Source organism: Aphelocoma coerulescens, chromosome 1 (assembly GCF_041296385.1).
Source record: "Aphelocoma coerulescens isolate FSJ_1873_10779 chromosome 1, UR_Acoe_1.0, whole genome shotgun sequence".
In the NCBI taxonomy this organism is placed as follows: domain Eukaryota; kingdom Metazoa; phylum Chordata; class Aves; order Passeriformes; family Corvidae; genus Aphelocoma; species Aphelocoma coerulescens.
In genome coordinates, this window is record NC_091013.1 from 5533938 (window position 1) to 5677288 (window position 143351).

The window sequence follows — 143351 nt, forward strand, 5'->3', positions numbered from 1 at the left end:
ACAGAATTCCAACTTTTCAACAGGATCCAGAAAAAGCAACACTCCAAGCCAGTGTTTTTTACAGCACAGGCTGAACTCTTGATTTTAAACCAATAAAGCTTCCTAATGGTCCAGAGTTTCAGAATGAAGCAAATTGAAGCAAAAAAAAAGAGCTGAGATTTACAATGCATCTGTTGACCAGTCTTTAACTGCAGCAGCTCCTTGTGTCATACTGTGTCTCGTGTGCCAACCATTGTTCAACTTCATACATAAAGCTTTGGCACACTGAGTTTTCAGAGTTTCTGTTATTCAAGACCTTCTTTTACTCATAACCTGTCAAAAAAAGATGTCTTTCAGGGGACAGGGGGACTCAAAGGAGATCCACAGTTACTTAATGGCCTAATTTCCAGCACTAACCACATGAAGACAAATTAGGCCTTCAGACACTCCAACAGGGATCTCTCAAGCTTATCAACACACAAAATTATAAAATGCTGTCTGCAAACAGTAGGACAATCTGAAAACTTGCTCATGTCTGTTATTGCAAAATAGACACCAAAGGGTAGGATTCACCTCATCTAACTTCAGCCATCTAAACAGTTGGCATCTTGTCTCAACAAGTCACTGCAGCTTCCTCTACAGCCAATGGCATGAGATTCCCACCTATGTTAGGATGGAAAAAGGAACAGTAAAGAAGGCATTGATGCTGCTGATGGGGAAGAACAGATCAGTACTTTATGACAGATGCCGAAGTCTGGGAGAGTCCCACCATGGCATGTCCAAGAGTATGCATGGGGTGTAGCAGACTCCTGTGTGGAAAGCTGCAGGCTTCACTCCACAGCACAAAGGTTCAGCTAATTGTACACAGCCCTAGACCTGGAGAGGAGCAGGAGGGGCTGGTCCCTGGCTCCATCAAATGGGGGATTAGGGAAGGAAGGAACCTGAAAAACAGCAGAATGACCTAACAGCCCATCATGCAACCTGCAACTCCTAATGTCCATTTCATTTCACTACAACATTTAAGTATGAGACACCTTGAACATTTCTAACACTCTAGAATGTTAAAGGGCCAGGCTTATCCCTGGCTTCTGTCCACTCACCTTGCTTCAGCACCGTGTGACTCCACTGACACTTTTTTCCCCAAATCAAGAAGTATTTTGAATTTGCTTCCCTGTGATAACAAGTTTCTCTCAAATGCTGTCTTCTTCTTTTCCATACACTCAATTAATTGTGAACACCTAGAAAAAGTACACTAAGGGAAAATACACAGACTTTCTTAGAGAACTGTTTGACACAGGTTCTTCTCTGATGCTTCTGATACTTTTCTTCTCTAGTATTTTTAAATATACACTGTATTTCACAGATTAGATGATTTTTTCTTATTTTTCAGTCTTGCATAATCAAACACTTTGTACAGAAAAAAGACTTTCTCAAGGTCAGTGGGTCATTGATGATTTGGCTCTGAAGAAACAGTCCTGGCAAGCTACACCTGAAAATAAAGTCATCTGGGAGACACTGAAAGAACCTACCATCAGATTTGAGCAGCTTGCTGGGGAAAACTGTATCTCAAATCACCTATTTGATCATAGTTGACTATGCCAGTGGACACAAAATTAAGATGAACAGTCCTGATTGTTTTGTTTCCTGATTTCACATGGAAATGAGGTGCAGTTGCACTGCCAGTCCCTCTCGTAAGGCTGAATTTGTCTGTGGCCCCTCACCACAGTTTACTGACCTGGCCATGAGCACCTGTGTCACCCCCAGCTCCTGCACACCACACTGACCCTTGGCTGGGAAGGGCAGGGAAATTTTCAAGAAACATCTCAAATCCACAGGACATGAAGCTCCATCAGCTTTTCTGCTTGCAAAACTACTTTTTTTTTTTTTTTTCTGCTATTTACTGGCTTCCAAAGTTTGATGAAAGGCCTTCGTGAGCAGGTAACAATTCAATGCAAAGTGGATGATGCCCTTCAGGGTTTCTCAAAATCAAACACTTTCATGAGTTGATATTCCAGGAAAATACCAATTATCATTTTGATCCCTTCAGGATTAAACTCTAGGAGGATTAACTAGGATATCAAGATAAGAAAACAAATCCAAAGAAAGTACACTTTACTGAAGATTTAAAGCCTTCCACAAGTCTGCACTTGGTAAGTTCAAGACAGTGTTGAATGAGACACAGCAGAACCCCATGCAACCCACCCATGTATGTGAGCTCTCAATCTTCATTCTACAGCCCCAAACCAGACTGTTACCATCTGCAGCATCTGAGCCAAGTAATTTCAAGGTGATTTATTACATTTCTAACTCTGAACATCCATCATTCTGCAAACAGCCCAAAGGGAGATGCCCTATATCTTAAATTTCACGTTTTACAACCGTCTCCCTCTAAAGCTCTCTGCCAATCATAATATTTAAATCCCATGAAGCTTACTTCATGTTTTCTGTAATTTGAAGTTCACGTTGTATTTTGTTAATACACTGAGTTCCCAGATGAGGTGCAATAACTTTAGTATGGAAAAAGGTGCTACCACAGCACTGCACTTCTCATTTGCTGCTCCCCTGAACAGCCTCACTTAACTGGCTCTGTTTCTGACATCACAGAAATGAATGCTATTTTTTTCTAAGAACATTATAGATTCTACCAATACCCAGCACCAAGTGTTTGTATTTACCCCTGAGGTGAGCAAACTGTACTCAGAAGCTCTAACAAACCCCATGGTTGTGAGGGGATGTGATGCTGCTCATGACAGAGCAGCAGCTCATTTCAGCCTCTTCAGCACACAACTGGGTACCACGGACAACAGCAATTTATATCCCCTCTCAGGGCTTTTCTAAAAACAATAGCCCAGTTTCTAGCATGCCTGGCAGCCACAGACCAGCTTGACTTGCAAATACAAATTGACTCTGAATACAAATTTTGAAAGCAGAATCCATTACATGCTACAGAATTTCAGTTTTATTACAAGAGAGAGAGGTGAGAAATAACAACAATAAAACTGGAACTTGGGGTGCATTCTGACACAGAAGAGTTATAAAAGGCAACAAAGTTTTCCTCACAGTACAGTAATTCTTAAGGATGGACCAAAAGGATTATCTACCACTGCAGTGAACTGTTACCAATGAATGAGAATATTTTACTCCATCTAGAGAGCAAATACACAACATAACCGTGGACCATTTTGGAAACCCATTATCAATAAAATTCTGCTCAAAGAAATTAAGCCTGTCCCATCTCTACCAGATCACCCAAGGTTTTATGTGGGCAGCTAAAACCCAACACGTTTTCCCAAGTACGATTTTAGGTGGGTTACCTAATTCCCGCAAAGGATTTTGTCCGAGGAACTTAGGCAGAGGTTTTTTTTTCAGTCAAGCCCATCTCCAACAACTCTTGCAGCATAAAAAGATAGGAAAGACGTATGCATTTGGTGTCGTGGAGCTCTTCTACGCTTCGTACTCAAATATTTTAAGATCCTCAAGTAGTTCTTTAGCGAGTGCCTGCAGCTCTGCATTGCGGCTCTGGGACAGGGCGACGATGCGCTGGAACGGCAGCGTCTCGCGCACCTCGGCGCCCGACCTGGCCAACACCTCTGGCTCCAGGAGCACCGACTGCAGGAGCCTCAGGACGTGGAGGCAAACCTCTGTGTCCGGGTCTAAAAGCAGGGAAGAAAAGCATCCAGTGCTTGTTAGAAGAGAGTCTGAACAGATCCACCCGGCAGACAGGGAATAATGGAAGTGTCACGATTCCCAGATGCCCATTGCTGCTGGCTGGCTCTAGGAGGTACCTGAAAACCACATTTCTGTCCTCCCTCAGCAGCTTCTGCCCAGCAGTGTTTATGAGGGAGAGATAGCCAGGAACCTTTCTCTTGTTTTTCAGATGTTGAAACTGCTGTAAACCAGGGAATTTATCAACCTGACTTTATCCAGTCAGTGCCCAGGATGTACTGTTGGATGCAATCCAATTTAAGAGCAGAACGAACTGTATCTCATGATTATTCAGACTTAAAAAACAAACAGGCTAACAAATCAACTCTGCAGTAGATCATCAGGCTTTTCTTTAATTTCTTTTTATAGGAGGCTTCAGATTTCTTCAAAGCTCAATAAAATATTAATCTTTATAAAACTTTCTAGCAACCATGTATCAACCTTCCAAGTGTTTAATTCAGTCTGCAGACATTGAAAGCACTGCTGCTCAGGAACGTGCCAGGGAAATGCAGCAAAGACCTTTGACTGACTTAAGCCAGAAAGACACATAATAACTCCACTGCTAAGAACACAGGATGCATTTTTAATTACTGAAACATTTAGGAGCATTACATTTTAATCATTTGCAACGGCCCATTTGCATTTAGTGGTTTACTGCTTTATCAAAAGCATGTGGTAGAAAGACTTCCCTATTCTGCATATTCCAAATGAAAACATCTAATATATTTTTATAGCTGAAGCAGTTATTTGTCCCACGTGCCATGCATTTTTAATGTGTTTTTCATTAGCATACCTAGTCTTCAGCAAGCTTTTGATAAAGGGTTGTGCAGAAAGGTTGAGAAAATTAATTCAGATCACTTGGAGCACAAAAGCACCAGAGAGACCAAAATCTCACTGAAGGAGCATAAAACCACTGCAGTGATGAACCAGAGCGCTCTGAGTTTGGAGGAAGCATTTGGTGGGGCTGAGGCAAGTTCCTACCATTCCTGGCTTATTTCACACATAACACTGGTGACCTGAAAAAGGACTGAGGAGAATTATTCATTAAAGCATAAGGGTTGAAAGCACCCAGGGGGACAGAGAACAGGATGTGATGGACAGTGAAGAAGACTCTGGTTTCAGCATGAAACTCACTGCTGAGACGGATTTTGAAGTAATTCCCAACAGCACAGGGCTGATGTGCAATTTTAAAGATTGTGACATCTGCTCTACACCCAAAAGCCAGGCACTCTCTCTCTTCCTCCATTTTCCATCATAAATGGAAATAATCAAGTGTGAACCTGTTAAGAAAGGAGTTCTACTTTCTCCTGGAAAACCAGCAGAGTGAGGTATAATCTGAGGACGCAGGTATTGTCCAAACCCAAAAAGTAATGTACATTTTCTCCTTTTCTGTGCCCTGAGAATCCTAGCTGTTGGGCATGCTGGACAATTTTACACTACCAGATCAATAAAAACCCAGTGATTAGTGCTGCATACCCATGGCACAGTCACTCCTACTGCTGACACCCAGGCTGAAGGCTCTAAGGTGTCTCTTTCCATCATCATCTCCAGCAGTACCTGCAGGTGCAACTTTCTGAGTGATGAGCATTTGTAACTCATGGGGAAATGCTGCAGCTCAGTCTCACAGATAGCAAGACTTTATGTCCAATTTCCTGGCCAGCAACGTTTCAGTGAATCCTTTTGAGAAAACCTGGGTGCAAATTTTGGTTTTCAGATTTATTCTGACCTAATCAAAATATGAATAAAAGCCTTGAATTTGTCCTCCTTTGCCTTAATTTTTTGCCTCTATGTCTTCCACATTGTGTGTTTTTTAATGCATATTTTTTTGCCATATATAATTTCCAAACTCTGCCCACATCACCTCCCCCTTTTTCTGTACTTTGTATTATTCTACATTTATTCATTAGAAATAAAAGCCACAAACTACAGCTCAAAGAGGTAAGAAGAAAGAAGCTTTGGGGAGCAAAATCTATGTAGTTCATTTACAATCTTCCTCTGTGTGACATTATTCCTCCATGAAATAAAGCCACTAATACTTTTAATGGCTTGCAGTACTGCTGGGAAGCTTCATATATGTAAGATGAAAAGAGCTTTGTTATTAATACTGTTACAGGAATCAATACTCATATTATCTGCATGTGTTTAAAGGCTGTAGAAATTAAAGAATCGATCAGGGAAGAAGCCTTAGCAGGGGAGCCAAGAAAATGAGGATCTGTAGGAGATCAGGAAATGATTTCCAGCTTGACAAACAAGAACGTTTTCCAGTAAGAGCAGAGAGGTTCTAGGAAGAATCTCCAGCAGCAGCCAGGGAAGCTCAACAGCTTGAGTCACTCAAATGAAGAACAGATTAGGCACGTGGGCATCCAGCAAAGGAAGGAAATGATCCTGCACCAGAAGATGACTTAATACACATTTAACCTCAGATTGCCATTGTTTTGAATGTATTCTGAGATGTTCTGAGTTAAATAAATACATATGCCTTAAAATACACTCCCTTAGGATTACATGTGGTTTTGAGAATATTACTTATTGAAGATAATCATGTTCCCTAAGAGGATTTTAAAAAAAATACCAGAGAAATCTTTCTCTTGTCTCCAACATCATTAGGGACGTTTTCTAAAAACCCTGTCTACAAAGCACTCAGAGAAATGTAAGGAATCTTCATTATTCAGCATTATATTTATGTCAACAGCTTCCAGATTTAGTCATTTCTACACTAGCTGAGTAACATTTTGTTTGTACAAGATTGAAAAAATCCTTTTTAGCTGTAATCAAATCACTGCATCACATCCTCCCAACCAGCAGCACGCACATCTCCAACTACAATTTCAAAATTATCACCATTATTTCTGGAGAAGAGGGGGAGAAATCAAGCTGCTTGCCTCAGCCAGGATCACAGGCGTAGCCCAAACCTACCACCATCATAAGGTGCTGATGTAATTTTACCAAGGTGTTGAAACTGCTGGAGTTTGCTGACGTCCTGCAAGCTGCCAGCTCAGTTTGATGTCAATGGCTTTCAGTCACTGACAAAAGGCAGCTGATAACGTGGATGGATTTTAGTCGAATCTGTCATTAGCACCAGGCTCTCAGATGAACTGTCCCCTACAGCAGTGTTTAAGTAATTGCATTACATCAGCGCTCAACAGCTTATCCACAATTGGCTCTGAGTTGTGTGAACTCAATTTACACGTGGCCACGCCATCCCCTGCCCACCTGAATGCAACGTTTGTTTATTGCCAGCACACTGTTTACAGCTGTGCCTGTGTACAAGAACACAGAAGTTCACAAGGCCAAGTGCAAGGTCCTGCACATGGGTTGGGACAATTCCAAGCACAAGTACAGGCTGGGGGATGAAGAGATTGAGAGCTGCCCTGAGGAGAAGGACTCAGGGGTGTTGGTGGGTGAGAGGCTGGATATGAGCTGGCCACATGCACTGGCAGCCCAGAAAACCAAACATGTCCTGGGCTGCATCCAAAGCACCGTGGGCAGCAGGTGAGGGAGGATTCTGCCCCTCTGCCCTGCTCAGGTGAGACCCCACCTGCAGAGCTGCATGCAGCCCTGGAGCTCACAATATAAGGAGGACATGGATCTGTTGGAGTGAGTCCAGAGGAGGGACATAAAGGTGAACAGAGGGCTGGGGCACCTCTGCTATGGAGACAGGCTGAGAGAGCTGGAGGACAGAAGGCTTTGGAGAGACTTTAGAGCCTCTTACAGTGCCTAAAGGAGCTACAAGAGAGCTGGACAGGGACTTGGTACAAGGGAATGTGGTGACAGGACAAGGGGCAGTGGCTTTGAACTGAAAGAGGGGAGGAGGTTAGATTAAATATTAGGAAGAAATTCCTCATTATGTGTGTGATAAGTTGCCCAGAGAAGCTGTGAATGCCCCGTCCCTGGAATTGTTCAAGTTCAGGACGGATGGAGTTCTGAGAAACCTGGCATACCCTGCCCACAACAGGGGTGTTGGAACAAGATGTTCTTTAAGATCCCTTCCAATTCAAACCATTCTATGACTTTACAATTTCAAAAGCTTCCTACCACTGCTGTAGGTACCATTCAATTAAATTCCTGTCTGATTCCAGCAGGAAGGAGCAATCTGCCACTCAGCCTTTCCTTTTAATGAGCCTGTCAGACTATCTGTGTTCACAGCATATTTAACAGAGACAGCTATGGCCATGGCTTCCCCTGTGTAAGATCCCTTTGCATTGCCAGTGCTGGCAGGGCTGAAGCAGCATCTGCAGCAGGAGAGTTTTCCAGACATTTCTATATTGTTGATAGGTTTGAAGAGAAGAAATGTTGCAGTAAGGATGCACTGAGGGGAAGGAGCAGAGAGAACACCAGGGCAGAAAAAAAGACTGAGCTTTGCTGCTGCAATTCTTACAGACACAAATGCATTTTCTCTCTGCAAAATTTTTGCCCCAGCTCTTGTGTTACAGCTGGGTTACCTTCACTCTCCTCCCTGGCTGGGTGGCTGCTCTCACATGGAATTCAGCTAAGGAGAATTCCCCACTCTCCTACAGACACGTTTGTCATGCTTTTGCCAGGGAAATCCTTGAGAGAGACTCCCAGGATCCACACTGAAGCAGCAATTCAGTGCCAATTTCCCTGCCAGCGGCTGCAAGTGAACAGGAGTTTGCAGAGAGGTCGCTCTGCAGCTGCTGGGTAACACTGTGCTCCTCCCAGAACATCAGTCTGCATGAGCTGTTAGGCAGGGCAATGACCTTGTCAAGAAGCTCCTGCTCAGATGGCAAGGACAGCCTAGAGCTCCACCCAGGCAAGCAGCTGAGTATGGAAAAGTAGGAGTATGGAAAAGTAGGAGTATGGAAAAGGGCAAACATTCCACAAGACTTGCCCTGGCCACTCTTCCAGCCTCCCAGATAACTGAGGCTCAGGGGACTCTGCGTCAGAGCTGACATCCCTGCATTTACCAAAATGGATGTGGTCTCAAAGGGCAATCCTCTTCTTAAGATTAATGTCATCATCTGAAGAACAGCATGAAGATGAGTCAGGGGAGGTTTAGGCTGGATATCAGAACGTTTTCCATACAGAGGGTGGCTGGGCACTAGAGTAAGCTCCACAGGGAAGCTGTCACAGCCCCAAGCCTGCCAGAGTTCAAGGAGCCTTTGGACAATATTCTCAGGCACATGGTGGGACTCTTGAGATGTTCTGTGGGGTCAGGAGTTGGACTCGATGATCCTGACGGGTCCCTTCCAACACAGAATATTCTATGGTTCTATGACAAGAGGATGAAATTGTTGAGAACTTGAAAGACTGGTAACTGAGGTTTTGATTTATGAGCCAAAATTTGTTTTAATACAGACATCAGTTTATAAATATGACAGTTCTGTTTGTCCAGATGTTTTTTTAAGTAACATGCTGCCATGCAAATAACCTGAAATTTCAAAAGCTCTCACAGCCATAGAAAATTCAGACGGAAGAGCAAGGCATTAGAAACCTTCAGAGTTAGTCATGAAAAGCAAATATTGAGGGTGCAAGCAGCAAAGTGAGAATGGGCTTCATGCAAGCATTTCTAATAAAGACCATAATTTGCAAAGAATTTGGATAAACAAGGTTGGATTTCCAACTGGAAACTGTGGGTTCCAATGGAACTGTGGTGGAGGAAACTGAAGGGCAAGATCTAAAATTACTCCTCCTCCTCTTTTTGTGTTTTGTTTAATGAAGTACCTGGAGCAATTTCCCAGCTATGGACAAGAAATGTCACTGACTTCGTGTCTCTGCATTCCATGCTTTCTCAAGTATCCAAAGAAAGCAATTTTTTAAACTGCATTCAAAGAAAAGGAAAGAGGGGAAAACCAAAATAAAGATACACAATAATAAAAAAACCCCAACCAACCAAAAAACCCCACCCAAACAGAGAAAGTAAAGAAGACCCTAGACTCCTTTTCTCCAGCACTCATTTGTTAGCAGATGTTCTGCATGATCAAAAATGAAAAACATTTAATTTAGCTTTTATTATTAATACCTGAGCTAACTGTTACTTCTTATTCTTCAAGAGATCCTTGTCAGAGAAATGTTCCAATCCACTCCTTTGGCAGTTACAGAATGGAGGTCTTACTGCATCTTTAGATGGAAAACACCAGGAAAAAAAATATTGACAAATCTCAGGTGGATTTCTACACAGTATGATATAGGCTTCTTTTTCTGTGGCTGAGGACAGGGGTTCTTTAAATCTGGAAGTTATGTGAAACCCTCAGCCAGCACACCAACACAGGGACAGCAGCTGATGGAGGAAACTAAAGCTGCCTATTTTGTCCAAGATAGGAACAGCTGCTCTGCAAACAAATGGTGCTCCACAAGAGGAGAACTCTATTGATCCCACAGGCTGCTCCACGGGCAGAAATCTGAGTCATCATTCATGCTGGCACCAGGCTGGGAAGGTGCAGGCAGGCACAGCTGATACCTACACAGAGGATTCAGTGATCAGTGTTGGTTATTGAAGGGTGTCCATCTTTTAGGCAGTTTTAAAAAGGCAGGGGAAAAAAAAGGAAGAAAAAGACAGCCCACTTGATAAAGTGCTAAAACTAGAGATCTGCATTATCTTCAAAAATTCTGCCAAACATTTGGTTTTCTCCTATGATCAGTACAGCCTCCAGCAGAAAGAGATATTAAGAATTCTTGTTAGGGAACGTGAAGCCACACCAGCTCATCCAAGTTTCCCAAAGACCAACAGAACAGTTTGCTGTTAACATTCTTACTCCACTAGGAACCTTCATTAGATTTTTTCCCTTCTCTCTCTTCCAATCCATGTATTCAACATCAAGGCACATTTCTATCTCTTCAAAAATGCTGTGAGACAACTTGAATGAAATCCCTCTTTGCTTTAGATACAACAAAGGAAAATAAAGACAATGGAGTCAATTATTTGCTCTCTTCACTTAACAGGAAGGACATTCTTCTTCAAGGGACAAGGATGGGCAGAAACTGAGAACTCAGAGAAGGAATTTGAGGGATTTATCAGTTGCATACAAGGCAGTGGGAGAAAATGGGCCTGATGCATATAGGCTGAGGTCACGGACACTTGTAGATTGGCAATGGAAAAGCAAACAGGGTGATTCTCTGAAAATGAAAAAAAAAAAAATCAGAGGCTGATTTCTGGGGCCTCTCTTAGTGGGAATGGTGATAAAAGCATACAAAACTGGAAAGCTGAGTCATGTCATAAGCCTTAATCAAAAGAGGCTTTGAAGAAGCTTCCAGCAGGCAGGAAGCACGTACAGGATACTCTGCCAGCACAGGGTAGTACTCTACTCTCCTGCATGGAAATAACAGGACCTCATGCTGTAGCAGCTCCACGTGTTTATGAGCTCAATCTTGGCTAGCAGAACCTGAAGGTGCTGGTCAGGGAAACAGGAGAGGAGCAAGAGTGGGTGGAAGCTGCTGAATTTGACAACTACAGACATTTAGAAATAGATTAAATGTTGAGAAAACTATGGAGATCTCACACAAAATGATGGGAACAAGATCAGGTCTTGGATCTAACCTCTCATCTGGTATCCAAACCAGTCAGCGCTCTCTCTTGACAGTAAGCAGATTTCCTCCAAAGTCAGGGATCTGAACCTGCAGAAGTGCTTTATCTGAGAATCTTCCACCCTTGATGTAACTGGGGAAGTTTATTATCCAAAAAGTCAAGGAATTAGCCATGATCATCCTTCTTTCTACAACCCAGCCATAAACAATTAGCACTTCCAAATTGCAGAGTAGCCTTTCCATTAGTAGCTTAATTAATCATAAGTGTTTCCCATTTCATCCTCTTACTTGATCTTTTTCAGACAACAGACTGCATCAAATGATTCTCTTTTTTGTTTTATCACAACAATTGCAAGGGCACATTTGGGAATCCACAGTTAGACAGGATACTGAGAGGGTGTTTTGGGTTCATATTTTTTGCTAGAACAGATTATTAGCCAACATAAAGTAAAAGGAAAACCTGGACTAAGACATGTTAAATTTCAAAGCACAGCTGAACAAAGGACCAAGTATTTAATGGTCTCTGAGGATCACATTTTTCTCAAAATATATTAAAAACCTTTATAGAAATGGTGTTTTCCCTTACAAGGATTACTTAATTTCCTGAGACCTCGGAAGAGCGAGCCTGTGACATTCCACAGCAGGAAATTATTTGATGAAAAGCATGAGCAGCTACATTTTCTGTAAAATAGTTAAAGGAACCATGAGCTATACAAATAACTTTCAGTTTACCAACCCTAACCAAAGCTTTTTTCAAAAATTCAGTATCAAAATAATTTCTGGAAAAAGCAGATGCAATCTCTCTCATTTCAGCTGCTGTTAGTATTTTCCAGTCGTACTTTAGCAGTAGCAGCACAGAGGGATAATTAACCTCCCCAGTCCTATCTGCACACCAAAATCTCCTCATAAATCTTGAGAAAGCCCAGGCAGAGCAGTGTCACAGCTCTGTCCCCCTGCTGTCCCTCACGAGCTGTGCACACAGCTGCCAGCCCAGTCCAACGCACACTGGAACGTCAATCCCCGCTGGCTCCTGCACAGGGATTTGAAGCCTCCCAAAGAGCAGAGCCTTGATGTCACTCATGTACCTGACAGTGACAACACAAGTCCTTGACGTCCCTGGAGTCCTGCACTGGCCAAAAGCACAGCTGGGAATAGTCCTCCAGCCCTGGCATCCCAAATCCTATTAGAGCACAAGGCCTCTCTTCAGAAAGGGCCACTTTTGCAATGGGTCAGTGTAGTTAGAGACTTGGCTTCTCTCCCACAAACTCCTCTGTTAAATGGTAGTGAAATGGTATGTAGTTTCCCCTTAAAAGTTTATTTTAAAGTTGGTATGGGAAGACACAGGTGGCTTTTTTTTAAACCACTCCATCAAATTTCTCCACTCCCTATTCTTAAATCTACCACCCTTAAATTTTACATTAATGAAATATTACATACAGGGCCAAAAGTTTTGTGGGAAATGCACATCTTTTCCCTCCAGCTATGTGCCCTTTTTGTTTACTTCTATTCTGTCAAAAGCTAATCAGGTTACAGATATAAACTTCTGGTTTGCTACTTGCAACACCTATTGCAAATCTACAAAGCCCTGAAAGTCATGATTTACAAGGTTCTTAGAGGAACTTACCATTCAACAGCCACCAAAGCAGGGGAATAAAACCTGGACTTTCACTGATGTACTTCAAGCCTTTCAGGTTGATACTCACATTGTAAAGTGACATTAGCATTAGCCTAGAATTGAAAGAAAGAAGATGTGATGGTCTTTGATTTCTTTGCATGCTTCAGCATCTTTTGCCATGTGTCAAGCAGGTACCGGTGCAGAACCCTGTGCTAATAATTTATATTTTAGTAAAAGAGATGAACCTCAAATGATATATAAGCAATGTTGTGCAAACCTTTGTTTCTACTGTTGAATTACATATTCTAAACACATGAAAAAATACCCCATGCAAGAGTAGGAAGGTCTCAGGGAGGGGAATGTTCTCTGTCCTGGAGCCAGCTTGGCTACCGCTCTCTCATGCCTGAGATAAACCTGCATGTCACTGCACTGCCACCATGTCCACACAAAAGGGAAATGACTTTATTCCAAATGGACTTCACACCTCACATCCAGTTCTCAAACAAGGTCTCATGGTTTAAGCTCCTATGCCACCAGCAGACTTCTGGGCACTCTGTGGACACCTTCAGAAAGCAGAAAAGGCAGTGACCCATGGCACAATAAACTGAGCTGTAAGAGGTGTCATTTATGTGCCCTGAGTTTGATCACCTTGGTTAAGCAATAGAAAGATAGAAGAGCAGATTTATTAAATCTACTGCACCAGTGGCCACTGCCAAGCAGGGAGGGGTGCTCTGGATCTGAAATTTCAGCTGGTAGAGCCCACACACTGCTTTTCATCCAGCCCCTGCTGCTCTGGGCTTCCAGAACAAGCCCTGACAAAAGAGCACAGCACTACCTATAATCAGCCAGAATGGAAATAATCAATAAACCATCATCTTATAATGGCAATGTTAACATTTCTTGAGAATGTCTTTCACCCTTAATCTGTTTGACATTTGCAGTTAGAAATAAAGTGACGTAAAAAGGCACTGCTGTGTTTGTATTTTTATTTCACTTGTTTGCTTTGTGCAGACAAAAGGGACTGGTGGTGGTGATCCAAGAAAGTGCTGAGGTTTTTGGAGTGCTGGAACACCCCACAAGCCAATGCAGTGGCATATGAATATGTAACAGCATATTTAATTAAACACTCACCTAGGTACAACAGAGAAACATTTCCAGGCCCTTTATAACCACCTTCACCTCCAGGACCTGTAAATTTTAGTAAACATTTTTGCAATAATAATTGCAAAAGTGCTTATTGAAGCAAACCTGACACAAATGATTAGTGGATAAGCAATACTTTCTGGTGTTTTGTTTTTTTTTTTTAATGTGGAGTGAGTCTTAATTATGCATTTCATAATCTTCCTACTTAGACAAGCCAAATTTAATTAACATCTTGTATTACTGTATCTGTCAATGCTTTCTTTTAAACCTGGAACTAAATGCACAGCTAAAGCCCCTTCCCATCTTGTTAATACAGGGGATTAGTATATAAAATGTACTATTATGTACTAATCTGTCTCTTTACTGGCTACTTTCAACTGTCACAAAAGCAAAGTTGAATATTCTTAACCATTTAATTATGGCTACAAACAATTACATAAATGTTTATTGACTGTGTTACAATTACAAATGTTGAACAAACCCTACACCAATGAGAAAAATAACTAGCCTTTCACATCTGCAACTTCAGAAAGGCAAGGACACCCCTGAGATTTCAGTCCCAGCACTCACATTGATGCCTGGGATATATTTACTCCATACTCACAGACTACAGTGGATATCACAGCAGTTTTGGAGTAAGTGACAGCTTCTCCCTGTAATTTTTTATTTATATATTCATCCAAATAAAACACAGGATTGCTAGAACTAGGAAATAGAACTCCCCTCTTCATCAGCTTACTTTGATACTACTGTGTGTAAAATTAGACTCACAGTTTCCCCTGATTTTTCACACAGAAATAAAAAATATTTTTGAAAATAAAAGTTAGAAAATAATTGTAAAATCTCAAAGCTAAGCAAAAGACAACCATAGTATTTAAAATTATAAGCCAAATTTTTTTCCTCAACTGATTGGATTATAAATTGATATCCTCCCGTGTAACACCATGGTCATGCTTTAAGAAAAATACACTGCATTTCCAGAATAATGAACAGACATTTTCATCTGAGAGGTATAGTTTTAAAAACGTATCTGTCTGTATGAATATGTATATAAATGTATGTGTAGACACTATTTATGATGACTCCAGAGTCCATCCTCATGTAACTTTGAAATTGCCCTAGAATTTACAGCAACCTTCATATCCTTGTCTCACAGTTGTCTTTCATTTTGTCCTGGCTTATGTCCCCTATGGGAGGAGAAAAGGGAGTTCTTTTGACACATCTGCTTATGAAAATGCTGATTAAGGTTAACCAGCAGCTAAAAAACCTTACATGCAAAGAACAACTTAAAAACAAATCAACCAACCCCTCAGACTCTTCTTTGCTGGGCTGGGAGACTGTAAAACTCCCCAAAAGGACAAGAATAAAATCTAGTGTTAGTTAGTAACAGGTTTTTAGAACTGAGCAGTGACAAGACAAATACAGAGCTCATTAAAAAAAAAAGATTTTTTTTTTTTTTTTTATTATGGACATGAAAGACAAACACAGGGAATCATTTTCCACTAAAACATTTGAGCAAATTAGGTTTTCCCATTCTATGACAAGGCCATGAAGAAATGTCCTTTCTGGCATTTGCTCTAATGTCAGAATACAGCAATTTTTGTTATCCAATGGCAAGTGCAGAGTAAGGAAAAAAAAAAGTTGATTCTGTGGGATATCAGAAAATATCATCACTGCACTGCATTCAAGCTATTGTAACATATGCTTAGTATTTCTCACTTATCAACTACGCTGAGCAACCTCTCTTCCAAGCTTCCCTCCATTTGTTAGCCCAGAAGCTCACACCTGTTGAATTCCTTGCCACCTCATGGGATTGTTCTATGTGTATTTTACCAGCAGTGCTGTATGGCAGCCAAGTTTACATCACCATGGGTAATTCCTCTGCAAAGCAGGCAGATTTTGAAGCACAATTACAAGCAACCCAAAATACAAATTCAAAAGAAAGACCCTCAAATCCAATTACATTAATACAATATGAAATTTTCAAAAACAGTTTATCTGGACCCATAGACACATATCCACTTGAAATTCAGTGTGTGTGTGCAGGAGTATCTTCCTTCCTCCTCTCAAAATCCTCTTTTTTTTTCCCATTTACCGATTCTGAAACAGTATGGATCCTCTTTTAAGGGTTGTTTTTTGGCTTTGGTTGGTTGGTTGGTTTGGTTTTTTTATACACATGAAGTCACAAATTTCCTTTCTTAAACTGAGATTCTCATAGAATTCTTTCAGTTGGGATGTTATCAAAAAAATCCCTTCTGTTGACCTTCAAGCCCAACACTCAGGAGTAAATGATCTCAAATCATCAAGCCACTATCTACAGCACAGGTTGTTCAGCTTTCCCCTCATCATCCAACAGGGAAAGGCAAACACCTCCAGAGGGCAACTTGCTCCCCCTCACATGAGCAACCACCTGACAGCACCATCTCCTCCCAGTGACTGTGGGAAGGAGCCCAGTCAGTCAGCAAATGCTTGACATCCCCCTCTTTGACAGCTGGGGTTAGGCAAGATAAAACCTCTCCCAAGTGAAGACTGAGCCTGATTTCAAGACTATCACATCCAACCTGCCTAAATGTGTGCCTGGACGTGATCAAGTTACTGTGGCTGACAGGGCTGCTGTTTGTCAGCTGAGCTGTGACAGCTGCCTGGGCTATGAATTGCTTGTGTATTTAGGAAAAAACCACGACAGTGGCTCAAACCATCCTCATGAACAAATGAACCAGGTGTACAGGACCAGTGCCCACAGTTCAGCAGATGAGCCATTCGTTAAGCCACAGTAATTTGTTGAGTCAAGGCCATATATCCTAAGCTTACAAGGTCTTGGAGGAAAAGGCAAAGACAGTTGTTTATTTAATATCTCCATCAGCTGAAAAGCACTTCTGCAGTATCTGAACTGTGCAACAGGGCCTTGCCTTTAAAGCTGTTTTGCAAGGTCATTTTACAGGCATTGCCTCTTACAGACTGAAGTGTGTGATGAGTCTTTTTGAGTTGAAATCAAAAATTATTTCATTTTTGCTCTTAGCAGATCCATAACTCACTTTCTTCACTAAGGACATGTGACATTTTACACTTCATATAAGAAGGGAATAAATATGAGTCCACATTTCCCACATCCTCTCTGCTGCAAAACTTGACCTCACACCTTCCTTATTTCTCACTCAACTCACAACCCCCTCCCAAGGTAGATGAGAGCACCCCTGCTCACCTTTACAATATTACAATGCTTAAGAGACTTCCAAAGAGACACAAAACCTGGATAAAGCTGCAAGGAATGCTACTGAGAAAACAGCTTCCTCTCCAGGAAGGGAATAATGGGAGAGTGGGAAAACTACTGTCATCACTTGAGCTGCACTGCAAGATAATGCATTTCGTTTGAAAGGGAAAAAAAAGTCAACATACACTTTAAATTTGTTACAGAGTCCTGGCTTCATGTCTCCCAGGAGATGCATCATTGTGTCCAGTAATTCCCGACTGGAACTGACCAGGAATTCACGGCCACACGCCAGCGCAGCCACGTCTGTGGGAGAGCACAAAACATCACCAAAAATCATGTTTCAAACAAAAGTTTTTGCTAATTATCAGGACCACTAAAAAGATATGTCAGCTGTAAAGAATGAACTATGGCATTTATGTAAACTTCAGACTACATTCACCTACATAGCAAATACTGAACAGCAAACACTGGTCGAGCTCCTTCATACTTCTACTTTGGTAACCAAAGAATTTTTTCAGAATGCCCAGTGTCCCAATAGCAACACAGTAAATTATGAAACAAAAGGCTGCATTCATCCACAGGTAATGTGTGACTGAAACAGGCTGATCATTATAGGTTCCACTTTAAAGAAACAGGATTCCAGAGTTTTACAACCACTCAATTCAATACACCTGGCACACTACACAACCAAAATTCTTGTCAACATCTACTCAGATTCTCTTTTCCTACCTGTCTGCAAGTGTGGCATTATTCAAGCACAAACCAAAAGATGAAATTATTTCCAAAGGCTACTACTCCAGAGCAGATTTTCCTTTATTATTTTCTCTTACACCTGCCCCGTAGTAACAGTGGCATAATGCATCACATATTGATTTTATTACAATCTTTGATGACACACCAACAGCTAAAAACCCCATTTTCAGAAAAGCTGTTCATTCAAGATTCACTTATTTGTATAAATATCCATTGTTTCATCTCTCTTGCGTTATGTCTTTAGTGTAATTTTGACAGTTACAGTTTCACAGAAATGCAGATGATGTATCAACCCTGTGCCTCACAGCCTCCCAAGCCAAGGGCAGCCATTCTACAGCAGATATGTGACTTTTTTACTTATTTTCTGGCCCTAAAAAAAAATACTTAGTATGGAAGTCAGGTTTATTACCTTCTACTTCTCTTATACAGTGAAAGTGTGGTGTATTTGACAGTAACCATATCTTTAAGCAGTTTTAAAATCCTCAGTCCATGCCTTAAGCTGGGGCTGATCTACTTGCAGCATGTGCAGTTCGTAATCTTGCACATGTTGGCATCACTGGTGATTCACAAAGTCAATTGATGTGTACAGACTAATGTGAGCATACAGGACTGGTTCAATGGTCCTTGTTTCATTCCAGACTGAAGGATGCAATAAGGAATTTCAGAACTCAATGGCTCTTACCTGTCTAATCCTTAATGTCACAGGCAGCACAGAAGTGCCTGTAGCAGAAGTGTTAGTAACAAAATTTGCCAGAACTTTAGAAAACCAGAAAGTCACCCAAGATATCAACACTGACTACTTAACTTTGAAAAGCTGTATTTACTGCAGCTTCTGTGAGGCAATATACATTCCCAGTACGTGTGCAATGGTATTCTGAGACACAACATTAACTTACTTGTTACAATCCCTGCCAAAGCTAATACAAACTGATTTTCCTCAGAATCCAAATCCTGCTGTTTCATGTCTTCACTTAATGACTTCACAAAGCTCTCCATGGTCTGGGCAGTGATTGTGAAAAACTTTACTGCTTTACTCTGCAAGAGGAGAAGAAAGATTACACACACTACAGCAACTATAATTATTAGATGCTACAGTAAAATTGGACAATCTTCCAAATTATTAAAACATTCAGTTACTTCAAATAAACAACAGAAAATACCAGTTATTCACTGAGTGACGTTTGATCCCCCATTATCTCAGAAGAAAACAGGAAACTACTCAATGCTACATTTATTCATAAAACTAAACTATTGCATATCTACCTCCTAAGCACACAATAATATCTATCAACCAGCAGAATTAAAGCTTATTTTCAAAAGTGAGAATATTGTCTCCTTGTTTTGCAGTAGCTGCACCAGGTGTTTCACATTTATCTGGCCTACTACAGTAGCTTTTGTCAAAATCAGCTGAAGACTGGAGACTTAACATGAAATTCCTAAGAAAACAATAAAGTATCCAGAAAAAAAAGCAGAATTCAAATGGATCCTAATAGGACTCATTATTGCTCAATACAGGATGGAGAGTAACAGGCTATGCAGAAATTCTTTAGAAAAGGAAATGGAGGTCTCTCGTGGGTCACAGGTTGAATTTAAGTCAGCCATGTCACATGAGAAAGAATAATCATCACAGCAGAACACACGAACAGGAGCACAGGCTGTAATTATGGGACAGTCTTTTCCCCTCAGCTGCAATCCTGCTCTGTTTGGAGGTATCTCAGCTGAGGGAGCTCCACCTGGTACAAAGCTCAGGGCAGGTCAAAGAGCCTGGCCAGAGGTGCAGAGTCCACAAAGAAGGATGGAGAGACCTGTTTCTGCTCATTGGTAATTCTGACTAGTAAAACATTGCTGGAACTCTCTTTCACACAGAGGATGAAGCTTTCATAACCAAAACAGTGTGGCAGAGAGCCCATAATGCTGGGTTTCCCAGTGTCTTTAATAATTTTTCCTTAATAACGTTAATATTTTCCTTAACAACTTTAGTAAGTTGTTCCACGAAGCAGCTGAAACTTGTAGTTATTCCCAGTAGTGACCCAATGGGAGAGTTCAAGAAATGCCTGAACTTTTATTCATTTTGTGAAGTGACTGAAAATGTTAATATTTTTGCAAAATTACTGCTTTCACAGTATGTGCAAAGCTAGTGGTAACATTTATTTATTCCTCCACTGCTGCACATTCACCACATTAAAGATGTATAGTTCCTGCAGGGTGACTTCAGCAAGAGGGGACAAAAAGCAGGCTCAGTCAACACAGTATCTTCACAAATGATGCTGTGGTCCCAAAATCAGAGAAATGAAGGGATCATGGAGAAAGAGAAGGAAAACAAGTGCAATTCTGCACGTGCTGGATGTAGTTTTTATATGGACACCAATCCTCAAAGATGTCAATTTTAACACAAGCAGCAACTATAGCTCAAGAAGCAAGAGGGTGTGAGTGAAAATGAAGAGCCCTACAAGTTATTATGAAAATACATATTCTCATGGGAACATAAGGGTACTAAGCACCCTGAGTAGTCAGTATGTTGCACAGAAAACAAGAAACCTTCTATCTGCCAGCCTCTTGAGGTTTCACTGGTCCTCTCTGCTGATCCTTCTTTCCAGACAGCCACCACTTAACTAGTGCTGATGTCTGAAGAGCTGCAGCAGAGACCTAGCAGGTTTATAAATAGCAAACATTACGCACTCTGCACAGTCCCTTATTAATTGACGGCATTTTCGTGGGACTGAAGAATGTCTCACCCACATATGTTGAGATAAGGACAGTTCTGAAAGCAGCCATTAAGGTGCTTGAGCTCAGATGGTGCAATGAACCCTCTGCCGTCTGTGGAACTCCTGTGTGAAAACTCCAGGTAACATGAAAATTTGCTGCCACAAAATATAAAGTCGTTTGTCACCATTATCAGACAACTGAAGTAGCAAAACACCTTGTAGGATCCAAAATTTCTCAAGTTGAAGCAAGCCTTGATGCTGTTCTGAAATCAAACCTTCAGGTTGTATTTCCATGGGAGAAGCCTGTCATATCTGGCTGAAGCTTTTTGAAAGACATCCAAAACAATCTCACGGGAATTAATTTACTTCTTTTTTTGGTACATGCAGGTAGGAAATCTTGAAAACTCTATCATGATGCTCCTCTGGGTGTTTCTTCAAATTCTCTCTAGGAACACGTGGGCAAAACCAGCAGGCATCTCTCCCCCACTGCCTTGAGAACTACTTGTGTCACATTTCAAATCTGCTGCTTAAATTCTGATCTTCCCAACCCGTACGGACACAAAACATATATTGGTCACTAACGTCATTTCAGTCCACTTGTATTACAGGACTGTAAGACAGACCCACTTCTGTGTTGCTTCAAAGACTGAAAAAAGCTTGGGCATTGTTCCCTGAGGCATGACGTGATTATGAATTGATGCCACCTTCCCCACGTGCGTAAATATCAGCAACAGTTTCAAAGCACCCTTGATGCTCTCATACATTTGCGTAGCTCACAGCACCTTCTCAGGGGAGGAGGGAAGAAGCTACAAGCTGTACAACTTGTCCCAAAATAACCCAAACTAAATATGTTGTATGACAAATCTCCATCATCTTTTAATGACCTGACTCACTGCCAGTTGCAATCTGTGGTTGACACAATGCCACACTATCCATTTATGTTTTTCCTAGGAGTTTTGTTGCAAGCCCAGGCACGTTTCTTACAGTGTTATGTGCACCATCACAAGAAAATGATGCCCCTAAATGTTGCTATGATCTTCACCAGAAGTACAGCAGTTCAACAAGCTTTAATGATTGCTGGAAATGACTGTAGGAGAAGTATTTTGCATTTCAAACAAACCTAACCCCCAAAGTACTGCATCTTTACAGTTGGGTTTTTTACCTTTATACAAATTTCAAGCAGCAGTTTTGTTTTTAACTAATTCAACTGAATTTTATACTTAAGACTGCTTTTAACAACCAGCCTTGTTCTTTAAATTTCAACTGCTTTATACAGTGTTTTACAGATTTTTTTTTTCCTAGTGACTGCTGCTGCTTGGATTTGGAATCATCAGAAGTTATCATTAAAAAGGCATCATTGTACAGCTTTCTGATATCCAATATAAAGTTGTAATTGTATTTTGGAGCACCCAACTAGAACAACTCTTACAAACATACTGGTTTACCACTTACTATAATAAACTAATCCTATTCACTCAGCTGTTCATCATGCTGCTGAAAAATCAAGCCAAAAGAAACTGTGGCGTCAGTTCTCTCAGATTAAATACAGCAATTCCTTCTCATGTTGGCTGTGTCAAGAATGAAAATCATATTTTTATCAGGCCTGGTCCCCTAATCCCTCCTAATTCCATCAGCTGCACTTGGCAGTGAAACTGGGATAGTTGCAATATTACTATTGTCATTAACTGTTGTTGTTTTGGTTTTGTGGTTTGTTTTTGTTGTTTTTTTTTTCAAATAGTCTACTTGCCCATGTTTAACACTGATGATTTAATAAAATCCATGAGCAGTAAAGGTCCCTAAAATTCCAAGAGTCATTCACGTATTAAGGCAGCAGAAGGATTTAGAGAAGTTGAGAACCAATGGATCTGTCTTTTCTCAATGGAAATAGGTCCTCCAAGCTCCCTACAGCCATGGAAACTCCTGCATGTGCCCAGGAACTATTGTCTCCTGTTAGCTTGTGAAGATACTTACATTGTGCTAACTGTAGCCTTGCTTCCCGTTTAGCTGTGTGTGGTGGAAAACAGCTAACCCTCATTTGGTAACAAAATAATGAATTACTGCATTTATTCATAACACTTCACAGCTCCAACCCTTCTTAAATGAGAATGGATGGAGCCCAAGGAACATGCAAACCAGAAAACATTCTTGCTGCCCAGACAGTTTCTGAAATACATCCTTAAAGTGTGTTCCACAGCAAGGTCCTTGTTTTAAAGGTCCTTGTTTTAAAGGCCTAAGAGCATTACCAGGGGTCAGTATTCACCTGCCATACTTACTGCTCCTAGAATGGATTTCACAGCCTCCTCGTTGCTGGACACCCCCCAGAGCAAGGTGCACACTGCTGCTCCCATCTCTGTGCAATACTCTGCCTGCTGCAGGAGCTGCTGCTTGGCCTCGTTCAGCTGCTGCCGCAGGTCCAGTTTCTCCTGGAACAGCATAAGGAAATTTTGGTTGCACTTCATGTCTGCCACAAGGGACAGAACAAGAAACACAATCATGGCCACCTCTGAAATGGAGGGTAACCCACAGCAGCTGCAGACATGTTCCTTCTCTCCTGAGCTGTCTCTGAGCAGTGCAGCCTGACAGGAACCAGAAACCGTCCGCAAGGTCAAACCAAGTGACCCACCGAGACGGAGTGGCACCTAGAGAAGCGTGATAGGAGACATCTCCCCCTGAGCAAACAGATCCATGTCTCTTCAAGAGAGAGGAGATTTCAGCATCAGGGGCCAGCTTTTCCTGACACCTCACAGGAGATAGGAAACATCTTACAGGACGGGAGGGTTGTTTTGTTTTTCAAAACAGGCTTCTGCTCTAGCCAACATGGAACAGTTGTGGATATCTAGGATAAATACTGGTGTCTCTTCAAACTCTTTACTGTTGGCATAGTCCTGAGCAGCAGTGTCAAAGCAAGACAGAGTTCCCAAAAAACACACCTAAGGTTTCAAGTTTGGAGGACCTTCCATTGCAAGGAAGTTGAAGCACCATTGTGCACCCATGAGGTTGGATGGGGTTCTGAACAACCTGGTCTAGTGGAAGTTGTCCCTGCCCACAGCAGTGGGGTTGGAATGAGGTAAGAGAACCCCAAAATCCTTTCCAGTCCAAACTATTCTGTGACACAATGATTCTGTGATCACTTAAGTGAACTGCTACGTGGTTCTTGCCACAAAGCATAAAGAGAGAACAGATCAACCCTAACCAAACTAAAGCACAATATCCATTTGGCAGTACTTTCTTCCAATCACATGGGAAGCTGGCTGGAAGTGTATCATGGAATTGGGCAGGATTCTAGGTCTCACTGTCTTCCTACCAGCTGCCACTGGAGTAGCGAAGCTGTTGCACTTCTTGGTTTAGAGCCAGCACAGACAGAGATCAAGGCAGGGATTCAGCAGTCTGTGTCTCAGGGTGGGTGGGGGCTCCCAAGCACCTTCCAGGTAGGGTGGTACTAGACAGTGCTGCAGGGAAAGACCAAGGCCAGTCCAGAAAAATGATGCTAATTCATGTATTAAAAGAGAGAGAATCACAGATTGCACAATGTCAAAAACCAGAAGGATCTGGGTTTTTTTGCCCTTTTTACCAACATGATATTTTCAAATTCACTGCAGAACACACCTTCCTCAGCTCAGCCTTCCCAGTGTGTTTGGCTGCCAGGATGAAGTATGGGGAAATGAGAAGGAATCTTTAGAAGTCAATTTTGAAAGTAACTAAACAGAACAAGACTTTCAACCATGTATTGTCATCAAGACTTTAAGTATCTTGACATTTTGGGGTTCAGCTCAATGCTTCATGTCGAGGGTTTGGAAAGAATAGAAACGTAAACTCATCTGAACATTTACACAATATGGTAGCAACCAGTACAGAGCTGCCTGTGCTGTCACCAACTACCTGCTGAGCCTCCTGATCACACCTACCAGCCTGATTTGCACTGCTGCTGATGGAACATGCAGGTAGGGATTTGTAAAGTTCAAATCTCATTTCTCAAGTAGACTTCTGTGTGCATTTACTCTCTGCAGTGAGTCTCTCTCACCTATATATGCAAAAGACTGACACTTGCTGCTGATTCCATAGGCAGAGTCTCCCAGGAAAAGTGTCTTACTTCTTAATACTTTGATCCTTTTTAAGCAAATTAGCCAAATTCCATCTTTTACATGACTCACTGCCAGGCCTATCAGCTTTTCTGCCACCATGTGCATCCACAAAATGTCCTCAGGCATCTTCCTGCCTAATCCCTATATTCTCCCTGTCTTTTCCACACTGTCCTAGTCTTAGGGAAATGTATCTTTAATACATTTTATTTGCATTTGGATGCTAATACTGAGTAAGACATAAAACCCAGTAATACCAAATCTAGATCCCCCAACAAGCATGCAAAGCCAGCAGAAGAAATGCCAGAATTTTTAATAGATCAAAAGCAACACCAGAACAAAGATATGAAGCAAGGAAAACAAAATGGTACATTCAAGAGCCAGGAAAATAAACGGAGCCTGCAAAAGTAAATAACCTGGCTGGAAACAACACTCCTAAGAGTTCACATCACCAAGCAATCCCTGTGCTATGCAACACCACCATCTTCAGGAAAAGGTCAAGGCACAAGAACACAGCAGTGCCCAAGTATGGAACTGCAAAAAGACAGACAAAGGAGACATTAGCCAAGAATAACACGTGCACTTCAAGTTTTGCTCGGGTTCAGAAAGCACAGCAATTCCCTAACCAGTGATACAGCTCTGTGCAGAGTTTGGAATGCAAAATGTTGACTTATGATGGCCTCAGAAAAGGACACTGCTCAACCAGAAATGCATTTATGTTTGTTTCAGTGAATCATTTTCTTCTCCTTTAGAAGATAAACATATAGAAGATAATTCAGAAACTGTACACAAGGATGCCTAGAGCAGAACCAAATGAAGAACACCAGAAAAGTCATTAACAGGAACAAAAACCACTCATATACACACACCATCTTGTTGTACCCTGAAGAGCTAAAGGACTTCACACCATCATGAGCACAATCCACCCATATACACCTTCCTGGCATTTAAGAGAACGCATTCAGAGAACTGCCACACACTGCACAACAGCAAAGACATGAAGAGAAGAGCTTTGAGCAGAAACACCAAAACAACTGCTCCTAGTAAACTATCCATGCTTCAAATAAAACTCATCCCCAAGAAATCATAAATGCAAACCACCTGCACTTTACTTCATAGTATTAACAAGAATAATAGGAGGGACTCACTTCATTAGCATCTAAAGCAGCAACATTCAGTCTTACAGGGATTTTATCCTGGGTGCTTACACAACTGAAGACCTCAGTGCACAGCAAAATGAACCCTGGACCTACTGCTGAACTGCAACAGCTATCCCAGAAGGTATTTCTTTTGAAATAAGGAACATCCAGATTGACAACTATTCCATCATACCAAACTTCATCCCAGAGTGACTTTTCTATGCAGATGTGCACTAAAAGTGCATTTCTGAACTCTTCATTATTCCTCTTCAAAAACAAAGTAAGTTTTGTAGGTTCATCTGTCTTTGTGCAATCCCAAGGCTGGCAAATGCCAGCTGTACAACTCCAACAATGTGAGCGTCTGCCGACTACTGAAGATTGCTCCAAGGAAATGAACTTTTGCAGCAGATAATCACCACTGATTCTCACAGAGACTCATTTGAACCCAAATGGTTTCACAGTCTGAGAAGTCACAGTCTTGCTATTCCTTCATTGTTAAGAATCTCCCCTCTCATAATCACTAAATACAATATTGACAGAGCAAAAGAAGCCCTGAAATTGCTCTTTGATTCTCAGCTGTACATGGCAATTGGATCAATAGGTGCTTTGAGAAAGACTATTAACACTAGACAAAGGTACACAGCTCACAGCAAACCAAGCGACGCTGGTTTCATTCTGTACATTGCACTGCTTAAATTATCTTCTATTGCCCTCTTTGCAAATATGTTATAGCAATGTTAAAGTCAAAAGAGCTGATTCTGTGAAGGACCTTTTGATTCCAGCTATACCACAATGTTCAAAAATACCCCAGTGTTTTACTTCAACATGTTAATATAAACAAAATGTTTGATTTTTTTGTTCATATATACCAAGACAAGCCCTGCCAAGAACCCATAACACAACTCCATACAACTCTACTCTCCCAGAGTATGGAAGCTGAGAGAGATCCCTGCAGCTGGGGTACACTGCAGGATCCTGTACTGCAGTGGGAGACAGTTGGTACCTCTGTTTGTACACATTGACTTCTTTCTGGTACTGCATCTTACCATATTTTGCCTAGTTACAATATTGATCCTTTTGCTCTAGAAATACCAAGGGGGTGGGGGGGAAAGCAGTTATGACCTTACAGGTTTTTTCCTCACCACCTGACTATATGGATAGAAATCCCAGATTGTTTTTGAGAGAGGATTCATTTTGTGACATGAACATGAAAATTTTATCAGTACTGCTTTTGTTATTAAAACTCAAACACACAGATATCAATATCCTGGCAGCAAATCTACCTTCTTCTCTCTCATGCAATCTGCCTGGGCCATTTCCAGACGGGCTCTGAAGTGTTCACAATCCATTCTCAGCTGCTCTATTTCCTCCTCCTTTTTCTCCAGGTCTGTGACAGGATAAATCAGACAAAAGAAAGAAGGACCACATTGTGACCATCGGGCCTGCGTTAAAGCAAATACAATCCACCAAGTGCGGCTTTACTGAGGCGCTTCAGCCGTTTGCTTGTGTGAGATCACCTCCCCGTGGCTAAATGGGAATCTCACAATTTGCTGTGTGGCAATAGCTCTGAGAAAGCAAACCAACACGTTTCTGATTTAAAAGAATCACATCTAGCTGTTAAATACAGAGGGTTGAGAAGACACTTAAAAATTTACTCAGTTTTCTGCTTTGTTTTCACGCTGGTTTTCATGAAAACTCCATGAGTGAAATTTCACCCAAGTCAGTGAGTATATTAAAAATGTAAGAAAAATACCAATATTAGTCAAAAGTGAGTGTTTCAATCTACAATTTACAGCTTATATGGATTGCAAGAATGAAAAGCAACTATTCCAAATACTTTAAAATAGTATTTATAAAGTTGCATAAGCAACCTGGACTAGTGAAAGCTGCCCCTGCCCATGGCAATGGGGTTACAACTGGATGATCTTTAAGATCCCTTCCACCCAAACCAGCCTGATTATAAACAATTTACACATTGTCAGTTACAAGCAAATTTTATGATTCCCTTATAAAACTAATTTCTGATGTTATTGCACTTCTGATGTTATCAGAAATTTCTGTTTTCAGAAATTAATTCTAATTTTGACACTTTATTCTTGTGAACAGAAATCAAGTTTAAAGTATTCAATTTCACCAGCATGATGCCTGTTTAAAAAAAAATCCCTTTGAAGGACATTTTTAACAATAGTTGTGTGCTGTATTTTTCTTCAAAAACCACAGTCCTGGATGCTTAGTATTTATACTGAAAAACGGAAACACATTTAAGTAGTTCCAAAAAGTAAAATCTAAATAGCATCTATTCTAACCCTGGTTGGTTCAAAAAAAACCCAGATTACACCCCACTTTAAATACCAAACCCTTGGACATGACAGTTTGGTCTATGGCTTAATACACTTCAAATACTTCCCTTAACATGTGACAGTATTTTTTAATGTAGTTACAAAAAATCATATCAAATTCTATCATAAAAAGAGAACATCATTAAAATTATCCAAGTATGCTCTTATCAACCAAAGGACTTGGCTTCTGGCATTCTACTTAGTAATTCTACACAATTTGAAAAGAAATACCTTCCTGTTTTGGTCCTAATTGACAAGTTTATAATCTTAAATATACACACATTGCTTTGAGTAGCCTGTATAAAAGGAGAAAGGCTGTTTGTGTCTGATTTATCTGAAGAGGTAGAACATATTTCCACTCGGCCCTTGTGTGATTCTAAGCCAGCAACACTTTTTAGCAGAAAGCAGAGGTAAGCCAAGGGTTCACTGCTGAGAAACATCTCTGTGCCAGGACATGCTCTCTGAGCAACTCACTTCTTTTCAACCTGCAATCCAAAGGAAAAGAATGAAGGGAGGAATGGATTCATTGAGTTTTTGAGGATAACTCTGGACAGTGGCAAGAAACTTCCCTTCTGTCAAGTAAAGAAAAATCAGTCCCACGCACTTCTGACTGTGGGTGTCAGTCTGAAGCAGCTGACAGCAAGATGTCTTGAGCAGGACTAGAACATGATCTGCTTATCTACAGCAGGCCAAGAACCTGTTTATCCTTGCCAGGTAAGTTCATCCAGTGAAAATATCTGTCCCTGCAAGGAAACAAGCTCTCCAGAGAGAGAAGAATCACTTCCAGCCTTTGAGAGGATGGATCCAACCTGAATCCAGCCAGAAGACACACAAAGATGCCACATCCTTCACCACCAGACTGCAAAGGTCCTGGAACCAAACCTGAGCCAGAAGGGGAATAATACTCACAACTGAGTGTTAACACAAGGCAACCTGTACTTTATTTAAAGGGCTTCAGATGAAACAAGGATGTGTCCATGTCCTGTAAGGTATCACAATGTTTTATGTAGAGGGGAAAAAGAAGGACAATAGTGGAAGGTGCTGAAAAGAGACCTACTTCTAGCTATTCCTCATTTGTGGAAACTCCCCTGCTATGCCCAGTCAACCTCCTAGCTGTGCCTTTGCTCTGAAGAGAAAGAAGCAGCTTTCACTACCAGCTTCGGTGAGCAAAGAAAAATATGAAATGGTATCTTCATACAAAGAGGAAATAGGTAACTTCACCAATGCAGTGGTAATCAGACTCTGGGAAGAAGTGGCACTTGCTCCCAAGATAAAGACTCAAAAGCAGAACAAGGCACTCAGCACAAGAAAGAAGAGGAGGCCCCCATTTCAGATGTGAGGTAGACTCGTTCTCATCCACAGAAAGTTATAGGTCATACCAGGAGATTTTCTGCACCAGAGGTCTAACCTCAAAGCTCTGAGAGATGGAGAACTGAGTACAATAATGCCAACAAGTGATGAAATTCCAATTCTACTGATGCAAATACTAGATCAATGTTAAATGCTATTTTTAACACTTCCCCAGTGAAGCGAGTTCCACTAAACATACCCATAACAATACAGAAAAACTGCTGGAACTGTATTTCTAAGACTCCTGGAGCCAAGCACTCTTCCTGAGAAGGGTAATAAGAACAAAACAGAACTCTCTTTTCAAAATGAACAATTACCCTGGCAAAAATCTAAATGAAGACCCTGACAGCAGCCTGAAAAGTAAGTGTTAGCTGCACTGAGAATTGCAAGCTCAGATCTCAGACATCACCCCTGGGAAGCCTGAGGAAATGGCTGTCCTATTGACCTACACACACACGTGAAATGTGCAAAGATCTCAAGGTTTCTCAAAGCTATTCAAGACTCCATCAGTCTCACAACCAAACAGGCCAGAGGTGTTGAAAGTCTCTGACTAGTCTATACTTCTTGAGGAGCAGGAGACTCTACTCCTCAAGCACACCTCACAGTATGCAGAAAACTGCAATAGCTGATGCAGTCTGGAGATGTACAAATCACACATTAGGCTTCTGTAAGAACAACAGGAAAAAACATCTCTAGGAGCTGCCAGGACTCCTGTAAGCTTCGCATGCCACACCAAGAGGCTGTATGTAGCAAACAGCACCATTCTGAGAGTGAGGGATGCTTGTGTCCCTGTGATGTCCAACCTTTAGTGATCTGCATGCTCCAAAGCCTCCTTTCACTCTGCCTTATTTCTTGCTGCAGAGGCAGGAGAAGACTGGAACAGCAAAAATCACCACCTGACTGTCCAGCTGTAGGGGCACACGATAGCCAGAGCCTAAATAAATATTCAAATGACCTCATCACCTGCAAGAGAAATCTCCACTGTGGAGACAGACTCAAGAGAAGTCAAAGGCTGACTCAGCTCCAGGTCCTGCCCTAGAGGACCCAGAGAATGCTGGGCAGCCAGCAGAACATTTCAAGGAGTCTTCAAATCCCCATGCTAATGCCACGAGCCTGCTCTGGATGGCCCTGACAGTGTCTCCTTGATGCCTGGCACAAGGAATGTAAGAAGGATCAGTGAGAGGAATCTCGAGACTGGACGTGGATTAAGTAGGTAAAAACTAATTGAGGATCTGGATTTGAATTGAGGATCTTAATGCAACTGGAAACAAACCCTGATGCCTTGCAAGAGCATAAAGAGAATGCATCCAGATCCCATCCCCTGCTTGTGACGTGGAAGAATCTTCCCAAAGAGCGGATCCCTGAGGCAGCTGGAAGCTCTGCCCCAATATGTTATTACATGGTCAGAGACAGGCCTTGAGGCCCTATCTGGGTCCTTCTTAGCTGCCTGTTGCAAATTCATTTCCCATTTATTACTTGATATTCTAGAAGAGACACAGTCAGTCTGTGTCAGTGCTTGTTCCATGTCTTCCCAGGCAAACCCAAATCCAGGTAAATTGTACAGCTGCAGGTAAGCTGCAGGCTAGGGATGGAGCTGACTCCTATTTGGCCCTGGTGGTATGTTGGGAGTGGGGTAATTTTTGAAAAAAATAAGGCACAGAGAAACCCAACATTGAAAAACTGGACTTTGGGAACAGCAGTAAAAAGACTTTTATTACAGAATCTTTTTTTTTTTTTTTAATTAGTATAGCATACAAACTGAAAAACAAAACAGGCCAAATACAGGATTAATTCAGTCTTCCTTCAAATTTTTATCCACTACTATTTACCATTATTTTGTTGGGGTTTATTTTCTGTGCAAAGTGACTTTTTGAAAAACAAAATGCTTTTGCCTTTTCTCAAAGGGAAAACATTTTTTTTTGCCTCATAGAGCTTTCCCTTACTGCCTGAATGATGTATGTTTTTATCCACAGAAAAATATTTTTACAGATTAATTTGACATGTCTGATTATTCCTAAGGCAGCCTGTAATCTTCACTACAAACACACTAATTTACTGAAGCAGTCACTGAACAACACAGTTGAATCTGGAATAGCTCCACAAACTCTACAACTATTTCTGGGGAACAACAGTTTGTTCTAAGCAGTTCTGGCAGAAACTGTAAGAGCTTGTAAGATGGTGCAACTCACTTGATTCAATAGCATCCAGCTTCTGGAATGTCCCCAGGATATCTCCATTTACTATTTTGGGTAAGAAATCCCGCAGTTGCATAACTTCAGTTGTCAGCCTTTCCAAATCCCTCCTTGTAACTTTTACAAATTCCTCTTTGGTCTCAGCCTTCTGAAATAAAACAACAAAGCAAAACAAAAACAAACAAACCAACAACCAACCAAAGACACTGTTACAGCCCTGGAGTGCTTTTCTGCTGAATTTCTTTTCTTGGATAAAAATATTCCTCTCTATGACATCATTTCAGAAATGTGTAACTTTTTAACAGAGAACTATCCAGCAATCAAACCCAAAAGTCTCTGAGGTTGACCCTTTGACTGTAATTTTTGCCACTCTGGCCTAAAGTAAATAATATTACTTCTCTACATGTGCTTCTTCACCCAAAATGTGTGCAATGCATCTGAGAATGCTGCAAAAATTAACACTCACATTTTACAATGTGAGCAGCATACACCAAGCTGTTGTTTCATGACTGTCGTAAAGGATACAATTACTCAGCTTTTTAATTAATTCAAAAATTTGCAAGGTCCTCAGTCCTAAATTACAACAACTCTTTTGGAGGAAACTGTTACTTTTTTCAAACCAGTTTATCTTTTGTGAAGAGCAAAAATTATTTGCAGCCATCTGCAACCCAATCTCACGTAAATGATTTAATCCTGAGGTAAGACAGAAATGTTTACTAGCTTCCTCTCCTGCCACACTATAGCTATAAAATAATTTTCATTCCATATTCCAGTAGAACATGTATTAATTTTAAAATTACAGAGCAAGTTTTGTTCAAAAACCCCCATAAATTCCAATTTCTGATGTACGTAAATGTGCACTCTGCTGGATCTTAAAAAGGCTGATACACACACACCCACAAAAAGGTTTTAACATGTTTTGACTAAAACATCAATCATTTAATATGCTTTCAGAAAGCAAACTTACAACGTATCTTAGTACTGCTTTGCACTGCATCAAGAACAGTGACAAAATGAGATCTTTTATGTACCACATCTTATTCCAGAGGCAAGAGGGTAACAAACCAAAATCTCATCTCCTACAGGTATAAAATGTGCCATCCCCACCGTCCTCTCAAGACCAGACACAAGACAAACGGAGGTCACGCTCTCCAACCATTCCCTACAATTCTTTCTGCTTCCCTACTTCCTCAGATTGAACATTTCCTTTCAGTTTTGCTTCCTACTCTATTTCTTTCCCAGATGTCTTTCAAATCCAGAGAGTTTTGGGACATGTCAGTCCTACCTCTGCAGGTTCAGAGCTGCAATGAAGGTATGGAAGAAAGATTTTGCTTTAATTTGAACTGTAAGTTCTAAGTTGCATTTAGGAAGTGCTTATGGCAAGGTTCCTGAGGCCAAGTAGCACCACGTGGCATGACTCTGGACAAATTCAACTCATTTAGGTCTCAAAAAAGCATGGAATAAACACATGGGAAGAGGAGGCTTTAGAGGAATGCCATCTGCATGTCAGCAACCATGAATGACAGGGAGAATTCAGTACTGCTCAGACTTATGGAGCAAAATTTGGTACATAAAAATAGCTCTGTTCACTAGCAGAAGCTGAATTCAAATAAATCACACTGTGAATCACTGGTGTTGAGATATGAAATATACAGTAAGGAGAAAGTTCTCATTTGTAGTTCTCACTGTAAGCACAGGTCTTTGCAGTGCTGCAGTTACAGCAAACAAGTTTTATTTTCTCTCTTCAAGCAGCTCCTCCACATCTCTCTGCACTACAAGAGTATGTTAAAGGCAAACACAGAAAGGGGAGAACAGGAGTTTTCTGTCCTGTCCTTACAGTAACAGCAGGTTAGCCTGGATGTAGGAAATCTGACTTCAGTCTTCACCAAGCTCTTTCACAGGGGTCAAGTAACCCAGTTATGCACCTGAGCTCATGGCCTGCCTGGTGTGACCGCAGTGACAGCAATTCCCCTTTCCTGCCCGGCATGGGGGCACAAACAGGGCAGAGCTCCCAGTGGGCAACGAACCCCGACCATGGAATCACTGCCAGCCCTTTCCCCACTCACTCCCCACCAGCCCAGGGTGCCTCTGGCACCGCTCTACAGCCCCCACCACGCTCCCCTCTACCTGCGGCCCCGCCACCGCCCCCTCAGGACCCCACAAAGCCCAGGACCGCCGCACAACTCCCCGCTCCTGCTGCTCCTCGGGGCACCCACGCCCGCAGAGACCCCCGGGCTGGGCTGGGCTCGGCCCCAGGCCCAGCCCTGAGCCCCTCGGCCGCTCTCGATACCTGCGCGTCGCCAGCGAGGCCGGCGCTGCGCCACATCGCCACAGCGGCGTCGTGCGGGGCCAGGAGGCCGGCGGGGGAAGGGCGTGAGGGCGGGAAGGGCCGCGCTATGGCCGCGCCCCCTCCGTGACCGCACCCCCGCCGCTGTCACGCCCGCTCCGATTGGGTCTGGGCGTCAGGCTCCGCCCCCAGCCCGGCCCGGAGCAGTCCCGGGACAACACCGCGACAGCCCCGGGAGAGCACCGGGAGAACACCGGGATAGCACCGGAACAGTTCCGGGCTGCCGGGGACGGCCAGAGCAGGGCAGGGCTGCAGGGAGCCGGAGCGCGGCCCTGCTGTGGTGCCGCTGGGGCTGACGGCTCCAGGGAGTGACACCAAGTTGGGAGGGAGCGTTGATCTGCTAGAGGGCAGGAAGGATCTGCAGGAAGGGATCTGCACAGGCTGGATCGAAGGACAGACGCCCGTGGTGTGAGGTTCACCAAGGCCAACTGCTGCGTCGTGCACTTGGGTCACAACAATCCCTGCAGTGCTACAGGCTGGGGCAGAGAGGCTGGAAAGCTGCCCGGAGAAAAAGGACCTGGGGTGCTGGTCAACAGGGCTGAACATGAGCCAGGTGTGCCAAGGTGGCCAATGGCACCTGGCTTGTGTCAGCAACAGTGTGGCCAGCAGGACCAGGACAATGACTATGCCTCTGTACTGGGCATAGGTGAGGCCACACCTGAGGTGCTGTGTCCAGCTCTGGGCCCCTCGATTGGGGAAGGACGTGGCACTCAGTGCCGTGGGCTGGCTGGCAGGGTGGTTATCGGTCACAGACTGGGCTCGATGATCTCGGAGGTCTTTTCCAGCCTTAATGATTTGTGATCTCTGGGGTGCAAAGCCCCGGAAAACCTCGGCCGGCGCCTCCCGTGGGTGCGCCCGCCCCGCTGGTGCCGATGAGCCCCGACCTGCGCACCGCGTTCCCCGCGGCCATCCCTGGGCCCATCCCTGTGCCCCGCCTTCCCTGCGGTGACGGAGGAGCCCCGCGTCGGTGACGGCATCAGGCGGAGCCCGGCGCGGTGCGGGCCGGGCCGGGAGCGGGACAGGAACGGAGCAGGGCCAGGCCGGGCCATGGCTCCCGCGGCCGTGCAGCCGCCCGAGGTGCAGTTCGCGCAGCGCTTGGCCGCCAACGAGAAGCGCATCCGAGACCGCGCCCTCAAAAAGCTGCGGGGCTACATCGGCGTGCGGACCCAGCGCTCCGCCGGTACGGACCGGGGCGGCCCGGGGCTCGGGAGGGACCGGGACAAGGACAGGGACGGGGACAGGGTCCCGGTGCCGTGGCGAGGGGCGCGGAGGGAGCGGCGGCCCCGGCGGACGGACGGCATGGGGAGGGAAGCACCACGTGTGCGCCCAGAGCCCAGCGCGCCTCCTCGGGGCTTCTTTCCGGGTTGGTTTGGGGTTTGTTTTTTTTGTTGGTTTGTTTTTTTGTTTTTTTTTTTTTTTTTGGAGGCTTGTTGTTGTTGTTGTTTTAATTTTTGATTTATTTATTTTTATTTCGTGTATTTTCCGTTTCCCTTTTTAATTTTTGTTTAACTTTTACGCATGTATTTCACCGTGTATACGCACGTGCAGCCCCAGCACCCGGGAGCAGAGGGACTCGTGGATCCTCAGCCGGGAAGTGTCTCCGGACTCTGGAGGGGCTTGGGAAGGATCAGCTTGGACCGGGGGAGGGTCTTGCTGGCAGCATTAACAAATCTGGGATGGGAGCAGGATGGCTCATGTGCTCTCGTTCCCAAGGAGCAGGGTGTAAATGCACTGAACTGATCCAGGCTGGAAACGGCCCTGTATATGCAGCATGAAGTTTCATTTTCTGGTATTTCTGTGAGGCGATGTCTTTTTCCATGACTGATATTCAGGAGCATTGGAGGAAATTGGGGAAGGTTCAGGAGTGTTTCAGCACTTGTGTAATTGAAGCTGATTCTGTTACCCATCTGGGCTATTTCCACATTCATAGTATCAGAAGTTTTTCTGCCAAATTTTTCTATAAATTCAACGTGGAGCTATATTTTGGCACTTTAGAACAAGAGTTCACCCGTGTTTCTGGGGACAGTTTGAGTCTGGCAATGCCAGTCTGAAGCTTCATGCACCTGAAAGTGTCTTGTGCAGTTTCCACATGGATGTGGGTTTTTCCTATACATTATCTTATATATAATATATGTAATGTAATATATAATCTATAATTTATATATAATTTTTATAAAATATATTTTATAAGCTGGTTTGTACATGATTTTATTATCATACATTTAAATTATATATTACTGCATACTGCACCTATATTTTATATCTATGGCTTTGGGGAACCAGCCTAGACCTGACCCCAAGGGCTAAACTGGAGCTGGAGTAATGGTGGGACCTGAGTCAATTCCTTGAAAAGACTGTAGAATAGATATTGTTTATTGCCTTTTCAGGTAGTATTTGACCCATTAGCCACATCTGACAGAGGGAAGGACACCTAGGATAGCCCTACAGGGTCAGGCCAGAGAGCCAAACAGTCATTATCCCATTCCTGACAGTTAACATAAATCTAGGGATTGCGTGGGGACTAGGTCAGTGTACATCATGTACCTCTCAAGTACTGTTTGAGCCTTCAGCTATTTTTAGCTCTGGAGACTTTCTAAGGGGGAGTCTGTGTTCAGCAGTGCTCTGTGCATCTCACTGCAAAGTGCAGATTCCTTGGAGTTTGTGGAAGCAGCTACAAGAAGGACAGGAGTACTCCTAACTGAGGGAAAAGGCTGCAGGTTCAGGTACTGACATCATGAAACCATCACAGGGAAGTTGCTCAGTTGGGCTGTGAACCTTTTGCATGTTAAAATCAGCACACCATGGAATGCAAATGAGTAGGAAATAAGGGTGACTAATTTCCAGAGCTCTTAGATTTACGTGCTGGTAGGTACTATTCAAATTTCTTTGGGCTTGATGAAAAAGCATGTTCAGGAGAGAAGGTGATTTATTAAGTTATTTATTAATTAGCAGCCTTATATCCATCCAGTGTTCTGAGAGGGATGAGGCTCACACACCACACAACCCAGGTAAGATGCCCTAACCTGAGGAGCTGAGAATGTGCTGGCTTTTGGAAGAAGTGCTGGAGTTCACCTGATGTTCACACTGACTGCTCAGTGTGGTCTGTGCTAAGGCTGGGGGAGATTCTTCACAGAGCCAGACCTCTTAATTTTCAGCAAGAAGTTAAACTCTGTGGGAGGCATAGAACTACCGAATGAACTGATGAAAGGATAGTAAACAGAAATAACTTCTGGTAAAAGAGGAAGCACTGCTGGGGTGTTTCCTGTCTGACAGAGCTGCACTTACTCAGGCCCAGATCTGTAAAGGATTTATGTAATTTCCACTGAAATGTGCCTGTGTGGATCTGGTCCATTGCAATTATCTAGAATAGGAAAAATTGTAACAAATTCAATGACAGCAGTGTCAAAGCTGCCCAGCTCCCAGACAGAAATGCTGACAAGGATTGCATTAAAGTAGCTGTGAGTGGTTGTAACATGTTAATCCCAGCCCCAACAATACATAGGAACAGAGTTACAGTGCACAGGGACAGTTACAATTCAAGCCCTAAAGCCAAATCTTTCTCAGGATAGGTTTAAGGTATAGAAGGCCTTCAGTTCTGTGGTTGCTAATACAATGCATTTAGGTTTAAAATAACCTTACTTGAATAATTATTAATTACCAGCTGTTTCTGGGGGTGGCACGAAAAGTTTAAAAACAGAAAACACAATCTTGAAACTATCCTTTTGAGCCACTAGGATTGAGCACTATCCTTTTGAGCCATAGGATTACAGCAAGAAACTTGCTGTAAAACCTTTTGGTCAGAGTCCTATGTCAAATGGACACAGGACTGCCTCGGGCACTTTAAAAAGCCCTGTATGTATGAAAAGCAACCCCATGGAAGTCTGTGTGTTCTTCCCTGAAGGTTCTCAAGCGTTGGAACAGTCTGTCCAGGGCAGTGGTGGAGTCACTGTCCCTGGAGGGATTTAAAAGATGTGTAGATGTGGCACTTGGGGACATGGCTTAGTGGTGGCCTTGGCAGTGGTTATCTGAGAGGTCTTTTCCAACCTGAATAATTCTGTGATTCAATTCTGTGAACTCCTGAGCCGCATTTATAGGTAGCAGGTGATACTTCTGTCTGATGCCTCTGTAGGGTTAATGCTACCTGTGAGGTTAAACCTGCTTCTTACCACTCAGTATGTCACATATAATTCCCTTAAGAAATGTTATTAATTTTAATATTTCAATGAATAATTAAACAGTGAATTAAATTGTTTCATATTTTATCTTAACATTACTGTCAAATCAAAGTTAAATTTATAATTAATGCTTGATATTACTGGACATATGGCTTCCTACATAGCATTTTGCATATTTCCTCACTTCCTTTCTTTTTAACCAAGCAGGACTGCAGATGATTCCACTAGCATGTTTGCAGGTGTTTTTGTCTGAGTGATAATTGCTTTCAAATGACTTGGTCCAAGGAAAAGGTGCACAGTTCAGGTCTAAGGCTAGGTCTCAGGCTTTTTGACTGACACACCCCTGAGACAGTGATCTTTGTGGAGCAAATTTCAGCTTACTGAAGATGATGACCTTTTCAAAGTGATTTTTCATGAAATTGCTTGGGAGTATTTAGTAGGCCATAGTTTGAAAATAGCTGTAGTAGGTCATTGTAGCTGCCTTGTAACGATGTACTGTTACAATTTTACATCACAGAAATGTAGTTGATGTAATGAAAAATCCAGTTCTTGAGCAGCTATTATGACTTCCATGTAGTACTTTACTTGTGGAATATGAAAATACTGTTTTGCTGTTAAAATTCAGGTGTTACTACACCTCAAGACTAACTATTGGAAGTATTTTCATTACAGTTTAATACAGAAATAATTGTGTTGATTGCTAGAAGTTTATTTTATCAAAACAAACCCCTAGTAAGGAGTAAAACTATTGGTAAAGTGAGACATTAGTTAAAAACAACAAAACAAAAACCATCATGTCTCTTGTAAAACTAGTTCTGATGCCCTCATTAAAAATTTCTTTCAGACTTGGTGTTAAAAATATGCCTGAGAGATTTATCAGAATTATCTTGGTATTCATCTTACCTGTGCTTGCTTTGAAATCTTTGTTGTTTCAGTACAAGGTAGAATCTTACAGTCATGGAATCACTCTTCTATGCCTAACTGCCTTCCAGTTAATGTGCTTACAGTAGGAACCAAGGGAAAATAACAAAAACAAAGAAGAAAGCAGGGAGCAGAGTGAACTGCATGAAAATATTTTGGTGGAAATGTATGTTTTTTTCCTTCCATTCAGACTTTTTCTGGTCTGTAGGTGGCTTCAGCCAGGAGGAGCTGCTGAAAATATGGAAGGGCCTTTTCTATTGTATGTGGATGCAGGATAAACCTCTGCTTCAGGTATAGTAAGTGGGTTTGTGTTTGCTTGAGGGGGTCCCTCCAAAATACACTCTAGGGACATACTAATTTAGAACAGGGGAAATTATCTTTTTTTTTTTCCTTCCCCTGCAGCCTATCTGTGGCACCTGCAGGAGAAGAGGTGACTGTAACTCAGTGATCTGAACGTGAGCAGATCATGTTTGGACTCACCTTCTGAGGGGCAGGTGTAGCTGTTTACCTTTCAGAAGGAGAGCTGAAATAGATGCCTCATGAAATGTTGATTTGGTGTAACTAAAGCAGTAACAGCAGGTTGCCCTTAACTGCTATAACATTTGTGCAGATTTCAGTGTGAAAGTTTCACATTTCCTTTTCCTTTGTTAGTTCAGTAGCACTTCATCTACTAACAGCTTTGTCTCTACTATGTATTTTGGTCAACTTCTAATAGTTTGTCTCCCTACCTTCAATAGATACTGGTTTTGGAGTACCAGCTCTCAGTAACCTCAATTTTCAAATCACTTGTCTGCATGAACACACGTGGCCCAGACAGCTCCACAGAGACGTATATGAGAGCAGTGCCCCATAAGTTTTACATCATTTGTTAATGGGATTCTTCTCCTCTTAATTTAATTTTGTCTTCTGTCAAAAAGATGATTTGTGCCGAGATCTGGTGAAAGGAACAGGTTTTGATACCCTTGAAACTTCTCTTCCAGCTGACCTAGTCCTAGTGGAAGGATAACTGCAGTACTAAAGCAGCTGTTGAGAGAATATTTCTCATTCTGAGAGATGTTTCATGAAATTCATACTTCTTGCTGCTTGCTGGTTGTGTGTTTAGTGAGGAGACCAAACTCCAAAACATGCTACACTATATTTATTTACTTTTAGGAGGAACTTGCAGCCAATATCTCACAGCTTATCCACGTGTTTCAGAATACAGAGACTCGTAAGTACTATTTAATTACCTAGTGCTTAGTAAGGTACTTCCCTCTTTGGTGATTCCACTATCACAGTGCCAGAATACAGACAGACAGATGGGGTGCTGCTTTGGGGTATTTTTCTTTCCTTTTTGTCCAACTGGTGTGTGTGATTGCATTAAGGGAGGCATGAGGTGCAGTTTTTTTCTGGCTGCTGCAGAGGAAGAGTTGTGTCTTCAGTGTGATATAGGTGAGATTTTGCAGGACAGGTAGCAAAGCAAACTTGTCCCCTTACTTTTCCATTCTGTGTAGACTGCTCTGTGTATTTCCTGCTCAAAACCAACCTTGTTTCATGAGCTGTTAAGCCCCTGGTATTCAAAATGCTCATGAAATGGAGTCAATGCCAAAACTTGCATGGGTAGAAATGAGGGCAGAATGGATATTTTCCTCAAACTTGTGTGTATATAGCACAAAATAAATGCAAATCTGTGCCTGTAACTGTTTTTAAAAGTAGCTGTGTGCCTTTTCTTGTATTGTTCTCAAGTTTAATTGATTCTTGTACCAGTCTCAAGCCTGTCTTCCCGTAGCTCTGTCCCTGTCACTAGGAGAATCCTAGGGAACTGCATCCCAGATTCTTTCAGGTTAGCAAAATAACCCATTGTGCCAGACATGCAGGTGTTTTTCCTTGCTCCCTTGCAGGACACCTGTTCATCCAGACATTTTGGCAGACGATGAACCGGGAATGGAACGGGATTGACAATCTGCGTCTGGACAAGTACTACATGGTAGTTACACATCTCTGGGTGGGGTTTTCTCCTCGAAAACATGTGGTGCTGGTGTGCTGGAAGGCAGCTTTGTCTGCACATGCGTTGGTGTATATTTTAAGAGAAGAGAAGGGATCATCTTCTTGACTCATTGCAAGAGATGTTTGTTTCAAAGGCTTTCACTCACCACTGCGTGAATCTAAAAGCCAGTGCAGTTTATATCATGCTCAAGTGCTTCCCCTCCTAACACAGTGATTTTTTTCATTGATTTATATATTGGAATATAAATACTGCCTCAAAGGACACTGTATCAACATCAGTTATATAGATCAGGCTGTTTAAAGACTCTTCTATAAAAGGCTGTGCACCAGGGCTGTGCACGAGAACCCCACCTTTTCACCAGTAAAGTATCCACTGCAGTACATTCAGTAGTAAGAATTCTTTCTATAGGAAACAGAATATTAAAACAAGTACTAAAATCTTAAAAAGCGTACCTTTGTGAAGAACAAAATCCCATTGTCTTCTTCTTTGAAAGAAGGTCATTACAGACACATTCACTCGTGGTTTTTCTTTCCCAATATTAGCAGATACAAGTTATTTCAGTAAGAGAGGTGTTTTGAGCTAGTTGAATGTAGTTACATACCACTGTCTCTTAGTGCAAGTTTAGAGTAAATTAAATTATTATTGTTATCATCTGTCCCGTATTGTTGAGCCAGTTTAAGATGTGGCTTTTCTTAGATTAAGGCAGCACTTAATGAAGAAATCAGGGGTGTGAATCAAGAGAAGGCTGTATAGTAGAAATGATCATGGATTTTTCTGTGCTTAGCATATGAAAATAGTTGCCTTTTTTTGCTTCACAGCACCCTTCTGTTGCATTACATGATAGACAATCTGTCAAAATGTTCATGAGGCACCTTCCACCTTGTGCTTAAGAGGTTTACCAAGAAATCTGTTCCTGTAACAGTCACAGTGACTCCTCTACCTGTTTTCATAAACAACATGTGTAACAGATTTTGTGCTTTGCAGCTGATGCGTCTGATTTTGAGGCAATCCTTTGAAGTGCTGAAAAGAAATGAATGGGATGAGGGGTAAGCGGATTTCTGAATGTTGTTGCATCATAAACAAGTCACCCAATATACCTGTATTCAAATATATTTTCATTTAATAGATCCTTTTTTTCCATAGATGCTACTGTCATGAAGTCTTAACATTAAGGCTTTTTTGTCCTTCATATCACTTACTTTGTTTAGTGACAGTCAGGTGTTACACTTCATTAAATTGAATACAGTATTTAATGTATTTCATTTTCTGATTTGGCCAGAAGAGCTATCAATGAAATATCACCTGCAGAGAGTGCAGACAGGGGACCTGCATCCCCGAAAATATGGAAAAGGAATTTCTTTGTTTGTTTATGTTGGTTTTCTGATTGGCTCTGACTTTTTTTTTTAATATTTATTTTACTGTGATTAATCATGGTGACTTCTCTTCTGATAAGACAGAACCCCTTAATTGTAAACTAGCTTCCTATTTGTTGTAAACATCAGTGGTTTTGGTTGTATTTCTTCCATATTCTATTAAAAGGCAAATAATTGCAGTCATTTGCTCTGTCTAGAGCTCTGTGCCACTTCTAAGCTTGTTGTCTTTAAATTGATGAAGAGATTTAAATCTTTTAATTGAAAGTGCTCAATAACCCAGTGTTAAGGTTATGCTTTCTCTCTCTTACCCTCTGAAATGTGGGATGCACACAGGCATGTGGAAACAGAAAGGAATGCAGAGCTAAAGAATACCCTATCCCTCCTGTTCCACCTTAATTTTGCACTGGGTAAATGCCCTCAGGTTGAAGAGATGAAAATGTTCCTTGACAGGAGCAGAAGGTGTGGGAGGAGGTTTGATAAAGCTGAAGCCCTTCCTCCCACACACATGGTCACCCAAACTGATCTCTGACAAGGTTTCTAATGGCTTTGGCCTCCATCTTGCACTGGAAGGAGGCAGTGTGAGAAGAGAGCATTGTGATTCCTTTATTTGCAGAGCGAGGGAGCTCAAGAACTGCCTTTCCCTCCCCAGGTGGAGCCGAGAAGCTGCCTAGCATGACTTTCTTTCCTCTTGCTTTTTAAAATGCTTTTGAAGAAAGGTGTATTAAAGTAAAACTGAAAGAATGTTTATGGGTTTTCAATGTTTTGAATTCTCTTTGGGACTGGAAATGTTTGTTCTGGGCAAAATTGCAGGAGGACCCAAAGAATGCCAGGGGAGAAAGCTTGGAATATACAAAACTTCACTCTCCTGAAAGATAGCAATGATAGGCCTCAGGATAAAAAAAAAAGGAAAAAAATTCAAATTGGATAGCTGTCCATAACTGTAAAGAAGTGGAGTTTGTTTTCAAGACAAGAGTTTGTTTCCAAGGCAGATAAGACATGAGCAATTGAATATGAATATCTTGTTCTTTTTTTTCCCCTTTATTATTTTTTTTCAGTCTAGTTGAACCATTGCTGCAGCTATTAATGAAAGAAGTTATGGACCCAGACAGCAATTCTCCCACTGGGATAAAGTTCCATTTCATTGATATCTATCTGGATGAATTGGCTAAAGTTGGTGCAAAGGAGGTTAGAAAATATTTTGTCATTTTCTTCCTGATTGATGTTAACTGTGGCATGCAGCATCTTAGAAGAAATGTAATTTTTAGATTATGCAATTTTTAGATTATGCAATTTTTAATTGTTTTAAATGTAGCATAACAACACTGAGTAAGCATGAAGAAAGTGACTTACTACAAGTTACACTTTTACTTTTATTCATGTCTTTGACAGTGAGAATATTGTAGTTTCTCTGAAGTTCCTGAGTACTGCTATGCTGCTCCAAATTGAGGTTGGAAAAATAGCGATAGAGAAGTTAGACCATTTCTCATTTGTTTGTTTCAGAAGGGACTCAGTGTAATTTCCCTTGTGTGAACTTGTTTTCCAGTCTTTGCTTTTGCAAAGGCTGACATAAAGCCTGCTCTTGGCTCGTTATGTAACACCTAAATAGAGGAGGAAAGTGAGCTTTCACCATTGTCTAATATTTGCTTATTGTTTGTGCATTGTGCAGTTTACCCTCCACATCCAGATGTTTGTTTTGCTGGTGACATCTGTCTTGCCCTGCTGTGTTTTGCTGTGACAGTTAATTTGTGACTTAATTTTGGCTGCTGTTCCAGTGGTGCAGAGTTTTGCAGCAGCAAAGCCCAAGTGCATTCCTCCTGTTCCTCCACCTTCTTGCTGCCCCACGCTCGTCCCAGGCTCCTCCTCAGTTACTTCCTTTTGTCTCTGGCTTCTGATACTTCTCCTTGCAATGGACAAAGCTGTTAGCAGTTTTCCATTCCTATTCCTTCCAGTCAGTATTCAAACCAATCCTGCCTGCAGTTTTGTGGTTATGGATTGTGGAGCAAGAGAGAGATGTCTGCACCAGAGAAGTGCCAGAGCTTGGTGCACAAATCATTTCTGCAGCTCCACAGTCATACAACTGTAGCTAAGCCACTCACTGGAAGCCTGGAGAGGGGAGTGAGTCCCCCAGACTATTTCCAATCACTGATAATGCTCATAAATTGAATTTTGAAGGGAAGGATCTTGGTCTTTAGCTCTACTGTAGCTGACAATGTTTTGATGCAAGCGGCCCAGTTGAGAGAAACCCAAATCTTATTCTTGTCTGCTACAGACCTTCTTTGGGAAAGTACACAAAATTGTTTTAAGTTTTCTCTGCCTCCTGTTTCCATATCTAAAGTAAGAAGCCTTGTTGTATTTCTGTACGCAGCAGAAAAAAGTCTGCAAGGCAGTCAGTGTTTTTATTATAGTTCCAGGGAAATCTGGAAGTTAGTGGTAGCAGTGGTAACAAAAAGGCCCTGGATACCTCTGCCAGTTGGAATTAGATACTATGCTGAAAGACTGTTAAAGAAGGTTCTCCAACACTGATTCCTGTACAAACACCAATATTCATGGAATTTCAGTGTACACATACAGTATTTTCTGTACTCACAGGATTTTTCTTTCTAATCAAACAGCTCACAGCAGACCAGAATCTCAAGTTTATCGAACCTTTCTGCAAAATTGCTGCCAAATCAAAAGAGTAAGTTCAATGAAAGGATAAATATATTTTAAGAATTAAGAAACTCTGAATATGGTAATAAATGGATCAAAGAGTCATGATTTCAGAATGTAGAAAAAGAAGGGTATTTTACCAGCAATGTTCACGGTCATTTGAAGCTAATTTGTGTTTATCAAAGCTATGGATAGTCTGCATGGATTTTTAAGAACTATATCAACCTCTATTGGTTAATTTGTCCAATTATTTTAATTTTTTAATGCATAGAGCAGCTGAGCTGGTTGGCTTCTTTGCAGTGTAATACAGGTCAGCATACAAACAGTGAAATTTAAGAGGGGCACATTAGCAGGACACTGCTTGGATTAAAGGACTTCTGTTTAGGGAGTAACAGGTTCACTTTCATCATCTGAAGAGCGTGGTGTTCTTCCACGTTCTTTCTCATCCATTTTCCCTCCAATTCCCCCCTTTTTAACATGAGAGGGAAGGGTGTTTATGGTCTGCCTTTGGGCTCACCCTGCTCTCCTGTGACACAGTCGCTGCGTGCTCCATGCTGTGGCCACCGGCATCTTTGAGATGATCATGGATCAGTCCCCATTTGCCATTGAAGACCTGATGAAAGAGCTGGGTACCCACAGTGATGAAGAGGATGCTTCTGAAGAAGGCAGAGAGGAAAATGAAGAGGTGCTTAAAACCAAAGGTGAGGAGAAAGCTCTATATTGCCCTGGTAAGAGTTGCCAAGATGGAAAAATTTGTTTCCTGAAAATACTGCTTTGAACCAATCAAACACATGTTCAGGGTGCTTTGAGGATAATTGTGTTTTCCCATCTTCCCTTCAGATGTGCTTAATAAAGTTTGTTCTTTTGGAGTCACTATCTCAAACAAACCATTAATATTCAGTCTTTTTTCTACAATAGCAGACAGATGTCTGTCAAGAAAATCAGCACAGAGCTCTGAAAAAACAGAGGATATCAATGAAAATGCTGATGATGGGATCGGGACTGTTCTTCAGGTTTGTGGCTTGCTTACTCTGTTATTGTTACTTCTTTTTCCCCCTTCCTTTCAAGAGGTGCTGAAGTAAAGGGTCTTAAAGGATAGACAGGTTACAAAATTTTAATCTCCTTCTGATTTAATGTAAGGTAGTATTTATGTAACGTGTATTCTGTGAGTGGTAGTAAAATAAATCCATTTCTAAATTCTAAATTCCTCTTTCCTCTCTCCCGTATCTTCTGTTTTCTGCTCCTTCCTTCCTGTTTCAATAATTAAAAATTGTGTGTGCTAAAAGCCAAGTCAGTTTGGGCGGGTGGGGAAGCAATCAGCCTAAGTTTCACTGAAAATGGATGATGGGATTGATGCCATGAAGATTTTTGCCTTTTCTTTTATACCCCTGTTATACCTTTTTTACAGCTTCTGTATTCCTAGTGCTTTTTGCCTACATTCTTGGACTTGTTTGTTCAGCTGAGAGACTCAACATTTTAGAAGCTTCATAGCCAGGGGTCAGTGTGCCCCAGAGCCCAAGGTCCTCTCCAGAACACATTCTGTAAACCAAGATAGAACCATCCAGGAGAAGGTTCCTTGGGGAGGGGGGCTCACGTGAGCCTCTCATTGGGGAATCTTTGATAGATCTGCTAATTAGTAAAGCCTATAATGTTATACCCGATGTTGGGGGGAGATACTCGGCGGGGTGCATCTCGATGCATATGACCTGGACGTGTACACCTAAGGGTCCTTAAAATAAATACCAAGGTAAAATCCCTTTTCCCCTTCTAACCCTGTATGACTCTTGATTTTAAAACCAGGAAAAGGCATCAGGATACATAGGAGAGAGGATAATATGTTACAATTTGGGTTCTCTAGACCCAGGGCCAGTGCAGTGTAGTGATTTTGGCAGAGCCCTCCCATCAAACACACATGCAGGTGGATACACTTCATGTATCTGTGGCTTTTAAGCAAGAATTAGGACATGACACACTTTATATCTGATATTTAGCTAAATATTTATGGAAGTTTTGAAGTGGGTTGGCTTCTCTCTTGAGTAAGAATTAAGGTTAGGAACGTTTGAGAAAGTGATACCAAGTTCAGCTGTTCTGTTAATGAAGCAGCCATCTGTACAAGTCAGTGTGTGAAGGGGGCGTAAATTTCAACAGAGGAAAACATTTGGGGTTTAAAGGAAGTGTCTGTTTCAAGATGTGTATCTTTACAATTTACCTATTGAGCTTAATACTTGATGTACTGGTAACACGAGTTGCACTGAGTTATCTTGCATGGATAAACTAAGAAAAGCTGTGTTGTACTTCCCCCCAACAGTTTGATTACAAGGCTGTTGCTGACAAAATCTTCGAATTTGCAAGCAGGAAAAATACACCTTCCCTGAACAGAAAGCGTCTGTACAAGCTGGTCAAAAAGTGAGTTCTCCTGAAGTTCACCTTGTCCTGAACAACTTTCATTTGCTTTCTGTCCAGCCTCTCTTGTCCTGGTGACGGTGCCATGCTGTTCCTCACTGGTACCAGACAACTGCAGCCAGCTGGGGTTTATCTGCAGAGGTTTATCTGCACAGGGTGGGTTTGTTCTGCAGGATGTGACATCAGGTTGTGTGTGACACAAGGAACAGATGCAGGAAAAGTGTTAAACTGCTGTTTTCTCAATCCTTTCAGTGATTTGGTTTGAGTTTGGGGGTTTCTGAGGCAGATCTCTTCTGGAGTGAGCTCTCTGTAACTTCCTATGCAAAATATGTTGTTCCTATTTTGACAAAACCATAGTAAGTACAGTAGTGCTGTTCTGCTAGTGTTATTATCGGTACTAAATGAGTAATAATGTTTTGGTTTTTCTTTTCTCCCTTCCTCTCCCCTCCAGGTTCCAGGACTTAGCAGAAGGTAAGGACTGAGCACCAGACAGAGACAGCAGTTATTTTCCATTAAATGATATATAATGCTCCCATACGATAGATACTGGAATTTTTTTTCTCTTTTTTAACGTCTATTTCAAGAATATTGTATTGGGAGTTTTGTGGGTTTTTTAAAGCTCATTAAGACACATTACATGGTTTTGGTGAGATGGCCAAATTCCTTTCACAATTTGAGCAACCCTGTACTTCGTCCTGAAATAAAAGATGATTAATTTTGCTTAAACAAATAGGAATCAGTCATATGTTTTTCTTTAAGGTTGGGTGGGGAAAAAGGAGTTGTTTTTTACTTTCTGTGGGAGTTACACTGTATATGAACAGTTGATACAACTGTTGATAGAAGTAGGACTCACAGTTTTCTGATACCTTATCCTTCCTCAACAGGAATCTTCCCCCAAGATATTCCCGAAGATGTTTCTACAGATGAAGACGATGATGAATTCGGCAGGCGAAAGCGAAAGAAAAAAGCTGTCAAGCCTTGGCAGCAAAATGAGCTGGAAAAAGTAAAAGGTAAGGCAAGATCAACCTTTGGAAAAGAGACAATTTGCAGGGACTTTTGCAGTTTGGTGAAGTGTCAGATACCAGCTGTTCTGAGGATGGCAGCACTGTTGTTCAGGATGTGCTGATTTGTAGCCTGCTGTGATGAGGGTTAAATGTGAAATTAAGTTCTCTTTGAAAGTGGGGGGAGTTCTCTTACCAATTCTGAGGCAAGCATCACCTCAAAAATTTCAGTCAGAAGCAGAACTGGAAGCAGTTGTTTGCATCACTCCTTTGAGCAGGTGAATTTACTGTAGGAAAGCAGAAACATGTCAGTCTTAAAACAGGATGAGTGTTGAAATATAAGAATTTGGGGATGTTGGAATACTGAACCCCCGAGTTGCCCTTCTGATGGGCTTAACAGCCCATCTTCTTTCTAGGGATGTTGCTATGAAAAATAAGGTTGCCACAGGGAATGGTTTAGATCTTAGTTGTGACAAGGCAAAATTAGCAAAGTATTAATTAGGCCAGACATCAGCAGACTGCAGTGTCCTGAGCAGCTGTAACAGTGAAACTGTTGTGCGGGCTGAGAACAGGAAAATGGTACACCTATTTTAAAAGAAAAGAACAAAAAAAAAAATAGAGTTCAGTTGTTTTAAGTACCTTTGTGTTTCACATCTGTGTTATGGCATTCTTTTTGGGATGGATTTAGAGGATAAAGAAGAGCTTTCAAGTGTGAAGGTGTCATCAGTTTCCCAGAGGAAGAGGAAAAAACGGAAGAAGAGGGACAGCCCAAGTGCTGATTCTGGAACAGCTGATGGAAATTGTGAGGAGGGAAAAGCTGAAACATCTGGATCTAATGCTTCTAGCCAGGAAAAGGTGCCAGAAAACAACAAGGAGAGGAAGAAAAAGAAATTGCTAGTAAATGAGACCAGTGAGACCACAAATGTAGCAACTGACACCAGAGAAAATCACAGTATCTCTGCGCAGAACAGTCTGATTGACGCAGAGCAGAGTAAAAAGAGTCATTTGAAGAACGTGAATCCAAAAGTGCAGAATGTTCCTGCAAAACCAGCATGTCAGAATGGACCAGCCAGTGCCAGTGCAGCAGAGGATGTCAGCCCATCTGTCACGCCATCACCTCCTAAGGCTATGAAAAAGAAGCAGAAAGCAGGGGCTGTCCTGGTGAATGGGGAACCCCCTGTGCAGCAAACTGACCTGAAACCCAACAAGGAAGGCGTGCTGGGGACCCTGCCAAGAAAGGCAGGGGCTGAATCTGTGCCCTCCAGAAAAGTTGCAGTGAAGACAAAGTTAGTTGGTTTGGAAGGGATGAAAGTCTCCAGTCAGAATGCAGCAGCCCTGAAAAAGAAGAGAAAAGTGAAAGAGGTGCTAAACTCAGTCGAAGCCAATGGAGTTCTGGAGACTGCATGCAAGAAAAGCAGGAAGGTGGTATGTACATCTCATTCTTTTCTCTGCCTGCTTCAGGAACTGCCAGGCTCATTTTCAAATTTGGCTTTAGCTTTCTGAGCATGGGGCTGCATGGGCTGCATGCTGATGTCATCGTGCACTGTCACCAAAAAGAACTTGATTCCCCAGAAATCCACACCCTGCTGTACAATGACACTAAATCCTGTGCCAGCCTCTCAGCTGGAAGAACCCATCGAGCTGAAAAATGGGATGTTATGGGCAAGATGGGGTTGTCTGTCTTTCTTTTTTTTCTTTAGTCCCTGTGTTAATTATTCTTTTGCATTGGGTCTCTGGTTGAGCTTTACAGTATGCTTACAAAGGGCATCATATTTTGACAAGACAATGAGAAATGGGAAGATGGAGCATCCCCTCTGCAGCAGCAGCAGCACACAGATTAGGATAAGCTCCTTGTAAAATTGCCCACAGCATTCCAGCTTCTTTTGCTCACTCACTGCTCCATCTTAAACAAACTGATAGGACTGTCAGGGGAAAGTATTTGGGGAAAGAGAATAGACATTGGAATAGAGAATATGACCCTGTGACCTTTAATGTCATCAGTGGCTATGTAATCACATTTATGAATGATCCAGTTTTTTATAAAGACAATACTGTGGTTTTTTGCTAGGAAGGTCTGCTTGTAGTCATCTTCTTCAAAAATGTATGTCTTGCAGTTTGGGAACAACCTATTTATTCCCCACCATCTCCCACCCCCATTTTCTTTTTGGCAATAAGTAGAACAGGGATGATTTTTCGCAGTGATGTGAGTGTCAGAAAGCATTTTGCACTGTGTAATTTTGATAGTGTGGCTAAGAGAGAGAGTGCAGAGGTTCTTCCCTCTCCAGCCACTGAAATGATTTTTAACTGCTCATTTCCCCTGTGCATATTCACCCTTCCCATGTGCATATTCACCCTAACACATTCAGGGGTTTACTTACATTCTTGGAAGTCTTGCTGACAATCTCACTTTGGTGGAAAAAAAATTCATAAAGCACAAATGAGATTATGAGCACATAAAAGAGTTAAAAGTGCATGTTATGAGCCTATGACCTCACCTCTGTTTGACTTAAGTTTAAAACTCTAGAATTAGTTAAGTAGTGCAGCATTGTATATGAAGATATAACTATTCAGTCCTTCACAGGAGAAAAATGTTGATATTGGAACTTTGCTTAAATAACAATAAAATAACTGACATTTTCTGGTTTTTGATGATAAACTCCTGAGAGGGACTATTCAAACTGCATTTCTCTCACTGCACAGCTTTCCAAGTAGGAACCATTGGCTTTGTCTCCTGTTGTCTCAATATTCCATATCTCACACCTGGTTTTTCTTTGTCTATAAAAGTTTAGTTTCTAAGAAAATATGATTACGACGCCCCCATCTCTTTCTGTAAGACTTTGCTGTAATTGACCAACAGGTTCCAAGACCTGTGATAGATTAAAGAGAAGATGTTCCTGCAGACTTCATGGAAATGAGTTGTTGGCACAAATCACTGTAAGGCACTGAGGGAAAGGCAGCAGCACAGCCCCAGCACCGGCTTGTTGACTGTCAGGGCATGGGCTAGTGGGTCACTCTTCACATGTAGAATTCCAAAGAAATTATGGCATTTGCTTTTAATTGTCCAGTTCACATAGTTGTGTGTGTGCCGAAAGGGAGGAGAGGGATGGAGACAAGGGAAGATACATGCAAGCTGAGTCAGGAGGAGAGGGAGAATACTGATGAAAGAAAGAAGAGGGCAGGGTAAAGCTAAAATGCATAAATGCGGAGGAAGTTAAGCTTTGCTAATTTTGTTTTCGTTGCTTGAGAAATAACATGTTGTTTTATTTCCTGATTTTAATTATATAATCCTGGCCCTGTGCCCAGAAATAAGGAGCATGTTTTGATTCTTGATTTCAAGGACAACACACACCTCCAGAGAAATAGCTTCAAATATTCAGAGGAAAGAGGAGGAGAAGGGAAAAAAAGCTGACAAGATCAGCATTATTTCAGAAATGTCTCCACAATTTAGAAAGCTAAAAGTCTTGTAGGTTTTCCCTTTATTTAAAGCATAAGTGATTTTCAAATCAAAAGAGGCCATATCCTCTGGACATTTTCCACAGCTTTCAGTGAATTCCTTCAGAATTCCATGTCTGTAGGTTGATGAGAAGCATAGCTGAACTTCCCCTCACCACAGTCCACAGGTATCTGACTAGTCCACAGACAGCAGGTTAGAAAGCTCTGCCAGTGCAGGTCCTAAGAATTGCCTTGTGCTGGAGACAAGAATTGCTTTAAGTCCCATAAAAGTACGAATTTCAGGCAGCAGACCAGTAGCACTACACAACAGCTGGATTTCTGATAGTATAGTCACATTTTTTTCTTCAAGCTCTCCATCTTAGCCCAAAGTTGTGTTTGTTCATTAGTTATTTATCTTATTCATCCAGAAGTACCACGGAAGAGTTTTTGCTTATGGTGAAGGGAAAAAAAAGATCACTTGTGCACTGGAGAGCTGGATCAATTGTGTAGTATCCTCATGCACATGGAGAAAATGTGTTTGTTTGCACTCTGATGGGCTTGGTAAATCCATTGCAAATTCTTCCTTTTGTGCTTTGCAATGACTTCCCTATTTCTGTGCAGAACTTGCCTTAAACTTCTGCTTTCACTCATGCTAATTGCAAAATTACTTGCTGAGAGTTAAATATGATGATTAGCTGATGTGAGTGTGTGGTCAGCACTGATCCCTGCACCAGGTATTAGTTAACTACAGTACTTTGTACAGAAGCATTTTTCCCTTTCCCTCCTCCTCAGGAAAGCAGTGCTGCTCTGTCACCATTAAAGAAAAAGAAAGTGAAACCAGGAAGTGATTTTGTAAAATTTGAAAAATCGACTGTACCAAAGGCAGTGTTCTTCAGGAAAGCTAGAAGTGCCATCTCTTCCACCAGGACATCCATGCAGGTAAGGTGATCTCACAAAGGGCAGCTGAGTCTGGGGACAAATGTCTTCCCAAGCAAGCTCCCCAGCAAAGGGTGCGACCTCACTCGTGCTGTCTTTTCCACTCTGTGTTAGTCTCCTAAAATGAGCAGATAAAACTGGAAATGCTCAGGCATTTCCCTGTAGACAAAGTCACACACAGCTCCAGAGTTTCACAAAATGAGTTGTAGATGTCTCTGAAATCTCTTCTTCCTTCCCCTCTGCTTTCAATCTTCTTGTCGAACACACACACCATTCTGAATCTGCTCATTTCACAAGAAAGCAAAAGCATAAACTGATTTTCAGTCTTGCAAAGGGACTTTGAGCCTCCATTTCTTCTCATTTGTGGAGAGTGGCAACAGTACAGGGCTTCAAAAGACTGCCTTCTTCTCTAGACCTTTTTAACATCTAAAGCTTTTCAAGTCCTCTTAGTTTGAGGCCTGAGTGCAGTGGGGCCAGTCTGTTTAACACACAAATATCTTCTTGTTTGTTGCTGAATTACATAATGACATTAAGGAGAGTATGTGATTTCTGCACAAATTGAATATGTTTGCTTTTGGCTAGAAAAACAGTGCTGTCTTAGCAAGGGTCAGTGCCACGGGATTGGGGCAGTTCTAAACCAAGTGAAGGAAGCAGGTTGCTTTACATCAGTGGGGTTCAGGTGAAAGAACTCATTGCATTGCCTCAGAAATCTTATTTTATTTCATGTGTTTATTTTGCTTTGTAGCTGAACAAGCTGCAGTCGCCCAGCTCCAAAAAAGTCACGTTTGGCTTGAATAAAAACATGACTGCAGGTGAGTCTGATACGTGTGTGTGTCCACAGTCTCTCTGGTAGCTGTACATACTCACACACCTGTAGAACACCTCTAGAACAGGATGATTCTGATCCTTTTTCTCTCAATATTTGTATTTAGTTTACAAACTCTCCTCAAGTTCCTTTCCAGAGGAGATGGTAAAGTTCAGGACAATTAGCCCTGCAGCTAGACTTGAGCAATTCCAGGGTGCTGGATTAGTGACCTACAGAAGGAGCCTCATGGATGGAACACTGCAGCAGGGTGATGGACTTGCCTTCCTGAGCTGCCTCTTTGCAGGGCTCCTCTGAGGGAAACACGTGCACTTCACAGTCATCATTGCTCACTTCTGTTTCCCAAGGCAAAGGTGCTGACATAAAATCAGACTTTGTAGTAGCAAAGTTTGCTTTTTATCTTGGCTGCCTGTGGTTTATTAATGGTTATGAGTAGATAAATGTCACCTCTTCTGTAAGCAGACAGTGTTTTCCCTGTTAAATAAATGTCTTGCTCCATAGCACAGAATCATATTCCATGTATTCATTTAGGTATTTTTTAACTCTCTGAGGTGTGCAATAGGTCAAATTGAGAACAGTGTGTTTAGGTAAATGTCTTCATGTTAATATAACACAGGTGAACAAAATGAAAAATAAATGCCTCCCTGCTGGCTGAAGGGATGGCCAGGAGTCTCTGGAGCTGTTCAGCAGTCAGAACAGAGACACTTCTTACTCACTGTGATCTTTTAAACTCCAGTGTGGTGTTCTTCAGGATAGCTGGAGCACTTGTGTCTGAGGAAAAGGCCCAGAGTCTCTGGTGGTCTGTGGAACCATCGGGAGGATTCTCAGTGGGTTGCAGCAGACCCTGTTCCCCAAGGGACTCTGCTGAGAGATGTGCTTCACCACCATCTGTTTTCTCTGCCAAGTTCTTAGGCTTCTGATGCTTGGTGGACTTGAGGATCTAACTCAGGCTTCCAGGGCTGGGAAATTCCACAGTTGATTGATAGGCCCAGTTATTCCTGGGGTTGCATTTCTTTTAACTTGTTGGCTTGTTTTTCAACAGAATTTAAAAAGACTGACAAAAGTATATTAGTGAGCCCAGAAGGACCCTCCCGTGTGGCTTTCAATCCTGAACAGAAACCTCGTCATGGGGTGCTGAAGTCACCCACAGTGACCCCAGCAAAAGAGCCCCAAATGAAGAGACCATTTACTATGTCAGCTAAGAAGAGACCAACTGCTGTGGACTTCTTTTAAACCAACAAGTGTGGCCTACTTTTGTACAGGACATTTTGCTAACCTAGAATGTTCTCTGGAGGTATTTTGAACTTCTTTATTTTTTTAAGTTAATACAAATTGTATATACAAAATTCTGATTATGACCTGGGTCATTGCTATTTTGAAACCAGTTCAGCTCTACCTTGAAATACTTGTTTTGTCTATTTACAGAAAAGAAACAAAATCCAATCTCTGCTCAGGTTTGGTCTACAAAAAGTATGGTCTCTGCCCATGTCATTCCCAAGAGACTTGTCCATTTAATTAAGGAATGTTCAGGGTTTGATTGTTCCAGTGATTTTTTTTTTTTTTGAGCCAGTGTAGGACAACTTGCACTTCATGCTGTTAAACTGTCTTTCATTGGACAGAGTTTAAATTGGAAAAAGGCAATGCAGGTTTTAAGCCTACTTGTTCGTGTATTTTAAAATTCTATCTGTCATTTTTCATGTGTCACCCCTGGCATCCTGTTAATTCTTCTGGAAATAATGATTACCTCATGTCTCTGTTTAATAACAGCTGGACTTGGGCAGCTTTGCAGCTAGCAAGCGAGCTTTCCCTGGGATAAGAAACCCTTAGCTGTTGCTCAAGTGCAAGTCCCTGGTGCAAATAAACCTTCACAGCTGGTTGCCTGCTGAGTTGGGGACAGGTCACCACATTACTTGCAGTAACACAAGTGCCAAAGCTGGCTTGAGCCTGTCACATTTTGAGCTGACTCCTTCTCTTCACTGAACTGAAATTCATGCTCTTGCGCAGGAGAAATCTTTGGTATTTCCAGGTCTTGCCCCAGCCTCCACTGCTGCCTTTCCTGAAGGTCTGACAAGACTCCTGGTTTTCTGATTTAGCAGCTGGTGTCACCACGTTGTGCCAGAACTCAGCTCTCATTCAGTGCATGAACCTCTGACTGAAGTGAGCTAGATGGGTGTAGTGCATCTCTGGGTAGGACACATCTCCCTGAGAGCTTTGGTGCCTCTCAGTACAGGGGGAATGAAACTTTACAGCCCAGGCAGCTTGGTTTTGGTTTTGATGTAGAATCAGATGTCCACTTGGCATTTCTTTGAGTTCAGTTTTTATTTGGATATTTTATTACTACTCTGCATGTTTTGTTTTTAATTTGCTTATTCGGTAAAGATTGAGGTGCATTGCTGCAAGCGATCATTTATGTATTCTGAAGGGGAACAGTGAAGAGGGGCAGAGCAAATTAAAATAAAACCTTTTTTGATACAGTTGGAAGATTTGAAATCTTTCTTTGGAAATTTTCCTTACATGAATGAGGCAAACACTTTGCAGCAGCTCTCTACATTAGAACTCAGCTTGCAAGCACAGCCTGGTGCCAGAGCAAAGCTTTTCATGAAGCTTCATACCAGTTATTTCTGTGATCCTGTAAGAGAGAGGGTGAACCTGCTTCACTACCTTGTCATAGGATAACTGGATTATCAGTTAAATAAACTGATAAATGTTTATTTAGCTACTTCAACCAACAGAATTTGTGACATATTTGCATACTTCAATGCTGTTTTTTACCAGTCCTTGATGTTGACTGTCCTCTGCCAGATTACTCCTCATAAGCAACTGTATCAAAACTGTTCTTTTGTAGCTCATCTACAATTGCTTCAAAATACTGGGGTCCTTCCAGATTGCTGGTTGGTCTCAGCTACTCAATTGTAATCTGTCCCAGCTCTCGCACTAAGTTTGCGCACTAAGTCCACGGTTTGTGGTACTGCCAAAAATTAATTTTGCTCTTGTCTTTTCTCATTTACAGTGAAGGACTGAATTTAATTTGGTTTTGGTATCGGTTTAGACTCTATCGGTTTCTGTGATCAATAAAGAACTCTGGAGAATACATTGATAAATTAATTATACTTGTTTATGCAAGTATTGTTCACTATGTGTTAAAAAGCTCATTGTATATTAGCATAATGGATTTTGTTGAGAAGATGATGGTAAGTAGGGTGTGACAGCCTGTTCAACATGTTGTACTGTTACTTTGTCCTGTGGGTGAGAAGTCTCCTGTGGAATATGCATAAAACCATTTGTATGTGCATGGTTGTTACTGCCTCAGGTTGCAGATGCCACATTCCTCCAAGGATAGAGATGCAAACAGTCACTCAGTGGATCTGGTATGCACAGAAAAATTCAGGATCAAGACACATTGGGGTTTGGTTTGGTTTTAATACATGTAACTTATTATGGAAATGTATTGGCTGTCTGGATCTGTTTCTATTGATTGTAGATCCACTGAACCTGTTGCTTGTCCAAATATTTTGTTGCCCACAGTGTTAAATGGGAGAGGGCAGAAATGGCAGTCAGGTTTTTATCTAAAGTTTTAGTGATGTGCTTGCTTGTTGCAAGGCATCTATAATCTATCTGTGCCATGGAACTGGTGCAATGTTTTGTAAATATACGTATGAGGTGGGTATTGTCTGGAATTTCATTCAGGACAACTTTACAAACAAAACCCAACCACTGTCAATGCAGTTTATTCAGCATTGTTGGGTTACATTTGAATACATTACCCAAATTATTTGGATGGTGACAATTCCAACAAACATCGAAGACAGAAAAAGAAATGTAACGTGATATCCATTGCACAGATACAATAGTGCTGTGAGGAGAGATGTATTGGTAAGAAAAGAGAAAGGAAAACTCATCTGACCTGTTTGATGTCACTTTATAATAACACTTTTCAGTGTTATTCCAGCTCCCCAGCTGCCAGCCATGCTCTGAGTCAAAAGTGGCCTAACTTTTAAAGGACGGTGTTTTTTAATGATTGTCTCTGCATTTTTGTTACAAATCTGAACAACTTTGTATTTGTCAAGCTCCAATAGTTTATAATTCTTCACAGCTTCAAGAGAACTCAAAAGCACAAAATTAATTCAGCAAGGCAAAAAGTTGAAATTCTATTTCAGTTATTGGATATGCAAGATCTCTTATAGTCTGTCAAAGCTGTGTGACTTGGAAAGCATCCAGTGCCCTTTGTCATGAATTACCTGCATTGAGATCTCATTAGAGGCAGGAAAAAAGTATCATGTTATGTTCCTCTGCAAGAGCATTGTTAATACAAATAACAGTGTCTAAGCATTATATCATTTAATCTAGTCCAATAAACCATATTTTTTGTGGACATTGTATATTGGGTGAATTTCAGAAATTTGGAGAGGGTAACATCTGGGGGGCCACCTGAAAGCACAAAGGAAGTTGTTCTTGCTGGTGTACACCTGCTATCTGTCTTTTATTTAACAGTATAGAGCCCAAACTGATCAAAGCTCAGACGTCTTTGGAGTGGGCTTGGGACGGGACATAGCTGTTCATACACCTTGAACTTCTTCCCTTTGTAACTGGGTCAGAGACAGCAGCATCTAAAAGATTGCTCAGGAGAAACTAGCAGATCACACACTGTCAGCACTTGGTGATGAAAATTGGTAACTGAAGTGATAATATGGCAAGAAGTGCACTGGAGAGAGCCAGGATAAGTGAGAGATGGACACTTTGAAAGCTGTTGGCCTGATTGTTACCAGCAGCACATCCAAAAGAGCTCTGCACATAGAGAAATCCTGCACGGGGTGCTACATCCCCACCTCCGGTAGTGGGAGGCCCTGCACCTGCTCAGGATCAATTAAAATTAATCAAGGTGTCTTGATAGGTGCAGAATTTTCAGGAATGCAAAAGTAATTATTCAGACAAAGAAAACTGATCTATCCCTACTAGTAAAGTTAAACCAGTTTACCTGAATCCTCAGGTAAGACAAGAACAGATTTCCTTCAGAGAAAAGTTGTGTGAAGGAGGTTGGCCCAGAGCCTGTGCAGCACCCTGAGGGGGTGACACAGGGTGGCTTCAGTACGGACACATTAATAAAAGATGCTGCTTTTCCAACCATGCTCACCTGTGCCTGGTCCATCTCGGGAGCCAGATGAGGCCAGGGAAAGCAGCAGAGCTCTGAAATTCTGAAACAGCTTCAGTGTGGCCAAGTCTGTGTCCCTGGGCAAGCCATTCAAGAGCCCAGGGGCCAAGGCAGAGCCCTGAGGGACACCCCTTGTCCCCGGCCTGCAGCTGGACATGGAGCCAGTGCCCAGAACTCCCTGGCTGTGTCTATCTGGCCAGTGGCTCGTGCCCCGAATAGCCCAGCCTCCAAAGCCAGGGCTCTGCAGGGTGGGGCTCGGGCTGTCCTATGGGACCGTGTCCAAAGCCTCACAGGGCTCCGGGCACATCAGGGGCTACAAGTGCCCAAGTCTAGGGCTGCTCCATGCCACTTCAGTGGGGTCAGCTGTTGTTGGGGTGCCGGGGTGGCCCTTTGTGACACAGGTGTGTGGTGTGCCCTGGGGTGCCCAGTCCCAGGAGAGCCGCTCTGTCACGAGGAAGCAGCTCCCCTGAGAGCCTCTGTGGCAGTGCGTGATGGAGATGCTCACGGAGGAGGTGAACCCCAACTCCCTCCCTGCCACAGAGTAGCCAGGCCTGTGGATGAGGCTGCAGGTGATGGCCAGCCCTGGAGGGAGAGGGGAAAGAGGGAGCTGGGATGGGGCCAGAGGCAGCTCCCTTGGGGCCAGGGCTGGGCTGGTGGCTGTGCCAAGGCAGTCACCTCCTTCGCCCCCAGCCGAGGCACAGAGCCAGGGCCGTGCCCTGCACAGCCCCTGCTGCCCCCGCAGCCTCTGCCCTGGGTGGCTGGAAGCCCTCGGGGAGCAGTGGGAGGGGGCAGTGGGGGGGCAGAGCTGCCAGGGCCACAGACTGTGGGGTGGGACTTGGCCAGGGAGGAGAGAGAGTGGGAACCCTACATGGGCCAGGAACTGCCCCAGTGGGGAAATGAGAGTGTCCAAGAGCTGGAGCAGTGTAAAGATGAGAAATACCAAGATCTGTCCCAGTGGGAATTGGAGAAAGACCAAGAGCTGTCTGAAAGTGAAGTCGGACGAGACCCAGAGCTGTCTCAAGGGAGACACAAGAGAGACATAGAAGTGTCGCAGGAGGTCTGGAAAGAGATCACCATCCACACCCAGAGCTGCTGCAGGACCGCGACGCTGCTCCCCAGGACTCGGCCAAGGCAGCAGCTCCTCCGGCCTCGGCTGAGCAGGGGAAGGCAGCAGGGGCACAGAGCCAGGGCCCTGCCCCGCACAGCCCCTGCTGCCCCCCAGGCCCCTCAGCTCCCCAGCCGGGAGCCCTCGGGCAGCGGCCGGCTCCCCCTAAGGAACGCCCGTCCCGCTTCAGGCGGGCGCTGCGGGCGCTGCGGGCGCTGCTCCGCTGCCCCTGCCTGAGGCCACGGCCGGACGAGTAGTGCAGGTGGCGGCCGGCCCGGAGCCTGCCCGGTGTCCTGAGGGAGCCACACGGGCTGCCTTTGATGTCCAGCTGTCAAGGACATCAGCTCCTTGTCGGGAGAATCTCCTGGCTGAGGCTTAGGGCTTGACAGGCACCAGTGGTGTCAGAGCTAAGGGCAGGTGCCCAAAGCCTGGGGAGAAGGAGCTCCTGCTCAGAGGGGACACCAAGGATGCAGGAGGGACAGGCCACAAGGACATTCGGCAGAACTTCCCAGATGAGGAAGAAACTCATAAAGCCAACTCAGCAGCTGTGCTGAAATCGGCTCTGACCGGGGATAAAAGTACTTCAGGCACGGGGAGACGGCGACCACCGACCCCCAGCTCAGTGACCCCAGAAACCCAGCGAGAACAAAGGAAACTCTTCAAAAGAAGAGACAGACCGAGCACAGAGAAGGACTAGTTAGCATAAGGAGCAAGGAAATCTTTTAACTAGTAGAAGAAAAATATTGAGATATTAGTTCATGTACTAATATTAATTATTAATAAGTTATTGCTAATCAATAGTCAATAATAAAAGATTATATTAATATTTAATACATACCAAACAAAAATACTATTATAAAATTCAAAGATAAATTTTGTGCATTATTTAATATTTATCATGTATATAATAAATATTGAGAAATAATATATTTTGAATATTATAAGATAATATCCTATTTGTAATATATGATATAGAACATTACAGATTACATATAATAAAAATGCAACATCTAAATGTTTAGATATGATACTATAAAAATATAATTTTAAAAAGAAATACTATATTAAATTAATAAGAGAGCCACATAATTGGTAGCCAATGAACATTAATCCCATTTTTGCTAAAATGTATAAATAGTGAAAAGTTTGATAGTTGCTGTGCTAGCTTTGTGCATTTGCAACCCAGCACCTCTTTCTGTGCAGAACAGTAAATAAAGGAAATACCTGAACTCTGTGTGGGGATTGGCTTCTTGCACACTGGGTGAAAGAATCCTTTTGGGACAACAGCTTTGCCGTGGACACATTAATAAAAGATGCTGCTTTTGCAGCCATGCTCACCTGTGCTGGCCCATCTCGGGAGCCAGACGGGCGCAGGCAAAGCAGCAGAGATCTGAAACCCGGCGGCTGCTGCGGCCAAGACAATCCCACGTCAGCCACGAGAGCCCCTCTGGGAACAAGCAACAAATCCCAGAGGGCACCTCTCCGAGCCGGCTCCTCGAGTCCCTGTACCAAGAGGTTGTCGTCCAGGCGTTTTGGGAACCTCCTGGAGCTGTTTGGACCAGCTGTGGGGTGTTCCCAGTGAACAGCCAGCAAGTGGAATTCCCTCCCAAGGACAAGGGCGGATGGTTTGGAGGTGTCCCTTGGTTCCTTAAAGAATCATTTGTCGGTGCCGTCGTCCTGGCTGGGTGGCCAAGAGCAGCCTCCCACAATGACACCCTCTCCATTGGCTTGTCCCTCAATCCTTACCTCAGAGGCTTTCAGGTGGCCTCACCAACTGCAGCTCTGGACATTCCACCCCCTCCAGTTCATCCGAAGCTCACGGCAGTGGCCCTCACACTCCCAGTGGTGCCCTGCACACTCCCACGGTGCAATGCTGCTTCAGCCATCCACAACAGGGCCTTGCCTGTTTGCACACTCACCATTGTGCCCTGCTTGCGCACCCCACTCGTGCTCACACTCCCACTCTGCACACTCTCCCTGCTCGCACGCTCACACTTGTGCCCAGCACACACATCCCATGCACACATCCCTGCATGACCCCACCCCTGTGCCCGGCCATCTGGATGGATGGGGCACTTTGGGATGTGCCTTAGGGGTGGTGCTGGGATGATGGTGGGACTGGATGGTCTTGCTGATCTCTTCCAATCTTGATGATTCTATGACTCAGGGATTGCCCCGACGCAGGTGCAGCACCTTGCACTTGGCCTTGTTGAACCTCATGAGGTTCTTGTGGTTTCACTTCCCAAGCTTGCCCAGGTCCCTCTGCACGACCCCGTCCTTCCACAGTGTCACCTGCCCTGCTCAGCTTCCTGTCCCTGCAAATGTGCTGAGGATGAGCTGGATCCACTGTCTGTGTCATTGGGAAAGCCATTCAAGAGCCCTGGGGCCAAGGCAGAGCCCTGAGGGACACCCCTCGTCCCCAGCCTGCAGCTGGACATGGAGCCACTGCCCACAACTCCTGTGTCTATCTGGCCAATTCCTCCTCCCCTGAACAGCCCACCCTCCAAACCCATAGCTCTCCTGTGGGCAGATCAGCACAAAAACATGCATACTAGGTGAGAGAGATAAAGAACTAAACTGAACAGAAAAAGGTTGAAATCATTGTTCAAGATCTTAATGACAAAAAAGCCAGCCTTCTCTAAGTCCAGTAAGATTTGTGAGTGTGTTATTTCTTAGAATTTCCTTCTGCTGCTGAATGCTTTCGTTCAATGAAGGTTTGGTCAGGTTCCAGCCTGGACCCTTCTTGCTGATCTTGCTCAGAGGAGGATACAATACTAAAAAAACTCTCTGTGAGAAAATTTTGCTCTCTAATAAGGAATGGGGATGGCGAGAGAGTCACTGACTAAATCCTACCTCACTGAGACAGGTCTGTGAAAAAACTTGGAAGTGCCAAGAGTTAGACCCTTCAGGTAAATGAAGTCTAAGTTTAGGGAGCAGATCTCCTTCCAGTCCTGACCCATGTTTTCATAGGCTTTGCCACTATGGTAAACATCTGGGAGACATCTACTATAAAATGAAAGTTAACACTTGTCTGATCCAATAATGGGTACTTGTCTCTGCAGAATATTGTCATGGAATAATTTTGTTTCTGAAAATAAAGCCCTCAAGCCTTTAATTAACCCCTTTCAAAAGGAGGATAGGCATCATTCACAGGATCTGCACTGCTTTCCAGTAGACCATCAGAGAGCAGAGAGTCCCCACTCTTTCTCCCTTAGAAATCCACCCAGGAACCTGTTCTGGCAAGAGGGCAAGAAATTGCTCTTTGTTGTTCACAAGCTGCAAAATTGGCCATTGAGGGCCTGAGCTGTACAGAGTTGCCTGCCAAGAGTAGGAAGCATTGTATTGCATTGTAATGCCAGGCAAAGGAATTTGCAGTTGTCCACTGGCATGTTCAGGGCCTGCACAGGATACAGACGTTTTTGCTGATTATCTCTAACTGGCCATGGACAATGATGTTATCTGCCCAAGGAACCTGCTACTGCTGCTGATAATGTCAGACAGCTCAACTATCTGACAGAACCAGATGGCAACTCTTCATTTTTGCCCATTTCTCTTGTGCAACTTTCATATCTTTTTTATCAGTTTAGCTTATTTAATTGTAGAAGTTGTTTGTTGTCCTGGAGAAAAATCATTGAGAATGCAAGTTTCAATGTTTGGTATTAAATCCTGGTGCCACTAATGTCCACTAATTTCATCCTACCATTTTATTTTTGTACTAAGGAGAAAAATCCAGCAGACTTTCAGAACTACATAGGTTAGACTTTGCTATTAATCACAAAGGTCAAAGTGACAGGAGTGAGGAGAGTTGTCCCCTAGTAATACAGACAAAAACAAGAGCAAATTAAAAGGAATTTCCAGCCTGGGACAGAACCAGCATCTCTCAGACTCCTGAAATCTGTCCTCTATTACTGCTATTTTGCTAATTAGTGAAATTACAATAGCTGTAAAAATTATGTAGCTCGTGTCTGAACTACTGTGTTTCATTCAGATTTTTAAAGGTTAATTTAAAGTAGAAAATCTCTTTGTAACCACTGAAGGAAAAGAACAAAATGAAATTACCATTACCCAGGTAACAGGACTAGAAATAGATGTGGTATTAATCAACATAGCATGTACACCCTGCAGCTTGAACTCAAGTGCAAACCTGTTCTGTTTCCAGAACAGCAGTGGCCTGGCTTCCCACTGCTTTGTGTGCACATTTCCCCAGGGAATAAGCTGTGCAGCTCTGCCAAGCCGATATCCCCGAGCAGTGAGAGCTGAAGCAAGGGACTCATGACTGCAAGACGACAGCATGTGATGCAAGACACACACAGGACAAACTGCTGAGAGATGCAGTTCATGACTGAGAGGTTTATTCCCATTGCCAGGAAAGGCCTTGTTCTTTTCCAGCTGTTATCACGTTTCATAAAACAAATACGCAGTGTGTGCGGAATTTCTGACCCAAAATCTAAGTCAAACAATTTTCAAGGTTAAATATCAAAAACCAGGTACAGAAGAGTCTGTGAAATCAAAGAACTAAAGGCAATGAAGTATCACCAGTTTCTTCACATTTTCCCCAAAAGTGCCTTTAAAATGAAGCAAACCAAAAACGTTTGTATGCATTTCTCTTAAGCTGGTGTCCTGACCACATGTTGTAGTGTATCACCCCATAACTGCTTGCATCTCCTACTTCTTTGCTTTCCAGAGCAGGGTTCTGCTCTGCTGATGGAAATATATTTGTTGACAAAGGGGTATTTCCACTTACTCAGCTACCCCTTTAATGCTGATTATTATAGGAAAGGTTATTCAAGGACGAAAAGGGATAACTGGGATTAAATTCCTGACAATGAGTTCTTTTCCCCAATATTAGGTAGTGGATACTAAGTGCAACAGAACTGATTCCTGAGGGTGCAGCATGAGCACTCAGGACAAAACTGCAAGCTAATACAAAGCATTTTAGCTCCCTTAGCCAAGCAAAGGAGGTTTCCTGGTTTTCATTAACTTCGACTATTTTGTTAAATGGTCCCTGGAACCAAAATGTGCAGCCATCAGCACCAGCCAAAATATTTGTATATAGTTATGGGGAGTTGTACCAGTGTAAGGAGTGCTTTAGCTTAGAATTGCCCAGCATAGTGGTCTTGCATGTTTCCATAAAAAGGTGTATTTTTAGTTTCTGAAGGAGATGAGGATCAAGAATGCCATGATATACAGTGCTATTCAGCTGTGGCAACTTGTGACAGCAATACAGCATTTTAAGCAGAACTTAGTTATCACTGGCCTGTCTCTCAGCTTGACACCCAGCCCCTTGGATGCTATCCCAGGAGCAGTTCCATTTACCTCAGTAAAACAGTGGATGTGAAGATTGCAAGACTGGGCCTGACATCTGGAGGCAAAAATGCTCAGAATACAGGGAGCTTTGTCAAGTCGGTGACAGAGAACAGGTCTGAGTCAAAGTGTAAGTGAATACATAGCCCACTTGATCTTCTGATCGTGTCATCTCTTAATATTGACAATTCCTGACAAAGTTAATCACAAGTTAATGTGGCCAAGTGAAAATTTGGCATGAAACAAGGATAACGGTACCCTCCTACATCTAATGTTGCTAATACTTTATGGCAATTATCACAATCATAAATTGGTACTTTACAATCTGTCTTAGCAAAATAAGCTGACAAGCAAAAATCAGTATCTTAAATACAGATGGTTTTCTGACTGAGGAATGCACAATTAGATGTTGTCTAGATGTGAGCAAAGCCTTTGACACCGTTTGCCATAGAATTCTGGAAAAAAACCTGGCTGCTTGTGGCTTGGACTGGCCTAGTCTTCACTGGAGCTGGGAAAGGGTCTGGAACACAAGTCCTATGAGAAGAAGCTGGGGGAGCTGAGGGTGTTTAGCCTGAAGAAAAGGAAACTCAGGGGTGACCTTATTACTCTCTACAACGACCTGAAAGGAAATTGTAGGGGGGGTTGATCTCTTCTCCCAAGTAACAAGCAACAGGACCATAGGAAAAGGTCTCAAGTTGCAATGGGGGAGGTTTAGATTGGATATTAGGAAAAATTTCTTCACTGGAAGGGTTGTTAAGCACTGAAACTGGCTGCTTGTGGCTGAGTCACCATCCCTGGAGGTACATAAGAGATGTGATGTGGTGCTTAGGGACGTGGTTTAGTGGTGGACTTGGCAGTGCTGGGTTAATGGTTTGACTTGATGATCTTAATGGTCTTTTCCAATCTAAATTATTTTATTATTCTAATTATTACTCTCTGATGGTCCAATTCTGCCACCCTCAAGACTTATTGAGGAAAGGAGTGGGTATTGATACTATTTTCACATAACCATGACATTTTCATTTTCTGTAACGCTGTGATGATTTATAGAATCCATATACAATGCACAAAATCTGATTTAAGGCCCTCTCTCTATGCATCTTCTATCAAGCTCAGGGTATCATAGTTTTGGCAGCCCCATATCTTTTCCGTTGTGCTTATATCGAAAATCTGGGCTTCAGGAGACCTTGGCAGGTAAAGTCTGTCCCCTGTTCCAAAACAAACTTACACACACCTATCAATATTTATAAAATACTTCTTTCAGCAGTTATGAGGAACAAACAAACTGAAAATGAAACCTCTTCAATCTTTCAAAACAATCTCTTCCTGTATGTTTCATAATCCCTTTCATAATGGCAGCAGGCCATACATTATGGAACTTGGTTGATTCCCTTCTGCTCCCTCACAGCTCTGTGTCATGTGTATTTGTAGGTTGTTATTAGAGTTGAGCTTTCATTAAAATAAAGAAACCATTGCCTCCTAGGTTGTATGTCCTGAACCTCAGACCCTTCTTACAGCCTCTTGCACTGTGCCGTTGTTCCATTTTGAATTAAACACCACTCCAAAAACTTGGCAGTACTTCCCCAGAGACCCAACCAGTGCTGAGTGTAACTGGAGGAGTCCAGGATGACCTTCTATGTCTGGCAGACTATGCTGTTGTTTATGCAGTCCAAAAGGTGATTACCTTTATTGCAATATTGAGACATTGTTGACCCATGTTAAGCTTGTTATTCGCTGTAATCTCACAATTTCTTCATGCATAGTGAGCTGGAATTCCAAAGGGTAACAACACAGACATAGGAAGGCAGCAGCCTGTGCAACAACTGGCCCATAAGGATGTTTGTCCTGTCTGCCCAGGAGCAAGGAGGGCAGGGAAAGATGTGTATCTTCCAGAACTGCTGGCTGGACAACTCTCATGTGTATTCTTGCCTCAGGTCTGCCACAGGGTGTGTTTGTGGTGCACTGCCAGGCTGAGCAGGAATGAGGGAGATGTGAGAAGGATTCAGGCGAGTCGTAGAAGGAGAATGTGGGAGGAGCACAGAAGATTTGTGGGAGAAAGATTGCCAGTTGTTGATAAACTGTGGTCTTTTTGACTATCCTCTTTCTTGATCAAATTCTGATAAACTTCTCCTCAAATTTCATTATTTCCAGCAAATGTTCTGCTCTGACCAAGGGGATCTGGTTTGAGAGGTCAGGTTACTTTAAAAAAAAAAATCCACAGAACTCCATGCACAGTCCCCTGAGAGGCTAGGAGCTGGAGAAGCTATCATCCAAGCAGTTCTACAGCAGCAGCTGTAGTAGGAAGCTGAGAACAGCTTCTCTATTGCTGACATTTTGATCTAACCTGGCTTGCCTTTTTCTTTTTTCCTTAATGAATTGCTCTGTCATCCATTGAACAGTTATTTGTTCCTTGAACAGTCTCAGTAATCCCCAAATTTGGAGGAGTACCTGGGAGTTATTTTTTTGAGAAGGATTGCACAGCAGGAAGCACAATCACTAGGAAATTGAAGCTTAGCTTCACTTTTTTCTGAGACATGTAGTCGTTTTTATGAGGAAGAGGCCTGACTTCTTAAAGAATAAATACAGCAAAGTCTGCAAAAAAACACTGCCCAGAAATTGTGTGCTCACCTTTACGTGAGCTGCTTTCTGGGAGGGAAGGAGAATTGTTTTCTGGCCTTTGTTTTGCTTGTGGCAGCTTTTTTAGTGTATGGACATATAGATTCCCCCATACTTTGAAAAATGTTAGGGCTGGATACTGTTGAGTCACACACATGCTTATTTCTGTGTATGAAGGTTCTACTCCTTAATCCATTAAAAACTATCAAGGGAGGCTTCAGATATTCCTCTGGGGAAAGCATAAAGTGTTCTAGGAGTTGAACTTTGTTGGACATTTCAGAATATTGGGAGGAAAGTAGCAATTCTGCGTAGAACTGGTATGTGTGTATATACGTTTACAAGGTCAAAGTGCTGCAATAAGCACTATTGCAGAGGAAAGGATGAAAAGCAGGGAAACGGGAAAAAAATCTGTATTCTAGCCATTGTCCTCTAAGTTGGAGGAGCGGAGCATACATGATAGAGATCATTCATTGCTCTAGCCCTCCATGGAGATGCACTGATTTCTGCAATTCAAAAAAATATGTATTGAAGGGCTGAAGCAACAGTTAGTAGCAAGGCCAGCCTAGAATAAGCCCTAAGTTTTTTAACCAGAGTGACAGCTGAAAAGAGAACAGTATGTTTCCTCATTTTCCAACAGATTACTTATGATGAGGAAAATACTCTTTCACCTTGCTAAGAAATAATCACGCTATTTCAAGAGTTGATTCAAAACTATCCACGGAGAAGAACACAAGGCATCAGGTGCCATTTCTTGTTGTGAGCTGTGATTGAACCTGTGATGGTCAATAGTGACAAATGGCCAGAGGAAGATGAAATTCCCAAACACATCACCCAGTCCCATCACAGCAGTCTTGATGTATTGTAGCACTTGCCAGCCAACGCATACATCTTCTTTTACTCTTTGGCAGCTCTCCGAAGGGTTTTTTTCTTTTGGGTCAATAACACACAATTGCACTCACTTCAGAACCTAGCTGTGAGGGTGGTGCTCTGTCAGGGCACCCACAGCTTGGGCCAGCATGCCACCACCAGGCGTTGCTGCTTGTGGGGCTGCCTGTGGCATCTGTGGCTCCACAGGGCTTTCTAACACTTGAGGAAGGAGAGACGTTGCACAAGTGGGGTGGCTGTCCCATCCCTGGCTTTCCAGCAGGATGTGGGCAGCTGTGGGTGGCTCATGGTATGGTAGAGGGGAACATCATTTGTCCACCCCACACTACCACTGTAACCCCTAAACCACTGAACCATGTCACCCAGTGTCAGATCCAGATGTCTCTTAAACATCTGCAGGGATGGTAACTCCACCACTTCCCTGGGCAACCTATTCCAGTGTCTGAGCACCCTAAAACTGCAAGAAAAAATGAATCTCCTCTGCCTCAGCTAAAGGCCATTCCCTCTAGTCCTCTCACTGTAGACATGGGCAGAAGAGACTGGCCCCCAACCTCACTACAACCTCTTTTCAGGTAGAAAATGCTCCTTTACTGTGTCCAGTTATGGGCTCCTCAGGACAGGAGAGACGTGGAGCTTCTGGAGCAGGTCCAGCAGAGGGCAATGAGAACGAGTGAGGGATCAAAGCATCTCTCTTATGAGGAAAGGTTGAGGGAGCTGGGCCTGTTCAGCCTTGAGAACAGATGACTGAGAGAGAACCTCATTAATGTGTATAAGTATCTAAAAGGGGGCTGCCAGAGGATGGACCAGGCTCTGCTTGGTGATGCCCAGCAAAGGGACAGGAGGCAAGGGGCAGAAACTGACGGTCAGGAAGTTCCACCTGAACATGAGGAAGAACTTCACTGTGCAGTGACCGAGCACTGAACAGATTGTCCAGAGAGGGTATGCAATGTCCCTCACCGGACATATTCCAGAGCCATCTGGACACAATCCTGTGCCATGCGCTCTGGGATGGCCCTGCTGGAGCAGGGAGGCTGGACCCGGTGCCGCACTGTGGTCCCTTCCAGCCTGACCCGGGCTGTGACCCCCGCAGTGCCGGGGCGAGGCTCCGCCGCTCCCGCCGTGTCCGAGCTCCGGGGCGCTGCGGGCCGGGGCCGCCGCTCGCCGCCGGTGGCTCCGCCGGGCGCGGGCGGGCGGGGCGGCCGCTGGGGCGCGTGACCGCGTGACGCCGGCGGGTGTGGGAGGGCGGGGGCGCGGGGGGGCCGCGCTGGGGCTGCCGCGGGTGCGTGGGAGCCGTGTCCCCTCCGTCCCGCACGCAGCCCCGGGCAGCGGCCGCGGCAGCGGGCGGCCATCCGGAGCCGGCCGGTGCCCGCCTCCCTGCCTGCCTCCCTGCCTGCCTCCCTGCCGCGGGGGGTGTGTGACAGGCGGGCAGGGCGAGCGCGTCACGCCGGCCGCGCTCCGCCCCCCGCTCCTGCTCCCGGCGCCGCCAGCTCGGCCCGGCGCGGGCAGGCGCGCGGGCAGCGCAGCCATGGAGCCGGAGTGCCGGGTGCTCTCCATCCAGAGCCACGTCGTCCGCGGCTACGTGGGCAACAAGGCGGCCACCTTCCCCCTGCAGGTGAGCGGGCGCGGACCTGCTCTTCTTCCTCCTCCTCCTCCTCCGCTCTTCGCTGCGGGGCGGCGCGGGGAGCCGGGCGGGCGGTGTGACGGCAGCGCTGCCCGGCGGGCTCCGGCGCCCGGGCGGCCCCTGCCAAGCCGAGGTAAGGTTAGGGCACGGCGGGGAGATGCCCGCACGGGCACCCTCCCCGGCGCCCCCGGTGCCGGCGGCAGTGCCCGTCCCGGGGCTCCGCGCACCCCGCGGCCGCTGCGGCTGCGCCTCCCGCCGGCTCCGCGCCGCTCCCGTTAACGCGGTTCCTTCTGGGGCTGTGGCACGGCGAGCGGGCTCGGCAGGGGAGGGGGAGCCGGGGGTGCTGCTGGTGGGTTTGCTCGGCACTGCGCTGCCTGCGCCGGCTCCGGGATGAGGGCGGCTCCGCTGCCGCCGACAGGCGCATCCAGCCGGGGCTCCTGCCGCTTAAGGCAGGGTCATCGCAGTGCCCTGTGCCGGGGACTCGGGGTCCGGTGTCCTTGTGCTGGCACCCAGCTAAGCCCCGCCTGCCCTCGGGGTCGGTGGGGCTGGGTGATCCCCCACCCCGGAGGGTCTGGGGAAGCCGTAGTGGGGTGTAAGGGCCACTTAATGACTGTGCAAGGCAGGGCCAGAAAAGCTCCTGACATGGCCCGGGACTCGAGGGTGTAATTGGATCTTGGCCTTCATGGCTGTCATGCGCTGCCTTCAGAGTTGTTTGCCTGGATGTCTCCGCTGGTGAGAAAACATTGGGCGAGACTTTGCACATCACACTATTGGCTCTTGGGAAGGGTCTGTATCCCCAGGGGCTAATCTAGGGCCTCCCCACCAAGAGGTCTTTGTGCCTTGACACAACGCGAGTCTGTATGGAGCTCTCTAAGAACCTCATTACCAGAACATGGTGTGTTGTGACATTGGTTATCTTGGTGTATGCTTACCGAACGATGGTGTAACTCATTTGGCTAAACAGGAGAGGTGATGTACTGTGAAAAATAATGTAAGTGAGATCCAGCCTGCAACAAGCCAGTGTCACACCCCCCTATCACCATCCAGTTATAATGTAACCAAGTCTATTGAAAATTAATGTATGGTGAAGAGTGATGTAGGTATGTAATCTGAGTATTGTAGGAAAATACGAGTATGTAGAGCTCCAGGCCAGAAAGGTCGTGAGCTGCAGGCCTGCTGTCCCTCCTTTCTTAACAAAATGATCTTGCAATTTTACTTCTCCTTTCAATTTTTGTGTTGCAAAAGAGCACACAGTAATACTTATTCCAGAAATCTCCAGTCTCTTAAACTGTTCTCTCTCTCCATTTAAATTCTCTGTCAAAGGTTCTCTTTTTTGTAGCTCAACCTGTCTGTGACACATGAGCTGTGTAACCTGGCAGATGGGTTCCTGGAAAGTGTCTTCAGTTCCTTGGCTATGACAGTATAAAATACTACTGGAGTTTAAAAAGTCCTGTTGTTGCTGTTACTGGGTTGTGTTTAGGAGGCTGTCACACTCATACTGTATAGTGCTCCTCAGTGTATAGTATAGCAAGAAGTTTCTGGGGTGGGAGGAAAGGAAATTTACTTGGAGAGCAGCCAAACTGCCATTACAGGCTGCACTTGCAAATCCTATGGAGGCAGCCCTTAGTGATATTGTGCTTGCTGGAAAGTTATCTAAACACTTGTTTTACTTGAACATCAGATGGGGCAAGGTGCCAGCAAGTGAAACTTGGCTTTTCTTTGTTTCCTTGAAAGAAGGAAGAGAATTAAAAACCTGGGTCTTCCTCTGTTATTGTTTTTATATAGGGATAAAAATGATACCTCTATCTGTTCTTGAGGATGGGTGCAACTCTGGCATGCTTTTATTTCCCATTCTCTTTTTCTTGGTTTAGTTTTCTGAACCAGTTAAGTGAGGCTCCCTTCGGAGCTCCTCAGTTTTTACTTTGCAGGGCAGGGTGTATGTAGATAAGTGTGTCCGTGTGCTTGTGAGGTCTGATGGGCTGAAATCCTGACACAACAGTTCAGGAATCTGCATTTGGACAGCAGCATCCAAGTAGAAAACCAGGCGTGGTTTCACCTGCTCTTTGCAGACTTCTCTGAAAATCACTCATTCTTGCATAACCCAATCTTTGGTGGAAATGTATGACATTATTATCAATAGCCAGCAATCTGCACAGAATTCTTTAAGGTCTTTTTTTAAACAGTTGGTTGCATTTTGTAAGGCTTCCACTAAAGTAAAAGCGAAAGTATTTAAAATGTAGGTGTGTGGAAAAACTTCCTTTGTGGAGTGTGTGGTAAATGCTTTCTATATGACAAACACAGCAAAACAGAGTTGCACCATATGTTAGAGCACTTATAGTAATGGAAGTAATAGAGCTAAGTGAGAAATGTTAGAACTCTTTACACCATTTCAGGTTAAAATACATTTAAGTAATTAGACAGTCTAGATTAACTAATAAGGTCATAGAGGAAATGTGCACCTGGATTTGCCAGAAAGTGAACTGCCCTCAGCACTGCTTTGAATTCTGCCTTGTCAAGAGTTTCAATAGTTTTTACTCGCATGGTCTTACTACCTCTTTAAAAAGTTCTGAAGGTACTTAGGAATTACTTTTAAAATACTATTAAGTTATTCCACAGTTGTATGTTTTGAGCTTTTAGTATCAGGAAGTGGTTCAGGATTGTCCAGCATTTAAGAGAGGAAGAGCAGTAGGGTGTACATGAACTTGGGGAGTTGCCACTGTCAGATAAATTATTTTGAAACACAAAAAAATGTTTGTAAGTTTCTAAATGTTTCTGATGTTGACTAACGTTTGTCATAGTTTTTATGATATAAAATAAAAATGTATGTTTTCACCGTGACGCTTTTATCATACATGTTTTTTCTTTAGAATTTGAGAACTCATAGAATTTGGCAAACTTGTGCCTCTGTTTTGAGTATTTAATTCCTGACTTCCTTTTATAGCTGCTTACCTTGAAGACATAGTTAAAAGCTGAGACAAATACCATTAATCATTTGGATCTGGAGAATGAAATTGTCTGTCCTGAACTGTAGAACACACCATAAACAGTCTCTACAGTACAGGATAAAATGGCCTTTTGAAATCTGTTAAATTACTTTATTTTCTTTTTAACTTTTTTTCCCCCTGCTAAATGGAAATAGTTGTCCAGGTATTAAGAAGGACTGATGATTCTCAGACTAATTCTCGGTAATTCTCCTCTGGAAAGAAAACAGTAAGTCTACATTTTTAGCTCTTTCTTAATTGCAGAAAAGATGGGAAAACAACTTTGGGCAGCACAGATGGTAATTTGTTTGATATTTAGGGGCAGTCTTGAACTGCCTTGTCCAGTATATGCTAAGACCAAAACCAGTATCAGTAGATCTTTGCTAATTATCTACTGCCTTAGCAAAAAAGTTTAAGACTTCTTTTTCTTCATTTTGTTGAAAAGTATAGCCAAATAGATTTAGTATTATGTAGAAAGATAAAGTGCATCTCTTAAGAGGACTCTCTTTCTTTTTCTAACTCTGCTATTGTGTTAATAGCATGAGTCAGAACAAGGATGAATCAATCAAAAGTCTTTACAGAGTAACAATAAGAAATGTTCTGTGTAGCCCTTGTTTTTGTTACAGATCAAAGGCTGAGGAAACCTAAACCTTAAACAAAAAATAAATACAAAGATGAAAGAATGCATTTGGTCTTTGTAATACCCAAAGATTGTCCTAAATTGCATATCTGAAACAATAATTATTGCTCTAGAATCATACTTCAAATGAAGTTTGTGGAAGCATGCTTTTTCCCCTTGCCTTTGTTCTTTTAAGAAAGGTAGATAAGGGCTGAATGAATTTAAAAAAACAACCCAAGACATAAAAAAATTCACAACCCCTCTGGGAAGGCTTGTTCAAAGCTGTGTAAAGAGCATTTGCTTCTTACGTGGATGTCAGCACACATAGCTGCAAAAGTCTGGTGAATACCTTGCACAAGGTGAGGCCCTGAAAAAGACTTGTAATCCAAAAAGTCCAAACAAGGTGGTTCCCCACCTGGCAGTCTGGATTTCTAGGGAGAAGCTTTAGCAGACCTTTCCAGAAGTGCTTGTCCAGATGAACTCAGCTCAGGTGCACTGAGAGAACTTTGAACCTCTCAGAAGATTGTAGGAGATGGACTTTCCACCTGCATGGTAAGCTGGGAGGGAAGGCGAGTTGGACAGGACTGGGAGGGACAAGAAAGCAGATCATAATCAAAAGACAACAACAACAACAACAACAAGGAGTGTGTGTATCACTTTCAGCTCTTAATGTTGCTTTGATATAGACCAGACTGAGGCTACTGAGATCTTGCTTTTACTTAACAGTAGGAGTTTATGTTTGTGCACAACTCTAAACAAAGAGACCTCCATATGCTTTTCGAACTCTTAATGGAATCTTTTCAGCTAGTAATGCAAAATAATCAGCTCAAAAAATTAGAGTGGCTTCAACCTGCCTAAAAGAAATGCAGCTGGGGCTGCAGATGTGCTGTGGACTCTGAATGGCTGGGCAGAGCCTCTAATGAACAGAGTGGGACTGACTGAACCATCCTCATCCAAGGTCAGGTCTGTGTGACTGTGGGATTCCTAGCTGTTCCTACAAGTCACTCAGTAGTGGCAGCTTGTTAAATAAGCCTTTGTCATGAGAATACAGAAATGCCAAGGGATGTTCACACAGGCTGATTGTATAACACAGTTGTAAAGCTGCAAAAAGCATTATAAAATGCATTAGAAGTTATTGTGCAATGTGTGTACTGGGCCAGTTGACCAGTTGGCATTTTAAGTTTTTTAAAAATATGATTATAAATATTTAGAATGATTGATGATTATGATAATTTGCTGATTTCTTCATAGTAAATTGTGGAAGTTTGAACCGTGCAGGTGCATATACTGGTGTTTGATACAGTAGTTACCCTGGAGTGTGTGTAGTGATGTGTAGTGAACAAATAGTTTTTGACATAAATGTAATCTTTTCATCTATCTCAACACAGCAAAAGATGAAGGAGGATCCCATTTGGTGTCTACAGTACATGCAGATATTGACTTGAGAGGAAGCAAAAATACTTTACCCTGATTCACCCACTGTCTTTGGAAGAAAAATTGAGTTGTCAAGAAATTGCAAATCTTATTAAAAGACTGGAAAACCTTGCCTAGAGGTGGATTTGCACTGTTTGTGTGGGGAATATAAAGTACTCAGAGACTCAGTAGCAAGTGTTTACTTGCTTAGGGCATTTTTGTATTAGGGATGGCCTTAGTTTCTGTCTGTAAGTCTTAGAGGTTTTTTTTAATTCTTCCAGTAGTTGATGTCATATTTCTGCTCCAGATGAAACAGTTGAGAGCATATATTTTTGTGTATAAACAAACAGGGACAGATAACAGAGTGAATAGTGATCAGGTTTCTGGGGAGAGAAAAAGGGCTTCAAGTTAAAGTTAATTCCATGTTAAAATGTATGGAAATGTATTAAAAACAAAAGTATAGTTTGAAATAATAAAACAAATTTTTAATTGTATATATGTGAATTGTACAAAGGTACACCTGAGAAAAACAGGGGACATAAAAAGTCACTGATAAATCTCTAAAATGTCCCTTTAAGTAAACTGTTGTCTTTTACTATTCCCTTTTTCTATTTATATCCAAAAGATGATGGTCACTTTTCCTTGAAAAGCATATTTAGTCATTTTAGATAAGGGATACAGCATTATCCATGCCTGACTGAACACATACCAGGCAGGTATTTTCAGCTTCTTTAGTCTGAATGAATGCAAACGGAAGTTCCACTTCAGTTGCTCATGTTATATGGAAAACAGGCTGGAGTTGGTGAGGCAAGGTTAATGTGAGGAGCTGGACATTAGTCCTGGGACATAAAATGTCCATTCTTCTGAAATTACTATATGCAGTAGAGTGTGCAGCTGCATGGTAATATATACAGAGGAGAAAAAATATTTATATGATGAGCATAATGTTTGAAACATGCCAAGGAAGTCTGTGCTGATAGATAATATGAGCCCCAGGAGAAGCCAGACTAGTTCATCATCTTGTGGCTTGGCAGCAGTGAGGTGACTTATCATAGCTGAAAAAATACTACTGTGCTGAACTACCTGAAATTTTTCAAGCCTTTGTTCAGGCTTTGTTCATATTTGTTCATGTTAATTCATCCGTGACACCTCTGAGCTCCAGTTCCCTTAACATCTGGAACAATTATCCATAGAGCAGGAGAGCAAACTGAGATACCAGAACCTCTTCTGTGGTTCATTTAAAAACAAAACAAACTTCTCTTCACCCTCTGTCATCCTTTGTAAATTTTAAGCATATGGCATAGTTTGGGCTGAGTAGAAATCCTTGCATGGTGATTTAACTTTGATGTCTTGGGAATGCAAAACACCTCGTGCCAGCTGGATGTGTGGGATTGAGGAGGTGCTAGAGCACACACTGGAAAATGGAAAGTCTCTCCCCTGTGGCAAAACAAAAGCTGGAGAGCTGCTTTCTGATCTGTGGATGCAGTGGGTCCCAAAACCAGCAGTAAATGGTTTTCCTGACCTGCAGAACCCTTCCAGTCTGGCCACAACTATTCCCCCTTCTCCCCACTGGGGGGTCCAGTCATGTTTTACCTCTCAGAAGAGGAACTGTGTGGAAATCTCCTGCAAGGATGGCACAGCTATCAGTGACATTAATAAGCTGAAGGGAGGAATCCATGACTTCAAGAACAGTGTGCATTGGAAACATCCAAGGAAGTGCAGTGCTGGTCTGTCCCACAATATCAGAATACAACATTTTTTCTCTTACTTCATTTGGCAGATCACTAGCCAATAAAGCCATACTTTCATATTCCCTTTATTGTTAATAATAAATTATTTGTTTTCTTCCTGAATTTTGCGACATTTATTCATAGCTGCTCTATATGGTAATTCTGTCTCCACCTTCTCTAAGGGAAAAGAAAAACAAAGTAAGTTACAACAGAAAAAAATTGTTGGCAAATTCTCAAAATTCAAAACTGATTTGCAGAATTGTACACTGGAGCTTATGGTCATGTATTTAGTAAAATCTGGCCTAAATCTAAACAAATTAAATATATGTATATTTTATAAATCTGTGTATCTTCATGTATTTTATGACATTTGTTTTGGGTGATGAGTACTATTGAACAAGGTTACAGTCAAGGAAAGTCTTTTTCCATCCGTCTTCTCTGTGGTTACTCTCATTTTTCTGGCAGGATACAGCCCCTGTCTCACAGGGGTGAGCACCACACTATCTGTCAGAAATTACCAACACAACTCTGTGCATTTAACAAAAATGAAAACAAAAGTTTTTTAAAACCCCAGCTGTTTTGTTCTCACTGTAGTTAATGGAAGTAACATTGTGCCTCTGCCCATTCATACAACAACCAAACAAATACATGGCAAGCTAGCGTTTAAATTTGAGAAGTTTTAAATGGTCACCTGTCGTGTAGGTTACTGAAATCTGCTGGTTTCAGTAGAGAAGCCAGATTGAGAAACACTTGCTCTGGCCTTACCACTGCCAGCTGGTCCTTCCACCTGCACTATTTTGTGTCCACTTCAATGCTCCAAGGAAAGTCATTTTGTGAGGCCATGTGGTAAACTGCTCTGAGAAGCCATCCAGGTTATAAATAACTTGGCAAAAATGGAAGAGAAGAAAGTGAGTGTTTATTTTGTGAGCCAGTATCCTGATTCAGTTCCCTAACATAGCCCCACAGACAACTCTTTTGGCATAGCTGAGGTGCCAGGGCAGGAGCAAGCCCCAGGCTCCTGCACCTGGCATCTGCTGAAGGAAACATTTTTCAGAGTACTCTTCCCTAAGACATCTGCTAATTCTGAAGGAAGTGGTGAGACATCTGTCCTCCAGAAGCTTCATTCTTCCCATGTGTGGCCTTGGTCTGATCTTCACATACTGTGGCACCTCCTTCAGGGAGCTGTTTCCTGTTCTGTTTCTCCAAGTATCTCTCACCATGCAATTGAACATCTAAACCTGTGGTGGGAGAGTGGGATCCATTCACAGTCTGCCTAAGAAGTCCACATAAAGCATGTGCTGGATAAAACAAATATCTCTCTTGTAGGGTAACTTCACCTTAGATGTACAAAATGTGCTTGCCCACACCTTGCTGATGGGCTAGTGGTTAGGGACCTGGCTAGCCAAAACATGAACAGCAGGACTAAAAATAAAGTAAAAATCAGAGGAAAAGAATGTGCTGTGGGATCCTCCCCCCCCCATTTCATTCACTAAAATAAAAGAGATAATTTCCACGCCTGTTGAACCTGTTTCTGCTGTCTGTGTCTGCCTCTCCTATCAGTGTTTGCAAACTTCCTCGTGTAGCACTGCAGGATTCCAGCTGGCAGGAGTTTGCAGTGACAGTATGGTGTTTTTGTCAAATTACATCCAAGTGTAGAAGGAAGCAGCATGAAGATGATGAATCTGAAATCTGCAGTGAACCTACTTCTCCATCTGAAATCAGCATCTGAAGTCACTGGTGCCTGACAGTAAACAGTGTCAGGTGGAACTTGTTTCTTGGTTGGAAGGCAGGCAGACACCCACAGCACCACGTCGTTCTGCTATTTTTATGGTTGTCCTTTAGTGGGAAGAACGAATGGGAAAACAGCAGCAGAAACAAGTTTTTTCTTGTTTTTCATTGGCCTTAACCTTTAAAAATGGATGTCCTGCAGATCCATCACTTAATACTACTCCAGATGGCAGGAATGGCCTCCTGCCCATAGGAAGGTCAATAGAGCAGCCCTACCACAAATCTTTTGACCCTGCAGTCATCGGGATCCTGATCTGTTGTGATGCAGGGAGTAGTGCTGACTGTGTGTCTTGCAGGCACAAGAGGCTGTTTGTTGAGTAGCCTATGGAAAAATGGTCATGATGTAGAACAAGGGATTTCTTAGTGCTGAACATAATGGCTGAGAGGGAATTTTGATAAAGGCATATGTTTTGTGTGATCTGAGTATCCTGCATTGAACAGTTAGTAGTGCATGTCAATCAGTCTGTCCAGGTGCAAAGAAAAATTAGTGACCTGGTGGTATTTGCTCTGAAGTATTCCTGTGTCTTCAAAGCTTATTTGGAAAAGCATCTTTAAGGCATTACTGGTAAATCTTGAATTTGGCCTAATTATGATTCAGATAAGTACTTCCATTGCAAGCCTTTTCAGAAAAATCAATAAATTATTTGAGAACAGATTCACTGCAGTCTCAGGCTGTTCTAGTCTTTTCTATTCAGATGGTCATGATATTGCAGCTGGATCAGCCCATCAGCAAATTCTCAGTGAGTACCAATTTTGCCAGAGCACTGTGACAAAAATTGTAGTCTGCTCTGGCAGAAGAGAGAGGATTTGTTTTCTGCTCCAGTCTTTACAATGTCCTCTGTGGTGTCCAGTGCTGAAGTCAACTTACAAATCCTGAAAATTGGTATGCAGTTGATCAGTGGTAAAAAAGGAGTGTCATTCAAGAAAGAAGCCCTGTTCCAGTGCCCAACCACCCTCTGGGGGAAGAACCTTTTCCTGATATCCAACCTAAACCTCCCCTGACACAACCCCAGGCCATTCATTCAGATCCTGTCACTGTCACCACAGAGAGGAGATCAGTGCCTGCCCCTCCTCTGCCCCTCACGAGGAACTTGTGACTGCAGTGAGGTCTCCCCTCAGTCTGCTCCAGGCTGAACAACCCCAGCTCCTCATAAGGCTTCCCCTCCTGACCCCTCACAATCCTCATAGACCTCCTTTGGATGCTCTCTAATAGTTTAATGTCTTTCTTACATTTTCTCAAGGTCATCTGGTGTATATTTTTACTGTCTGTTTTGTAATAGTCTGTTTGTAACCTCAGAATTTGAAGTGGTCTGTTAATAAATCACCAATAACATGTCCAGCATCCCTGTCCCCAGTTTATTTGCTCTAGTATTTTTATCCTGGCACAATATCCCCAGTATCTTAGTGATTTTTCTTTGCAGTGCCTTGTCAAATGCTGTGTTAAAATACAGCTTAATTATATGTACAGAGTTCTTTTTAGATATTTGGTGTGCCTTATTAAAAGCTCAGAGGAAAAATAGATTGGGTTAGTCAATAGCAGTTTCAATTCAGTTTATCAGCCCACGCCAGCAATTATTCCCGCTTCACTAATTGTCAGGACTTGCCTTTTCTTTTTCCCAAGTTCCTATTTCTCAAACTGAACTAGTGTTTTTACTTTTCTGCACTTTTCTGTATGTTTTTTTGGTTCAGCAGCAAATGGAAGGAGATGCAATTAAGTGAAAGAGCTGGCACACAGTGAGAGGCACAAGCTGCAACTGGGAAATTTTTCTTTTTCCTCCATTCCAAGTTAGTTTGATTAGAGAAATGCAGCCTTTTAAAACATGTTTCTCTGCCATCTCCAGAGGAATACAGTGGAGCAGTGATGTTCATTGGAACTGCAGTGATGGCTGTGTGAGGTGAAGTTCCAAACTGTAGGACATTATTGCAAACAGCTTGTAGTACAATGGATACATAGAGCAATTCATGGCCTGACACAGAGGCTTTCTTATTGGAAAGTATTGCTGCCATTACTTGGCAAAAAACACCCCAAACCTCTATTACCTCATTTGACAGGGTAATTTTAACTGTGGTAGTGAAATTAATTCTGTTAATGTCTTTCAATTAAGCTTGGCTTTTATACATATATATACATGTATATATATATATAGTTGGAGGTATAGAATGGATTTGGTTTATGTGATACAGTAATTTTTTTTACACAAAGACCAAAGACAGGCGTTCCTGCCTAATTCAGTTTGTGGATTGTACCCATGCTCTGCTAAAAGTCAGCAATTTGGAGTCTTATCACAAGATTTCTTGAAAATTCCTCCTAAATTGTGTGTAGTTAAGTCTTGGTAACCCCCATGGTTTACATACGTCTTTGTGCTATAAAAATTTGTCCTTTGACTGATGCCACAGTTGAGATAAACCTCACAGGGTGTTAATAAAACAATAGGGGCAGGGGGGAATATTTGTATTTTGTGTGTTTGTGCATATTTGAGATGCAGGATTTGCTCTTAAATATTTACTTGTTTTTTGAAATGCTGCTGGGTGCCTTAAATGATATAAATCAAGGTACTCCCCAGTGCTTGGAAAGTTTGACTGGCTTTTGAAGCTGAGGACTTTTTTTTTCTTTCTGTGGAGCCCCATGGCTTGTCATGTGCTGCCATTAATTTTTAAAAATTAGACACAACTTCATGGTGTGATGATTAGAGGACTGGATCAACTCTCTTACAAGCACAGGCTGAGAGAGCTGGGTGGTTTTGGTTCATGTGATGATGTGTGTTATAATTGTTGCTTTTTTTAGTATTTACTCCTACTTTGCTCTAACTCATCAGTCTGTTACCATTTGTTGGCACAAAGGACAGGACATGCCTGGCTAGGATGTTTCATCATTTGAATATTAATTAGAAAAAGAGTTGTCCTTTTTCCATAAAAGTTTTACTTGCAAAAAAAGTATCTTGCTATGAAGCAGAAGAGCTGAGGTGCAAGGAAGTTAAGTGTTATAATACAAGGCTGCATTTGTTTTGGGGAGAAATGGATGCATGAAAGCCAAAGGTTCTCTTCTCCTGGTTAGCAGAACCTTCTTCCTTCTTACTTTTTAACCATTTTTCTGTGCCATTTTCCTCTCAAACTGTGTTTCCCTTAGAAATAAACTCATCTTTTAGAGTTGTGAGATTTTTGCCGGTGTCAAATTTGTAGCTCAGATCATAAAAACACCACCCAAGGTGCCTTGTGTTCACAATAAAAGAATTTGTATGAATGACAGCTGAGCTTGATTTACAACTTCAGCTACTGATACTTTCCTGGATTTGTGGTTTAGAAACTGTTTGGTTTGGGGACTCATCTGAGAAAATTGGTTTTAATGTGTTCTGGTATGGTAAAGCTAACGTTTTCCAAAATTAAGAACTTTGAAGGAGCTGGAGAGTTTGGATGGAGGTCTTGGCTTTATTCCACGAAGTATAGATAGCAACCTGTGAACATATATCAGGAACATAAATACTATGGAAGAAACACATATGCAGGTCTACACAGTCTGGTTTTATACAAACTTTGGGATTTTTCTTTTCTTACCCTGTTCTGTTTATTTTTCTCTCTGCCTTTTCCTCGTTCCAGATTTTTCCTCTAATGTGAGCTGCATTACTGCTTTGTGGTTTTAATTTCAAACCTTAAAATGAAATGCCACTGGAGGCACAAAGCCAGTGCCCTAAGAGGGCAATATATACCGGTCATGTTGCAGAGTAGAGAGGTGGTTTTAATTGAATTTCATTCTTGCAGAACTAGGTCATTGTTCTCTAAGGTTGTTTAAATTAAGTACAAACTAAAGCATTCTAGTTAAATTGGTCCACTGGTCATTTAACAGCAAAGGATGTATTATCTTTACTGTCAAAGCTGGCATAGTTAATCGTGTAAACACAGAGTACCCCTGGGCTTTATCCTTAGAACCAGAACTTTAGGATGGGGAGCAGGTGGTGATATTTTGTTTGATTTTGCACATGGAGTTCTACAATGCATAAAGCTGAGGTTTTTGTATGTAATTGTGTCACTGGATGATGGAATGACCCAGGCTGGAAGGGACCTCAGGAGCCTCTGGCTCAAAGCTTGGGCAGCACTAAGTTCAGCCCAGGCTCCTCAGGGGTTTAGCCCTCCTTGGGTCTTGAAAACCTCCAAGGACAGCAATCCCACAGCATCTCAGCCCCCTCTAAGCCCCCTTTCTCTGAATATGTATATATAATGCATTGGAAATTGGGATTTTTTTGTTTGTTTGTTTCTAATGTTTAGTACCCTGGAAACCACTAAAACTTAGTTCAGTTCAGAAGCTTGTGTAATTCAAGTGACAGTTGTTCTCACACATTTAGAAGATGTAAGACACTTCTTTTTAAAAAAAAACACCTACTTTTTTCTCCCCAAACTGCATACAAACAACAAAAAAAGGAGAATTTCTTGAGTACTACAGTGTGTGACACTTTTGAAAATATACTTCTTTCTCTTGAAGGAGCAAAGTAAAGCTGCAATACGAATTTTAAACAGAAGCAGTTCAGTAACAGCTTTTCACATTTCTGAGAGTAAATAAAATTATTAAATGAGAATTTATATTAATATTTACTCTGAGGCAGAGCTAATCTTTGAAGTTAACAATTTTCTGACTCTAGAGGTGTTAATAATCAGATACCAAATAGGATTAGGAGGTAGAAATGAGTACTTTTATTTGTCTCCAGACCATTGGTACATAAAGTAGATTACACAAATATAAACATAAAGGTTGGCAATCATTAAAACAGAATTTCAGATGGTGCATTTGCTTCAGAATCTTCCTGCTCATTTCTCTGTTGCTACACTTGCAATTTTCCATACTGTGAAATGGTTTTCTTGTTGTTTTTCAACCTCCCCTTTACGTAACGACTGAGGGTCTCCTCTGGAATGTATGATTTTAATATTTGATTTCTAACAATTTTAGGCACTGGTTTGTTGTGGTGGAGAAGTAACATATTTCAGTGTATGCGTGGTTTTCTGGAAGGAAGGGGAAGACTGTAAATTTTAAGCAAAGTTTTAATTAATGCAGTCGCACAGTCGAAAGGATTGCATGGTTAGAGGTGAACCCTAACTGAGATCCAGCTGTTTATGTGACTTACCCAACTCAAGACATTTTCTGTCTGTCTAGACCTTTAGGTTGCTCTACTAGTGAAACAACTGGTGTCTCTTGTAAAATTTTAGTCCTGTTAGAGACCCATTTCTTGACTTTATTTATTTGTGGCTTCATGGCTGGATATAGGTTTAAATTACTTCTCTGCTTTTAGGAAAACTAGGCTGTCCATCCTCTTTTCCAAACGAGCCAACACCTTTAGAAGTTGTCCATGTATTTTGAAGTCTCTTCCTTTCTTGTGCGTTGATTTTTCCCTTGAATATTTGCTATTTTGAAGAGGTGCATTTGGATGGTTCTCTAGACCATGTCCCTGCCCAGGTCCCACTTTCCATTTGCAAGGCTGGGAAAGCTCTTGGAGGAAGAACTGAATGACATTTGTCCCTTTCCTTCGATTACCTGTGATGAAGAACTAGGCTGAAGTTGGTGTCATGCATAATGTGCTTCATGCTGGCTGTTTCTTCTAATGCATTCTGCTCTGGTGTGCATACTTGGATTTAATCTTGCAAATATTTTTCTGAAATGTGTCTCTCAGATCTGCCAGCTGTGCCTTCCAAACACAGAACTCCTCCAGTTTTAATGTTTCGTGATTTAATTTTAGAAGTGTAACAGTTCTGCCTCCTTTGCTTGAAGATACTTAGAAAATATATTAAATTTGCCCATTTTCCTCTGAGATTTCAATTGCAAATATCACTGAATGATGTGATCCAGGCAACTGTTGTTTGGGTCTTAAGATGAACAACATTTGACATGTGCTTAAACTGTGGGCTGAGAGATTTAGGACGGACTCAGTCATCTTTTTCCTTTGAAGAGTGCTTATCATCCTTACCCAAACTGGCTCTGGGTTTAGATTTGCCCAAGATTTCCAGTTCTGTGGGCAAATGATGCTTACACAGCATGACAGCAGAGCGTGGAAACTTGGAATTGTTCTCTCCTGGAGGGTCTGTAGGAGAGCAGATGATCCAAATCAGGGGATGGTGGCAGCGTAGGGGATGTGTGTCCCTGGCAGCTGGAGCCCTTGGACACTTGCAGTGTCTGATGTCACCTACAGTTCTAAAACCAGAGGCAGCAATATCACCACAGGACCCTTGCTGTGAGGAGCAGGGGAGGTAGCAGAGGTATGGAGTAAACCTGGTATAGAGAAGCAAAAATTAAACATTGACGTGCATTTCTTAGTACGCTCAGTCCTGATGCTGATCAGATATGATCTGAAGGCTCTTGTTCTGCCACAGGCAAAATCCAAGTGGGGTGAGTCCCTCAGTTTATTTACACAGAGGTACAAGGAACACAAATGTGTGTACACAAGCAAGAAATTTTATATACTGAGTTTAGTCCTGTTTTGAATTTTTACTTTCTGATAGTTTTCTGAAGAAAAGGTTGATTCTTGCTGGTTTGTGACAGTAGAAAAATTGTTGATATTCTACTAAATACATATTTTCAGGTCATAGTTGCTCCTTTTGTGTGCAAATGGGAGAGATTGAGTCTCTTTTTTGGTATGGTTTATCTGATTCAATTCATTTGCTCTGATTGCACTTTTCTAGGTCTGTACATACAAAAATAATGTATTTCTGATTAGTTAACTTTCACTTAAGATTTATTTAACCTCTGGTTTGAGTAGAAATTCTTAATGAATTTAAAAAAAACCCCTCTCAAAATCAGTGCTTTTAGTTGGCTTTGCTCAAGAAATTCAAAGTATGAATATGTATCAAAAAGGTTTAACAAGACTTCTTTTGAACACAGCTCCCCTCGTAAGCAAGAAAAGTGTCCATCATTCAGTGCCTCAGAAACTGCCTCTGTCGTCCTTTAGATGTGAAGGACGACAGTCACTAACACTGGTTTTTAACTGTTGGTTGGAGGAAGGAAACAACACTTCCTTATCTGCTGTAAATGATCAGGTTGTTAAAATGAACTGTGCAAACCAAAATGGAGACACAGTTTTTTCTGTAGCCCTAGAAGACGTGACTGCTGTGAAAAGCTGCTTTTTGGACCTCAGTCCTGTTTTCAGGTCGTCTTCTGGTGACTAAATTCCATGGGACTTTTCAATGCAGTTTGCCTTGGAAATGTACACAACCTGGCTTAACATGACTTCAGCATTCTTTTCGATTATTCTACTACTAACCTTTATAAAAGGAAATGCTTTGGAGTAACCGTTACTTTGAGGGTTGAATCAGGTTTCTAAATTAGGTGTGTTAGATTTCAGTCATACATGTTAATTCAAAACAAAACTTTAGAGCAAATTTAGAAACTGACAGACCAGACTAACACCAGTAAATGATTGTTATGGAGACCTTGAAAGGCTTTTTTTAGATTGTTTTGATGAAAAAAGTCAGAATACCAAGGTCCCTTGCAGAATTTGAGCTGTCTGTGGTTTTTCATCCACTCTCCAAAGCATTTTATTTACTGTTTTACCCAGTGTACAGCGAAGTTAACTGGGCTGTCTCCAAGAGAGTTGGCTTCCCTTGTACTTTTCCATCTTTTGGTTGAAGCAGATTAACTGGCCAAAACAAACCAAAAATCCCTAATTCTGTGGAAAACCTGGTTGAGAAATCACATGATAACTAATGGTGGGGAGGACACTAAAGAAGGACTGCTCTTTTTGGTGGCCATCATCTGGGACAGTGCTGACCTGTGTTGTAGAGCTGCCTTCCCTGCAGCAGCTGTGTGTGCTCTCCTTCCCTAAAGCACTGAGCATAAACCTGATTAGTCAGTAAATCACAGTAAGTGTGTTCTGTAGTCTCAGGGGTTAAGTAGTTGGAGAAACGTGATCTGAATGTTGCAGAGAAATGGATTAATTCACAATTGTTGCCAAGATACTTTAAGGAAATAACAACTTAGGTCTGTTCATTGCAGGGAGGGGAATTCATTTTGGGGTGACAGTCTGGTTAGAGGCTATATTCCCATTCATTTCCTTGAAGGGCATATCCAGACATGAAGGTTAAGGTCATAACAGTGTTGTCATGTTCTCAACTGTTCAGTTCCTGGGTCTTTAAAATAAAAACCACCAAGGTGAAATAAGAACCGGGGGGGAGTGTACGTGCTGAGCTTAATTTGAACCTGGTCAGGTTGAGGTAACTAACCCACCATTCTGTGTACCATTGATGTGAAATTACTTGCTTTCTGGTGAGGAAGGAACAGAAACCTTTACTAAATATTGAAATAAGAGATTTATTCTACGAAGATCTGTGTGGATGTGAGCTGTGAAACAACAGAAGTGTAGCACCTGCAGGCAGAAGGAACGACCTGTCACAGCACGTAGCTCCATCTTGTAGCCAGGTATTGGAATAAAGGGCTTATCAGAGGAAAAGTACAGGCACAGGGAAAGCCTAATGTCTGGCACCAGACACCCAAAAGGTTTTTAATCTATGCGAAGGAGTTGCCTTCACGACGAAAAAGGGAGAGGCGTGAGTCTCGCTGGAAAACGTGACTGGAAAAGCTTTGTTCCCTCACTCCCCCCTCCCAGCAAATTGCCTGAAAGAGGATCATACACAGTGGTGCATCATTCCTGTTATCTCCCAGTATGACTCACTGAGCCATACATAGCAGCTCTTCTTTTGAGGAGATTTCTTACCCACAGCAAGCTGGATGTGGAAACAAAGACTCGGCGTCAGACTGTTAATGTCACTTTTGCATTAGAATTCCTTGTGTGACACATAAAAATGTCTAAAAATGGCTTGACTACCAATGCCTGTGTGTATTAAACAGGTATTGTCAGGTTAAAAATCCTCATTAGTTGTCTCCTGCTTGGATGCTCTTATTTTGATAGTATTTATATATTTTTGGGCACAAGAATATATGTTGATTGCACTGGCAAATTATTGGATATTTCAGTATTTGGATTGCTGGTAATGCAATGTAGCAGGTGGCTTTTGGAGTATGCTTTAGGCTCTTTTTATTCTGTGTTTCTTTCTCCCCTTTATTGCCCAATCATACCCCAAATTAATTCTCTGTGATTTCTTTCTGTTCTCTTTTAGTTGTAAAGAAACTGATTGTGACATCCAAGTATGGCTTGTAATATTGATCCCTTTTAAGATCCTTCTGTCCTTCTTTTAGAAAAATCGTTTTTCTGGAATGCCAACAGCATCATCCCTCCATATTGTGCATTAATTTAGTACCTTGTACTTCTTTTCTTGCCAAGAAAGGCCAGCCAAGGCTTTCTTCAAGGTTTCAGTGCTTGCTGCTGGACCAGCCTCTGTGTCCTTATCCCCAGATGAACTCCAGCCTGAGGATCCATAGCTGTGTTTTTCTGGTGCTGTTTGTTTATGTTGCATGTTTGTTGACTCAGCTCCCAAGATTTTGAAGTATGCACTGGGAAGCAAGGAGTTCTTCCCTGTGTTTTGGGATACGGGTAACATATTAACAAAGCTGTGTTAGTAAAGAAATATTCCTGTGTTCTGTTACAGGTTTTGGGATTTGAAGTTGATACGGTGAACTCTGTCCAGTTTTCAAACCACACAGGTAAAATTTTACAGATACTACTCCACAGTCACTGAAGTCACTCAGCACAGGGCTCACCTCATCCCATGACAGTGGAGAGGACATTGGTTTCATTTTTTCACTCGTGTTTTCACGATACAGGATGGAAATGTAATGTTCATGTTTTGATTCAAGCCTCTCAGAAGCCTGGATATGGGAGTAGGACATTGATACAATGGATGTAGTAATGTCCTCTTCTGCCCTTCAGAATGAGTTTCTTTTGTTAGGCAGTAATCTAATTAACTCAGATAGGGAAATAACACAAATACAGCCATTTACACAGCCAGACTCCTAAGGGAGTCTTCAGATGTTTTCAGTGAGTTATGCCCTATGAGAGTCATAGTCCCATTACCAACCCAAACATCAAAAGAATACTGAGGTAGACCCAATGTTTCCTCTCTATGTGTCCAGCCAGATGGCTCTCAAATATCCCAAAATTTCATCTTGGTGGGAAGAAGAGTGTTACTATATTTGGGTGTATTTTTATTGAAGCTTTAAGCCTGAATGCAATGCACTCACCTAAGACATTCAGACTTCCTAATACTCACAGTGCTAGAGGACTTTATTTTTTAAAAGAAAGATGAAATTTATGTTTGTTTTAGCAATACCTTTCACCCCTAAAGGACCTCCAAGTGACTTGCTATTTTTGGATCACTGGAGACACATCTCCTGTCTTGGTGGTGGCAGGTTGTTTGAGAGGAGAGTTACTCTAGATAGAGAAAATCTACAGGTGTCTTCAGAAAATAGTCTGGGAGCAAATTCTGACTTTGATATCTTGGAAAAGAGCAAAAGTTGTTCCTGACAGAGAAAAAAGAAGGCAAAAGTTGAGGGATTTTTCTAGTACCTTACAGGTACAGCTCTGTTAGTAAACTACTAATTTTTGGAACAGAGATCAGTCTCTTACTCTGTTGAACTTCATGCAGCTTTCAAAAGGTTGTAAGATGCTTATCATAGAAGGCATTTAGTGCCACCTTGGGAAGAAGAAATTAATGTTTCGAAGGTAGCTTGAAAGCTACCTCTGCTTATTGAGGAAAGGCACAAAAGGTAATAATTAAACAAGGGAACAAGGCCTTTCCTGGCTTAGGCAGAAATCTGCTTATTTTGCTTGTACCCTTTGGCACAGTACAAAGGTTCTCTTGTGTTTTTCAAAGATACTTCGATGTGACTTCTGTTTATTTAAAGAATGTACTTAGTTTTGGAGTTTGGGATTTTCTGTTGTTTAGTTTCAATAGCTGGATAAAACTGTTGTAATCTTACAGAAATTAAGCAATTTTCTCATGTCACATCATTCAGTGCTTGAAATGCATGAGTATGTGTTGTTTGTTGGCTTTCTGTTTCAAGAGTAAATCAGCTTTATAGGGTGTTGAAAGAGCTTAATAGAGGTTTTATTGACCATAAACTGAATGTGTCTGAAGGTGGGAAAATTACATTACTAGTCGGGTGATCAGGTTCTTAAAACAAAAAAACCCCAAGATTTTAAATTTGTTTTTAATAGTATCACAGCCAAGGAAAGGTTAGCAGCGTTTCATTCAAGGTTTGGCAGACAGTGGAAGGAACAACAAATTAGTGGTTCCTCCTCCCACAAGAAGACCAAAATGAGCATCCCAAACCCAAAAATAGCCCAAATATCACAAGTCTTTAAAATACTGGAACTACTCCTGATGTTTAGGAATCACATTTTTTAGGTTTTTTTCCTATATTGGGTTTTTTTTACTAAATCTGTGAAAAAATCCCAAAGTTTGCCACACAACCTCATGGGAAGCAGAGCTTTTGTCTGGCACTGTCCTGCTATACACAGGCATTGTGTGCTGGGTGAGTGGGTGAAGGTAACTTGATTTTCCTATAAAAACAAAATTTTGCAAGAACCATTTCTGTCATCATCATTAAAGCTGGAGGACAGACTCCTCCTTCAAAATCTAGGTGTGAACTTTAGTTTCTGAAAGAATGCCAGAGGAGCACAGGTAGAAGAATGTGTGGGGGTTTGGACGTGGTATTCTTTCTTTCCTTCTTTCCTTCTTTCCCTGTTTTTGAATTTGGAATTAGCAGCGAATGAAATGCAGAGAGAATTTATGACTAACAGACTGGTGAATCATTATTGCTCTTTTTTTGCCCTGTCTATAAATTAGTAAGATACCACAGGCCTCTTTCTGCTGACTCCTGCTCAGAAAATTCAGCTTTCTTTAGTCTCTGATAATCCTGAAATTCAGAAAATGGGCTTTGAATCAGTGCCCCTGGGAGAACAGTTTGTCATGTTGCTTCGTGAGGAACTTTAGTGATTAGAGTGACTCACACTTGAGTGGCATCATGCTTCACATACAAATAAAAGAAGCTGTCATGCAGCCTGCAAAGACTGTGCTCTTTATCCTATATGGATATACTGTTTGCAGAAGCTTCTCCTCATATGATGTGCAAAAAGAAAAATCTAGATTAATTTTTAATTGTCTAATTGATTTTTTTGGGGGTGCGTTTTTAATTCTTCAGTGATGTCCAGTTTTGTTTCTCATTGGTAGGTTTATTTTAAGCAATAATGTGCTTACTCTGCCATCCAAATCCTACCTTTGAAACAGCTCCAGAACTAATAACCTGGGTTTTTTTCTGTTACTTTTCTTTATATTCTTGAGCACTTTGTGACTTCCACTTCGTGGGTGGGTAGTAGGTGGTTGGGTTGGCTGGTAGGTCTAATACATGAGAAATTACAATTATGTCTTGGTGGGATTCTGCACAGTCTGCCTGCCCATGTGCAGTCACTTACCCCTGCAGGTGCAGGGCAGAAAGAAAAGATCTCCACTCTTGCCTGACACTGGGAGCATTTCACTTCCACTCTGTGACCAGCTGTAAAAAATCCAGTGGGGAATTTGGTACTGAGTTTCTGGTTTTATTGAAGGCCTCCTGGTAGCTACAGATGAGTCATGTGTTCAGAGCAGGTTGTCTGCTGGAGTTTGCAGTGTGAATTTTGTGACACAGCTGGGCCCAGATTGCCTGTACATCATGTGCCTTAAAGAACTTTCTTCCTTTTTCCCGTGTGAAATTCTTGGTTACTGAAGCCACTTGGAATAGTTTTGCAGGGAGCACCACAGGAGGAACTCAAACCTCAGAACAGAATGTTCTGGGTTGGAAAACAAAGGAATCTTACGTGCTTTGCTATACCTAAATGGTAGCTTGTTTTTGTTTTGCTGTGTTGATCAGCTGGGTTTTTCTTCCCCTTCTGATGTGCCTGCTACTTCCATTTTCTTCCTTCCTTGTTTTTAAAAGTAATTAAATACATTCCAAAGGAGGGGGGAAAAAAGCAGAGGAAGGCAAGAAAGAAAAGCATGTAAACTCATCTTGGGTGCAGTATTAGCTGCCTCTCTTGGTTGTGTTTTTTAAATTTTTTTTAAATTTTCATACAGTTGAACAAAGACATTTCCTTGGAGACTGGTAAGTATGTTCATCATTTTAGTGACATGGGGCATTATGTCTTACTTACTTTTCATTGCCTTATCTGCTAAAAGCAAATAGATAACATCTAATTTCAATAAAAGACCATAACACAGATAAGCAGAAGGGGCATAAGGTTGTTTAAGCATTTCTGTTCATCTGTGTGTTTAAAATTATTACAGATTTGGGGGACCAATGCAGTCAGTCTCAACCAAATGGTGTTTTGGAGAGCTGTGTCATGATTTGCAGTGTTCTCTCTGCTCTCTCTGACCAGCACTGAGGGGAATTATTTGGTGGTTTTGTACCCAAAACAAGGAAGACTCAGCTTTCTTCCTTTTTGTTTTTCCCCTTTCAAGATAGTCCCGCTTCCTGGGACCCCAAGATATCCATCCTCCAGTTAGTGAAACCCTTTTTGACATGAGTGACTGGCTTTTTCTTCTGTGTGTCTGCTTTTTGGTGTTATATTCCACCAGGAAAGTAGGATAAATGCAGGGTCACGGGATTTTCCCCTTGTTTGTCATGTTACGTGAAATTACCCTGGGGAAAGGGCATAGGGGGGTTCCCATCTTGCTGCCAGTTTTGATTTGGTTTGATTCTTACATGAACATAAGTCAGTTCCTACTGACATCACAGTTCTCTGCAGCTCCAGTGAAGGCATTCCCTTTTTTTTTAATGTCTCAATAGCTACGGCTTCCCTGAGAGCTTCCCTAAGGCTTTTTAACTCTGGCTGTCGTGTAGTTAGGCTTTAGGTTATATTACACGTTGATAAAAAAGGTGATAAAAAAGGTCCTCAATGTGGAAGTCATTGTTGCAGAGCTCAGACAGTGTCCCTACCCCATGTGGGTGACACCAATTCCTGAGCTAAGCTGGGCTGCTGCCTGATGTTGAGTTTTTGTATTTATCTCTCTCCCTCAGTGGAGGATCAGTGTAACATGAACCCTGTGCATTGACCATTTAAGACAGCTTGGCATGGGAAGGTGAACTTTTGCTTAAATAGTGAATTTACAGGGTCTGTGTAGGAATGGCTCCCGAAAGTATCCAGGTTGTCTGTTGTTGTTTCTTGGCAATCTATCATAATTATTTTTATGGCCCTGTGTAAGATAAATGTCAGCATTTTTGCTTTGATTCTGGGTGAAAAGTGCACCCAGTTTCCTTGATGGCCACCGTGGAAGGAATCTGTTGTCTTCTTGTCCCTGTTCTGGCTTCGCAGTGCTGCAGAGACTGGGGAAGAGGAGAGGGCAGATTATTTCTCTGTGATGCTCCAGATGTGACAGAATAAACATCTGCATTTGTGTTAAACCAAGTAATGGATTCAGGTGCAGTCAGGGGTTCTGCATACCCTTGGGGCTGGGCCTGTGCTGGGCTGATGGGGGCTGCAATGAAACTACAGAAATCCCCCTCTTTGACCCTTTCTTCACAGGGACTTTGTGAAAAGCATTTTCCTGGGAGGGAGTCGTGGTGGCTGATGTGAGTCAGGCCCCCAGCCAGCTGGCAGTGAGTCGTGTTTTAGAGGCTTGGCCTTTGTGAGCTGAGGAGAGCAAAATGATCCATCTGCTCACCATACTGTGGGTGTATTTGCATTCATAAGAAGGAAAACTGAAAAATGTGCTTATCCCAGGCTGTAGGCACCTTTTGGCAGCCACTCTAATAAGTCAGTTTAGAGTGATAATCAAAGCCAACAGTTTTCATCACAGAATTTTCTAACTGCAAGAGCAGAAGTTAAACAAAATACCATTGTCTTTACACAGGGGAGGTATAGAAGAAGATACCTCATTAAGCTTTCCCTTTTCCTGATTCCAGTTAATAAAAAGATAAGCTCTTTAACAAACAGTGACTTTATGGAGATTGGGAGAGTTAAATTGTGAATGTCTCATCTAATATCCTGGAGGAAGCCCCATCCTTACATACAAGGGAGTGATTGGTGCCATCTAGATGGGGCAGGCTTTGATGACAAGGTGCAAGGTGCATTTACATTTTTCAACAAATGTTTAGATTCTGTTAAGGGAGATATATTTTTTTCCTTGGAATTGGCTGCCATGGACCTTGGTCCACTGTTTGCTGAAATCAGTTGAGTTTGTCCCAGGTAACTTCACCTTCCATCTGCTTCTCTCAGCTAAGTACATTTGCTTGCAATTCTTAGAGATCATTCAAGGATGAGAGTATATGGATATTGTTTATCTGTCTGTAGTGTCTTTCTGCTACTCATTTCCTCCTCCAGGATCCTCAGCACTAAAGCTGTGCTGTTTTTGGAAGAAAGTCTGTCAGATGACACTGTATGTTTAAAGAGCATCCATGGCAGTGTTCTGCTGTGGTCAGTCTGTGTGTGACACGCAGGTCCCAGCAAGTGCTGTATCTGATGGGTGCAGGCCTGTGTCCAAACAGATCTACAAGCCTGTTAGGATTGTCCTCTAGCTGCCAGTATTTCCTTTTTTTAATATATAGTACAAAATAACAAAAGTAGATTATACTGACACCCTCCTCCAGTAAAGTCTAAAACATACGTTTTTCCTCCTCCACACAGGAAAGGGACAGTTGCAAAAGCTCCATGGGAAATCGTGCAGGAGCCTGTGTGTGCTCAGCTTGATTTGCTGGTAAATGGACACTCTCAAACTGCAGTGTAGTCACTCCAGTTCCTTTGGGAGGCAGAGGTGCTAAGGAGAAGTTGGGCACATGAACTGTTCTGCTGACAGCAGCTTTCATTCAGCAGCAGCATTTCACAGGAGAGGACGTGGCAATGCTTCCTGGTGCTGATGTTTGATGTGGTCCCTCCACGTGTATCATCTGTGTGATCTGAAATAGAAAATTCATCTCTTGAAAAATGACCTGGTGTTTGCTTTGCAGGCTATGCCCACTGGAAGGGTCAGGTGTTGAATTCAGATGAGCTTCATGAACTTTACGAAGGACTTAAGCTGAACAAGGTCAACCGGTACGATTATGTGCTCACAGGTAAGGAGAGCTTGTTCCCTGGAGTCCCCAGGAGATGCAAACACAAGTAAAGAGATGTAAAACATATCCCTCACTGCTGCAAACCAACCAGTTAAATTTTCACCTGTGTATTGTAGTCTGAACTGGCTCGTGCTGTTAAATTTGTAACAGCCAGAGTTCTCCAGCCTGGAGGTTGTAACTGGGTAGGTAATTGACCCCCTTGTATAATTTACAGGTTTGTACAGGCCAGTCATGTACAGGCACACTTAATATTTTGGGAGTGCCTCTACTGGAACAATGGATGAGGAATATCAGAGTATTATTTTTAAATTTATTAGGAAGACATGAGTTTAACCCTTTCTCCTAAGTCTGCAGTACTAGGACTCTGTGGTAATGCAGCATGATTTTATGAAAAGGTGTCTGTCCTTGATTTTTTTACTTGATCTTTAAGGCTTAGTGCTTTGTACACTGGGCAAAGTATGAATAGAGTTGGGGTTTGGTTTTGATTCTGTCATATATCTTGATTTTTTGCTCTTGTTACTGTGTAGGTCATCTGAGTGAATACAGTCCTGCAGTGTTTTCCTTTGCTTGCACTGGGTGCAAAGTGTGTATAAATACAAGCAAGGAGAACTTCTTGTAGAATACTTTATAGAAAGGAGAGATTCTGCAAGAAGTTTTTATTAAAAATTGCTTCTCACCCAATTCCTGCTTCTCAAAAGTAGGTTACTGATCAGATTTCACCTCAGTAAGAGCTGTGCCTCTGGTTTGGATAACAATTTCTTACAGCAGTGAACAGGGACTTTTTAAAGGTAGGCAGAAATACATCACCAGATTTGATTGATTTCATGGCTTCCACATGTAGGAAAGTTCTTCCTACACAGGGAAAACTGGAAATTTCAAGAGCTTGGATTATAACCCCAAAGCAGTCATTCTGGCTTGGAGGGTGTGGCATGCCCAAAGAGTTATTGTCAGCGTTTTTTCAAGGAATATCTCCAAAATTAAGAAGACTGAACAGCAAATAGATTTAACTAAGGTTAAGAAATTAATTATGGCATAAATGAGTTCTTTGTTATTGAGAAATAGACAAACACCTTTTCTTTCCTGGAAGGAACTCACGAAGAGGACTGTCCAGGAAAAGCACACTGTACTGTAGGAATTTTCAGGAGATGTTAGTGTGCACAATTTATAAATAGTATTTGAGTATTCTTTTAGCTGAAATGTTACTTTTTTATTTCACTTCCAACTCTTGGAAAAGACCGCTACACCTTTCCTATCACTGGAAAAATGGATATAAGAGATCAAAAATGGTAGAAGGAAAATAGAATTCAGCAAAAAGGAATTTTGGAGAAAAAGGGAATATTTATTAATATCTCTTTTAAAATAGGATATTTGTATATTGTTCAGGTATCTTTTAAAATGCAATTTGCTGTAGCCATTTTCAGTATGGCCAAAAAAAGGCATGGGTAGAAAGAGCAGTGATTTCTGAACATCTAATAACACTTTCTGTGTTTTGGTCTTCAGCTGCACTGTGGCTGAACTTAAAATTCAGTATCTTTCATTCAGGACCAAAAGTCAGATATTTCTCCTCAAATAGCCATTCACTATAGTGCACAACTACTTTGTACCTCAAACAACCTGGATATGAGTATTTAAACACTGAAAAGCAATTTATCATAAGGTGGGATTTGACTGTTAATTGTCTGATGACTGTAGATAGCTGAGATTAAAATTACTGTCTTTAGGCCAATTATACAAAGTAACACTCCATGAACTTTTTGTGACTGTTATTTGTAGATCTTGCTGTATTTGTTTCGTTTACAGTAAGACACTCAAGGTAAGAGATAAATTCTAGTTCAGTGTAACTGTTTTAAACACCTCTGTCAATGCTGTTGATCAAACTCAGCCTTATTTTCCAGCCAGTCTGCCATCACAGGTCATTTAAAAATAAAATCTTTGCTTGACTCTTTTGACTGATTGTCAGCGTTTCATGGATGAAAACCAGCATTTTGGCAAAAAATCTTTTCCATTTCTCTGCAGCACCTAAGAACTGATCAATTTTGCAAGTTAAAAAAAACAACTCCAAAATCTACTTTTTAGATGTACTTTAAAATATTTTATTAGGATGGACATTTCCAAGGACATTGAAAGATGCTACCTTGCTAAAAATAATAGTATTCATCACAGAATTACAAAATATCTTGAGTTGGAAGGGACCCACAAGGATCATCAAGTCCAGCTCCCAACCCTGCACAGCACCATCCCCAAGAAATGAACTACAATAAATTAAAATCACATTGATAATTAACGAATGTTGTAACTAAAGTTACACATAAATATATAAATTAAGAAGCATCTATAAAATCTAAAAATTAATGGTTAAATAAGAATATTGTGATGCTAGCATTGTGATTTGGGCCTCGAAATACAGTAAAATATTTCCAGCTTATTTCACTGCTCAGCCTAAAAGACAGGAACTGTTTTGGTATTTTGGATATTGCTCTAAAATAGTCAAGATTAAATCTCTGTTGCATGAATGTGTTGGACTCTTATCAGCATGAACATTAATGATAATAAAAAGTTGCTTCAAGCCAGAGTGTGAAGAAAGTATATGGAATTTAAAATGTTTACTGCATGAAAAATAGTATTGATCAAAATACTGTTTTTATCAAAAGAAATATTTTTTCCTTCTAGCCTGACCTTTGTTTATTTATGTTCAGGCATTTTGAAGTTATATGAGTCTTTCATATACAACATTCTTAGTAAATGGATTTTTAAGGTTTTACTTGTAGCTGTGCAAGCACTGTCTGAATTTGTCTTCCAACCTATTATTCCTGAGTCAACTACTGAAATGCCTTTGTTCTAAAAATACTTTTATCCAAAGGATGAGAAGTATGCAGCATTCCTATCCAAAACTAAAAGCAGAAAAAATGTTCATGAGAACAGACTTCAAAGGTGTCTTTTTTATTTTCCCAAAGGGTATACAAGAGACACATCATTTCTGGCAATGGTGGTGGATATTGTCCAGGAGCTGAAACAACAGAATTCTGACCTCGTGTATGGTAAGGATGTGCATTATAATCCTTTCTGCTTCCTCACTGGGTATGCTCATCTTTTTCACATCTTAGGATGAAAACACTGGTCTGATGTTATGCAGCATTTCTGGTCTGGCTGGAGCCAGCTGGGCTTCCAGTGATGTTTATTTCAGGTTTAGGTGTTGAGGGAGTTGGGTTTTTATATTTCTGATTTGCTGCTTTTCAGTGTGTTTGTTGCATTACGCCATCCAAAGGAGAGTGTGCCTTGAGAACTGGTTGTCTGTGTCCAGGAGAAGATAAAAATCCCTGCCAGCTGCTGCTGCTGATAGTTGAGAGGCTGTGTGTGCTGATAGCTGAAGCCTCTCCCTGATTTCCAAGTCAGCCAAAGCAGGACAGACTCTCCCATGTTGCCCTGCCATGGTTCCATGTCACATCCCAGAAATGTCCAACTTTGCCTCATAAATTCTGTAATTTGCCTTAAACTCCAGGGCTTTTTAAGCTCTGGTGCTTTCTAATATTCCCTAGGACTACCCAGGGAGCAAAAGGCTCCAGCAGCTGTTGTCACTAACATATCACATCAGGCTTCAACCTGTGAGAAAAGATTTGTTCTCTTCCCTTCCTTCCTCTCCCGAGTGTTTCAGGAATTTTGAACATAACCAGCATTGGCTTGAATTGAGCCAAAAGCATTCAGAGTGACAGGGCAAAGTCAGTGAGGATTTAGTGGGATTAAAAGGTAAGAATGGTGGTTTGAGCTGTCATCTTTAAGCTCAGTAAACAGTGTGGCCAGGAAGCATCTAGAATGATTGGCAGGATTTGCAGGCTGTTGTACTGAGCAGTGATACCTGCCTTAAAATTAACAAAGCATAGGTCTCATTTAGCAAAATATAGCAGAGAAATCTTGTCTGGGTTCTGTTGCTTTTTAGCCTTTATTAACACTGTTCTGTTGTCAGGTTCTCCAGAGCATTGTGTGAAAGCTAAAGACTCAGTTGAAATACCAGCAGAAAGAGACATCTCACTGTGTAGAACAGGAAGGCAGTGGTCAGGTGGTGAGATCACAGCAAGGCTTCTAAGATCCTTTATATTTAATAAATAGATTAGAACATAAAGAAAATATTTTTAAAATGTAAAACAAATTGCCCTCTTTTTACTCCTAGAAACTTCCTGAAATACTGATTGGACATTGATTTGATATCTTTGGATTTGTATTTCCTTTTGATCTTGCTTAAAGATCTTTCAATACAATGAACAACGTTCCTTTTTGAAGTGCAATGGTAGGCTGTTTCCATCCTCACTGAGGACACTTGGAATGTGTTGTTAATACTGCTGGTGATCCAGAACCTGTGCCAAACATGTGTTACTATCATTAAGTATGACTCTATGTACTTTGGCATGAATTTTCTTATTGTTTCATTATAGTAATTCCTTTCTTTAATATACACACAGCATTTTGGTGTATACATTTGGCACATGGTTTTATACTAAAGTAAAAATAGAACACTTTTCAGAGCTGTTAGCTTCTCCCATGTTTCTCCCTGCCATACTACCATTCCAGACAACTTTTAAAGACACATGACCTACTCTTTCAGAATTGGCAGCCACCAGATACAAAGTTCAGCGTGCTACAAGAGCTGTGGGAGTGTGTAAGCTTTGAGGTGCTCAGTACTGTTCCATAGCCTAAATTTACCTGTTTTCTAAAATTTTCCCCTCCCTTCAGGGTCTTTATAACTGTACCCTATTTCTAAACCTAAATTTTTTCTTTTACAGTGTGTGATCCAGTGATGGGTGACAAGTGGAATGGAGAAGGCTCTATGGTTAGTACTCCTCTGGATTCTCTGTGTAGTGAATGTTTGTTACATAAAGATGTATAAAGATTTATTAGTTGTTAAACCACAAAACTAAGGTACTTTACCTAAGTGTGGCTTTAGATCCCACATCAAGTAAATTTGTACTTAAATTTCTTGTATTGGAATGAGCTTGGTATCAGGAAAGAATGACAACTGCACAGCCTTGGGATTATTTCTCTCCTGAGACAACAGAGGGAATACAGACCCTGTCCACAGGAAAATATCCCCCTGCTCCCCATCCTTGTCTCACTGGAGTCCTCTCTGTCAAGAGCTGTGTTTTGGCTGGTAGCCTGGCTGCCATTGTCACTTATCCTGGGAATTGGAACCTGGAACCTAAATGAAAATGACTTATTTCATGTGGGATCTGACAGCTGTTGGGCACTGGGCTGTGGTCAGTGACAGACAGGTTCTGTGTACCCATACCAGGCTGCACTCTGACAAAAAACCATTCATTTTTGATGAAAAATTTTTGAACAAAATAGTTTGGTTTGGAGGTAAGGAGATGAGTGAGTTGGGACACTGTATTTCCTCATGCTGCCGTGTCACCTTGGTGAGAGAGAACTTGAAAGTTCTTCACCCAGGCATCACTTCCTTTTAATGCTGCCAGTTTAGGTCCATCTGCTTAGAAATGGTGCTTCCCATCACCTCCAGGGAAGAAAGGGCTGTTGGTTACAGTGTCCCCAGCTGGAGGATGCTCTGGCACTGCAGTTGCAGAGCTTGGAGCTGTCAGGTCACTCGGTGGCAGCAGGGGTGGTGGATGAGGGAAGGAGAGTTGCAGTCCCACATCTCAGATGCTGCTGACAACGTTTGACACTGTTTTTTCTCCCCAGTATGTGCCCAAGGATCTCCTGCCAGTCTACAGGGACAAAGTTGTACCTGTTGCAGATATAATCACTCCTAACCAGTTTGAAGCTGAGTAAGTGCTTATTTTCTTTTATAGCCAAATAAACTTGGGGAGAAAAGCAGGAAAGACTGATACTTCTTAATTTTATTTGTCTCAATATAGTGCCTTATGTATGTATGTGTCAGGTTTTGGGTTTTAGCTGTTAGTTTCAAGTGGTGTTTTTCAGATAACCTCAACTGCTGCATGTTGAAACCAATAAAAAACCCAGGAGTTATGTGAGGAAAAGATTCTTGTTGTTTTCTCCAGTCTCTCATTTTCATGATTATTTCTTGTTATCACCAGAGGCCTGTTTCTAGGACAGGTTAAAAAAATACCTTCCCCATGCTTATCCATGACTATGTAGATTTTTATTATGTGCCAGAATGTCAGAACTGAAATAGTTTGGTTCAACCCCACCCAAAATTAGATTCAGAAATACCTCCATGGCAACATCTCAGAGGAGCTACAAATTCAAATGTCTCCTGCCTGTCCTGGCTACCCAGCTGTGACTGGTCATGAGATAATCTATGGTGATGCAGCACAGGCTGTCCTCCTTAAGGGGAGGGAGCAGCTACATGGGAGAAGGTGAGAAGACCCTTCCTTGGGAGGGAATTTTTGTGATGTAGGGATCTCTGCAGGAGGCAGGGTAGGGCTGCTGTGAGCAGCACTGTGTGTCTGTGCACGTAGCCTTTGCCATGGAGCTGCAGATGGGTTAGGTCTGTTTGGTGCAGTCCAAGCTTTCCTCCTTTGAAAGGGCAATCAGTCACTGCCTGGAGAACTTGTGCTCTTTCAAGGTTTCTGTTTCATTCTCAGGTTACTCACGGGCAGGAAGATTTACACGGAAAAAGATGCACTGGAGGTAAGTAGGCAAAGGGTGGGATGGGTGAGGTCTCTTTCTGCATTTCTGCCTGCAGTGCTGCACTTTGCAGTTTGTCTTTAACCTTGGAGTCACTTTGGCCTCTGTCCTTTCCATATGTTTATCATTAAAGCTCCTACACTCCAGGCACAAAACATTTCCTGGTTTAGTGTCAGACTTCTGAAGAAACTTCCCAAACGAGCTCCAGATAAAGGGATTACAGTGATTATGAGTACATCTCTCTGAGCTTGCTTTCTGCAGTGAAGGAAGAGTGGCAGCAGCACACATGGCAAATACCCAGGCACTGCCAGCAGCTCTGTTATTACTATATTATTTGGTTGGGGTGAAAACCCAGGGGACCATGGGCATTAGGAACCTGTTTGGGGCTCAGCAATGCTGAGTGTGAGGACAGCTTCTCCTCATTCTTGCAGATAAATCCAAAGCATTGGCAGCTGCTGTCATTACCATGTGGAGATGATAGATGGCCTGCAAATATATTGCATCAAGGTGTAAAGATTTGCTCTTTCACACAAAGTGAAGAAAATAAAAAGCTGTGAGAGGACAAAATAGAAATACAATTTTATTGATGTCTTGAGAAGGGCTGAGCTCTTTGTTTTGTTGACTAGTCAAGTGCTTTCATAACGGACTGATGTTATTCCCTCCAGTTTGGTTTTGAACTTCAAAAGAACACAAAGTCTTTAAACAAACAGCAGCTGCAGTGGCACCCTGGAGAGTAGCTGGGGGTCTGTCAGCCCAAATGTTTGGGGTTTTTTTGCCGTAGCAACGTCAGACAACATGGATTGGTCACCATCACTTCACAGCAGGAAGCAGCTACAGAGATCTCATCTCTCTGATTTTCCACTGCCCCAGTTTTATGTTACCCCACTGTGCTGGGTGAGGGTGATGAGCTGTGCTTCGTGCCACTGGCTGCTAGCTGCAACTCAGTTCTTCTGTTCTCATCCTCACCAGTGGAACCAGAGTCTTGAGGAGAACATCATTAGCCGAGCAGCCATTAGTTTTAGATTTGCATATTTCAGCTGTGACCATGAGTTGCATGTGCTAAAGAGTTTTGCCAATTAGTCTTCTGACTGATTGATGCCACAGCTCTGATTTGTGATGGGCTTTAAAAAAATCTCTCCCAAAGAGACAGAGTTATACTTGGAAATGGAAACATTTTTAAAGCAGTTGTTTGCAGGATATTATATTTTAATCTGTCTGTCTTTCCAGCTGCATGTCATATATGGGTCTAGTAATAATCCATGCTGGAATTTTTCCCCTTTGGAGGTGGTAGGAATTCTGGCATTGATTTCCATGGTTTTGTGCTTGCTTTCCTTTTTTTTAAGAAGACTTGTGATGACAGTAGTGTCTTCTAACATAAAATTAAGTATGATATATTATTAATGTAGAAGGGACTAAGTCCTAAAACTAGAAATAGTGGAGATTAGGATCCTGGTGAATTGTGACTGAGAAATGAAATTTAGTTTAATATTACTGCACAGATTGATTGTGTCAGTGTATGCTGGTGGATTTACTGCTTCTTTAAAACCCAGCTGATGCCTGTGCAAAGTGGTCTGACAGGTGAAGAAACTTGGAGGCTTAGGCAGTAAAGTATTAAAAAATAGCAGAAATAAATCCTTATCATTCAGCTGCTCATGAGTCACAGCTAGCCTGAGAGGATTTTTAGTTAAACTCTTCTGGGAGAATTAATATTTTATCCATGTTTTATACTAAACTCATTATTGAAGTCATTCTTTTTTCTGTGAAATCAAAATCACTTCTGTCTGTAGCAACCAATTATGATGTCAGAAGTAGAGTATTAATGAGTTTAAGTGAGGAACAGACAGAGTGGAAATATATCTGCAAAGGTATATAATTTACAGCTGTAGTTTGGGGGTTGAAACAGAATGAGAAGATTGAGACAGACACACTTGTGCCTCTGATTTAGGTTTTTTAATTTTTGCTAACTCTAAAAGTAGTAGCTAAATAAGATTTCATGACCTGGAGTTCTTAGCTTTCTAGCAAATGCTTCAAGATGCCAGCTCAGGTGCATGTATCTGTATATTCATTCTCTTATTCTTTTGATAATATGTTCTGAAAACATGATGTAGGCAAAAATTCTGATCACAGCTGAAACAGAGCATTCTTTCCAGAGGAGCATCCAAAGATAACACAAACAGAGATGCTTGTATATTTTAACAAGTGTGTATATTTAGATGTGGATGTTTTCATTCCCCTATTTCAAAGTAATGGCCCTAATTCAAGTGGATTATTTGAGTAGAAACTGGTTTTTTCTCTTTACAAAAGATGCCAAAATAAGGTGCTTGTTAAAAATCCTCAGTACTATGAATGAAAGTGTAACCAGCACATACTGCAGTCACTGATTCCTGCCTTTTTGCATGTTGCAAGGTAATGGATATGCTCCATGCCATGGGACCAGAGACTGTGGTGATCACAAGCTCAGATCTACAGGCACCTCTAGGAAATGACTACTTGATTGCTCTGGGAAGCCACAGAAAAAGTAAGTCAAGAGCTCCTTCCTTACCTGTGCTCTCTTTTAACCTGTCTGTGCTTGCTGTTACTCCTTGAAGGAATAGTTTCATCAGGCCCATCTGTAGTGCATGGAAGGAGTTCAGATCCCCAGGTGAAGACCTCCTACAGTAATATCAGGGAGTAGTAAGACTGGGGCTGCTCCATGAGGGAAGACAAGAGCTGAGTGTGATTGTAGCACAGGCAGGACTCTGTCCCCACCCACAGGGCACAGACCCACAGGACCTGAATAAGGTGAGCAGGACGGGGGGGTGGTGGCAGACAGGTCTGTTTGACAGTCCAGAGTAAGGGAGACAAGCCAGGTCTGAGATTAATTTGGAAAATCCAATCAGTAAGTCAGGACAGCAGGGCTGTACACAGGAATATTTGCAGCATAGCTCAGGCAAGGCTACTTGTGCCCAGGCCTGAGCTTCCATGCAGCTCCTGGGCAGAGGAGGGGGATGTCCTAGGTGAGGTTTATTGGGACTCTTACAGCCCCTAGTAGTGACCCTGGCAGTAAGGATATAAAACAGGAACTTGGAATGTTTGAATGCTTTTCTGAAAAGTCACACTGTCCTGTTAGCAGATTGTCCCTCCCTTGATAGGTTATAAAATACCCTTGATATGTTATGAAATACCCCTCTGCTTCTTCTCTATATCCCCTTCTGTAGTCTCACCAAGATTCATTGTGTGTTCACTGTTTTCACCTGAGAATGGCACAGTTATGAGGGATGTAAAATGAAGCTCCTTCCTCCCCCTTAAATGAAGTATGTACAGTATACAAGTTGTAAATGCTATCCCAAGCTGGCCATGTTTTGGAAGGCTGTGCCTTTTAAAAGAGCTGGTACAAAGTTTACAATATTCCTTAGCAGCTTTCCATTCCAAACAGCAAAGGAATTCAAATCTGAAGATGACTTTTAAAACGATTTTTTTTTTAAATTCTAGTGATTGCTGTTGTATTAGTTGCTGGGTCTGTCACTTAACTGTGTCTGTGTTGCAGCTAAAGCAGATGGTACCAGGATAACACAAAGAATTCGAGTGGAGTCTCCTAAAGTGGATGCTGTCTTTGTTGGAACAGGAGACTTGTTCGCTGCTATGCTTCTGGCATGGACACACAAGCACCCCAACAATTTGAAGGTGTGGGAGAAGTTACTCATTTCTCTGCAAGTTTGGGCCTTGTTTCTCTTGAGTTTTTTTAAAAACTTCTAATCTGTGACATTATTTAAAGACTGTCTTCTGTTTTGGCTTTTTTTTCCTCACCTCAGAGAAAAAGCCACAAACTTTCCCTTTTGCCAAAAGAGACATTAAACTGTCATATTTCAATTAGATTGATTTTGTAATTTTGCCAAATAAGATGTTCTTCTCTCTAGAGAGACAGACTGCATGCATGTTTATAATTATGGTTTTTATCCTCACTTCATAATGAGCTTCGAAAATAATTTCTCAGATCTATTTTTCTGCTTCTTTCCCTTAAGGACGTAGAGTCCTTGATACAGGTATATGGTTTCTAATACCTGTTTTGGGAGAATTAAGTCAAAATTTCTCTTTTCCAAACTCTACATAGTTGTCATCCTGTTTGTTTTGTCAGTCATGTTTTCCTCTTAATAGCAGTGTTTTTGAAATAATATTTATTAAGTACTATTAAAGTAGGCAGCTGAAGTTTTACTAAAACCTGAATATGTTGTGTTGATGCAGGTGGCATGTGAAAAGACTGTGTCAGCCATGCAGCACGTTCTGCAAAGGACCATTAAGAGTGCAAAAGGTAAATTCATCCAGACCTTGCTCCCGTATTCTGCCTGGATTGGCATCAGAAGAAATATTCAAGGAGCTTTCTGGGTTTCCTGACTAAAAGCAGCCCCTCAGTGCAGAAGCAGGCAGAGAATTTACAGAATGAGAGCTTGGTAGTTTTGTCTGCTTGTTCCTACTGTGTCCTCCAAGCCCATTTTTGACAAGAGCCGACTGCAGATGTCACTGTTTAGCTTGTGGTGGATGACAGTCGTGCTGACTGTGCCTGACTCAGCTCTGCAAAACCGGCAGAACTTGAGAAAATGCTGAGTTTGGTGTGCCACAGAGCTCCTGCTTCAGTGTAGCTCACTCACTGTCCCTCTGAGTGTGTGTTTAGCACTGAGAGGGGTTTATCAACTAATAATAGTTTCTTTGCTGTGTTGGCCATGTGGGGAGTGATTTTTTTTTTAGCTTCTCTCCCATTGGAGTTCCCCTGTCTTTCAGTTCTTGAGGAAATCTGTGGGTTCTCTGAGCTGTGTGACTTCCTAATTAACAGCAGAGACTTATTTCTTTCCTGGAGAGGGGTGTGGAACAGTGGTGATAAGAAATCACAGTGCTGACCTGGATTTTCCACTTTGGAAGCCTTTAGCAGGGAGTAGTAAGGGAGATTGGGGAAGGGAGGAAGGTAGAAAAAATCGTGGGGTAACAGAACAATGTAACTTGTTTCTTTTTGTACTGCTGTTTTTAATGACATTCTGATGTCATCTTTTTAGTGCAAGCTGGAGAAGGAAACAAACCAAACTCAGCCCAGCTGGAACTGAGAATGGTCCAAAGCAAAAAGGACATAGAAAACCCAGAGATCATAGTGAAAGCCACCGTGTTATAAAGGCTCCACGTCTCCAATAACGCACAATGTATCGATGTCCTCATTTCTTTCCTGTAAATTGTAATATTTGCCTTAGATCTGTGACAGAAACCTGACTTTCATGAAATAGTGCCCAGCATAGGCAGATATCCACTCTCAAACATATGTGCTGGCCTTGCTCAGTTTTAAAAACAGAACAGTTAGTGTGCATTGAAGCATACTCCCAGGTATCCCAATGTCTGTCAGATTCACTTACTCTGTGTAACTACCCAGGGCAAGAGAGCAATGTTCCTGCCTTGCCAAAGACTGTAGATGTGAATTTGCTAATGGAATGCTTGACTGACTGGAAAATGTATTTCAAGATGGCATCTAGTGCCAATGGAGCTGGCTCCATGCTCCCTTTTCCTGGAGGTACCTGGTTACCTACTGTGGTATTCAGTATCTCGGCTGCTATGAAACTAAGCAGGGTTAAATCTACACACACAGTTCTGGTTGTGTGTAGGAGTACTTTGAAGATGTTTGGCATGTTCAGTACTCTGAAGTGACCTTGAGGTGTCATTCATGCTACTGATCTCTGCTCCTGTTTCTTGTCCATGAACAGCTGCACAGTTTCAGTTGTCACAGGTTCTGGCTGCTTATTTCTCATGTCCATGGGTGCCCACATGATTTTCCTGCTCCAGAAACGTCTTCATTAACAAGATCATGCCTTTATTCAGTAGCACTGGTTAGAAATGTGTAGTTCTACCTCCGAGGCCAGGTTTGATTCTCTGTTTATAACTAAGGGCAAAAGAGAAAGCAGCTCGTACCCTGGAAGTTGGCTGCCTTGGTTTGTTCATCGTGGGTGGATGCACTTACAAACTACATGGGCACTTCCACTTAACATTAGTAAGCACTGCTGACAGGCTTAGCAATGAAGCAATATGGGAAAAGCAGTATTTTTTGTTTAGTAAGGTCTGGTAAGTTACATGTGTTTACCAAATGCAGTGAAACAGAAAAACTTGTTCATAATGTCTCTGCAAGCAGCACCAATTAGAGATTACAGAAATGCATTACTATTATTATTATTAATACATCTTGATTTCAAGATTCTGCTTGATAAGGCTTCAAAATGGGATTTTTAGTCATTTCAGTGTCCTATGGATCACAGCCACATACTGAAGCAGCAGGGCAGGTCTGCTGACAGGTATTGGCCATTCACACTTCCCTAGGATTTCTGTATGGGATCCATGTTCATGCTTGTCCCAAGATGAGGTCTAGTGTGATGTTACATCCAAATTGAGTTGATGAGCTTTACTTGTCTCAGACTACATAAGGGGATGGAAATTGCATCTCTGATTGATTTCCTCTCCTGCATTTGGCATCAAAAGTGAAAAAAACCCAACATTACTTGAGAATTTAAGGGAAAAAAATCAGCAGGAATTTATCTACAAAATGTGATTCTGCCATCACAGTTTTTAGTAACCAGTGTCATGAAATCTTTCTAGCAATAATAATTTTGGTGTTGTGAACAGTTGCTAAAACTAGCAGTCAGTAACAGAGATGAGCTCATGGCTGATACCCAACGTGTAAAAAGTTGTGAACTACCTTGACAGTGTGTACAAGTATCTGATGGGAAGCAGTGAAGAGGGAACCAGGCTTTTCTCAGTGGTGCACAGGGAAGTGATAAATGGGCAGTGGCACAAACTGAAATACAGGAAAATCCATTTAAACATTAAAAAAATAAAATTCACTGTGAAGGTTATCAAACACTGGTACAGGTTGCCCAGAGAGGTTGTGGAGTCTCCATCCTTGGAGGTACTCCATTGCTGACTGAACATGGCCCTGAGCAGTCTGCTGTTCCTGGCCCTGCTTGCTCAGGGGTTGGACCAGAGGATCTCCAGAGGTCCCTTCCAACCTCAGCCTTTCCATGATTCTCTGAGCACATCGAACTCCCTTTCTTTGCAGCGCTGGATTTTTAAATTGGTGTGCAGGTATTTTGTTTTCCCTGGGACACAAACTTCCAGATGGGCTGGAAAATACTCATATTAATATTTTTCCCCCTTTTTAGATAAGCTGCTGTTTGCTTGGGCAGCTGTGCCAGGAAGACAATTACCTCTTTTGAGATAATTGCTTTCAGTTTAAATACTGTAGTTGGTGATGCATTTCAACAGTTGAACACTAAAAGGATTTTCACTGTTTCTAACATTGATTAACCAAGTGCTGCATGCCATATTCCAAACATAACTATGAGTTTATTAATCTTTTACAATTAGACTGTTTCATGTGGAAGTGTATAATAATCCCTACCATCCTCTTAGGAAGAAGGGATCAACACCCTGAACTTCCCTGCCTGTACAGACAATGGTCAGTGCCCTTTTAGTAAATGTGAGACAGCACAATTTTATTTTGCCATTAGAATAGACAGACTTCACAAGAGGATTGAGAGAAAGGCAAGGGATGTTTTCTCTGAAATAAAGAAGTTTGGAATTTGGGAAGCTTGGAGCTACCTTGCAAACAAGGTTTTCATTGTCAGTCACAATGAGCCGTGATCTTGACATAAAAGACAAAGCGATATGTTTGTTGGAGCAGTTTATACCTGTCAGGTGTAACCTTTTCCCACTTCTTCAAAGAATGGATCAGTTCAGTAATTAATGTGTTCCTTTCTGTGACATATCCATGTTAAAACAAAAAAAAAGCATATTCATGCTAATGTGCTCAATTTGCAAAAGTTCCTATTCCACAGTAGCTGGATCCTGTAGCCATGGGCTGCTGGCTTCATCTGCTTGAGTCCCTGAGGGTTGCTCATGTGATACCTGCTTTAAACTCCCACTGACCTGATCGAAATTAGGTCAGGTTTATGTCTTCAGTGAAGAATTGGGCTTAACATCTCTTGCAAGGAACAAACATCAGAAATTATCTGTAAATATATTCTGTAGCTAATGTTCTGTAGCTGCAGCAGGCTAACAGGTATTTTTGAATGTCAAAGTACACACTTTTATTTGTTTACACAAAGCTCATATGCAGAACAAAATTCAAAGACTCAGCACAGTCCTGTCTAATATTTCATTCCCTCCTTTCCTCCTGCATATAATACCCGTATCTTTTTCTGAGTTTGTGCTTTCTGTCTGGTGCAGCTGGAAAGTGTCTCAGTGTCAGACAGTGCCCACTATTTATATAGGGGCTTGGAGGAGACTGACCAGCATTGTCTGATTCACTTGCAAACCTATAGTTAAAGATAAAAGTTTAGTCTAAACTAGCTTAGATCCTAACTGATCGCAGGAGAACAAGCACTTTAGCCCAGGGAGTGGAGTCTGTAATAATGGATAACCTTCCGTGGCCATCCTGAGAGCATGAAAGGTGTAACCCAGCAGTCCAGCACTCACCAGCTGGGGACTGGTGGCTTCACTGCCACGTGTGTGAGGTCAGAGGCACACGAGGCTTCTCATGCTGCAGCACATGGAAGCATGGGGGAGGTGAATGCTTTGTGTTTGTGTCCACCCAACTTCCCTAACATTCTTTCTCCATTCTGGAATTAATTTGTGCCGGATCCCTTTTTCCTGGAGTGATTTGCAGTGCCTGTGGCCACTGCTCAAGTCCACCCACTCGTTTGCAGAGCCACCTATGCAGGAGAGACCAAAAGTTGTTTACAAACCATCTACTCTGGGCCTGGATTTAGTCTCTACGTGCTGAGAATTGAGACGTGCATAAAGACATTGAGCTAAAATCAGTGCTATCCACACTCAATAGAAACACTTCAGAAAGCTGCAGTATGAATTGTTAATGTTTGTGTACTGATTTTTATCTCAAGTGGGGAGAAATCTATAATCCATGTGTTATACAAAAGAATTGGAGGACCAAGTTTTCCAGCTACTCATACTGCCTTTTGAGTATCTTAACTGTGTCTTGATTGGATGGTGTTAATTTGTTGTCTGAGACTGTTGTGGTGATTGTATTGATTAATTTTATTTTAAAATATGTAGCAAGGAAGATTGTAATAAAAGCATCTACATTTAATATACTGTGCACACACAAATTGTTAGATCCTATTTTTAAACATGTTAATCATTTCAGAATTAAACAGCACAAGAATGGTTTGGTAGTCCTGCTGAATAAAATGGATGTAGTTAAATTTTTTTCCTTAGTTATGTCCTAGGATAGAGAGAGGGTAGTTAATGGAAGAGAGCACATTTGTGCCCTGTTATCATCTTACTGTAAGGTATGGATGTGGAAATGAGAAACATCCTTGTTGTCTTAACTTTTATTTTTCTTAAAGATGTTTCATGGGAAGAAGATTGCTGGCATTCTGCACCACTCCCTTGCATTCCTCTTACTTGTATGTGTAGGACCTCATTGTGTTGTGCTCTTTTTTCCTGCAAACAGGGTGAGAAGAGGGGCTTGAAATAAGAACCATAACTCATTTTGAGATCTCTTTCTTGTGCAGCATTTAACTGCACTCCTCTTCACTAAATTTTTACCTCACTGTGTAGGGTGGAGCGTACAGGACTGTAGAGTGGGAAAGAAATGTTCCTCATGGGAACAAGAGCTTCTGTCAGCACTCAGCAGTGTCCCTGCCAGGGTGGTGGCTTGCAGGAGGAGGAGAGCAGGGATCCAGGTTCAGGAGAGCAGAAAGTGCTGTGTCATTACACTTATGTCCCCTGGAGAAGTTTCATTTATATTTATACTAAAGAAAACCACCTCTCCTGAGTAAAGGTCCTTGCCCAGTTAAAGAGTGCTTTAAAAAGCTGGGACATGTTGCAAAGTTTGGTCACTCTGGGACTAAAATGTTTCTTTATAAAAGGAAACTTGACCCCTTCCTTTACGTCCCCTTGCAGCCGTACTGGCTTACTGACTGTAGTCATTCCACTCCTGTTAGAATCCCAGGATTAGATACCCAGAGAGCTGTTCTTCCTGAAAGCACATGTTCTTCATGTTCCTGGTAAGTGAGAGCCTGCCTAGCAGTTCTGTAGCTTTCTGAAACATGTCCATTAAAGACATTTGTCAGCCATGGAAACTAAGCTTAGAGATGTTCAGTCACAGCCCAAAAATAGCTCTTTCAAATAAATGAAAACTCTTGAAAGTGCATTATTTTCAATAAATGAGTAAACCAGCGAGTTTATACCTGCATGCAGGAGCAGATTTCAGGTAAATCCCCGAGGTTCAGTCAGTCACTGGAGGAGTGTGCCCTGAGCACACTGCTGCTGTCAGGGCACTGCTTCAGGAGAGACCCAGCTACTTCTCACCATTTCCCAGAAGAGAGGAATGTGGCGTGGCATTCAGCAGCCAAGGAAAACTCCCATCTGCTTCACCAGGAAACCAGTGCCAGGTGACAGCACCAGTGCCACCAGTTTGGTGCTTTTGCTGCTCTGGCAGCGGTGGACATCGAGGCAGATGGGACGCTCCTAAATGTGCACATCTTCCTGGCTCAGTGCCTCCACAGTGCAAATAATGGTAATAAATCCTCAATTTTCAGAGCAGTGAATAGGGCAGCACATTATTCAGAGAGAGAAAACCAGCAATATGAGAAGGCTGTGCCATATGTTACCACTGAAATCACACTTACCTATTGCCCTCGTGGTTGCATTGCTGTTTAGAAAAAAAATCTGTGTGTAGAAGAGTGTGATTTATGTACTCTTTGTGTGTGTGTGTGTGTGTGTGTATGTTGAAGCTTTATTTGCAATGCGGTAGGGGCGGGAAACAGAATTTGGGGGGCTGGCTGAGTAGGCCTTCAGGATGTGAGCAGAAGGTCTTAAAGAATTATATTTTTATAGATTGTGCTGAAGCTTTGGGTCCCAGCCACACATAGCCTTTTCTTCCAGAGAACTGAAATGGTTTGGAAAGAGAGTCAGGTGGCTGTAATATAGTAGGGATAGTACAACCCCACCAGCCCTGGACAAACTGAATAACTTAATAAAAGATGCCTTTTTAAGTAATATTTTTTTAGTGCTGAATTGTTAAACAAAGAAATATTTATGAGCAAACTTTCTATGTACTTAAAAGTTTGTGTGGTGCTTTGTACTGACTAGGTGGACCTGTTACATGTTTACACATCTTAAATGATTGTCCTTGAGGTGTGTGTAGTAATTCAATGACTTCTATGCCAGAAAAACAATGAAGTTCTGTGTAATAGCAAATTATTTAATTTCTGATGAAACTGTAGGCTTTCTAGTGTTTGTGTATTTTTCTGGTTGGCCATTACAAGTTGTATCCTTCCTGCAGTAAGGCTTGTACGCTTGATTGTAGAGAGAGGCAATAGGATGGTAGATAACCATTGTTTAAAAAGAAAACCCTAAATATTGCTACCTTATCCATTTTAAAATCAGGTAAGGTTTGTGGCATAAGCCTGAAATTTTGCATTGGAATCAAGTTTCAAATACATATAGGGTAGGTTAAAAGTTGGGGATGGGTTTGTTTATTTAAATAAGACTGGGAGGTCTTAAGAGTGCTTAATAGCAATATATGCATGGACAAGCCAAGAGATGGAACAAAAATGGCTTGTTCCCATTGTATGAACCTGACCAATTAATTCATAGCTTGTGCTAAACCTGTGCACAGACAGGTGAACAGACAAATGGGAGAAAGTAAAGATTTTTTCCGTATAGTTTGTTAGCTGTGATAGTGTGAGGAATTTTAGTTGTTTGTTCTGAATTCAAATTCATAAATACCTTCCAGAAGAGCTGAGTTACCAATAAAGTCCCATTCAGTCAAAAGGCAAAGCTGTTGACAGGGTTCAAAACCAGAGCAGGATTTTTTCATCTTGCCAAACATACTGAGTCTTTGTTTCCTATGGCTGGGAGACCAGGGCTAAAGCCCAACTGTCGAGATATATTAATTTTTTTAGTTGAATTTTGGGGTCTGTCTAAAAAGTGCAGGGGTCTGCAGCATAAAGGAGTTTTTGGAGCATGGTCCTATGATAAATGTCATCACCTACTGCAGCAGTTGGTGATTTGGCAAAACTGAGCATCACTTGTTACATCCCTTTTAGTAAACGTGGCAGCATCCTCACCCCTCTTGTGAATAAATCACCACTGCAAAAAGCAGAGGAGAATTTATCACGAGTTTTTCTCCCGAGAGTTCCTGATTTCTGGATGTGTTAAAAGAGAAGCACTTCTGCTTTACTAAGTTAGCAGGAGAAATGTCACCGAGATGAATAATGTATGAGGAGGGAGGCTGTGGCAGGGAACAGCAGTGCTGGGGATATGTTGTGCCTGGCTTTTCCTCCCCTGGGAATCTGTGGGTGCAGTGTCCTCGCGGTGGTGGCAGAATGACTGTTTTGCCTGCATCCTCCCGTGGGGGAAATGTGGAGGAGTTACTCTGAGCAAGTGGGAGCTGAGGTCGGTGAGGAGCTGTTGGGTTTGTTTGGCAGTGCTGTACCAAGGCAGTGGTTCAGCACAACTCTGTGTGCCCCCAAAAGCCTGTGGTGTACAGCTGCCTGCTTGCCTGGCCGTGGTGTAATGCCCTTAGATTTCTTCTGCAGGCCATGGAGAACCAAGAGACTCTGGAAGTGCATTATTCAGATGATTCAGGCTTGGCTTTTGTGCTTTTGGAAAGAAAGGTAGAGAATTATTGGCTGCTGTGGTAGATAGAACTCATCCATCCCAGCTACACCATAAAAGTGTGCCCTACCCTTCCTCTCCCATCATCTCTGCTGGCTCTGATTTGCCTGTCCCCATAACAAGGGATATGAAGGAGCTAAAATCAATGGGGAATTTATGCAGTCAAAACCACTGAAGTTTTAATCTGCTTTAGTTCTTTTAACCTCCTCATCCTGGGAACAGAAAAGTGCTTGTGCTGCTGCCAGGGAGGGTCTGGGACAATGCAGCTGCTCAAAATGGGGGAGAGTGGAGTTGCCTCTTTCCCTGGCAGTGAGATGCTGCATGAGCAGGACCTAATTGCAGAGCTGCACTGTTAATGGTAAAGAAAAGAAATCTTTGTGAGTGAAGTGCTTGAAAGAAGAGCTGGAGATTCAGTAAATCAGAGTTTGGTGTTCTCAATCCACTCCATCCCCTGTGTTGCAAAAATATTATAGCACTAAAAAAGTTGGTGTGGCTGTTCTTAATGATCTGTGTGATGCTTGTGCCTAGCAGAGGAGAAAATAGCATTGAATAAAGCAGTGCTCTAACTAGGGAATATAATAGGAAGATCCAGGTGGAGAAAATGTCAAGTTTGTTTTCACAGCACTTGCATGGTGTCAGAGTTGTCCAGGTCTGGCTCTTTTCCTTCCTGCCCCCTTTAAGAAAGGAAGAAATGACATGAATAAATCAATCAATAAATAAGGGCAGTTACCTGGGAATTTATGTGGCATTGGTATTCATTTTCATGGACAGGTTGATAAATCGTTCCACACCAGAGGTCTCTGGTTCCCAAGGGGTTTTCAGAGGTGTGATAGAGCCTGTCACAGCTGGCTTGGAGCACAGTTCTTGGGACACAGCTGTGACAGACGGCATTGGGATGCCACCTGCAGGCACTCCTGTCCTGTAGTTGGTACAGCACAGGTATCCACGTGCCTGATACGTGCTACATGTGAATCCTTGCCTTGGTGGGGAAGGAAACTTGGGCTTGTTGCTGGAGCTGCAGTGATGGGAGGAAACCCTTGAGAATTCAGCACCATCCAGTGATCCTGCCATTTGCTGTCAGTGTTAGTGCAATGTATCCCCTTTCAGTGTTTTCTTTCTGGGAGATGGGAGGATGGCAGCCTCCACATGCAAGTGTATGCACTGCTTTAACATGCTTTTATCTGGCTGAATGTGAAAAACTAATCAAGATTGTTAAAAATGGAGGGGAAGGATAGCTATGAATTTGCCTAGGACCTAAGTGAGTAGAGAAACGATGAAATTTGTCTCTAATTCAGAAATAATTCAGTATTGACCAAATGAGTGCCGTGTCTTCAACGGGCAGTAGCACCTGGAAGAGGCCAATATTTAGGGTTTTTGCCCAAAGCACATTTAGCCCTGCTCTACTGTTTAGTGAAAACGCCCAGTGCAGATGCCACCAGAGCCTCATCTCGTGGAATAATGCTGTAATAAAGAATGTGGTTTTCTTGTGCAAGTCTTGACCTCTTCTTATGAAAATAACACACAACTCAGTATTTTCATGGTGTATAAGTGAAATGTAATTTTTTTTTCAATAAAATACATTTCCTTTCCTAAATGTGGGTCTTTGTTTTTTTTCCCTTTCAACTCTAATTGGCTTTGGCCTTTTGTGTCTTCTCCCTACATATGTGAGCCACAGCTCTGTGCTCTTCCTGTGAAGCCTGACCTTGCTTCCAGAAATCACATAATTTCTTTTTCCTCCTGAGCTCCAGAAGGAGTTCCCTGTTCAGCCAAGCTGGCCTTCTGCTCCATGTGCTTGATTACAGTGGAATTGTCTGCTCCAGTGGTTCTAAAAGGTGGTTCTTAAAGTCTGACCTACACTTGTGGGCTCCCTAAACCCTCAAAGGCAGATTCTGAACGTACTCTATAAAACAGCTCCCTGCATAGCCTAAAGTTTGCTCTCCTGAAGTCCAGGGTAGCAACTCTGCTGTCCTTTTTTCTCATTACACTGAAAATTATTTACTCTGCTCTTTCAAGATCACTGTGGCCAAGGCAGCCACAAACTACCACATCCCACAGAAGTCCTCTCCTATGCACAAAGAGAAGTCTAGGAGGGCATCTTTCCAAAGTGTCTCACTGAGTGTCAGTGATAAGAAGTTGCCTCCTAAAAAATCAGGAATGTTCAAGATCTGCTCATCTTAGCAGAATGATATTCCCAGCTGGTGTCTGGGAAGTTGAAATCTTCCACAAGGATGAAGGTTACCAGTCCAGAAATTTCTCCTAAGTGCCCATAGAATAATCCACTGATGCTGGGCCATCAGTAGCACACACCCACTACAAATTCCCTTTTTTTTCCATCCTCCTCAATCCTCACTCCAAGGCTCTGAACCACATCATCACTGACTGCAAGGGCTGTACAATCCAACCTCTCCCTTACATCACACCTGCCTCTCCTGAGCCTGTAGCCTCCATCCCAGCACTCTCAACATGGGACTCGTTCCAAGTCTCACCAAAACCAACAATACTGGAGCTCTGGGAGCTGCCCAACACTTCCACTTCATCTGTTTGTTTCTCCTTCAAACAGAGCACCTGGGGAAGGGTCTGAAAAGATTTGAATATTTTCGGGGAGAGTGCTGAAGCTGCTTCCTCTTCACAGCCCTGTGAGAGTGAGGGGTTAAGCCACTCAAAGAACCACTTTTAAAGGGGTTGGCAAGAAGCAGGGTTTAATATGAATTTATGAAAGTGCAACTTTTATAGAGTTCAGTGTCAAAGCTGGCTCCATTACTTAGGACGTGGATGAAGCACACTTAAGAAAATCAGATTAGAATCAGTGTAGGATGATTTACACAGATGCCAGAGATGCAAAAGGGTAAGGGTGCAAAGGATATGGATACAAAAAGATAAGGGTGCAGAAGGGGTTAGCAGCTCTTAATCATCAACTAATTTAACATTTATAAAGTGACTCAATTGGATTAGCTCCAATTATAACAGTGACTTAACTATAGATTCATGATAACATTGATACCATAATCAATTCACATGGATGCACACAGGCAAAGAGATGCATACATCTGTCTTTATACAGAGATGTGTACAGAGCTCTATCCAGCTCCATCCATCTGTAGATGATGCTCAGGGCTCCATCCAGGCTGGGAATGTTCAAGGCCAGGCTGGATGTGGCTCTGAGCAGCCTGGTCTAATGGAAGGTGTCCCTGCCCATGGCAGGGGGTTGCAACTAGATGATGTTCAAGGTCCCTTCCAACCCAAACTGTTCTATGATTCTATGGTATCTATCTATATTTATCTGTATCTGTATTTATCTACGTGGTCCAGGGGATCTGTGATGCAAGGCACTTGGCACTCACTTGTCCCCCGAAAAAAAACGAGTGTCCCCTGAAAAAAGGAGGTCATTGGGGCAGTCAGGTCTTTCCCTGAGTCAGCCAGGAGAGCTGAGAATCAGGAACTGGGTGGAAAACACTGCCCTAGCTGTCCCCCTTGTGACACGTTTGAACGCTGCGGTGGTTGCGCAGAGACCAGCCAGCCAGGGGGAACAAAATGAAAGGAGGAAAAGACTTCGGAGGTGGGTGTGACTCCGGGGAGAATTTCTGGATGTAACTCATCTTCTGAACAGGGAGTTTACCTGCTACAGAAAGGTCACATTCTGCCTTTGAGCTCTGCATGCCCTGTTCGTGCCCCAGGAGCGCTGCTGCAGATGAAGGAGCTGGAATTCTCACATTCCTGTCCCAGCCACGGAGTGTGACTGCCCAAAGTCCAGCCCTCCCCATGGAGCAGGCTGGTATCCCCTGGTGGGTTTTTTTTTCACCCTGTTTTCCTCTGGTAAATAAGTTTAGTTGCAAACACAACAGGAGATCATTGCGGGCCACATAGCCAAGGGGAATTCTAAGGAAATAATAAAAAACTACTACCACCTCCCTATCCCCTTTGGCCCCCTTTAATTCCAAAGACTAGCTTGAATAATAAGCATAAAGAATGAACAGAAGGGGAATGCACAGCATTGGCAGCCTTTTGATTGGAGCTGGATTTTGAGTCAGGCCCCACAAGCGGCTTCAGGAGGGCTGGAAAGCCACAGCATTATTCACAGTGCTCATTAGCTGCCTGCTAGGACAAAGGCAATTAAATCTGCTGTCAGCAATACCTCAGCAGCAGGGAAACCAGGAAGGGATTTAACATCTCCCTTCACTGGTACCAGCACCCAGCACTTCACAGCTGGGTCCCAGGTGCTGCAGGTGGCGATGCAGCATCAACACACCCAGGTGCCTTCTTCAGCCTGGGCTCCTGCAACTGGGGGGTTTGAGCTGTGCCGTTGACCAACAAGGCTGTTTGAGTGCAAAAACCAACTTTACTAATGCTAGTAAAGGTTGAGCTTTGTGTTTAATATTTAAACATGGTTTGCTAAATCACTACTACAAAAAAACCCCAGGTGCCCTTGTCAGTAAGAGCAAACACAACCAAGTAATCTAAGGCACACTTTTAGAGGTCACCTGTGTTATTCCCTGGATCTGAATAATTCATCAGTATTGTTGAGGATTTTTTACCCCCTTGGCACAATTCAGGTTCTTGCAGCAGAGAATTAAACAGCAGCACTGGCTGCACCAGAGGTCCCTTGGATGGGTCAGGGTGACAGGGGTAGGGAGAGATGAGGTTTTCAGGCATGTGGTGAAATTTTCAAGTGCTCTGCTGGTTAAATATATAAAGTTCAAAGCAGCTGGGGGGTGTGGATCCAGTGCAGGGCACCCCAGTGACCCTTGTGCCTCACCCCAGAGTCCTCCCTTCAGCTGGCAAGGAAGCCTATGGGGAGCTGTTTCAAGGAGCTGATGTTGCTGGAAACCAGCAAACTAGCCAAAAACGGGATTGCTTTTCACCTGTATCAGTGCCCTGAGCCACCAGGCTGCCAGGAGCAGTGCAGGGGCAAAGGGCTGGAAGGAGGGCATAGATATTCAAGAAATTGTTCAGGACCTTGTAAAGACAGATAGTGAGGTTCTCTCTTCATACAGACAGATAAATGGGGTTAAGAAGTTGGTTGTTCCTGCCTTCCCCTTGGGACCAGGGACATGGTGATTTTGGGATAATTCTGGAGGAGGGAGGTGACTTGTCCCCCAGGCCCTGCCTTTGCAGAATATTCTTAGAGAGCCTGGGTGGAGCTGACTTACCCCACCACACTCCACAGGGACTGTTTTATTGCCTGTTAAATGGTTTCCTGCAGAGCAGAGGAAGGCATGAAATAATAATGATGCAATAGCTGGGAAATAGCGCAGCTGCTGATTTATTAGAGAAGTAGGAAATGTTTGACTTCACCTTTGCCATGCTGAATTGCTCTGATGGTGGCCAAACCTGGGCTAACCAGCCCTGCAAAGCACCCTGGCAGGGCAATGGATTCCCTGGTTTGGTCCCAGTGCTCCAGGGAGAGGGAACTTCTCCCTCTGTGTTTCCCTCTTCCCAGAGACACCCCAGGAACCCCCCAAATACTGGGCTGCTCATCCCCTCTCTGAGGTGAGGGGTGCTCCTCACTGCCTGAGCTGGAGGGTTGTGGATAACCCCAAGAGGTGCCCACCTGGAAACTCAGAATTGTTGAAGGTGAGTGGGAAAAACCTTTTGAAACAAGGGCATGGTGCACTGGAAACGTGCAGGAAAATATCCACAGTGTTAACTGGACAAAAATGCAAAAAGAGAAAAAAGGCAGTTTTAAATGGAAAGAAAAGTCTGAGCTTCTTTCCCAAATGTTCAAAATAAAATTACCTTTATTATGGTGTGTTTAACAGCTGTGGAAAATGTAGCAGGGGAGTTATTTGCATTTTCCTGGTCTATTGTGGTAGTGCTGCTCTTGGACCCGGGCTCAGAGCTGCCACCACTCCCTCCAGGCACCCCAGCTGGGCAACTCTTGCAAAGCACAGCAGGACAGTGGAGTTCTTCCCTCTGTGCTAAAAACAGTGTGTCCAGGCCATCCCCTTCTCGGTTCCCTCCCAAAGTCTCTGACAAACACTTGAACTGAAGCTGGTGAGTTTTCCAGCCCAGAGTGAATGACTCTTCCCAGCCATATGAGGAAACTGCCCCAGACTAAACAAAATTAATCTAAAAATGGCCAATTGTCACTACAATAGAGATGCAGAAACACAGGACAAAACAGAATAAAGTAAAAGGCTCCCCTCCTTTTGAGAAAGCTCCCTTGAGTCTGTCTGTCAAATATGACCTTGCAGTGTAAAGCTTGCACGTAGTTCTAAAGCTTCAGCCCCCATGGGAAATCCCAATTCCTGGATGGTGCTGCTGTGGCAGGCTGGGAATGCACATGTCTCCCCAGGGTGCTGTGTAGTCAAGAATTTCAGGTTGTGCTTCAGCAATTAATGGGCCTTATCCTAAAGTGCTGATTTTGAGGACACAGGAGGGTCCCGAGTGCTGTCCCGAGCACAGGAGCTGCAGTGTAGAATGAGGGTTCTGGGGAGGAAGAGAGCAGCTGGCTCTTGGAAAGCCCTTTTATCCTTTTTGCAGCCCTAAGTGACAATTTTAATTAGCTGCTACACAGCCTGTGGGGGCTGAGAGAGAAGATCTGTAAAGTGGTTCCCATTCTAAAATTAGGAGACTCAATCCAGAGCATTAACTCATGACCTCAATGATTATAAATTGATTTTGGTCTTAATTTATTATGAAATTACTGGGGTTGTCTTAATCTTTTTTCTTGAAGGCTCTTACCCCACCTCAGAACTGTGAGGTCAGCCTGGGGAAATCTTTTATAAGCCCTGGGGAGGGAAGATGGAGCAGCCAGAAATTATCCCAATTTACATCATCTTGCCAGTGCCTGTGTGTGCACATGGGAGTTTCTTCACAGGCTCTTGTCGTTATTTTGATCATGAAATCACCCAAACCTTAGGTTTGCCAAAACTAACCCTGACAAGCTTCAATAAACAAAGCCAAAGGGAGTTGAAGATTGGATATCTGGGATAACAGATGTATGACCCTTCAGGAATGCTGGAGTAACCAGAAGACACAGAGGACGTAAAAGCCTGGAAAGCTGGAAACTCCTTGTTTGAGAGAAAGATGATAAAAGGACTAAAGAAGGTGGGCCAGATTAGCATGAAGAACAAGAGATCAGGACACCTTCTGGAGTTCTCCAGCCCTCAGGTTTTCCACACTCAGAGGATGGTCATCAAAAGCCTGGGATGAAATTCCTCACTCCTCAAGGTTTCACCCTCACCTGTTGAGAAATACCAAGACATGAAGTGTATCACTGAACTCAAGAGGAATTTTTAACAGGAATATCTTTACATATTTAATCCTTCATACATGTGTTTCTCTTTTTTTTTTCCTTTGTGTGTGTGCATCTGTTAAATGATTTAAATCCGTGTAGCAAATATAGTATTAGCATTGAGATCTCAGATCTATAACTAAATCACTATTGTGACTGCAGTAAATCCTATTGATTCACTCCATAAATGTTTAGTCGATGATTAAGTGCTGCTAAATCCTTTAGATATAAACTGTTGATGAAGTCTGAGACTAAGATTGGACCTAGCTCACCTAAGCTTTATCAGGGGTTTGGAAAGCAAGAGGGTCCTCTCTGATCAGTGGGAGGATTGCCCTTAACCTTTTGCATCTTCAGTCTGTGCGTAAACCATTCTAAATCAATTTTCACTTGATTTTCCTTTGTGTGCTTCATCAGTGTAGTAAGCAACAGAGTCACCCTTGCCACTGAATTTTGTTAAGTCCCAGTTTTACAAATTCACATTTAGCCTGCTTCTGCTAATACCTTTGATGGTGAAACGTCAAGCAACCTGAAACCAATAATGCATAACAAATTGGCAGAGTGGGCAGGATGGCAGGTGATATCCCTGAGTCCTTAAAAAAGCATGGAAGGAATCCAAGTCCTGAACCCCCAGAAGGGTGGAGTTGTGATGCTGGCATGATTGGAAAGTTGTGGAAGAACATCTAAAGGTGGCCAGGGACCACATAAAGGAGGGAAACAGATTTGTAAAATGTTAGGCAGCCACCTAACAGCTGCTTGTCAGTTCATGAAGAATGATACTAAAAGGGAACAGGACCTAAAGGAAGAAATAGAAGGCAGGAAAGCAGCTGAGTTATCAGTCTTTGAAAATTGGGCAGCTGCAGAAACAGAGGAAGAAAAGGAGAAAAAACAAAAAGTTGGAATGGAAGCTTGAGGTGATGGGGCTTCCTGATCCCCCAGACACTGCACAGATCAGAAAAATAACATCCCCTGAAGAACAGGGTGGAAACATGCAGGGTGACCCTGAAAATAATAAAATGGGGAAAGACTGAGTATGAAGGCAAACTCAGTATAAAGACAGAAGAAACAGCTGGACCTCGGGGTGGAGTGGGGGATCACACCCAGAACCCCACCCCATTCAATCCGATAGCAAGCAGGGTGATTTCCTGGGCTGGCAGAGCAGATAAACTGGAGAGAAGAGAGCCCATGCACATGAAATCCTTGAGTGAGCTCTCCACAGCTGGTACAAATGCTGCCTGGATCCAGGCTGTGCATGATATTCCCACTTGATATTCCTGTCTCAGCAAATGTGCATCGTGACATGCTAAAGGCGTTAATTAACAGCCCCTGCTGCACTCAAACCTTCACTCCGGGGCCTCTGTTTGCTTCTTTCTCATCCTTTGTGGGATACTTGGCAGCAAAAAACTCCAATCCATTGTTCAGCACAGCCTTTCCCTCATTCCTGAAATTCCCTAGGTTTGTTACCTTCTCCAGTAGTAGCCCCCAACGATATAATAACATCCCAGAGGGGTCCCAGCAGTATTAGACAGTGTCATGGAATTGGGAAAACAATTACTAGCCATGTTCCCTGGGTTTTGCTTTTATCTGTCAACAGAGAGCAGCATTAATGCTGTTCTTTGTCCTTGTCATGTTGATATATTCTGAATTTAAATCTGAATTTTTATATTCCTGCTCTCCCATGGCCACCCTCCAGCTTTACCAGGGCAAGTGTGTATTTTGGGGCAGGGATTTGAGACCCTGTCACCAAGCAGGCACCCTGACGTGTATTGCAGCTTCTCCAGCCTCAGAAGGGTCCCTGACTTTTCTCCTGGTGCCATCACCTTTACCTATTGAGGATACATTTGTTGGCAGGCACTGGTAATTCCTATAAGGAGCATTTGATCTTTGGATCAAGGAGCATTGTTATCCTTGAGTCACCACCACCCAATTTACTGTAATTCTTTAGTATTTCCTGAATTTTTTTACATGATCTTCTCCACATACTCCTCTCTGTGTCCCACTACTCATCCCTTTACTTCTAATTCAGTGATATTTATTTGTCTTCCCTCCTTTCCCTGCTTCGGATCCACAATGAAAACAGAAAGAAGTAAAGGCTTTGTGAGCTGCTATATTTTTTTGCCTGTTGTCATTTTGAGTTAAAAAAATAGCCACAGGGCAAAGAAATGGCAGTTTCTAATTTAAAGGTAATTTGCTAAGGAAAAAAAATAGTCATTGGTGCTGTTAAATGTTAGATTTTTTATCTGTTTAATTACTGTTAGCTGGGTTTCTCGAGGACCTCATTATCTAAACATCTGGTTTTAGAGATGCAGTTCTTAAGGTCTCAGATGTTTCCTGCAATTATCTAGCAATGACAGAGAACTTACTAACATATCCAAATAATCAGTGCAAGGAAAGTAAATGCCTTCTGTTCTGTAAAGCCTGAATGATTATCTGGGTAAAAGACCACAGGATGGGAGCACTCCCTGCCTGCCATGGGACAGATACTGCTGTTTGCTCCTTTCTTAACATAACACTGGGCTGCAACTCAGGCAGGCTCCCAGCCTCTCCCAGGGTAACCAGAATCTATCCTGCAATGTAAGATTAGCTGCTTTTATCAAATCTCTAAAAATCTAGGCATTTTAATCACCTTTCCCTCAGATCTCAAACATACGTGATGGATGAGCTTAATTTCTGGAGTCTGTACCAACTCATCTCACCCTTTTATACCTGGAGAAGATGGGGCAGTGTTGGCTGTATTGGGGAATAATGAAAGGACAGTTTTAGTTCCTGCTTTTCCATCATTTCACCCTGGGAAGAAAAAGACCCTTTCTCAGCCACATCCTTCACGTGCTGAGAGCCCTGTGGCTGCAGACAGTGTCAGGTCTGCAGCTCCTTACCATTTCAAGGCTCTTTTTTTTGCATTGCTGTGGTCACCCCAAGGGGCTGGTGAGTGCTGTGAGCCCAAATCAGCTCTGGGAGGCTTCTGGCAGCCTGAGTGTTACTGATAGGCTTTGAAGCAAGAAGCCCGTGGTAACCTGAGCAGACACAGCCCAGCTGTCAGTGCTGGCTCCCCTTCTGCTGGTGTGAGTGTTTGTGTGCTGCTCTCCCCGCTCCATCTTCACAAGTGGGGCTGCTAATTACCTCCTGCCACTTGTTACCCAGTAAATCCTGACACCTTTCTCACCTGTCTCTTGGAAGTGTAGTTTTGGGGGCTATAGTGAGAGACCATTTTGACATCCCAGGGACTATTTGACCCTAAATTAATTAAAAGTACTTTCAACTCTACCCCCATTTTAGCAGATTTCCAATATACTTTAATGACCTACACCCTCTAACGATCATCTCACTTAAGATTTAATTTACTAGAGGAACTTCCTTCAGAATGCTAATATGGACAGAAGAGAACAGCTTTTAATCAGAGCTGTTCATTAGCAGCAGTCAGTGTGGCAGGTAGCACAGGCCACTGCTCTGCCTCTTGATGCATGTGCTCATTAACAGGGGAGAGCTTAGACCTTTTGTCTTCAGAGTCTTGTTACAGACTGGATGGCTTCCTGACTTAGCATTCAAACCCCATCATCCAGGGTTCACTGGCCAAACTGGGTTCGGTCCACTTGATGGGCTTAGTTAAGGTAAACACTGAGGATTCTAACTTGCTTTCTGCAGACCTTTTTTTAGCTGAGTATTTCTTGGAGGTTGGGATGTGTAAGTGTATGTACATGAAGATGTGAAAAGAGGTTGACCAAGGCTTTGTGACCCAAAGAACAAGCCTCCTGAGAGGGGCAGGAATGCCAGCTAGAGGATATTTAGCATGGCTAGCAGGAAAACTTGATGACTTCTCCATTGAAGCAGGACTTTTTGTGGTTTTGTTAAGAAATAAACTGGTACCAAGTAATCTGATGCTGGCCTGCCTGCCTTTCTCCTCACACCTAGAATAACCTGAGCATCTCATTTGATCAAAAAGGACAGCAGATGGGAAAAAAATGGAGTGTTGGATCTATCCAGGAGCCTAATAGTAGTCTGCTTTATTCCCTGATGAAACCCCAAGCCTCTCCCATGGTATCAGTCAGGGAAATGATGCAGAGGCAATGATACACCCACATCCAGGAGGGGTTCTTCAGCCAGCTGAGGATGGCGACTACCACTAAGTGATTCAGGGTTCAGCTGGGGGAAAGGCTGCCTTTTACAAAAAAATTATCTTTTCCAACCAAATACTGCCTCCTCCCCCACAAGTCTGCAGGAGATTTTTTTTTTTCAATGTGCTCTAAACTCTTACTGTGAGAGCACAGACTGGGCACCGTGTGCCTGGAGGGAGACAAGAGGAATCCAGGTGTCACTGGAAATTTTCTTTCCTTGTAAGAAATTACCTGGGCTTAAATACCCAATGAAGCTGCCATGAAATCTGAAGCATTTATCAGAAGAGCTCAATTTTTTACCCCAGGCACTTCAAAATGAGGAGATTAAAGTAAAAGGTTTTGTTACATAAAATGAAGAGTGCTTTCAGAACTAGTTTCAAGTTACATCAGCTACTTTGGAAGACTCATGCTGTGTTTCTCTTTTTTTTTTTTGGCCTAGTAAGAACTCTTGATGACCTAGCCCTGGCTCCATGGAGAGTGGATGTCTCACCCTGCTCCTGCTGGCATCCCTGCCAACCTCCTCAGGGGAGCAGATCTGCTCCACCACAGGGTGACCTGCAGTTCATCTGCAAGCACAGACCAGTGACTTCAGCTGATCCAAAACCATCCTTCTTTTTATATCCCCTGCTTCCACAGTCTCAATAGAGGCCTGCCAACCACCAGAGCTTTGTTCACCTGCCAGAAACCTCCCGTCACTGCCAAGTTGCCCACAATGATCTTCGAAGGCTCAGCCTGCCAGGGGTGCCTCAGGCACAGTCACAGAGGCAGCACTGCAAAAACCTGGCAGCTCTTACAACAGGACAGCCTAGGCAGCTTCAAAATGCCTTTTTCTGTGACCTCTGGTACATTTAACAACAGGTCCTCTCATCAGTGTGCCCAAACGTGGGTTTTTTCTTGTTTTGTTTTTTTAAAAAACCCAGCCCATGTGTTTTCTCTCAGAGCAAACCATAAAGACACAGAAACCCATGGACAGCTGTTCACTAGGAAATACAAAAGCTTCATCAAAACTGCTTCTGCCTCTGCCCCCATCCCCTCACCAGCCCACCCTTCTCCCCTTCTATGCCCCAGTGGCTACTGAGGCTGCCAAAGTTGTGAAGCTCAAGGTTGAGCCCAGACCTGCTCTGAATAACACCCAAAGAATGGCATTTCCAAGAACTTCCCCCAGAGCCTGCACTGCACCTCACTGCATTTCACCTGGTTATGATTAGCCAACATGGATTATTCTCTATCCTCTGGAGTAAAAGGGGCAATTCCCTTCCCTCACTGCCAGGCCATACTTTAAACACCTGTGGGGTTTTACATCTCTGCTTGGCCAGGTTAGATACCTAGGAGAAGTTTTGTCCCTCCTCATCAACCCCTGCCTACTCCTCTGACCTTTCTTTGCTTATTTCTGCATTTTCACACTATCTGCCTTCCTAATAATGGGGTGCCTCTGGAGAAGGAGGTGTCATCACCAGGCTATCCACACAGGGACACTCTTCCCTCCTCCTCTCCCATGGGATGCTCCTGCAGAGCACCTCCAGTGGATGTGAACGAGCAGAGTTTATGGCAGTTCAATCCCCAGCTTCAGACACAACAGGCTTAGTTCATCACTTTGTCACACAGCATAAATCTGATGAACTAGTATTCCCTCACCTTTCCCCCCCCCCCCCCCCCCATCTTCTGTATCCCTAAAAGCATCTGACTGAAAACAGAGATGCTTTTACCTTGCTAAAGGCTGGCTGGATTTTTTTTTTCCCTACTTGGAAATGAAATATTGGTGCTATTATAATCTGGCATGGAAATCTGCCATTGGATTCAGTGGGGCCAGAATGTTGAGCTGTATTTTAATATGGTTGAATTGTTTCAATGTACAAAATGATTTTTCTTTTGGAGGAGAGCTAGCTAAGTGAAACAAATCATGTGCTTTAAGAAGTGAACTGGCCCTGTGTGCATATGTGGTGCATATTGGACAGCTGGTCTTTCAAGTGTACTGTAACTATAAGCTGATATCAAATCTCTTATACTATTCTTATAAATTCACCTTCAGCTCTCCTGAGGGATACCCAGAACAAAAGGTAACTGTTCTCCTAAGATTAAAAATGTGTATCTTAGGAGAGGTTTTTGCAATACACTTAAAAGAAGAAAAAAAGAATGTCAAAACAAAACAAAAAAATCAAATTACCCTTTCAAAACCATTTCCTAATTTCTGATTTAACAGCAGCACTTTCTTGTCTTTTGAAGGAGAGGGTTTCTCCCCTGACTTGATCAGGAAACGCTGCATGAGTGTCTGTAGCCACAGCTGCACAAAACTGAGTTGTTTCAATGGATGCTGGTCTAAACAATGAAAGAGCAAAACTGACTGATCAGGTACAGGAATCTTTGTATAATTAACTGAGAAAATTCTACAAAATATAAGAATGAGCTATTTTCTGATACTCCTTTCCATTACTAAAATATTTGGCAAGGTGAATGGAAGCCATGTGCATTTCAAGTGACTTCCAGAAAATTCCTATGCTGTTGTTGGAAAAAACCCATGAGAGCTTCCTTGACTGCCAAAAGCAAACCTGGGCCCAGATTCCCTGGAGCAAACAGCAAGCTCCAGCAGCTGAGCTTCTTGCATGTAGCTATCAGCAAACAAGGCATGAGAAAATAACCTGTTTGCCAGACTTTCTCTAAGATTCTTCTTTTTAATCTCAGGTAGGAAGTCAAGGAATGTGTGAGCAGAGTTGAGTGAGTCACCCTCATTGACCTTGGTGGTTCTCATCCATCCTTTGGGGTACTCATTGATCTTGCTCTGAGAGAAAGGCTACACAAGTACTGCTCTCCAATTTATTAGAGCTATTCCTCTGACACCTTTCCCCAGCACTGAAATCAATGGAGTAGCCACAGATAAACATGCCTGAAGAAATTTAAAAGGCAGGACTAAAGAGGAAGGCTGTATAATATATTTAAAGAAGCTATTTTTTGCCATTAAACCTCGAGGTCAAGGAAACAATTATTTGGCATCCTGTTTTTCCCTGCTGTGCTCCTTGGTGGGCAGCATGCAGGAGGAATAAGGTTGTTTTTTCATCAGCATAGAGCTCAGCAAGTGTTGAGCCAAGCTTTGATTAAAATAGCTGCGAGTTATTTTCCACACAGATCCTTTCTCCAGTCTTGGGCCTGCACTGGCTTCCTATAAATGAATGAATTATTCCCTCTGTCCCATGCCAGGAGGCCATGGCTGTGCACAGGGAGTCAGGTCATGCATGCCTTTTAGTCATCTGTGACTGCCAGCATTGTCCTACTTCCTTGGGAAATGATATCTCGTTATGAGCATGATACATTTGCTGTGACTGTACTGGTTTTGGCCGGGGTAGAGTTAATTTTCTTCACAGTGGCTGGTGTGGGGCTGTGTTTGGGTTTGTGCTGAGGCAGTGTTGATAGCACAGGGGTGTTTCAGCTGCTGCTGAGCAGCTCTCACACAGGGCCGAGGCCTTTTCTGCCCCTCAGCCCAGCGAGGGGACACAGCCAGGGGTGTCCCACACCATATGGGACCATGGGGGGACTCATATCTTCTGATCAACGAATCAATATGATTACACAGAAGCTTGTTATTGTTTAAAATACACTCCACTCACACATCTCACAACTTTGACATCATACCCTACTTGTACACTTTGCTTACTTATACATTCTACCTACTTACACAGTTCACTTACTTATACATTCTATAACTTATAACTTCCACATATCACTCTACTTATACATTTTCTTACTTACAACTTTTACCTAATACAGTACTCATGCATTTTACTTATACTACCTATACATGTTACTCTACCTATACATTTTACAACTTATCCATAATACAGTACATACACATTTTGCAACTGCTGTGCATGAGATCTCACATTGCTTGATTGGTTTCTCTATTTTGCCCAATGAGCTCTGCACACACTTTTCTGACAATATGATTGGTTTTAACCCAGTGTGGCACAATCCTTTTTTATCTAGTCCCTGCTTTCTTGGTATTTAGTTTTTCAGCTTCTTTCCCAATTTAGCACAGTTTACCTTTCAGTCCTTGATGAATTCCTGAGGGCTCTAACAGCTGGGGCTCCTGATCCAGGCAAAGAGTCAAGATGATGACAGCAACAAAACCCATCCAATGATCACCAGCCAAGTTAACCCAGGAGATCCAACCAGCAAAGGACAAAAAACATACACAAACCTGCCCCACCTCTCTCCTCAAACCTTCAGACTGGAGCTTAAAAGCCCTCTTTGCAGCTGAAGGTGGAAAGGCCAGGTGAAGCCAGTGAGGGTAATTCCAGCCTGGTCCCACTCTGAGTGCTCTGGTAAAAATCACTAAAAATGGTTTGGCTGGGGCACACTGTCAAGGTTTAAACACTTTACAACAGTGCCTTGCTCAGGATACAGAGCTGGGGGGAGAAGAAGGAAGGAGGGAATGTTTGGAGTGATTAATTTGTCTTCCCAAGTCACTGTTAGCTGTGATGGAGCCCTGCTGGCCTGGGGATGGCTGAACTCCTGCCTGCCCATGGCAAGTGGGGAATGAATTTTGTGTTTTGCTTTGTTTTCATGAGCAGCTTTTCCTGTTAAACTCTCTTTATCTCAACCCAGGAGTTTTCCCACTGTTACCCCTCTAGTTTTCTCCCCCATCCCAACACAGGGGGAGTGAGCAGGCCACTGTTTTGGGACTACAACAGACTCCACAACTCCTCCTCGCTGTGACTTTTGTCCCTGGTAAGGCACAATGAAGCCACCCTCAACATTTAAATCCCAGCAGCAGGGAGAGCCTGGCACACACTGCAAGCCCATGGCCTTACAGTGCAGTTCATGCTATTTTAAATCACTGAATACGGACTACAACACTTAAAAATAGGGAGAAAAACATGGGAGTATCTTCTTTTATGTCCTTGCAGTGCCTAGTGTTTTTTTGCCCTAATGGTACCCACCTTCAGATCCTCTCTCTCCTACCCAAATTTTGAGGCATTTAGGCAGGGTTCTCACCGTGCCAAATGTAACAGGTGTGTTCCTAAAGAGCAGCCTGCTTGTCTGCATTTACCTGTTCTCCCTCGGGTAGTGGTCACTGGTAAATTCCAAATCATTGGTTTTTTCTTTCTTTTCCTTCTGCCTTCTGTTCTACCTCTTGATGCAGCACAGAGGGCCTGGGACAGGAACTAGTCACAATTCAATCTCCATCCCCTGCTGTTCATACCTTGCCTTTGTGGCAGGGAATTTGTAATGGACAAGAGGGAAGGGAAAGGAATTTGTCCCGTTGGAGAAAATAAAGGAAAAAAATAAGGAAAGCACAGACTGGGCCTTTGACTGTCCTGGCTGTGGGGCATGTGGGAATGTCCTTTCAGAGGAAACCTGTTTCCCAAAGGGGAAACCTGTCCAGGTGTGTGGGAGTAACTACCTCCAGAAGTAGTATTGATTTCATTTGATAAACCTCTTATTTTTTAGCAATTTTGGGAGGGAGGATGAGGAGGTGTGTTCCTTGTGCTGATAGGATGGTTTTCAATATCTGCACTGTACGATCTCTGACAGGTGAGGACAAGGTTATGGTCATGGCATGCAAGCCAGGCAGTCAGGGGCTGACCAGCAGATTCCTGCTGCAGATGCTGGACGTGTCTGTTTGCATTCCTTGGAGGATCATAGTCAGTCCCTCAGTGACAGTCCTCCAGTCAGAGCTAGAGAATGTCAGTAACATATTGCTAAAAATCACATGTGCTCTAGTAAAAAGTATTTCCTTGACTCTTTGTCCTTCTGAGACATTCTTCCCCCTTCATTTTGTCTTATTTTTTTTTTCCTAGATTGGTTGGTTTGCCAATTTTCTGTAAAAAAAAAAAAAAAAAATAGAAGAAGTTGAAAGCAAAAGCTGTTAGTTCCAGAGTCAGTTAACTGGACAAAAAAATTGTTTGTCCCTACTCTTTAGGAAGGTGAATACAATATTCAAGGAACTGAGTGAGAAGGGCACTAAGTGAGGTATGTGGAGATGATGGGTAGATGGTTTCTCACTTTTTTCTTTTCTTTTTAGTTATTAAAATGCACCTGGAATACCAATATTCCAAAGGAATGTCTCGGGAAATGACCTTGGGAAATTTGAGATGGGCACAGGTACATTCAATAATGAATGAAAATTCATGCTTTTACCTATGCTCTTTCTTGGGAATTGAGATGGGAAGGCATCTGTAGAAATAGCTGGAATACAGATAACACTGGTAACTTGTTTAACCAACTTCATGCAGGCATGGAATAGGAAGGCATTGGATTTCAAAATTTTATAGTTGAAATCATCACATCTTTGCATATGTTTTGTATCCCCTGAGTCACTCCTATTTTTCAAACACACTATGAAATTAAAAATCCTCCAAATCTGTGCAAAATCTGCTTCAGTCTGGGGACCATGTAGGGAAGAAGGGGAATGAGGAAGGGAGAGGAAAAGGCCTGGGATAACATCCAGAACTCTTTGGCTACAGGATTCTCCATCTGCAAAAAGAAGAAAAATGTGTTTCCAAAGTGAATAGCACACAAAATGCTGAATGAAGTGAGCATAAGAGGCTCTCTCAAATTAACAATTATTTGGTGAAAGGAGTCAGATTTTTCTGGGCTGAAGTGAGCTGGAATGCTAAAAAAGCCTGTTGCCAAATATTACATCTGGAGAACTGCTGCTGCATATTTTGTGGTGATCTTTACTAAGGTTCCATGGTAAGCTGCCTCCTGGTGTGAAGACTGGGAGGCTGCCCCAAAAACTGACTATAAAAAGATGAGTTCCAGTGCTCAAAGTCAGGTTTTGGGGTGCTCTGGGCACTGAAAGCAGGACAAAAATAGTAGTTGCCCTCATAGTCAAAATACAGGTGTATTTTATCCTCCAAGACGTGCTGGACACGGTGCTGCTGAGCAACCGGTTTTCACAGGTCTGCAGAATGGGGGTGTTTATGTGCACATTTCCCACCCTAGAAAAGATTAACATTGCAAAAAAAATAGTGAATATACCCTAAATCACAGAGGCTACAGCGAAGCTCACTGCCTTTAAGATATCGAGGTCAGTTCTAGAGATGCAAAAGTCAGAAGAAGCAAGTTATGTTTCTCCTTGGGAAGTGTTACTGCTCCTAATCGCTATCTGCTGCTTTTCTCTGAGGAGCAAGAGGCTCATATAAAATGAGGCTGTCCCCCAGGCTTTTATTCATAAAGCTCTGTACTGTCTTCAGTTTTGTCTCAAGATACTTTCCAACTTCTGGCCCGGGGGTATGGATAAGAAACAATTCCTGCCTTTCTCAAAGCTGTCTATAGTTTTATTTTAACAATGAAGCTTCAAGCACTGCCACAGCAGCTGCCCTGCCACCCCACACCATCTCCAGGGCTGTGCAAGGAGGTGAAGGGGGAAATGGGGAGGAAAAGGAGATTTCTGGAGCAGCTGCCTTGGCGTGGCTCCCTATCAGCTGCGCTTGGCAGCCTTTGGATGGGCTCAGCCACAGACAGCAAGAGCTGGAGAGCAGAGTCTGAGCTAAAACCAAGGGGACAGGTATCCTCCTTCTCATTGCAGGGTTTGGACAAAGCATTGTGTATCTCAGGAAAGCGCTGGGATGAAGCATGCCCCCCACTAATGGGGCCAGGCAGAGCAGAGGCTGCAGGATTCGTGAGGCTGTGTTTTGGCCAGCTTCCCCTCACGGCTCCGCTGAAACGCAGAGGCCGCGGCAGAGCTGCTGTAATTGGTGCACTCTTGAAAATGGAGAGGCTATAAATAGCCAAACAGAGCTGGAAGTGGAGGACATGTCAGAGTTGGGGTTTTTTCTTCAGTGCTACTTGTGATGAATAGAATACTAATTAGTTTGGAAAAACAGTATTATTTGGTTAGAGAGTTCAATAATTGCAGCGTACTGACTTGCTTTTATTTACCTCCATCCAAAAGTCTCTTTGTCCCCCTTTTCCCTGATTTCCTGATTTGTTGGTATGGATCAGCTGCCTGTTCCAGGTGAAGTGTCTATTTTAATTGCCCCGGGTTTGTCTCCTGTGCCCCAAGTGGGTCCTTCCCTTGCCTCTTCTTTTGTTGGTGCTGTGATTCTGTGTCACTTGGGGTGATTTTAATGGTTTATGCTCCCCTCACAACTACAGCCTTATGATGCAAAGCTTGAGATGTGAGACTTAAAAATATATATACGTTTTGGTGTGGGGGGGGGCATTTTTATTTAATCAGCCTCCTTATTTTTATTTCCTCAAAGGGTTGTAACATTTTTTCCAGGCTTTCATCATTCATTTCAGTAAAGTGAAGGTTTGGCCAGTCCCTGGCTTCTCTGTTTCCCTTTTTTGTGTTCATGGTGCCTCCCACCTGTCGTTGATGGACTCTCAAAAGTACATGCTAAGAGCCATGAGGTGCCTCAAACAACTCCCTTGGTGGCCCCAGAACTTTGTCTTCTTCTAGCCTGGCTTCTCTTTCCTCTGCCAGCACATTCATCCCGCTACCCACCAATACCAGTTAATCTTTTTACTCCTGTATTAGAGTAATACAATGAAAGGGCAAAGAAAAATCAATAAGAAGGTCCTCACAACCCATCAGTAAATCAGATGAGAGTCTCAACAAGGCAGTGAGTAAAGCGTTTAACAGACTGTATGAGCTTCTTCTCCTGAATTAAAAACTAATGGGAAATAATAACTGGAAGACTCTAAATTATCTGTCTGGCCATAAAAATGAAGATGTGAAGGAGCCTCTTTACAAGGCACTTGGAAGGATGATGGCTTGGGGAGGGAAGTTAAACATCTTCCTACAATTAAACAACCCCCTCGCTGCCAGGGTGGGGCAAGCGCCTCTCTGGGGTTGAAATTTCACCACAGGAGAGAGGGAAGCTCAAAAGCCTGGAGAAAGTCCTGCTTGTTGTGGTCTCCAGGAGGTCCCTTAGCAGATGTGCTGACAGAAAGTTCAGCCTGTCCCTCCACACCCAAAGCCATGGCTGAGCTGTGGATAACACAGATCCATGAGAGCTCTGAGCTGGAATCCTCACAGGGAGTGTTTTTTCTTCATGGAGGTATTTCTGTTATAGGATGGGTGGGATGAGAAAAACTCACCTCAGCTCAGCTCCTTTATTTCTCCCCCTTCTTCCCTCTTTCTTCCCCTGCCTTTTTTTACTCTATAAAAGGCAGTCATTTCACAAACTGTGGAGGTCACACAAGTGTCTGGACCTGAAGGATGAATCACTTCATTATTGGAGGGTGAAAAAAAGTGTTAAGGTGCAGGTTCAGCTCCTCTGTCTCCATAGAAAACTGTCTTATTGCCAACTTTTGAGATTTTTAATGAAATTTTATGAGTCATGATACTTGCTGGCAGACATGACCTAATCTCAGTCGTTTATAAACACACATCCCTTCATGTGTCTTTTTCCCCATACCTCTCCTCACAATAAGGAATCATTCAGAGGAAACACACAAAAATGGATTCCGTGTTCTGCAAAGTCTCTTTTGCCAGAAATGAACTGGACAACGAGCAGATGACTGGCCTTCAGGGACAACTGTCAGATGTGTTTGGTGGCCTTCTCTCATCCTGTGTGTGACCATGGAGCAGCACCTGCCTGGAGGGATGTTGCACTCTCAGCTGGGTGCGGTGTGACCAGAGCAGCGCCAGCTCTGAGCTGCAGGTGCTGCTCCTCGAGCACAACAACCACATCACTCGTGTGGTTCAACCACTCTGAGCTCTTGCTGAGTTTCTCAGGGCCTTCTGCATCCCAGGCTGAGTTTGGTCAAGGCCAGCTAAGAAGCCACATAATTTAAAGGGCGTTATGTGCTGCAGTACGCTGACCCGTAAAAAAGCCTGAATTCTTCACAGTTTGCAAACTTGGCTGGGGGAGGAGAAGGGGGGGGCTGACATTATAATTTTGTGTTTATTCAGCCCCTATTGTGGTGGGCTTGGGTCAGTGGGAGGGTCACTGCTGTGGTGGTGACACGGAAGGTGAATAATGGTAACGTGCTCATGACGGCGTGAGCAGGCTGACACACAGGCGAGAGGCGACAGATGGTGCACAAAACAAGTTCCTGCTGCTGGAGAGAGAGTAATCTGTTAAAATCTGTAGGGTTTGTCGTCTAAGGGTAAATAATATGTTTTTACCTTGGGGCAATGAGATCTGGCAGGATAGCAAGTGCTGTGTGATCATGTCTCTGGTGTTAAGTGGGGTTCCTTGGCTGTTTAATCCTTTTTATTTTTCACTGACCCAACTCCAGGGAGATTTTCTGACTGAGCAAGCACTCTGACTCCTGTTTAAGATAAAGACCTGTCAAACCATCAGCTCTCCAGCTCTGCTTGTGTCCCTGTCATGCAGCTGCCAGTTTTCCAAGGCTCTGTTGCTGGGAGCACAGACCTTGGGGGTACAGCTCTGCTTTGTGGGCTGGTTTTCATTTGCAGCCCATTTTAATGCTGTTTTGCTTCTCGAAGTGACTGATTTTGCCCAGGTCTGTGCTACTAACTAATAAGTAACAGCACGGAATTGTAACAGCTCACACTGCAGGAGCCAGGCACTGGCAGAATGCTCCCCAGTTTTTTTTAGATATCGGTGAGCAAACATCCTGTAGCTCTGTCCATTTACCTGAAGATCTTTCCTGACAATATACAGTGCTCAATAACATCCCTATTTGAAAAAAAGGAAACCAAAAGCAACTAAAAAAGATGGGTCTGAAGCTGATTAATTTAATGAGGGCCACAGCAAGGAGCAGTCATGAATAAAAAAACCCCAAATCTTGATTATCAAAACCACGAACAGATAAGTGCTGTCTTTTCTATAAAGCTGGAAGTACAAAATTTAAATGGCTAGAGGCTCAAAATTAAAATGGGTGGACTTTTAAATTAAGATATTGATGCAATGGACATACCACAAACTTGGAAAACAAGCTGAGCCATGGGATAGCACAGTCACAGGCTGCAACTAATGAAGAAAATGCAGATTACTTTGTGCTGTTCTGTGTTTAAAAAAAACTCGGCGTCAAACCAGGTAAATAAGTCATCTGTGGCACACAGGTAATGAAGAATCCCTGTGGTTTGAAATACTGTGCCTAAGAGGGAGGACAGAGGGATGCTCTCAGCCACCTGACTGGGCTGGTGACCTTGACTGAGAAATGGCAAGGGCAATGAGAAAGTGGGAAATGGCAGAAAGCAAAGGAGGTTGGAGGTCTCAATGATGTCCTGCAGCATGGGTGAAGGTTATGAGAAAGGATGAGGCAGAGATTATATTTGCAGATGTCATAAAAAAGTGCTTTTTGCAGCACCTAAACAGGGAACACAGCTGAGAAAAACCAGTGCCTGGTTCTGACTGAGCCATGAGCAGAGAATTGTTGTGGACAAATGTCACCCAAGCATTTTAGCAAGGTGACTGCAGCACACTCAAATGCAGCACATCCACAGGAAACAAAAAACCCCACAAAGACCCCAGTGCAGAGCTTCAGAAATGACAAAAATGTGCAAATGAGAAAATATTTTAGAGATCAACAGCACATTTAGAAAAAGTAAAGTGCATGCAGGTGTCATAGACACATTTAATGACATTGGAAGTTCAGAGTAGGGATATATTTTGTGTTCAAAAAATACTTTCAAAGTTAGGAGAGGTAAAAAGCAAAGTAAAAGAAACCACAGGAAAAGAGTTGTTTTACAAAACAGAGGGGAAGGTACAAATGACAAAAATAGAAGAGAGTACACATTCTGGGAAAGGAAATGTAAAACCATTAAAAAGCAATGGGTAATGGAAAGGTTCTTGCTAGCAGCACATTAAATGCATATAAGCAATAATAACAAAATTTTCAAACATGTCAGAAACAGAAGGTCACAGTCAGAAACTCAGTAAAGCTGATAAATGATCAAAGTGTGAAAGAAAAGCAAAGCAATAGCAGGAATGCCAAATGGATTGTTTGTCCTGGTGTTTGTTCCCATCTAGGAGGTCAATGGAGTTGCCATACTGAAAACTTTAATTGGGCAAGTCTGATGAAAGGTCTCAAACTGAAGTGACATTAAAAGCCTTTCTAAAACAAACCACTGAAACAGATAACAACAGATCAACAGGACCAGATGGCACTCATGCAGGAGCTTCAGAGCAGCTCTGATATGAAATTGCCAAACTATTAACTGTGGAGAATAACCCACTGCTGAAATTGGCTTTGCTTAAATTAGCCTCAAGGTCAGAGGAAGTGGGACACATGATGCCCACCCCTGGAAAGGTCCCCAGAAGAACCCAAAGAACTTCATACACATAACCTTGGTTTTCATTTTAGGGGGATTTGTGAGGAGCATTATGAAAATGAAAATTAGTGGGCATATGGAGAAATACAAAATAATGGAGAAGAGTCAGCACAGCTTGGAAACCACGGCTCATAAATCTGTTTTTAAGGTTTTTTTGAGAATCAGCATGCACATAGATGAAGTTGGTCCAGTAAAGTTCATGTACTTGGATTCCTCAAAGCTTCTGGGGAAGTCTCTTCCTTAAATAAACTAAGTTTTCATAAGGATCAAGGTTGTCTTGTGAGCTAGCAACCAGTTTAAAGACAAGAAACTAAGGGCAGGAAGACCTGTCAGTCTGCACAATAGGACAAGGTCACCACCCAGGATCACTCAGGGACGTGTGGTGGCCACATGGCAGCTCCATGGACTCATAAGTGACCTGAAAAAATTGTTGGAGGTGACAAAACTTGCCCAAAATTTCAGTGACTTGGAGTAATCAAAATGAAAACTAATTGTGAAGAGTTACAGAAAGATCTCATGGTGCTGAATAGCTTGAGAATAAAATAATGGATGACAGTGTTACCAAGTGCAGAGGAGTAGACTTAATTTTAGTGCACATAACTCTACGTGCACAGTGGTGGGCTCTGAAGAATTGCCACTGAAGGAAATGATCTTGGTGTTCAAGAAAGTTTCAGCTAAACCCACAGCAGCTGTCAAAAAGGTAAATGGATAATTAAAAACCAGCAGGAAAGAAATGAGGGAATGAAGTGGGATGTTTTGCTGTTCTGTAGACCCACGATGTGCTATCATTTTGAAAGGTTCATGTTGGGCTGCTCATGGCGCTACGGGAAAGATGTCAGGAGAACCAGAAAAATCAGAGAAAAAAGGTGCAAAGCTGGTGAGAGCTTTGAAGCAATTGCTGTGTGAGTAGAAATGAAAAATACAGGGAGAGTTCAGTCTGATAGAGACAGCTGGAGAGGGAAGGTATGACAGGGGATGTGAAATCAAACACACCACGGAGGAAACAATAAGGAGTGATTACTTGCTCTGCCTGTACTTGGCAGCTGCTGAATCATTCAGTGCTGCTGCCCCTTTCACAGAGGAGTGGGTGAATTTGTCAGCCCTTTGCCCTGAACAAGGGGGAGCAGCCACTCACATCCCTGCTGTTGGAGCCCAAAGTGCAGGGAATGTTTCTCTGCCTGTTCTGAGGGATCCATCCCCCCAGGAAAACAGTGTTATTAACCTTCGTCCATGGAGAAAGCTGCCAAGGCTTTGGGGTGAATTAGAATCTACAAGAGTGTGAGTTAGGTGGTAGTATAATATACAGTTTGTTACAGGGTGAAAAATTTAGAGTTTTAGGTTTATTAATATGGTAAGTAGGTGAAGGCAAGATGGAGGATCCCTGTGGTTTTTCAGGTCTCTTCATTCTTCTTCACCTACTTCATTTTCTGCTGTGTTGGTAGCACAGAATGATTGGTTAGGAAATGCTGCAGTACAGGGCTATGTGAATGGATAGTTCATTAGGCAGTGGTAGGACAGTAATAATAATGTACATTCCTAATGACAATTGGGTAGTTTACCTTTAAAAGGGCCTTGAGTTTCCTGCTTTTTGCCTTTTGGTACTTGCTCTGCTTCATGCTATGTCGGTGGCATGTAAATTACTTATAAGATTTAATAAACAATCTGAAGACTGAGAAGATCCAAAAATCCCGTTCGACTCTTACTCCTGGCAAGGACTTTCTCCCCCATCCAGGGAGGACATGTGGGGGCTGAGAACCCAGACACTCAGAGTATCCCACCCAGACAAATTTACTCTGTTATTCCCAGCAGGAGTGCAAAGGTCATTTTTGTTTTCTTTTTTTTTTCCCCTCTTCTTGTGATTTAGTGGTGCTTTAACTGGGGCTGTTGAGTTGTGAAGAGCACTGTGACCACCACAAAGTCATGGTTCACAGGGTCACCACTGATTTTCCTGCATATTTTCAGTGTGATTTCTACCCAGTGAGGAGAGAACACAATTTCTAAGGAAAAGATTTCATCTGCTCCAAGTATTTCCATTACAATATTTGCTGGAGATTGCCTCCAGAATAGCAGATCTTTTTGTTTGTTTTGTTACAGTTTAGTGGTTTATGACTCTTATTAAGCAAGAACAGTAATCTGAAACCCTGTTTGAGCAGTGTCTGATGGCATTTGTGGTCATTGGATGCTATCTTGTGTAGTTGTGAAATCAATGTTTCTTTTTTGACAGTTTGGGGGGGGGGGGGGTTTCATGCTGCAGTTTCTTTTCCCCATTCAGTAACATTTTATTTGTGCTGCTTCAACCTCCTGAAATCAGATGAAGATTTCCATAGCTGGAAGGGATGAAGCATTGTTGTGTGAACAAAACAGAGATTTGAGCAACTTGGTCTAGTGGAAGATGTCCCTGCCCATGGCAGGGGGGGTGGAACAAGATGATCTTTAAGGCCCTTTCTAGCCTAAGTCATCCCCTCTCTGTCCTTATTTTTCTTTACTCTGAAAAGTGCCTTACTCATTCAGGACTCTATTCAGATCAGCACGACTCTGTGGGGGCTGAGACTCTGTTCAGCTCAAGGGAAGGCAGACTTGTGCCATTCAGTGCTGCAAACACTTAGGAGTCATGTCCAGGTCCAAACTCAGATTTTCAGGCATTGACTGATGCTCACGATGTCTGACTGAGGATAATCTTGGGCACACGGAATGCTGTGTGCATGATGACAGGAGTAAAGAGCAGTCAGAAACAGGTGGGTCCCCAAGATACACTGCAGGTTATCGTTTAAACCAAGTTTGGTTTGAAATCTCAAATTTCAGTGCTGGCTCTTAAGAGCTCTGTGACTTCAGATGTATTCAGGGTAAAAACTGTGGAAAGCTCAGAATGAAAAATAAGTCTGACAAGGAGATTTTCCTCCAACAATTCTGAGTGTTTGTAGCCACACTGACTTTTGGTTTTTGTATGTTTTTTTCCTCAGAGAAGTTACAGAACTCATATAGTAATATGATAAGAAATTAGCAAAGCTGTGTGAATGAGAACTGGGGGACCTTAAATCTAATATGTAAAACATAGAGAATTCTCAATAAAAAGTAGTTGTAGAGAGAAGAGAGAAACAATTCAGTTTCAGATGAAGTTTAGAGCCTTTATCCAGAGCTTTATCTAGGCCAGATTTTCTTCACAGCAAATACCAACACAATTACAGCAGTACAGAAAAATCTCTTTAGAATGCCCATTGACAAAGAGAATTGATGCTGATTGTGCAGTAATCAAATCTCTCCTGATGGGAGAGAGTTTTTAAAGTCCTTGCCAGGAGTTCCAGAGACAAACGGGACTCTCTTCAGAGAGTTTTCAGAGAGTCTTTGCTGCTTCTTGATAGTTGTTTATTAAGTCTTATCAGAGAAAAAGAGTCACTAGCATGATCCAGACATAGCACAAAGCAGAGAATGCAGGAGAAAGCCCAATTATCAAGATTTACACAGCCTTTTAAAGATAAATTAACCAATGGTTACTAAAAATGTACATTATTTTTACTTTTCTACCAATTATTCAGTAACACAGCCAGGAACTGTGGAATTTTGTTCAATCATCCCAAACTACTTTTACTGCAGAATATGGAGCAGTAGAAGAAGAAGAAGAAGAAGGTTTGGAGAACAACAACAATCCTCCATTTTGATGTTTTTTGCTTTTATCTAACAAACCCAAAACCTCTAAATTTTTCACCCTGTGACAATCTTACATAGTAGTCTATCACCTAATTTACACTAGTGTAGTTTCTAGTTCTTCTCTAAGAATAGGCAGTTTTTTCCAAGGACAGAGGTCAAAAGCTGTGTTGTTCAGGGGGGTGAAACCCCTCAAAACAGGCAGAGAAATATTCTCTGCATTCTGGGTTCCCACAGAGGATCTTTCCAGCTTTGCAAACCTCACACACAGTAAACCACTGGTTTTCACTACAGTTCATTATAAGGGGACTACAGACCAAAGTGACCCTCAGCAGATGCACTCCTAGGCCTGGTAAAGGACCTTAACCTGAAGAAAAAATCTCCATATGTGAGGCAAGAATTAGGGTTTCTCTCAAAAAAAGAACAGCAAGGAAGGTGCTGTCTATGTAGGTGCCATGTACTGGAAAGTGAGTGCACTTGTAAAGTGAGCACAGGAAGAAAATTGTTCCTCTGCTACAGGGCAGAAAGGACAGCAGTGGGAAATTATGCTGTGCATGAAGCCAAACCACCCTAGGGATGCAGGGAAATGTTAGAATAAGTTCTGGGGCTTCTCTAGAGAAGTTCCAAGGAATAAATATCCCCAGGTTTAGACCTGGAAGAAGATAATTGTCTCTCTAGCTTTGTATGGATTAACACTACTAAGATCTGTTGTTAACCTGACAGATGAAGGTACATGTTGGTAATTGTAGTAGGATCCAGATATTCTGGGCAGTGCAAATTAACCTATTATTTCCAATACAGCTACTGAACAAATTGTGTGGATACACTGAAGTTTTGATTTGGTAAAAAATGAGAATATTGTAATTCACTAGTTTTAGAAATTAACTTTGGATCAAATTATTTCTTCAAACTGAACAAAAGGGACAACAGATTTATCAACAATGCTTTCAATTTTAATGGGCAAATCTGTGTGAGGTTGGCTGTTGTGGCATGCTTAAAAGCTTAATTGGAGGGTGGGCTTTGAAAGTTTTTGCATCTTTTATTTCATGACAATGGGGAGTTTGGATCTGGGTAAATGGGGAAGGGTGTTTAGGAAAAGGCTAAGGTCAGCAGGAGAGAATAACATGCCCAAATGGCCAAGAATCAGGCTGAGATCGATGTTGCAAAGGATATTAACAGAAATAGTAAAAAAACCCAAACAAACAACAAACCAACCAAACCAAACCCAGAAAAAAAACCCCAATATTAAATACTTTTGGCATCAGGAAAGTGAAGAAGTGGGTCTGTCACATGGTGAGGGCAGGATGGAAATAAATACGGCCACTTTGTCACCAAAATGATACAAATATTTTGCTTTTGTTCTCAGAAGAACCAGTGAGGTATACAAACAAGAATAAAGCAGGGTGACTAGTGGGAATGGGAGCAGAAGACTGTCATTTCTCACATGAAAGCCAGTTAGAAGTTGCTCAGCACACTTATTTCCAGGAAATGTTGGGAACAGTGGTGTCTGAGGTAGGTGAAGAAATTACACACAAACTCTGAACATCCCACCTCAAGGCAAAGGCAAAACAAAAAGAAATTATCTGACTTTAAAGTGCACAGGACTTGAGGTGGTTCAATCCAGCAATGGGCCAGGTTGAAGGAGGAACTGGGATGCTTTTGGAAGGCTGGAAGAATTTCTTCTAAGAGTCTTAGTTTTTGAGAGCATAGTGCTTCAGGAATCCTCCATGCAAGAGACTAAAAGCTTTGCAGAAATGTTTTACCATTGCTTCACATTTGACTTTTTTTTTCACCAGTTTGAGACAGCTCTGGAGAATAAACAGCTGTCAGAACAGGGGCCACACCACAGAGATCACCACTGATCTGTAAGAGCATTTACAGCATGAGGTTTTATAGTTTGCATTCACATGTTGGCAAATGTGATAACACAGCTTTTTCCTCTTCCAGAAGGGAGGAAAGCAGTCCTACTGTTTTGCTTACCTGACTGTATCAGGCTGGTCCTGCTGGGTCTCAAGGTTTCTGCCTCGTG

The 143351-nt window shown here is 42.5% G+C and overlaps 3 protein-coding genes and 1 long non-coding RNA gene across 6 annotated transcripts in view; 2 read left to right on the forward strand and 2 right to left on the reverse strand.

The window, feature by feature from the left end:
* Positions 1-2915: 2915 nt before the first annotated feature.
* HSF2BP (heat shock transcription factor 2 binding protein) lies at positions 2916-34060 on the reverse strand. Of its 3 annotated transcripts, none has more exons than XM_069021739.1 (8): positions 33983-34060; positions 31690-31837; positions 27095-27198; positions 22867-23016; positions 18785-18923; positions 17321-17438; positions 12791-12894; positions 2916-3632 (listed from the first exon to the last, which is right to left on the reverse strand). In XM_069021739.1, exons 1-8 carry the CDS (start codon positions 34016-34018, stop codon positions 3424-3426), a joined length of 1008 nt encoding a protein of 335 aa, XP_068877840.1. In that variant the 5' UTR covers positions 34019-34060; the 3' UTR covers positions 2916-3423. The 3 variants fall into 3 exon arrangements, with proteins under 3 accessions (XP_068877840.1, XP_068878019.1, XP_068877922.1); XM_069021918.1 differs by having other exon boundaries at positions 31690-31840; positions 33983-34045; XM_069021821.1 differs by lacking the exon at positions 2916-3632 and adding an exon at positions 9579-9762 and having other exon boundaries at positions 31690-31840; positions 33983-34059.
* Positions 34061-34997: 937 nt separating this feature from the next.
* On the forward strand, positions 34998-58116 carry RRP1B (ribosomal RNA processing 1B). The gene is made up of 16 exons (XM_069022035.1): positions 34998-35219; positions 39344-39426; positions 40288-40345; positions 41016-41101; positions 42107-42168; positions 43551-43680; positions 45108-45172; positions 45682-45845; positions 46063-46157; positions 47453-47550; positions 47999-48018; positions 48432-48557; positions 49237-49973; positions 52773-52919; positions 53662-53728; positions 54782-58116. Exons 1-16 carry the CDS (start codon positions 35087-35089, stop codon positions 54970-54972), a joined length of 2262 nt encoding a protein of 753 aa, XP_068878136.1. The 5' UTR covers positions 34998-35086; the 3' UTR covers positions 54973-58116.
* Positions 58117-70202: 12086 nt separating this feature from the next.
* Positions 70203-106663, forward strand: PDXK (pyridoxal kinase). The gene is made up of 11 exons (XM_069022150.1): positions 70203-70410; positions 88470-88524; positions 94801-94905; positions 97860-97943; positions 99681-99727; positions 100591-100676; positions 101457-101502; positions 103906-104017; positions 105026-105162; positions 105721-105787; positions 106524-106663. Exons 1-11 carry the CDS (start codon positions 70324-70326, stop codon positions 106634-106636), a joined length of 939 nt encoding a protein of 312 aa, XP_068878251.1. The 5' UTR covers positions 70203-70323; the 3' UTR covers positions 106637-106663.
* Positions 106664-142335: 35672 nt separating this feature from the next.
* The window catches only part of LOC138117728 (uncharacterized), a 4080-nt gene continuing 3064 nt past the window's right edge, over positions 142336-143351 (reverse strand). Inside the window, exons 2-3 of the long non-coding RNA XR_011154832.1 lie at positions 143303-143351; positions 142336-143185 (exon numbers count right to left, since the gene is read on the reverse strand). The exon at positions 143303-143351 is cut by the window's right edge and continues 1053 nt beyond it. This is a non-coding gene — a long non-coding RNA (uncharacterized lncRNA). The remainder of the gene's footprint in view (positions 143186-143302) is intronic.

Excerpts from the sequence above, each read along its gene's own strand:
- RRP1B (XM_069022035.1), top strand. The coding sequence starts at position 35,087 with ATGGCTCCCGCGGCCGTGCAGCCGCCCGAGGTGCAGTTCGCGCAGCGC. Across the intron at positions 48,558-49,236 it reads TGAGCTGGAAAAAGTAAAAG|AGGATAAAGAAGAGCTTTCA; the intron begins GTAAGGCAAGAT and ends GGATGGATTTAG. Across the intron at positions 49,974-52,772 it reads GCAAGAAAAGCAGGAAGGTG|GAAAGCAGTGCTGCTCTGTC; the intron begins GTATGTACATCT and ends CCTCCTCCTCAG.
- HSF2BP (XM_069021918.1), bottom strand. The coding sequence starts at position 34,018 with ATGTGGCGCAGCGCCGGCCTCGCTGGCGACGCGCAG. Across the intron at positions 27,199-31,689 it reads GCTGGATGCTATTGAATCAA|ACCTGGAGAAAAAGGAGGAG; the intron begins GTGAGTTGCACC and ends ATCCTGTCACAG. Across the intron at positions 3,633-12,790 it reads GCTTTGGTGGCTGTTGAATG|ACCCGGACACAGAGGTTTGC; the intron begins GTAAGTTCCTCT and ends CCCTGCTTTTAG.
- PDXK (XM_069022150.1), top strand. The coding sequence starts at position 70,324 with ATGGAGCCGGAGTGCCGGGTGCTCTCCATCCAGAGCCACGTCGTCCGC. Across the intron at positions 88,525-94,800 it reads CCAGTTTTCAAACCACACAG|GCTATGCCCACTGGAAGGGT; the intron begins GTAAAATTTTAC and ends TTTGCTTTGCAG. Across the intron at positions 105,788-106,523 it reads GACCATTAAGAGTGCAAAAG|TGCAAGCTGGAGAAGGAAAC; the intron begins GTAAATTCATCC and ends TCATCTTTTTAG.